The sequence below is a fragment of the Phocoena sinus genome, chromosome 7, assembly GCF_008692025.1.
Source record: "Phocoena sinus isolate mPhoSin1 chromosome 7, mPhoSin1.pri, whole genome shotgun sequence".
In the NCBI taxonomy this organism is placed as follows: Eukaryota; Metazoa; Chordata; class Mammalia; order Artiodactyla; family Phocoenidae; genus Phocoena; species Phocoena sinus.
Genome location: NC_045769.1, coordinates 11,189,417 through 11,333,595, shown reverse-complemented (window position 1 = coordinate 11,333,595; position 144,179 = coordinate 11,189,417). Strand labels below are relative to the sequence as shown.

General features: G+C 39.1%; 1 protein-coding gene and 1 non-coding gene across 8 annotated transcripts; one reads left to right on the top strand and one right to left on the bottom strand.

Moving 5' to 3' along the window:
• Window positions 1-42,584: 42,584 nt before the first annotated feature.
• Window positions 42,585-115,383, top strand: AGFG1 (ArfGAP with FG repeats 1). 7 transcript variants are annotated; one of them, XM_032637707.1, is made up of 14 exons: window positions 42,592-43,218; window positions 61,638-61,731; window positions 85,942-86,057; window positions 91,695-91,857; window positions 92,896-93,049; window positions 98,755-98,874; window positions 100,913-101,122; window positions 102,216-102,396; window positions 104,852-104,931; window positions 105,145-105,237; window positions 109,820-109,867; window positions 111,783-111,941; window positions 112,824-112,915; window positions 113,643-115,383. In XM_032637707.1, the coding sequence occupies exons 1-14, from the start codon at window positions 43,052-43,054 to the stop codon at window positions 113,700-113,702; spliced, it is 1,737 nt and encodes a 578-aa protein (XP_032493598.1). In that variant the 5' UTR covers window positions 42,592-43,051; the 3' UTR covers window positions 113,703-115,383. The 7 variants fall into 7 exon arrangements, with proteins under 7 accessions (XP_032493603.1, XP_032493598.1, XP_032493600.1 ...); XM_032637711.1 differs by having other exon boundaries at window positions 43,052-43,218; window positions 102,279-102,396; XM_032637708.1 differs by having other exon boundaries at window positions 43,052-43,218; window positions 112,830-112,915.
• A 21,481-nt stretch (window positions 115,384-136,864) lies between these two features.
• LOC116757266 lies at window positions 136,865-136,968 on the bottom strand. Its single transcript, XR_004350913.1, has one exon. It is a non-coding gene; the product is annotated as a U6 spliceosomal RNA (small nuclear RNA).
• Window positions 136,969-144,179: the final 7,211 nt, after the last annotated feature.

The following is a 144,179-nucleotide window of genomic DNA, read 5'->3' as shown; positions in this document are numbered from 1 at the left end:
TTTACCAGGAAAAAAAGGGATCTTCAGTCCAAAGTCTACTGGATTTATATTTTAGGAGATCTCAATTAAGAAAAATCTCCTCCAAAAACATTTGCCAAACAGCTTTTATATTAAATGTGTGGGTTCACATTCTCAACTGTTTACAAATGCATCAACTTGGATTTTATTTTATTGTCAAAATAAATGTCTACAGATTCATGGTTTGAATGGGCTTCCAGAAGTGGGATAGATAGTCTAGGTTTGACTTCAGCCTGTTCCATTTGTGACTATTATCCAGAAAGAAAGTAGGTCCTAAATCTGGAGTCACCTGTCCTTGAGCCTATACCTGACCCAGTCAGAAAATGGAGGTGTGTCAACGGCCTGGGGAGGAAAGGACCTTATATAAAATTAAAAGAATAGTGTAGGGCTTCCCTGGTGGCGCAGTGGTTGAGAGTCTGCCTGCTGATGCAGGGGACACGGGTTCGTGCCCCAGTCCGGGAAGATCCCACATGCCGCGGAGCGACTGGGCCCGTGAGCCATGGCCGCTGAGCCTGCGCTCTGCAATGGGAGGAATGAGATGAGACTGGCCAGGATCATCACAACTCTGGTCCTTGACCTGGAGACAAGGGCAGGGTTGAAATCTTCCGACAGTAGCTGAGACACGTCTAGAGACCCCCAAGATACCAGAAGGGAGAGGAACCAAGAAATAAGGTTGATGCCCTGCACTGCCATGGGTAGGAAGGGGAAACTGAGGTAGTGAAATGCTGTATTAACAATTACTGTGAGAATTCCCTAGTGGTCAAATGGTTAAGACAATGCACTTTCACTGTGGAGGGCTCAGATTCGATCCCTGGCCAGGGAACTTCCTGCAAGCTACACGGCATGCCCCACCCCCCACCCCCCCAAAAATTACTGCAAACTAATTTGTACCGAGGTGATCACTAAAGCTATCTTCTCTCGGCTCCAAAGCCAACATTCTCCATTCTGCTTTGTTATTCTGGGGCTGGGTATCTGCAAACCACATTTTTGCTTTGGAGGTGGCTCCCTGTAAAGCTGTGCCTATGGGGGGATTCTAGGGGGATACTGCAAGGAGGATGGAGAAGGTCATGCTCCCTCCTGACCGCTTCCTGCTCCTGGGGGCAGCACCTCGGCGACGCTTCTTCACCCTGGCAGCAGCAATTCCTGCCCATGGCAACTGCCAGATCCAGTTTGCGCTATTTTCAACACTTACAGAGCTGGTCTCATCACATGCCCTCAGAGACATCAGCACCAGCCAGCTGGCGTCCTTCTTTGAGGGTTGGTTTGCAGCTCTGTGGGGCTTTTCCTCCAAGCATCTAAGTTTCGATCATTTCAGCCTCTTCTCTTTGTTCTCCAAGCCCTAGGGGTCATAGCTGTTTCCTACAGTTGCTACTTCCCTGATAATTTGGTGCTATCTTTTTGCCATTTCTGGTTTCTAGTCCACAAATTTGTACTTTGTTAACAATTAAGCCCTCTCAATTCAAATATTTCTTAACTGGAACCTGACTGACTTACTCTTAAAGTTTGCTCTGTTCGTGTATTCATTCAACAAGCATGTAATCAGTTCCCACTGGACGCCAGGCACTGTGCTAAGTCCTGGGGATGCTGAGATGAATAACCCAGACAAGCTCCTTGGCTTCGTGGGGAGAGAGATATACGCAATTAACAAGCATGGGGAATCTCTTAACGCACTTCCGCTTACCGCAGGGAGAGATTTAAACTCTTAATTTCTAATGTAAATGGTTAATGCTCCTTTAGCTTCTCAATGAATTTATAAAATTGAAGTAGCCATTGCTTTCCACATCATCATAAACCTCACTGATGGATACCCTTGTCAGGCTGACAGCCATGATGCCAAACGCTGTGCTCCCACTTGTGGAAACCCACACTGATCCAGAGTCAGTTGTGTTTGCTCCCAATCCTGTGCCTGCCATTTTTATTTATGTCTCTGATTACATTATTCAATGAAACCATATGTAAAGCAATAAAACGTAAGTGCTCAAAGGATGAGCATTGTTTTTTTTTTTTTTTTTTTTTTTTTTTTTTGTGGTACGTGGGCCTCTCACTGCCGTGGCCTCTCCCGTTGCGGAGCACAGGCTCCGGACGCGCAGGCTCAGCGGCCATGGCGCACGGGCGCAGCCGCTCCGCGGCATGTGGGATCTTCCCGGAACGGGGCACGAACCCGTGTCCCCTGCATCGGCAGGCGGACTCTCAACCACTGCGCCACCAGGGAAGCCCGAGCATTGTTTTATAAAAACTAAATTATGTGGAGGTTACAAGCAATAGTGACGCAAGAAGGTATGATGTGTCCGAGAAGAGCATTTCATCTCTGTGTGTTCTTTCTAAAAATCCATAACTCCAGGGTAATCATGAGAAAAACATCAGATATTGGGAGACATTCTACAGTCTATTTTATAGTCTATTTTGTCTGATAATGAGTATTGCTACTCCAGGTTCCTTTTGATTTTCATTTGCATGGAATACCTTTTTCCATCCCCTCACTTTCAGTCTGTATGTGTCTCCAGATCTAAAGTGGGTCTCTTTTTTCTTTTCTTTTTTTTTTTTTTTTTTTTTGGTACACGGGCCTCTCACTGTTGTGGCCTCTTCCGTTGTGGAGCACAGGCTCTGGACAAGCAGGCTCAGCGGCCATGGCTCACGGGCCCAGCCGCTAGGCGACATGTGTGGATCTTCCCGGACCAGGGCACGAACCCGTGTCCCCTGTATCGGCAGGCGGACTCTCAACCACTGTGCCAGCAGGGAAGCCCTAAAGTGCGTCTCTTGTAGACAGCACATATACGGGTCTCGTTTTTTTATCCATTCAATCAGTCTATGTCTTTTGCTTGGAGCATTTAATCCATTTACACTTAAGGTAATTATCAATATGCATGTTCTTATTGCCGTTTTGTTAATTGTTTTGGTTTTGTAGGTATTTTTTTCTTCCTTTCCTCTTTTGTTCTCTTTTCTTGTGATCTGATGACTCCTTAGTGTTGTGTTTGGATTCCTTTTTCTTTGTTGTGTGTATATCTGTTATAGACTTTTTGGTTTGTGGTTACCATGAGGTTTTGATATAGCTGTCTATAAATAAACATGATTGTTTTAAGTTGCTGATCTCTTAATTTGAAATGAATTTCAAATATCCTGCATTTGTACTCTCTTCCTCTCACAATTACTAGTTTAGATATCATATTTTTGTGGGAGACACTCTACAAATACCTGGCCAGTACTTCTAAAGACTGTCAGGGCCATGAAAAATAAGGAAAGACTGGGATTTCCCTGGTGGCGCAGTGGTTAAGAATCCGCCTACCAATGCAGGGGACACGGGTTTGAGCCCTGGTCTGGGAAGATCCCACATGCCACGGAGCAACTAAGCCCGTGCGCCACAACTACTGAAGCCTGCGTGCCTAGAGCCCGTGCTCCGCAACAAGAGAAGCCACCTCAATGAGAAGCCCGCGCACCGCAACGAAGAGTAGCCACCGCTTACCACAACTAGAGAAAGCCCGCACGCAGCAAAGAAGACCCAAAGCAGCCTAAATTAATTAATTAATTAATTAATTTAAAATAAAATAAAATAAGGAAAGACTTAGAAACTGTCATAGACCAGAGGAGACTGGGGAGACATGACAACTGAATGCAATGTGGCACTCTGGATTGGACCCTGGAACAGAAAGAGACAATAGAAAAAGTGGTAAAATCCAAAGAAAGCCTGGAGTTTAGTTAATAATAAATGTAGCAATGTTGGTTCCTTAGTTTTGACAAATGGAGACGGTAAAGACCGGGAGAACTGGGTGAGGGGTATTCAGGAACTCTCTGTACTATCTTAGCAATTTATCTGTAAATCTAAAATTACCCCCAAATAAAATGTTTGTTTAAAAAAAAAGTACTAAATTACACGCTTTGGAAGATTAGATAATGATGGGTTGCTTTTAAACAATGCTGTTAAATTAGGCGTGGGCAAGACTTAATTGGTAAAATTAGGAAATTAATGGAAATGTTTTTTTCAATCTTGCTTTACAAGTTTCCTTATGTTCACGCTCCACTTTAAAGAAACTGAAACTGGAAATTGTAGATAATGCTTTATGGATATAGTTTATGTAAGAAAGATGATGCTGAACTTGAATCAACAAACTTCCATCCAGGATGATGGTCTTGTCTCTAGGTTAAAACCACGGTAAATGAACGTGCCTTTATTTATATTTTCACAAAAATATTTAACATACACATATGTCACTTTTTATGATTCCCCAATTTTAGTGTCTAACTTTTAATCAACTTACCAACTACTGGTGTCAATTGTGTCAAATAAGGCTGCTTCTACTAAAAACTAATAATCACAGGCTCTGAATGGCTCTCTAAAAGATACAGGCAGGGTGTAAAGAGTGACGAGGTAGGGGGTGGAGGGCTTCTTGGGGATGTCAGAGAAACTCTGAGGAAATGACATTTGAGCTGAGGTCAGAATATGGCTTAGGGAATTTTGGTTGACAGAGTTTAATGAGGGAGAGAGTCATGCAAACAAATAAATGCAACAATGTCAGGAAGATGGATGCACTGACTGGAACAGGGATGGGGGAGGGGGACAGAGGGGAGGGTGCTCATCAGAAGAGGCTGCCAAACAGCTGTGCTTTGGGAGAGAAGGCGTTTCCCAGATAGATGCAGGAGGGAGCAGAGTGATTTCAGGCAGTGGGAGCAATATTAATAAAGCACAGAGGTGTGAAACAGCCTGTTCTGTTTGGAGAACTATACATAGCTTTATACAGGGGAGTAATACGGTCAGATTCACATTTTTGCAGGAGTGTTTAGCAGCCTTGTTCCTTAAAGTGTGATCTGAGAACCAGGAACTTCAGCATTGCCAAGGTGCTTGTTAGAAATGCAGCATCTCAGGCCCCTCCCATACCTGCTGAGTCAGAATCGGCATTTTAATAAGGATCCCGACGACTCAGGCGCACATCGCACATCGAAGTTTAAGAAGCATTGTCTAGAAGATGGGTTGGAGGCGTGCGTCCTGGACTCAAGAGAGGATTTCAGAAAGTATCATAATAGTCTGGGCAAGAGACGAAGATGCCCAGAGGTAAAAAGCATTAGCACCGAGGAAGGAGAACAGATGTTACAGAGGTTTAGGGGATGGAATTACAGGACTTGGGGACCAATTTGATGGGCTGGCATGAGGGAGGTGGGGTGCTCACGTGTCCTTTCAGCAGTGGCCTGCCGGAAGCAGCAGGTGATCCAATTGTAAGTTTACATTGCCGTCACTAAACATTAAATACATTTACAATAAAATTAATTTTTTTTTTTTTTTTTTTTTGGTGGTACGCGGGCCTCTCACTGTTGTGGCCTCTCCCATCGAGGAGCACAGGCTCCGGACGCGCAGGCTCAGCGGCCATGGCTCACGGGCCCAGCCACTCCGCGGCATGTGAGATTTTCCCAGACCAGGGCACGAATCCGTGTCCCCTGCATCGGCAGGCAGACCCTCAACCACTGCGCCACCAGGGAAGCCCAATAAAATTAATTTTATTAAAAGCAATGGTAACACATTCTCAGAAGTCATCACCTCAATTATTTTACTAGATTTTACTGTTCTCCAAGATCTGGAGGTCATGTGCATCTACCATATCTGTCTGATGGACTTACCATTTCATGGTGCGCTTCTGCGTCTCTCTTCCTGACTCCATCACTGATGTCACCCTAGTAGCTAGAAATCCACCATGGTGGGAATATATAAACACAAAAGTTGGTCAAAGCTACAAATTAGGGCTCAATTTGTTGTTTTGTTGATTTTCTAGCTCAGGGGTCACCAAACTTTTACTATGAAGGGACAGATAGAAAATATTTCAGGCTTTCTGGGCTCCACAGTCCCTGTCATAACCATTCAGCTGTGCTGTTGTTGTGTGGAAGTGGCCATAGACAATCATAAAAGATAACTTTGATTGTGTTCCAATCAATTTTTATTGATAAAAACAGGCAGCAGCCAGTTTTTTTGCTTTGGTGTTTGTGTGTGTGTGTGTGTGTGTGTGTGTGTGTGTGTGTGTGTGTGTGTTACGCGGGCCTCTCACTGCTGTCGCCTCTCCCGTTGCGGAGCACAGGCTCCGGACGCGCAGGCTCAGCGGCCATGGGTCACGGGCCCAGCCACTCCGCGGCATGTGGGATCCTCCCGGACCGGGGCACGAACCCGTGTCCCCTGCATCGGCAGGCGGACTCTCAACCACTGCGCCACCAGGGAAGCCCTTTGCTTTGGTTTTTTGACCACAAACCATAGTTTGCCAGTTCCTGCTCTAGACTAGAAAGTGATACAGAAAGTGTTAATAATGTAAGTTAAACTTTAAAGGGTTTTATGTCTGTAGCCATGACATAATAGTATAAAAACTTGAAATATTCTTCCAATGTTTAGATCTATTATCTGATTCAGCTAAGAGATGAGTTGCATCACTGATGAACAAGTGAAGTTCAATATGTGCCTTCTGCTTCATATTCACTGTTATAAACAAAAATATTAGCCAACATTTGTTTGGAGCTGTTACCAAATTAGACTGAAGGCCCTCAGCTCCATCACGAAGTTCTTTCCCTCTCAGGTTTGCAGTGCCAAGGATGAAACTGAGTTTGGTGCTAGCAAGACAGGCTTTTATTCCATGGCCAGAGGATAGAGAGGGGGAGCCCATGCTCCAGAAGCTCCTTCTCCCAAAAGGGATGGGAGTAAGGGAATTTTTAGGGTGAGGAGGCAGACAGGTCATCAGGGCTCTAGGAAAGGGGCAAGCACAGCCTTCCACACTTCTTTGCACATGGCACAAATTGTGCCTAGCAGAGTGCAAATGCCCGCTTTGGGTGGAGATCTTAACATGGTAATGAAGCAAAGGTAACTCTCACACACCTCCAGCTTTCATCTGCACAGGTGCGTTCCTGTGGTCAAGTCAGATGTGGTTTGAGGCAGCTGACCATCCTATATCTCTCCATGCATGTGTCTCTTAAAGTACAGCTGCAAAGCATCTCTGCCAGACACCAGGTACTTTTGAAAACAAACAGAGAAATAAATCAGGGTAAGTGTCCCTTAGCTCTCAGGGGTTGGTATGGAAACACAGAGATAAATCAAGACAAGGAAAGCAGGGACCGTTAGCCTGCTTTGCCCACCATCTTGGATCTAGCTGGTCCAGCCTGGTTTTGTCGTGGGCCTTTGTGGCATCCTGTTGATAAAACACAACTAGCCTGTATGGTTAAAAAAAAAAAACACACCGTTTCTGCGCCTGGGGCCTGGGTTGCATAGCATGGGCGACAGGGCCACACTCCTTCAGCAGTTGTACCATAGGAGGGCTGTGGTTACAGGAAGCCAGTAAAAGTCAATGAAAGCATTTGCTAAGAATAGATAGACCACGTGGAATCTACAGTAAAGACTATTGTGTGTTTTATTATATTTGTAAATTGTGTGCCACGCGTTCTTCCTATCGGTAAAACTTCTAACAGGTTGGGACTTCCGTGGGGGTCCAGTGACTAAGACTCTGCGCTCCCAACGCAGGGGGCCTGGGTTCGACCCCTGGTCAGGGAACTAGATCCCACATGCTGCAACTAAGAGTTTGCATGCCGTAACTAAGACCCGGCACAGCCAAATAAATACATAAATAAAAATATTTTTTTAAAAAACTTCTAACAGGTGTATATGTGTATAAGGACGTAGGTGAGCAAGGGGGCCAGGTGGGCTTGAGCGGGGGAGGAACAGAAGAAGCAATATTGCAAAGAAAATTGAGTTCAGTTTTCGACACATTCCCTGATTGTAATATATGACTTTCAAAAGGCTGAAAAAGCAGAACCCGCTCAGGGCCCAACCCCAAATTCCACGAGCAGCCCTATTTTATTACCAAATCTCGAGTGGACTCTTATCAGTAAAATGAACCCTGATGCTGGGTTTCCCAAAGTGTGCTCTGCAAAACAGGAAAGGGTTCTGAGGTCACTTAGGTTTGAAATGCTCCAAGTTAATGATAAAGTTAATTGTATTTTAATGAATACAGAACATCTCAGAGCCTTGCATGGGCAGTGTGGATTGTGACTCTCCCATACTGGGTAGAGCATGCAGTATTTCTCTGTCTCCTTGATCTCAGAATCTTTTTCTCTGCACATCTATCTTCCATGGCTGTTGTTCTCAGGAAGACACTTTGACAAACAGTGTCCCAGTGCAATCACAAAAGGAACGAAAAGTGGCCTCTTCCATCAGTCTGGGCACGTTTCTCTTCTTTAAGGTTAAAAATGTTTATTCTAATATTTTAGTCTAATACTCTAGCACTGTAGGGGAGGAAAAAAAATCTTTTCCTCCACCCATTTTAGGTTCTCCCACAGGGGGCTGGAAATTAGACTGGCTGAAGACAGATTAACACGAGACAACAAACAGAAATTTATTAACGTGTGCATCACGCATATGCAGGGGAGCAGCCAGTGATGAGTAACCCAAAGGGGTGATTAGAACTTGGGCTTATAAAGCATGGTAGGCCAAACCAAGAAAAAGGGGTCTTGGGCTTCTGGGTGGGGGAGACAAGTTATGGAGAGGCAAAAACAAGGGCTGTAACATTTATTATGGTGCCTTCTCCACTGATACAAGTTGAGTCCTCTTCTTCCTGGTGCAGGAGAGGGAAACATCTCTACAAATGGAAGTTTCCTTTGTAAATGTAAATTTCCTTGACAAAAGAAAGCTGTGTGCCCTGTTTTTCCTGCATCTGTGGTTCTTAAAATAATCCACACGCCAAAGAGTCATATTTTGGGGTGGCAGATTTCGGTACCCTTCCACACTTTTCAGCTTCAAAAGCTGGTGCATATTTAAAGTAGCCATTTTCACCATAAGGTAGAGCTGTGTGAAGTCTAAGCTGGGGCTTGAACTGGCCTCTTACATTGCCTGGAATAGTTTTTTCGATGCGTTTCTTGATTGTATTCTAAGAATATTCCCACATTCAGCACCTCAATTTCAAATCCAGAATCTGTTCATTTGTAAATGATGATAGGAGAACCTATAGGCTCCTTCACATAGATAATATTACTACCAGCCGGTTAAGGTTATGCAACTACTGAGAAATTCCGGGAGATGCAAGTTAAGCAAACATAAATTATTTCTATTTCTTAGCTGTGTTTGTACCCTTTTCTCAGCATGTCTGTACATGCTGTGGAGGGTTTTATGGATATTCCCAGGAATTAGTGGGAAAAAACAAAGAGAGAAATATTTTCTATCTCTCAGTAAGCAAAAACCACAATGGAAACAATTTAAATGTCTCCTCTTATCCCAAGAATGTCCCAAGCAGCTCTATAGACAATGAGCATGAACAGTGTTGTCAGATTTGGTAAGCAAGGGGAGAGAAGAGGCAGAAGTTAGGAAGCAGGAAAAAGCCTCTGTGTTCCACATCGAAGATGCTGGGATTCGGAATCAAAGGATGCTCACTGTGAAGAACATTTGCTGCAGCCTTTCATCTTGTAGATGAGGAAGCTGAGGCACAGAGAGGGAACGTGGTACAAGGATGCTCAGTTAATCTGGTAGAGCCAGGACAAAGGAAAGCCTTCACCTTTTCAGCTCACTTCTCATTAAGCTCTGGCCCTTGGAGGCAGGCTGCAGCCTCCCCCTGCCTTGCTAATGTGGGTCAGGTCCAAATCCACGTGTCGGTCAGAATCGCTTCAACTTGTGCTCACGGTATTTCCCTCCTGAGGTTTGAGAGCCAGTTTCTATGGTGTTTGCTGACCCTGGCTGTTCACCTTTCTTCAAGCCTTTGGTGCTGCCATGTAAAGGCATCAGAATCTCTTCACAACAAGTAGTAGTCTGTTCTGCAATCCTCTTCCTATGTTGAGTTAATAGCTAAGTTCCTGTGCCTATTATTTAATGATCAGAAATGGCCCCAATCCTAGTTTTCATTTCCTTTGAAGCAGCCAACATGCTTTTCTTCTTTTTTCATTTTTATATAAAACAAAATAAAGGAATTGTTTTAGGTTGGAGATATCTTTTATTGACAAAGAAGACATGTTTTTAGATAGAAAATATGTGCAGCTCTTTAAAAAGGGAGCAAGGGCTTCCCTAGTGACGCAGTGGTTAAGAATCCACCTGCCAATGCAGGGGACACGGGTTTGAGCCCTGGTCCGGGAAGATCCCACATGCCACGGAGCAACTAAGCCTGCGAGCCACAGCTACTGAGGCCCCCGTGCCACAACTACTGAGCCCAGGCCCATGCGCCTAGAGCTCGTGCTCCGCAACGGGAAGCCACTGCAATGAGAAGCCTGCGCACGGCAGCGAAGAGTAGCTCCCGCTCGCAGCAACTAGAGAAAGCCCGTGTGCAGCAACGAAGACCCAACACAGCCAAAAATAAATTAAACAAATAAAAAATAAAAAGCAAGCAAGATTTGAATGAGAACTTGCATGTGTAGTTGCAAACTTCTTAAAATAGATCAGACAAAATGACATAATGGAGCGGGTGGGCTTGTAAAAGTTCAGTGACAATCTTAGTGAATTTCACACATCAGATTAGGCAACCAATCAATCAATCGTTATGAAACCATACACATAAAAAACCAGAAACTTAGTTCATGACTTATTACCTATATTACTACTTCACGAACAATATTATACAATATCAAAATGAACAGCAGGGCTTCCCTGGTGGCACAGTGGTTGAGAGTCTGCCTGCCGATGCTGGGGGCGCGGGTTCGTGCCCCGGTCTGGGAAGATCCCACATACCGCGGAGCGGCTGGGCCTGCGCGTCCGGAGCCTGTGCTCCGCAACAGTGAGAGGCCCGCGTACCGCGAAAAAAAAAAAAAATGAACAGCAGTTTAACAAGTCAGCTTAATTGAGATACGGTTACAAACAATAAAATTCATGCACTTAAGTTTGATGACCTTTGACAAATAAATGTTTACTCATCACTGGGAAAGCTTTTAGAGCTTTACATTTACTGAAGCACTAGGTCCTCCAGTTTCAGATGCTTTCATTTTATGTTTAGTTAAATAAGAAATGAAGATTTGAGAGGATATACGTCTGGGCATTAAGTAAGTTTGAAAGTCTGTAGCTTCTTATTCCTTTACATCCTTGGACAGACCAATGGAAGCAGAGGAAAGTCCTCTTCCCTTCTCAAATGAAATCAGATGTGGAGAGCGGAGAAGCAGCAGTGAATTTGAGGGTGTCTGGATACTTATTTGGCATTCTCATCCTTCATATCCTCTCCCCACTCTCAAAATGGCCATGAACTGCTCTCTTGGTGGTTCTCCCCCAAGACCTTGACCAACCAACCCATTGTACTATGTCTGTGCTGTTGTTCACACCCAACTGGGGACTCTTCCTTATTCTTATTTGCATCTAGGGCACCTAGATAAGTTCCTGAGACACATCAGGCAGTTGACTGGACAACTGAACACTTCAGATGTTTGATTAATATCCTATAGTATTTTATAGGTGGAAGAGACTTAAAATAATCTAGCACAATGTGACTTTTTAAGGAAGAGGAAAGCGATTCTGAGTAGTTAAATGACTTGCCAACATCACCAACTATTTAGCTGGTAAAATAGGACTAGAACTTATAGGGTACTTTTTCCAATGCAGTATGGATGAATAACTTTGAGTTTTACAGGATTGGAAAAAAACAAGTAAGAGAAAATGTAGAGACTAGTTCCCTCATGTTTTTTACTTAATGTTGAAATAGCTGAGATCCCTGGAAGAATTCACCTTTTGAGAATAACAGCCTTTAAGTTTAGAGTCAATGGCTTATGATGGATAACCTCTGTCAACCTTCTTGTCAAAGTGATGTTCCCCAGGGGATCATCTGGACCTGCTCCATTTAATGATGTTTTTCATTTTAGAATCAAGTGCATAGATGGCTCCAAGGTCACATCAATTCTGAATCTTTGTTCCTAATAGTCCTACCACTTGGAATGCATTCTTCTACATACTGGAATTTTTCCAAGACATAGGTAGATCTGGATATAAAACAATGTTGAGTGAATACGAATGTTGCAGAAGGATGACAACACTCATGTAAACTTTTTTCTTTACTTTATAGTAACATATAGTAAAATTCACTCTTTTTTGGTATACAGTTCAGAGTGGTTTTTTTGGGGTTTGTTTTTTGGCTGTGCCATGCGGCATGCAGGATTTGGGATGTGGGATCCTAGTTCCCCAGCCAGGGATCAAACCCATGCCCCCTTCCTTGGAAGTGCAAAGTCTTATCCACTGGACTGCCAGGAAAGTCCCTACAGTTCTGAGTTTTGACAAATGCATACAGTTATATCATTACAACCACAATCAAGATACAAAAGAGTTTCATCTCACACACACACACACACACACACACATGCACACACAAACACACACACACACACATTGCCTTGTGCTACCTCCTTTCTTTCTTTATTTTTGGCTGTGTTGGGTCTTCGTTTATGCACTCAGGTTTTCTCTAGTTCAGTAGTTGTAACGCGTGGACTCAGTAGTTGCGATGCGGGCTCTAGGGTGTGCGGGCTTCAGTAGTTGTGGTGCACAGGCTCAGTAGTTGTGGCTCGTGGGGCTCTAGAGAGCAGGCTCAGTAGTTGTGGTGCACGGGCTTGGTTGCTCCGTAGCATGTGGGATCTTCCTGGACCAGGGATTGAACCTGTGTCCCTTGCATTGGCAGGCAGATTCTTAACCACTGTGCCACCCAGGAAGTCCCAAATAAAAGTTTTAGAAGGGAAAATTACAATAACTGAAAATGTAAAAACCCAAATGCATGGATTCAACCAAAGAATGGGGGGATCAGAGGAAAAAATCAGTGAACTGGAAGCTTGAACACCGAAATGACCAAATCTGAATAACAGAGACAAAATCGATTGAAAAAAAGAAATAACAGAGCCTAAGGACCCTTTAGAACTATAACAAAAGTTTCTACATTCATGTCATGGCAGTCCTGGAAGGAGAGGAGAAAGAAGACAGGGCTGAAAAATACTTGAAGAAATAGTGGCTGAAAACTCCCTAAATTTGGCAAGAAGCATAAGCCTACTGATTCAAGAAGGTGACTGAATCCCAAATAGGATAGACCCAAAGAAATCCATTACACATTATAATTAAGATTTTGAAAATTAAAGATGAAGAAAAAAATCTTGAAAGCAGCCAGAGAAAAATGGCACATTACCTGTAGGGGGATAGATAATTTGAGAGGCAGAATATTTGTCACCAGAAACCATGGAGGACAGAAGAAAAGGCACAATGTTTTCCAAGCGCTGAAAGAAAAGAACTGTCAACCCCAAGTCCTATATCCACCAGAAATATCCTTCAGGAATGAAGGAGAAATCAATACATTCTCAGATGAGAGAAAACTAAGAGACATGATTGTCAGCAGACCTACTCTAAAGGAATGACTAAAGGAAGGAAATGATAAAAGTAGGGACCTTGGAACTTAAGGAAGAAAGAACGTGGTAAATAAACTATGGGTGAATATAAGAGGCTTTCCTTCTCCTCTTGAGTTTTCTAAATTATGTTTTTCAGGTGAAACAAAAATTATAACACTGTCTAATATTTGCAATGTATGTAGAGAAAATATTTAAGATAATAACGTAAACAGCGAGTGAAATGGATGTAAAGGGAGGTTAGGGTTCTCCACCTTACTCAAACTAGTAAGATGACAACACCAGTAGACCGTGATAAGTTACTATATATAATGCAACACCTAGAGAAACTTTTAAAAAGGCTAAACAGAGAGATATACTCAAAAACATATGGAATTCTAAAAAATGTTCAGGTAACCCACAGGAAGATAGAAAAAAGAAAACAAAAACAGATAGAACAAAGAGAAAATGACAACAAAATGCCAGATTTAAGCTCTAACATGTCAATAAATGATATAAATACACGAATTTAAAGACAGAGATTGGTAGACTGAATTAAGAAACATGACCCAACTGTATGCTCTTAGAAATATAATGATATAAGCATTGAAAGTAAACGGATGGAAAAAATATGTCATGCAAACATTAGTCAAAGAAAAGCAGGAGTGGCTATAGCAATATCAGATGAAATAGACTGCAGAGGAAAATCACCTGAGATAAAGGGGGCATTATGTAATTAAAAGAAAGGGGGAGGCCAATTCACCAAGAAGACATGACAATCCTAAATGTATACACACCAAGCAAAGGAGCTGCAAAATACGTGAAGCAGAAAACATTAGAACTGGAAGAAGGAATGGACAAATCCACAGTTATAGTTGGAGACGTCAACACTCTTCTCTCAACAATTGATAGAACAACTGAATAAAAAATCAGCAGTGATGTAGAACTCAACACCAATACCCCATAGGACCTAACGGACATTTATAGAACACTCCACCTAAAAACATCAGAATACACATTCTTTCCAAGTACCAGTGGAACACATACCAAGATAGATTATGTCCTGGCCACAAAACAGACCTCAAAAATTTAACAGAATCAAAATTATACAAAGTGTGTTTTCCAACCACAATGGAATCAAACTAGCAATCAAAAATAGAAAGATAATATGAAAATCTTGAAACTTTTGGAAACTAAACACTGCTAGATAATCCATGGGTTAAAGAAGTCTCTAAGGAAATTTAAAAAAAACACTTTGATGTGAATGAAAATGGAAAAACAACATATCAAAATTTGTCCTCATGAAGATCCTACGATTGTCTATGTAGGAAATTGCAGGGAAAAAACAAACAAAAAAATATCTCCTAGAAGTGATTAGTGGATTTAGAAAGGTCATAGGATACAAGATAAACTTAACAACAATCAATTGTATTTCCATATACTAGCAATGAACACATGGACACTGAGATTAAAAATACAATACCATTCACAGTAGATTAAAAAATGTAAATTTAACAAAACATGTACAGTACTTGCATGCTGAAAAAACTGCTAATGAAAGAAAATTTTAAAAATCTAAAAAAATGAGAGGCACGCTGTATACATGAATTGGAATACTTAAGATAATGATGGGGAAGTCCCTCATGGTCCAGTGGTTAGGACTCTGCACTTCCACTGCTGAGGGTCTGAGTTTCGATCCCTGGTCTGGGAACTAAGATCCCATAAGCTGCGTGGCACGGCCAAAAAAAAAAAAAAAAAGATGATGATATCAATTCTCCCCAAATTTATATACTGTTTTAACACAATTCCTATCAAAATCCCAGTAAGATTTTTTTATAGATAGAGGCAAGATTATTTTAAAATTTATATGGAAAGGAAAAGGAACCAGGTTAGTTAAAACAGTTTTGAAAAAGAAGAATAAAGTAGGAGAAAGAAGCCTAACTGATATTAAAGCTGATCGTATAGCTATAGTAATCAAGACAGTGTGGTATTGGTGGAAGTATATACACAGAGATCAAGGTAACGGAAATAGACCCATGCAAATATGCCCAGCTGATGTCTGACAAAGGTACAACGGGAGAAATATAGCCCTTTCGACCAATGATGCTGGAGCTCCAGATGTGCTGGAGCACATCTATAGCCCAAACTATGAAACCTAATGTAAGCCTCAAACTTTATAAAAAATTAACCCAAAATGGATCATGGACATAATGTTAAACATAAAGCTACAAAAATTTTTAAAGAAAACATATAGGAAAGTCTTCAGTTTCTAGGGCTAGGCAAAGCATTCTTAAATTTGACAACTAAAGCACAATCCTTGAAAAGAAAAATGGATAAATTGGACTTCATAAAATTAAAAACTTTTTCTATGCAAAAGACCCTGTTAAGAGGATGAAAAGACAAACTATAGAATGAGGGAAAATATTCATAAACCATATATCTGACAAAGGACTGGTATATAGAATACGTAAAGAGCTCTCCAAACTCAAACAAACACACAAGCAAAAAACAATTCAATTAAAGAATAGGCAAAAGACAGGAAGAGACATTTCACAGAAGAGGATATACAGATGGCAAATAAGCATATGAAAAGATGTTCAACATCATTATTCATTAGTGAAATGCAAATCAAAACCACAATGAAAATTAGGAGTTTGGGATTAACATATACCTGCTACTATATATAAAACAGGTAAACAACAAGAACCTACTGTTATGGCAAAGGGAACTGTACTCAGTATCTTGTAATAACTTATAATGGATAAGAGTCTGAAAAAGAATATATATACACGTATAACTGAATCACTTTGTTGTACATTTGAAACTAACACGTTGTAAATTAACTATGCTTCAATGAAAAAAGACACAATGAGATATCACTAAACACCTATTAGAATGGCTAAACTACAGAATAGTGACAACTCAAGGTGCTGGTATGAATGCAGAGAAACTTGATTACTCATCCACCACAGGTGGATATCTAGCATGGTACAGCCTCTCTAGAAAACAATTGGGCAGTTCCTTAAAAAATTAAACATGCAAGTACTATGACCTAGCAATTGCAGTCCTGGGCATTTTTCCCCAAAGAAATAAAGACATGTTCAAGCAGCCGCATAGCACAGGGAGATCAGCTCGGTGCTCTGTGACCGCCTGGAGGGGTGGGATAAGGAGGGTGGGAGGGAGGGAGATGCAAGAGGGAAGAGATATGGGAACATATGTATAGGTATAACTGATTCACTTTGTTACAAAGCAGAAACTAACACACCATTGTAAAGCAATTATACTCCAATAAAGATGTAAAAAAAAAAACCTGTACGTGAATATTTGTAGCAATAATAATAAAGTTTATTAGTAATAACCAAAAACTGAATGGTTAAGCAAACCGTGGCACATCTGTACCATGGAATATGACTCAGCAATGAAAAGAAATGAACTACTAACACCCACAATAGCTTGGATGAATCTCCAGGGAATTATGCTGAGTGAAAATGCAAATCCCAAAGTTTGCATGCTGTATGATTCCATCCATATAACATTTCCAAGATGATAAAAGCGTAGAAATGGAGAACAGAATAGTGGTTTCCAGGATTTAAGGAGAGGGTCCTAATAGGAGAGATATTAGTGTGGCTATAATAGGACACCAGGAGGGATCCTTGGGGGGATGGAAATGTTCCATATCTTGACTGTATCAATGTCAATGTCTTGGTTGTGGTAATGTGTTACCTACATCTACAAGATGTTACCTAGACATTTCTCCAAAGAAGGCATACAGATGGCCAAGAGGCACATGAAAAGATGCTCAATCTCACTGATTATTAGAGAAATACAGATCAAAACTACCATGAGGTATCACCTCACACTGGTCAGAATGGCCATCATCAAAAAATCTGCAAACAATAAATGCTGGAGAGGGTGTGGAGATAAAGGAACCCTCTTGCGGTGGGAATGTAAATTTATACAGCCACTACAGAGAACAGTATGGAGGCTCCTTAAAAAACTAAAAATAGAACTACTATATGACACAGCAATCCCACTACTGACGCAGACGTAGAGAATGGACATGTGGACATAGCGGGGTGGGGGGGGGTGTGGGCGGGATGAACTGGGTGACTGGGACTGACATACACACACTACCATGTGTAAAATAGATAGCTAGTGGGAACTTGCTGTAAAGCACAGGGAACTCAGCTCCGTGACCACCTAGATGGGTGGGATGGGGTGTGGGTGGGAGGGAGACCTAAGAGGGAGGGGATATATGTATACTTATAGCTGATTCACTTCATTGTGAAGCAGAAACTAACACAACATTGTAAAGCAACTATACCTCCCCCCCAAAAAAAATAAAAGATGTTACCATTGGGGGAGCTGGGGAAAGACTACAGGGGATCTCTTGGTATTATTATTATTTTTTAATTTGAATTTGTTTTATTTCTTATTAAAGGTATCACATAGCTTTTAAAACAAGGCATCTTATAATTTCCAACAGTTTCCCTTTACATAGAGACACCCAACTGGGGAATTGGTATTCTTCGCCAATCTCCCTGATGGTTAGTAAAGCTTAACGTGTAACTTACCCCATCAATCTCTGTATTATTTCTTACAACTGCATATGAATCTACAATTACCTCAAAATTTAAAAATTAATTCAAAAAAGGAATCTAAAGCCAGAACAGCAATGTTGGTATTTATTAAAATAAAAAAAGTTTATTGAGGACACAAGTGCTTAGTACGTAATTCTCTGTATTTTTTATGTTTGAATTTCCTTTATGCAAAAAAAAGCTTTAAGGCTCAGCTCAAATGTCACCTCTGCTCAAGGCTATTGTCAGTTAGAATTACATTAACTGCTCTTTCTCCATGATTCTTTGGGGATAGGACTAGAATGAGAACACCTTAAGTCTAGCACAATGTTATTTATCTTTCTTTAAACCTCTTTCCATAACCCCTATATTTAGTCCAGTGCTTTAAATGCAATTATTATTCTTACTGATATTAATATATATATACATTTAGCTGTGTCCTATGGTTCTAAATTAGAAAGAAAGAAAGAAAGAAAAAAAAATCCACACAATTTGGGACTTCATTTCATAAAGAAAACAAAACAAAACACAGCAGGCCAAATCAAGTACACGTTATAGAAATTCAAAGAAACCATAAGGGTATTAAAAAGTACCCACAGTGTGCTTTTTTCCAAAGCCATTACTTTGCCCAAGAGGACAAAATATGGCTTGTGGGGTAGAAATTCTGTTTTTGTTCCTTTGATGCTGGCTTCCCTATTTTTGTATCATTTAGAACACTTTCGGTGTCCGGTAACACATACTGAACTTAACTGGCTTATACAATGAGAAACTGTCTTGGCTCCCACAACTGGAGCGTTGATAGGACACGGTCAGGGTTGACTGAATCCACAGGCTCTAGTTCCATTCCCTCGGGCTCTGCATTCCCCTGTGGGCTGAACTCATCTGTAGGCGAATATTGAGACATTCCAGAGGAAGAGAAAGACCAGAACAGCAATGTTGGTATTTAGTTAGTATTTAGTTTAGTTAGTATTTAGTTCCTCTCCCTTTCTCCTTAGAGTGAGGAGACTTTGCAGGATGCTGCAGGAAACCTCTCCTCTCACAAGCCCATCACTGAACCAACTGCTGGAGGAGGGGATGGGATTCCTGACAGACCAGCCAGGCCCTTCTCCCATCCTGGAGGCTCAGCTGATCCCAAGGAGCTGAGGGGTTGTCCTGAGCAAAACGGGTTGTTCAGGAGGGGTGATGGGGGCTAATAATAAAATCCATCCTGATCTTCCTGTCAGCCCTCCCTCATGCTGTGGCTTTTACTTATGCCTCTCTCTTTCTGCAAATTTATTGTTTGTTTGTTTGTTTTTTCTATTAATGGGGTGGTACCCGGGGTTTAAAATTCTGTACTGGGACTTCCCTGGTGGCGAAGTGGTTGAGAATCTGCCTGCCAATGCAGGGGACACGTGATCGATCCCTGGTCTGGGAAGATCCCACATGCTGTGGAGCAACTAAGCCTGTGCGCCACAACTACTGAGCCTGCCTGCACTCTAGAGCCTGCGAGCTGCAGCTACTGAGCCTGCCGCGTGCTGCAACTACCGAAGCCTGCACGCCTAGAGCCCGTGCTCCTCAATGAAGAGTAGCCCCTGCTCATCGCAACTAGAGAAAGCCTGTTCACAGCAGCAAAGACCCAATGCAGCCAAAAATAAATAAATAAAATAAATAAATTTATAAAAAAAAAATTCTGGGCTGACTTGGATTTAAGAAAAGAAAAGAGAAAAACTTTATTGCACGTGCCTCTGTCCACAACTAAAAGGCCAGATGAGCCAGATGGGATATGTTACTGACTGAAATGTCACCAGGAGGGATGCACAGGCCCGTGGGGAGATGACCCAGGGGCAGCTCCAATTCCAAGTGGACGGAAAGCCAGAGAGTGCCTCGCAGGTAATAGAAAGACAGGGGCCTATCACCTAGTGGCAGCCCCTTAGTGGCTTGGAGGAAGTTGGTGAGTTTCCCTAAAAGTAGTCTGGAGGCCAGAATGACTCAACAAAAAGGTTGGGGTCAAACCTAGATACAGTAGTGGTATGTGTTTTAAAAACATAAAAGGTTCAAGATATGTCCAGGGAGAACAGGAAATCGGCCAGGAAGACAGACCAGGGGCATGATGCATTCCTGTTTCAGGATTTAGTAAAAATAGTGAGAGTACAGCATCTTGAAGCAACAAGATATTCAGGAATATCAGAGCACCACATTCAGGTCTGTGGGCCTGCTAATGAATACCCTATTTCCACACTGTCTTCATGGGTTTGCAGGATCAATGTTAGTTTGTCTCCACTTAATTTCACTAAATGAAGCCCTTTGTGTAATGAAAGAAAACAGCTACGAAATTCAAAATGAACTTGGGGACTTGAATTCAAAAGCAGAAAGGGCTTCCCTGGTGGCACAGTGGTTGAGAGTCCGCCTGCCGATGCAGGGGACATGGGTTCGTGCCCTGGTCCGGGAGGATCCCACATGCCGCGGAGCGGCTGGGCGCGTGAGCCATGGCCGCTGAGCCTGCGCTCTGCAACGGGAGAAGCCACAACAGTGAGAGGCCCGCGTACTGCAAAAAAAAAATCAAAACAAAACAGATAAACAGAGAGAGAAACCATTGAAGGCTGGGGAAAATGTTATTTAATGTCTGCCACTAATATTAAGAAATTATTTTCTTTAATTAGCTCTCTAATTTATTTAGAATTGCCTGAGATATTTATGGGACTGACCTGGTAAAGATTTAGTGGTGATATAAAGTACTGTGAGCTCTGAAAAAAAAATTTTTTTTAATTAAAAAAAAGGAATTGGGGCACAGAAAAAAAATTTTTTTTCTCTATTCTTGTCTCTGAAAACTTCTAGGAGAACACATGAGGAAGCACTATTAATAGTGCCTATTTCTGAGCAATGGGGCTGGAGGTTGGGCAGATAGAGAAAGGAAATTTTGTTTTCACTACCATTCTGTGTGGTAGACACTTTTTCATTTATCATGAGCTTGTATGACTATTGTAATTTGTACAAGTTCAGTAAAATAAAAGGAAAGGAAAAGAGTTTATTAAATGTATTCCTGGTTTATAGAGAAAGTCAGGACTGGATTTATCAGTTCCCAGTTCTGCTACGATCAGTCCTATCCCTGTGAAGAATTCGTGTTCGAGTTATCCTGGGCATGACTCATTCAGTAGGAGAGGAGTGTGGGTGACTGATTCTAATAACAAGAAGGAATGACGACTCTAGGCTGTATGCTTTGTAAAGATGCTTCACATACTAAATAGCACCATGAAGTCTCTCCTAAGCCTTAGTTGCACTATTCTCATAAACCCCCTAGGAAATGCAGGAAGATCAGACACAGTTCATTAGGAAATACAACAGAATTGTAACTGAACACAAGTGACAGATTTTAACTCAAGTTATCCTAATAGTGCAGAAAGGTTCAACCTTGATTCTGTTTGGGGCAGGGGAGGAGGGTGAATGTCACAGTCAAGGCACAGTTTCAAAAAAGGAATGACTCCATAATAGGCAAAGAGTAAATGGCTTTCATGTTTCAAATGCACAGGTGTCATTTTGCTATTGAAATCAGTGAGCTAAACAAAGCCCCATGTATTTAAAAAGGATTTTCAGTGGATCTGGCTTGCTTCTCACACTTTCAAAGCCTCTGAGCTAATCTGGAATTTGTAACAACTCCTTCGGTCTTTGAAAATATTAACTCAAATTAGATTCTCAATACTAGAAACACAAAGCAAGCGAAAATATTATGACATGGGATAAACTTAAGCTGATATATTTGTAATACTGCTTACTTTTTCGATGCTAGTATTTCGTTAACAATTCATAACTGTTTTAAATGTTTTACCCATTTCTTCCCTTTACAAACTTCCCTGATGTGCAATATTGAAATCTACGTTACAGGTAAGACCAAGGCCAGTGCTACATCGCACAGAAAGTTGGGTGTTGAACAACCCACCAGGAAGTTTCTGTCAGCCAAGGTCCATTTGAACCTGCAGAAACAAAACTTTGGTTTACCTCTCTCCTTTCCTCTCCTTACCTTGCCCTTATTCTATCCCTCCATTCTATCTTATATTCTCTTTCCCTTTCTTTACTTCCTAAACAAGAATGAATGATGGATATGATTTGGGGTAAGGGCAGGAGGATATCTGTTGAGTACTCTGAGCTGTTTGTTTGTTACCAAGAGTTTTTCACCTAAGGTTTTGAGTTTAAAGATCTACTCTGCCTATAAACATTTGAAGAATATGTAGAAACCAAAATATAAGCTTCTGATGAACAATAAGGCTCTAATGATTTAGGAAAGTATGATGGTTTCTTTTTCCTAAAGCGTGTAATGCTTCCTTTGCCTCAAGTTTCTAGAATGTTATTTACCAGATCTGGAGCCTTCTGAAATTCAACACACTCTAACTCTTGAAATAACTAGAAAAGGTGCTTTTGTTTTCTCCGTATGATTCTTGATACTTGCTTGCATGCTGAAGAAGAAGGAATTAGTAGGGATTTTATTTGAAATAGTTTATTTCAGAATAGTGTGTGCTCTTCGGTGCCACGTAGTCAAGCAATCTGACTTGCTTGGAGCTGAGTGAACAGTTAAACTTCAGGGAAAAAATAGTTAGAAAAGGACCTAAACCAGGGTTTCTCAACCTGGGTACTATTGACAGTTGAGGCCGGATAAATTCTTCATCGTAGGGGGGCTGTCTTGAGCAATGTAGGAAGTTTAGCAGCAATCCTGGCCTCAACCCGCTAGGTGCCGGTAGCAACCCCCTACCCCAGCTGTGACAACGAAAAAGGTCTCCAAATATTGCCAAATATCTCCTGGGGACCACAACTGCCCCCACTTGAGAACCATTGACCTAAATTCAGCTTGAGCTGTTGTTTCAGGCTCTGGGAGTTATTTCAGAAACTTTCAAAAATTAAAAACTGTAGCAGGTAAAATTTTACATGCCTCTACATTCTCCTTGGTCATCTGCTTAAGATGCTATGTCACAGGCTCTCCCAGGAGGCCTAGGCCCACTCCAGGAATGGACTTTGATGATCTAATAGATCTCTTTCCTGTCTCAGTATTCTGGCTAATGACAGCACCATCAATGTGCTGATGCTGAAAACATGCTGAGAAAACAGTGGGAACAGGGTCAGATTCTCCTGAAGAAAGATTTTGTGTTTTTTTTAGTAGACTGAGCCAAACACAACATTGCAGTGTACATGTTTCATAAGGTAGAAGAAGTTAGAGATTCAGGATGAAATAAAAAGTCATCCTTTTTATGGTAGTGAAGTCCAGTACACATTTGTGTATAGATGGAGCTAAGATACAGTCACAAAAGGAGAACTCTTGAAATATGTTACCACGTGGCTTAAAAATCACATCCAAATCTATATATTCAATTTGGCAGGAAAATACCTTCTTTCTTTTTTGGGAAAGTCATTACACTATGCTTCCTAGATTCAGCTGAATTATGAAATGCAGAAATTGAGACTTGCAGATACGAAGGAAGCCGGTTTTCTTTTCTCCTCTCTCCCTCTTTATTTCCTTCTTTCCTTCCTTCCCTTTTTTTTTCTTATTAGAGTGTCCATGCATAACAGAAAAGTTGATTCAACACATCTGGATTATGAAATCAAGCATGAGGCATGGATGTGTCAGTACAAGTACTGCACAGTTAATATTCAATCGAACACTTAAAACCGAACAGCTGCCTTAGCAAAGTCTACAAAGAAGTGTGGATTTTACACGCTACCTTGCAGAACTTTTCATATTGTACGAACCAAGGACAGGTACTTGGTTGTAAAATCGAAATATTATTCCATGAAATGCTTCCTAATGGGTGCCTGGCCCACTGGCTACTCCATCCATGTAGCTTTAAATGTGTGAAAAGATCTTCTTCCACTAGGATTGCTAAGAGAGGGTCAGACAAGTTGGCTGGGTAATTGAGAAGACGTTCACTTTATTGAAAGACAGCCTCATAATGCCTTCTAAGCCTTATGAACAGAAATTACTGTTAAAAGAGTTTGACCTTCAAGCATCCTACATCATGGACGAAGTAAATTCTCTGTTCTGGCTCTGCCTCTTGTATTTCCTACTTTCAGCCTTAGCCCCGGTTGTTTCCTCTGCCCGGGATGTTCTTTCTTCCCAGGGCCACGTGCCCTCCAAATCCTGCCCACCTCAACTGCCAACCCCTCTGTGAAGTCTCCTTTCCCTTCTTCTCCCAGACTGAGGGAATCACACCTTCCTCTGAACTGCGTTAGCATAGTATCTCACCGCTCTTGTGACACTTCCCTTTCTGTCTTGTTTTGAAGTCATTTATGCTCCCTTCCTATTAACCAGAAAACCCTTTGAGGGGAGGATCTGCCTCTACTTCCTTGTTGTATTTCCTATACCATGTGACTTAGGACTTTGTACACTGCATTCAGATCACACATTAAGCAAATGACATTTTAGATACAGAGTCCACGTCTGATATTTGTTCTACCCCGAGGAAGTCTTTCTGGACAGCAAGGTAATGCAATCAAGCTCCTCTCCAGCCCCATCAGGTTGAAGAAAGACAAAGTCCAGTTATAGTTCAATTCCCTGGACTAATGTTGCAATCGTTCCCTTTGCAAATGTGTGTCAGCAGTTTTGCTTCCATTCTTTCTTTCTATGGTGAACAAACTCCCTACTAAACCCTGGCTGCTGCTTCTTTCTTTTTTTTTTTTTTTATAAATTTATTTATTTATTTTTTGCTGCATTGGATCTTCGTTGCTGCACGCGGGCTTTCTCTAGTTGTGGCGAGTTGGGGCTACTCTTCGTTGCGGTGCGCGGGCTTCTCATTGCGGTGGCTTCTCTTGTTGCAGAGCACGGGCTCGTGGCGCGTGGGCTTCAGTAGTTGTGGCACGCGGGCTCAGTAGTTGTGGCGCACGGGCTTAGTTGCTCCGCGGCATGTGGGATCTTCCCGGACCAGGGCTCGAACACCGTGCCCCCCTGCATGGACAGGTGGATTCTTAACCACTTCGCGACCAGGGAAGGCTGCTTCTTGAAATGGGACACGTTACTAAAGACACAGCCGTTCTTTTTCTTTCACTGTTGTATAACACACCAACCTGTGCTTTCATATTTAGAAATATAAAAACGGTTACATCACCTAGCCCAACCCCTTTGTAAGGCTACCACTGCCAGGGACATGTTGAAATGACACGCCTGACCTTCCTGAAAGAAAAGGAAGAATGCTCCAGAACTGAATTCTTAAAAATGAGAATGTTCAACATTCAGAGTTCCTAAAAACCCGCTGTCTCGTTACTTTATATAAATCCATAGCTAGATTAAAGGAGTTATTTGAGCTGACTATTTCTTCCCACAGAATGAGAATTAGATTTCTTGCATTTGGCCTGGCTCTGGGTTTATCTACCTTCTTCCTTCTAAAGAACTGAACTTGGGCAAAACAGTTTCAGGTTTTCTGCTAATTTGTGGTCATTGCCTCTTTTGCAGTATTTGAGATTCATATAAAGGTTCTTTTGCCTCCAAGATATTGTGCCATTTGTTGGATTTTAGATGGGACTAGCGGGGAGGTAATGTTGCTCTAGTGGATGGCAAATGGACAGACACCTGAATTGGAGTCCTTGCTCTGCCACAACTGGCACTTTGGTTTGAGGAAAGCCAATTAGCTTCCCAGTCTTCCACTTGAGAAGTGGAGACAATACATATCTTACAGAATTGTTGAGAGGTCTTAATGAGATAACGTATGTGAAAATGCACTGGAAAGCGTACAATGCTATGTTTGCTGTGGCTTTTTACTACATCACTAGACTCTGGTGTCCAAACCACACATTCACTTCAAATCAACAATGCTTGGTGTTTATGAACCCCTTCTCCAAGTGAGGCACAGGGTGTGGAAAGTTGAGTAAGAGATGCTGACTTTGCCTTCAGAGAGCATTTAATCTAGAAGTGAAGTTAAGGAGACACATACGTTTAGTCACATTTGCTTTGTGCATCTGAAAAAGTAGCTTATCTTTTGTGAGGGTGGGTTTCCTCATCTGTAAAATGCAAGTAGTAATACATACTCTTCAAAAGCAAGTAAGACAATACACATGAAGTGCTGAGCTCAGGACCTGACATATCTAGTTACCTAGTAAGTGGTACCTTTCCAAGGGGATAAGAAAAGCGCCAACCTAGTATTACAAGGGTTCAAATAACTAAACAGGAACCATTATATCTGGTTGAAAAAAATCTGGCAAGGCTTTACAGAAGATTAAAATCGGGTCTGAGGCTTGAAGGATAAATCGATTTCTGCCTTTGAAGAAAATGGTAGCAAGTGGCTAGTATTGAAACCGGGCAGGATGCTGTGGGGCTCCTGGGCATGGAAGCCTTTCAACAGTTGCTAATCAGGAAGGGATACAGAGAAAAGGGAGGAGTAGTCAAGAAACAATAGTGCAGCCTTGGGGCCAGAGTCCTGTTCGGCCTCAAGGGACACACATAACAATATCTTTCAGCTCTTCGCTGAACTAAAACCCCCGCCAAATGGAAGATGTTCCAGAGAGAAGGAAGAGTTTGATAACCTTGAGAAGCTCATTCCGAGACCACCTGAGGCCAGATTAAAGGAGTGCAGGCCCGCACTCCCTCAGCAGCCCCGAGCTGATCATAGCTAGAAAACTCCTCCCCAAATCCTCCCAGGTTGGGACATACAGGTTTTCAGGGAATGAGCCTGCTGTGTCCCCCTTTGCTTGGCAAAACAAAAAAGCTCTTCTTTTCTACTTCACCTGTCTCTGAGAATCTGTCTGCAAGAATTGATTCGGCACTGGTCCACAGAGGCTGAGCTTTCGGCATTAGGTTTCTTAGGAAGCTCTCTTGTCTAAGAAACCAAAGGGTAATCCCTTCTCTGCCCACGGAATGCTGGTGACCTTTGACTTCAACCAGAGATTCATCTGAAAATCCTTTCATTGGTGTCGCCTCTCATTAGGTTGTTAGCAGCTAGGTGCACTTTTTTAAAAAGGTTAGCCTTGCAATTTTTCTAAGCTCACACAGTACAGTGTCATTGTGTGCATGTTTAATTAATCATGTCGGCATCTAGATTGTGAAAAGCACTTCTGCAAAGTACATGGAAGGAAACGATAAACACCATTAGTCTTTAAAACCCAGATTGCCATGAAAAATGCACATTTTCCTTCTGAAGCATACAGACTCAGGGTACGTTTACTTTGTCATCTTATTTTGCATATTTCCTCTCCTTTCTCAAATTCAGGGTCTTATGGACACGGTTCACTGGGCCTCAAGTGTCAACTTTCTTTTCAATAGAATCACGCTGTCTTTATACAGCCCAGTATTGTTAGCATTTAGATTCAAGGTTGCTTCCTCTGTAAAAGTTAATTGGATGGGATGATGGTTATTTGATAATGATGCATTGCACTGCCTTGGTGGTACCCTTCGGCCTGTCATTTCATTAACAGTCCAGAGAGCATGTCTTACTAAGGCTTTTTGGCTCCTGGTGACATGAGCTCACCTCCACATGCAAAAATAGTTGCTGAAAGGTAGTTAGCATAAATTATCCCATCATTCAACCACAAAAGCATCTTTCTTTTGGCAAAATATTCATGCCTTTTAAGTAACTTCCTTGCACATGCATTTCTGCTTTCTGTCCAATGAAGGAAAACCTGAAGTGCTATTAGAGTAGTCCAGGCTACCATTTTTTTTTTTTGCCAGAAAGACCCAGAGAACTGCTGCAGCCGTCTTTTATAAAATAAAATCAAATATTAAAATCACCACTCTATAAAAAAATTACTGTTAAAGGTACCTGCTGGAAGTTGTGTCAGTTTTACTTCTATAAAAATAGGTCACCACCACCAGTGAGCATGTATTACGCAGAGAAATAAATGCTATCGATCATCTCATCGTGTTCAGACTTTTCTACAATGTTGATTTCACCCCCACCCCTTCCTTACTCTAGAAACGCTGTTAGAGGTGATGTTTCTAGATGCTGCTAATCGGCAGTCATCCCAGAACAAAGGCTTTATTGATTCATTTCTTTATTCATTCAACCATTTATTTATCAACTATTAATTGAGCACCTAAACTACCTAGCACAATTCAAGGCACCTAGAATACATTAGTGAAAAAGACAATTAGCGTAAAATATTCTGCCATCCCACCCCCACCTCCAGCTTACATTCTCACGGGAGATAGTTGATAATAAACAATAAATATGGTAAGTAAGAACAATATAGTATTTAGGAAGTTCGTAAGTGCTCTGGAAAAAAATAAAATAAAATAAAATAAAATAAAAATAAAGACCAGCAAGTTTAAGGAGATGGAGAACTGGGGTGTGTATGTGTGAGGCTGGTTGCCATATTAAATAGGGTCATCGAGACACGCCCTGCTGAGAAAGTGAGATAGAGAGAGGAGATGAGTGAGTTAGCCAAACAAACATCTGGCTTAAAGCAGAGGCGACAGCTAGAGGAAACGCCCCAGGCAGGAGCCTGCTGCCTTCCCCATGTGGCGAGGTCAGAATGGCTGGGCAGAGAGAGGAAGAGGAGCCTTGTAGAAGGGGAAGCCAGGCGTGGAGGCGGGCATTACGGAATTTTGAGTAGGAACGTGACATGGTACGACTTACGGTTTTAAAAGCACACACCCAGCCCCCCCCCCCCCCCCCGCCACGTACTGGGTGGAGGATGGACAGTAGAGGAACATGAGTGTGGAAGCAGGGGGACGAAAGGATTTCTCAAAGTCACATCATAAAATATTAAAACCTTCTTGGTTTACGTTAGACTTACAACTAGAAAACCAAACACAACACAACACGACCTCCTGTTCAGTCTCTCTCTTGCACAGAGAACTTGACCACCCTCCCATCACAGGTTGCGACATTCCTGGCACGTGGCTTCTTCCAGTTTGGAGATATAAGTTAACTTGGTTGTTCCTTTTTTTTTTTTTTCTATAGTACGCGGGCCTCTCACTGTTGCGGCCTCTCCCGTTGCAGACCACAGGCTCTGGACGTGCAGGCTCAGTGGCCATGGCTCACGGGCCCAGCCGCTCTGAATCCGTGTCCCCTGCATCGGCAGGTGGACTCCCAACCACTGCGCCACCAGGGAAGCCCGGTTGTTCCCTTTGAGGACAGTACTGCTGTGTTGCAGAAGACAAATCATCACGTCAAGGGGCACTGAGGAAAACACAAGGTTGGAAAGTTCCAGAAGTAGTTCTGGAATGCTTGGTGATGCAAGCAAAGAAAAGAGGCAAGAAAGGGACCCAGCATTGGGCTCTACACTCTATGTATCTAATCAATGTCATGTATGCAGAGAGCTCCCTTTTAATGTTTAGGGTGACAAGATGTAAAATCCTACACTGTACCTCACCCTGTCGTTGTCTTTGAACTTCATGTTGCAGCTTAGATTTGTGTCAGTCTACTTGTTTCTTTTTCAAAATCTAACATAAGGGATGTAGTTGAGAGAGAGAGAGAGAGAGAGGTAGACAGGGAGCACTGATACAAAAGAGGGTTTTGAAATCAAGACCCAAGCTCTACGGGCAATAATAATATTGAACTTGAAACTTTTAAAGAGCTGCCTTTGTAGACTAGGTAAACATAAGTTATAAGCAAGAATTCTTAGGGCTCTCTTAATTATTTCACATGACTGATAATGTAGGAATACAGCTATTAGAAGAAATCCTAGGGGAGATTCCTGCCCTAGAAAGGGAGGTCCCTAGGCCACTGCTGAACTGAGTAAAGCCATCAGAAAGTTTAAATGGAAATCCCTACAGGGAAATCCCTAATCACAAGAGACTAGAAAGAACATTGGAAGGTCATTTAGCCATAGGATGGCATATAGGTTGTAGACCTTATTGCCAACTAGGAGGAACTGAGTTGTGAAGGATTTCGAGGCCACACCTGGTGTTGGTTTAGAAATAGTACAACTAGGGTGAGTGATGTCCGCTTGGGGCTAAGGAGGTAGGAATGGTGTGCCCAGACAATGTATTTAACATTCCTGACCAGCTTCTTGTCTCCATATCTATCTACATTCAAATCATCTTAGATAGATGAGGAGATGCTATTCTATTTTTGAGGCCTGCAGAGGACATCACATAAATTTCTTTTAGAAATGCAAAGATAGTTACTTAAAATAAAATTTCCTTGTGTTAGCTAAGGCCTTGCTGCTTTAATGTAAAGTTCTTTTCTTTTGTCTTGGCCTTGGTGGACACTGGAAGAATGCCATGTCTGAGGAACCCACCGTGGTGTCCTGGCCACCATCTGTGTGGAGACCTTGAACTCTCTCTCCTGCTTCTGACCATTGGCTCCTTCAATCAGGGTCTTCCTTCCCACAATACCCTCTTCCCCACCTTTGTCCCGTCTGCTGGCAAATGGGTCTTCTGACTGAAACATAGAGTCACAGGGAGATGGTAGGTCACGCAGAATCTGGGTTCTTATCCTGGTTCTACCACCAGATTCCTCGGAGACCTTTTTTGCTTTATTTTTTCGGAGTCTGATTTTTCTCAACTGTAAAATGAGGGGGACTTTAACCTGGGCACAAGGACTGGCCTGAGATTCTAGTTTATATGTTTGGTGCATAGTTCAGGGGAGAGGGTTGGCATCTTTATCAGATTTTTTTTTTTCTTTTTAAAAGATTTATTTATTTATTTATTTATTTTGTTTCTGCTTGTGTCGGGTCTTAGTTGCAGCACGCGGGATCTTCGTTGAGGCATGCAGGCTTCTCTCCAGTTGTGGCGCACAGGCTCCAAGGCACGTGGACTCTGTAGTTTGCGGCCCTCGGGCTCTAGTTGAGACGCACGAGCTCAGTAGCTGTGGCACGCAGGCTTAGTTGCCCAGCGGCACGTGGGATATTTGTTCTCTGACCAGGGATCCAACCCACGTCCCCTGCACTGGAAGGCAGATTCTTTACCACCGGACCACAGGGAAATCCCTATAGGATTCTTAAGAGTTAGGAGACTTCGAATATTCTTTTAACTTGAGACTTTGTATGTGAAGATCCCTTTTCATGTAATTGATAACTCTGTATCATGCTCACAGCTGAAGATATGGCAAAGCACTCTTCAAACGGCAACTTCCAGTTCTTACAGAGCACGGATCCATATTAATATTAATGGACCCATATTAATCAGATCTGTAGAAGATGACTAAGGTAGACAAAAATGTAACCTGCATGAGAGGGAGTAGGTTGTTAAAATTTCCCTGAGAGCTCATGAGTTATGAAAAAGGAGACATTGTTCTAGAGGATTCCCTTGTCTTTTAATGATTGTCGGTCAGAGGCAATGCTCAGGGGAGACACAGGACATGGTCCCCGTGGTCCCCTGGGAGAGGCAGCACAGCAGCAGTCCTCATCCTGGATGTGGTCCAGCCACTCGGCTGCAATCAGTGCTGCAGAATGTAACGAAAACGGTTATAGCCACAGTTGCCAAATGTTGTTGTCAACTAGACAAAATATGTTGGCTATGTGTGTAAGGGCATGGGAAAAGGTCGGGAAAGGTAACAAAATGACACTGTGCTGGGAGAAGGGATGTGGGTGGGGGCCATGTGCCGTGGACAGGAGAACGCTTGCTGTGCCGGCTGTATTCATTCCCTAGGGCTGCTGTAACAGATGTTCACAAGCTAGGTGGCTGAAAACACCAGGAATTTATTCTCTCACAGCTCTGGAGGCTAAAAGTCTGAAATGATGGTGTCAGCAGGGCTAAGCTGCCTCCGAAGTCTCTAAGGAAGGATCCTTCCTTGTTTCCAGGTGGTCCCAGGTATTCCTTGGCTTGTGGCAGCATCACTCCGATCTCTGCCTCTGTTGTCACATGGCTTTCTTCCCTGTGTGTCTGTGTGTGTCCCCTTGTCTTACAAGGACACCAGTCATTGGATTTAGGGCCCACTCTATTAAACTAGGATGATCTCACCTCGAGATCCTAAACTAATTACATCTTCAAAGACTTATTTCTAAATAAGGTCACATCCTGAGGTTCTGGGTGAGTGGGGGACATTATTCAACCACTGTACCGGTAATGTTTGAAGTTCCTTTTTTTTTTAAAAAAGAGGTTGTATCCATGTATTACTTAGGATATTAAAAAACAAAAGGAGGGTCTTCCCTGGTGGTCCAGTGGGTAAGACTCCATGCTCCCAATGCTGGGGGCACGGGTTCGATTCCTGGTCGGGGAACTGGATCCCGCATGTGTGCTGCAACTGAGTTCACATTCCGCAAATAAGGAGTTGGCATGCCACAACTAAAAATCCTGCGTGCCACGATGAAGATCCCGCGTGCTACAACGAAGACCCAGTGCAGCCAAAATAAACAAACAAACAAATAAATAAATTTAAAAAACAAAAGTAAACAACAACAGCAAAGTGTATTATAAGAAGACACACACACACACACACACACACACACACACACATTCGCTTGCTTACTCTGGCTGGATTGTAGCGGAGGTGTTTGATGGGAAGAGAGAGGAATATTATGATAACAGCTAACACTTATAGAGTGCTTACTATCTGACAGACACAGACACTATTTTAGGTGCTTTTTATATACTAAATCACCTCATCTCATAGCAACCTCATGAAGTAGGTGATACAATCATTTCCATTTTACAGATGAGGAAACTGAGGCACAGAAGACTTAAGTTACTTGCCTAAACTCCCAGGGGAGATCCAGGATTGGAATCCAAACAGTCTGACTCAGAAGCTGTGCTTATAACAGCCCTTGCTGTACTGTCTCTTCACATGCAGACAGACATAGGAGATAGGGGTCTGATTCAAGAAACCCGTCACCTAAACACACACAGACCCACATCCTCCCCATCTCCCTCCAAATACAATAATAATAAAGGAACACGTTGCTTCTATGGTTAGATGTGTTTGGAGCATTGCATCTGCAGAATCCATTGAACTAGACATTGTCAGATATTCACTTAGAACGAACAGAGACTAGTATGAACTGAATGAAATATAGATGTTCATGAGCATCACCGACTGCCTTGCAGACCAATCAGACCACAAGTGCTTTCAACCAGTCAGAATGCAATGTCGCTCTGGTCAGAGTAGCCAAGTACCCAAGGGGGGGTTCACTTACGGTTTTACAGTAGCTTCTAGCGAACTGCAGCTAAACTGCATTACTTGTACATCACAAGCAATACTCACTGAGTGAAGAAAAGGGAATTAATAGGCATCTTTAAAATAATAAGAATGACTGAAGTACTTACATTAAAATGTCAGGTGCTGGGCTAACTATTTTTTCTCATTCAATCCTTACCAAAACCTTCTGAATCATCGCTGGCCCCAGGTCTGGGAGGGTGACTAGTAATAAAGCAGTAGGTTTTCTTTATGGTAAAAATGACTATAGGCTTGTTCCTGTAAACCTGCTCCAGGGGCTCTCCCACCTCTGAAGTGAACTTTGCTCTGTAGCTGTCTGCACATTCTGTGAGGACAAATCTGTACTACAACAACTACCTAAATGAATATTTGGGACATTTTCACTGGGGGAAGCTTAGTGTGTATAACTTTCCGGTAATTTCCCTCATCTGAATAACTTCTTGAATGAAAATAGGTCCTTCAAGTGCACAGCTTGAAGCTCTGGAGGTGGGGTGGCATCCTCCCAAAGCAGAAACCTTGGGCTAAACCAGCCCAGTTGTATTCCAAGGAGTTTGTACCCCCAGAGGCCAGATCAAGACCAGGAAGGCACACACTCCTGTCTTTTCCTGCTCTCATGTAGGGCCAGGTTTGATTGACAAGAGCATCTAACAGATAGCGAAGTGCTGACTGTAGACATTAAATCCTGGGCTCTGAAGTCACCCCACTGACCTTCAAATCCCAGCTCCATCACTTCCCAGTTGTAGGACCTTGGCAAGGTCCTCCACTCGGCAGCCTTAGTTTCTTCATCTGTAAAATGGGCATAACTAATACAGCCTACCGCTGAAGGCTGGTGTGAGGATAAATGGAGTTACTCTACAGAGCGTGCTTTGCATAGTGCCTGGTGCTTAGTCCCAGGAAATGTTCGTCATCGTTACTGGGCATCAACAGGGAATTCTGTGCGATCGCTTCCCTTCTCAGGGGCTGGGGTGTGATGGAAACGCCAGTCAGCTGGGCTCAAGAGATATGCTCTGTGCTCAGATCACCCCGTGTCATAGGAGCCATCACCTGTCTGCTGGAATTTGGTGAGAAAAGGAAAAGAAAGAAGATGAGTGTTTTTAGAGACCCACTTTTACAACATCTCCGTCTGACCCCTTCAAAATGGACGGCTGCTGCTAGGGTCCATTCTCCTCTTGGGCAGCCCTGCAAGCCCCGCTGGTGTTTCTTTTCTGAAGCCAGAGCAGGTTTCTCTCCCCACAGGAGCCCCATTCTTTACCCTGGACCAGAAGGGAAGGTCCCTTTTCTCTTTTCAGTAATGGGCAAGAACAACGTTCCATTGACGCCGTGAATGGAGCGTTTCTTACCCCAGACTCTCTTGCTGCTGCAGACGCAGGGACCTTTTTTCTCTCCCTTGGTTTCCAAAGACTCATGTTCTCTATAGGTGACCCCCGGGAGGCCAGGATTCCTGATTCTGGCACAAACTGACAAAGGGAAGGGGGCTGCTCGGTTGCAGGGTTCCCACACCAGGCCCTTTGACTTGTGGTTTCCTTTTATTTTTAAAATTTTTATTGGAATACAGTTGATTTACAATGTTGTGTTAGTTTCTGGTGTACAGCAAAGTGAATCAGGTATACATATACATATAGCCATTCTTTTATAGATTCTTTTCCCATATAGGTCATTACAGAGTATTGAGGAGAGTTCCCTGTGCTACAGTAGGTTTTTATTAGTTATCTATTTTATATATAGCAGTGTGTATATGTCAATCCCAATCTCCCAGTTTATCCCTCCCCCGCCCTCAATCCCCCTTGGTAATCATAAGTTTGTTTTCTACATCTGTGACTCTATTTCTGTTTTGTAAATAAGCTCATTTGTACCATTTTTTTTTAGATTCCACATATAAGCGATATCATATGATATTTGTCCTGTGATTTCTGACAGGTGCACATCCTAGAATTTTCCCTGATTCACCAACCTTTGGGCCTGCCCCACCACCCGGCAGCATCCTCTTCTTTCACACCCTATTCCTTTCCCTTGCTTCACTTTGGGTTAGAGCACTTAGTATCACCTGGCCCATTTCTATTAACATAGATACTGTCTGGTCTCCATCTCACGGGCAACACAAGCTTCAGAAGAGTAGCGACTCTGTCTTATTCATTGCTGAGTCCCCAGTGCCCGGCACACAGTAGGTGCTCAAGAAATATTAATTGAATGAATGAATGAATAAGTGAATGATGTCTGAAAACTGCCTCTGGTTTCTCTCTAACATCCAGAAAGTGCCTTTCTGATAAATGGATAACTGAAGTCTAGTTGCTGGGTTTCCAGAACGGCCTGAGATTAGAGCGGTCAACCAACTGGCACAGCCCTTCTGTGGCCCGGCAAACTAGGAACACAGAGCTTAGGCCCTGCTGTATGGGCAGATGCCATTCAGCTGGTGAGACAAAGCTCACAAAGGACAGAGTAAAATGAACCCAGGCAGAGGAGCAGGGCTTCGATGGTGGTGGGGACAGCTGGGGGGTGGATCTGCCGGGAGAAGGAGGCCAGGTGACCGATTGCCTGTCAGCTCCACAGCATTGCCCTTCAGGTGCATGGTTTCCCAGGGCTCTGTGCAGAGTGTACCCAGAAACCACACCGATGTTTCCAGGAAGTATGCACCAACTGCTTGTTCTCTGTAGGTTCTTTCCCTCTTCCCTTTCTGTGTTGCTGTTTCTTGCAAGTTAAAAAGCAAGTCAGGAAGCAATGTAAAAATAATCAAACCACAGCTAAGAGAAGGCGGTATCAAAAGAAGAAAAGGGGGAAAAAATCGAGTTGAGTATTATTCCACAGTGCTTTGTACCCAGGCCCTGTGATTATTCACTCTGTGAAACCTGCCGCGGTCTGGGGGAGTTAATGGGCCGATGTGACTTTCCTTTGCCATTACTTAAATGGGCTATAAAAATTAGCATTGGCTCCTCGGTCACAAGCTGGAAAAAGTCACGCTCTGGAGACGGAAGAATGTTAATAAAAGGGGAAGACCCACAGCTCCAGCTTCCTACCTTGGGAATGATCACAGCTATCGGGTAACGCCTCTCCATAAAGAAAATCACCTTCAGGCATCCAGGGATCCTGAGGGGAAGGAAGATCAGAAGACCCCAAGCATCGAGAAATGGGCCACCTTGAGGGAGGATTGGGAAGCTTCTGAGGTTTGGGGCTGGGCAGAGCCGATTGAGGGTTTGGGGGCTTTGGAGAGAGAGGGGCTCGCTTCAGGGAGGGTTCACGTCCGCTTCAAGTTTTTCAAAATTCCCAGTATATCAAAACATGGAAAGCTGTCAAGACAGGACCATAGGGCTTCCCTGGTGGTGCAGTGGTTCAGAGTCCGCCTGCCGATGCAGGGGACACGGGTTTGTGCCCCGGTCCGGGAAGATCCCAGATGCCGCGGAGCGGCTGGGCCCGTGAGTCACGGCTGCTGAGCCTGAGCGTCCGGAGCCTGTGCTCCGCAACGGGAGAGGCCACAACAGTGAGAGGCCCACGTACCACAAAACAAAAACAAACAGGACCACAAAAACTGCGGCGTATTTTAAAATAATTACACGCAACAGATTAGCACTTTTAATATACAAGCAAACAAAGCAATTGTGTTATTCACAAGGTAAATCCAGGACTTATTAAAAGTATGAATTCAGAGTGCGCTGCAGGCTGTGAAGAGGCACACAGGCCATGCGTGTGTCTCTGGCAACATTTTCTTTCTATTCCGTCAGTAGGTCTCCTTGACACTGTGTGTAACTCAGGTATATTGTCAGTAGTCTAAACTTGAGTCCTTCACATAAAAATGGGGGGACTCTTCTCTCCTCACTCAGATACCCTGAGCGACCAAGCCACCGCTGTTCTGATACTTGTTATTGCTTGTCCTGCTTTGCTCCCAAGAAGACTCAGAGGGGCCTCCTCTCCGGGCCTCGCCTACAGGCCCTGAGGGTGGGGCGGCCTAGGATGAGTTGGCAGCTCTATCGCTGGCTCCATGGGGCCTCTCCAAACACCAGGGTTTGTTCAGGACATTTTCTCTGAGTCACCCCTGGTGATAAGACAGGCGGGAGCCTCTAAGCAAGTCAGGTTTTAGATTCTTACCCTCAGAGGTTTGATTTCAGAATGTGCAAGCTCCTTAACAAAACTATTGTAGCTTTGGCAGAACTGTAGTCTTCTGGGAGCCAAAGCAGCAGAGACAGCAATAAACAGAACGTGGAACCCACTGCATGAGACTGAGGGAAGCTTTATTCTCTGACTCCCATTGCTGCATTTATTTGTTCATTCAACCAATACTGACTTGAGCCCCTTATAAGTGCCAGGCCCCATGCTAAGAGCTGGAGAAGTAGTGCTAAGCAAACACAGACCGGATCCCCATCCTGATGAAGCCCACAGTGTATTGGGGAGAGTGGGGGGCTAGGAACCCTACCTGAAAAAAAAAAAAAATCCCAAAGCAGTCACAGCTGTAAACATTTTAAAGGAGAGGTACATGGTACTGAAACCGCACAACGCAGATGGGACTCGAACCCAGCTGAAACACAGACTGGGACTTGAACCCACTGTCTTTTTTTAAAAAATAAATTTATTTATTTATTTTTACTTATTAATATTTGGCTGCACTGGGTCTTCGTTGCTGTGTGGGCTTTCTCTAGTTGCGGTGAGTGGGGGCTACTCTTTGTTGCGGTGCGCAGGCTTCTCATTGCGGCGGCTTCTCTTGTTGCAGAGCAAGGGCTCTAGGCATGTGGGCTTCAGTAGTTGTGGCATGCAGGCTCAGTAGTTGTGGAGCACGGGCTTAGTTGCTCCGTGGCATGTGGGATCTTCCTGGACCAGGGCTCAAACCCGTGTCCCCTGCATGCGGTTAACACTTTGCCACCAGGGAAGCCCAAATCCACTGTCTTTTTTTTTTTTTTTTTTTTGCGGTACGCGGGCCTCTCACTGCTGTGGCCCCTCCCGCTGCAGCGAACGGTCTCCGGTCTCCGGATGCACAGGCTCAGCGGCCATGGCTCACGGGCCCAGCGGCTCCGGGGCATGTGAGATCCTCCCGGACCGGGGCACAAACTCGTGTCCTCTGCATCGGCAGGCGGACTCTCAACCACTGTGCCACCAGGGAAGCCAACCACTGTCTTTTAATTAAAATCGCACACCTAGTCTCAGGACTAAATGAAGCTCAGGTTCTTTATGTCTCAGCGCAGAAGGAGTTCAGCGAGAGGCATAATGATAGGTAAGAAGTGGATTTATTTAAAGAGATACACATTCTATAGAGAGAATGTAGTCTGTCTAAAAACGCAAGAGAGGTCCTGGGAGAAACACACTCCACAGAGTATGGGCCACTCAGAAGGCAAAAGGCCCTGAAATATGGGGTGGTTAGTTTTTATGGGCTGGGTAATTTCACAGGCTAACGACAGGGAGGAGTATTCCAACTGTTTTGGGGAAGGGCGAGAGATTTCCAGGAATTGGGCTACTGCCCACTTTTTGACCTTTTATGGTTAGCCTAGGAACTGTCATGGCACCTGTAGGCATGTAATTTAGATGCTAATATATAGCAGTGAGCGCATAATGCGGCTCAAGGTCCACTAGAAGTGGAATCTTCCACCATCTTGGACCTAGTAGGTTCTAACCAGTTTATGTCGTATCCTCAAGAGCTATGTCACTCTTTTAGATGCTGTGCCCTGCTCTCCTGTTTCAGTACCGTGAGCACATATTATAGGGTCTGACTTGATTAGGCAGGACAGGGAAGGATCTCTGAAAAACAGATATTGAGCTGGATCTGAGAAATGAGAAGGGAAAGAGGAGAGGGATTGAGACGCATCAATGGCATTTGCAAAGGCCCTGCAGTGGGAGAGAAGAGAATATAAAAAACTTAGAAGGCAGAGGGGTTGGAGCAGACTGGTGGAGACTTAGGGTGGAGCTGGGGCAGGGTCGGGGAGACCAGCATGGGTAGCAGGAAGGAGGCTGCCTGTGCAGGGCTGAAACCCAGCAAGACCTTGTGGGGCCCTACGGGGCACAAAAGCCTTGGCTTGTCCCCTATTCCTTGTTTGTAGGGAAAAGGTTTCAGCCTCCTAGACCTTTCCTGAGTTCCAAAGGGCAAATTCATGCTGTTATTAATTAGAGGCCTGAGGGAATGCAGAAACAAGGCAAAGGCAGTCAGAAGCAATACTGCAATGATGGGGCAGGGTCCTAGTTCCCCCTTAAGGGATATACACAACAATCTGATAGGAATCTCTGAGTTCTTCTACAGGAACTAAGGCCACCACCCACGTGGAGGATGGTAACTTCAGGCTGAATACAGCACATGGACCCCAGGCTGGTAGGAACCAGAAAGCTGATGATAGAGAGTTCTGGAACACCACTGTGTTACCTCTCCACCAACCAATCAGAGGAAGATCATGCAGACTTCCCACCAAATTGTGCCTATGAAAACTTTTCCCTGTAAACCATTAAGAGTTCAGGTCTTCTGGGCATGACCCACCCATTCCCCTTGCGTGGCCCTTGCAATAAACTTCTCTCTGCTCCAGACTTCAACGTTTCAGTTTGTTTGGCTTCACTGTGCATCGGGCACAGGAACTGGGGTTGGACCACAGGGCCTCTGGGTCTCCTAGGGTCTCTATCTTCCTATCAGCAATGGGAAGTCTCTGAAAGGCAGGGGGAGGAGACTGAGGATGCCTGAATCATATTTGCATTTGGAAAGATCACTCTGGCTGCAGAGCTAACTCCTCTGAAAGTAACTTCTGCTTTGCAAATCCAATATGCAGGATCGGTATTCAGTTATTGGAAGAAGAAGTTGGCGCCTTGCAGCCGGATCTGGGTTTGCATTCCAGCTTCATGCTTCACTTATGGCGAGGCCTTCGGCAAGCCAGCATTTCAGAGCCTCAGCTTCCTCGTACATAAAATGGGGATAATAATACCTCCTTCTGCATTGTTGTGAGGGTTAAGAAAATTAAAGAAATAAATAGTTTGCTTGACACGCTGCAAACTCTCCTTGGGATCTGAGAAAGTAGAAGGCCTACTTTGATATTATATGGGGTATAAGAAAGCTAAAATTCAGCAGGTCATAACCACTTTCGGCTTTATTTGGAGAAAACGTTTTGGACTTCACCTTCCTATAGAACGACAGTCTGAAGTACCTTCTCCTGACTCAAACAACAACACAATAATACAACAACCATGTATTAAACTGTTTGTACTGGGGCTACGGTCGCGCCTTCTGATTTTGGCATTTATCAGACGATAGACCATGTACAGATGAACAAACAGAAAACATACAAATGACAAGTGAGCGTTATAAACATAGAAACAAGTAAGCCATTGGCTGTGGGTTGAGTGCATTTGTTGGTGATGAATAACAGGCTGCTGGGTGTCACGTTTAGTCAGAGGGGGGCTGAGTAAGCCTTGTTTTGATCAGTCCAGGATTGAACATTTCAGTACTCTCCTCTCCTAAACAGCCAGGGATCCTGCGGCAATGACACTCCAGTTGCCCTTAACTCAAGGGTTTTGTCAAAAAGACTTGGGAGTTGGGGCTTCCCTGGTGGTGCAGTGGTTAAGAATCTGCCTGCCAATGCAGGGGACACAGGTTCGAGCCCTGGTCTGGGAAGATCCCACATGCCGTGGAGCAACTAAGCCCATGTGCCACAACTACTGAGCCTGCATTCTAGAGCCCGTGAGCCACAACTACTGAAGCCCACGCACCTAAAGCCCATGCTCTGCAACAAGAGAAGCCACAGCAATGAGAAGCCCGCACACCACAACCAAGAGTAGCCCCTGCTAGCCGCAACTAGAGAAAGCCTGTGCACAGCAATGAAGACCCAGTGCAGCCAAAAAAATAAATACATAAAATAAATAAGTTCAAAAAATAAATAAATTAAAAAAAATCCATTGGCCAATCCAAAATCTGTTGATGCCTTTCTTTTAATATTAAAAAGATTATTATTGGGCTTCCCTGGTGGCGCAGTGGTTGAGAGTCCGCCTGCCGATGCAGGGGACGCGGGTTCGTGCCCTGGTCCGGGAAGATCCCACATGCCGCGGAGCGGCTGGGCCCGTGAGCCATGGCCGCTGAGCCTGCGCGTCTGGAGCCTGTGCTGCGCAACGAGAGAGGCCACAACAGTGAGAGGCCCGCGTACCGCAAAAAAAAAAAAAAAAAAAAAAAAGATTATTTTTAATAGTATTGTTGACTGAAAAAAAAAATTCACAACCTAAAACTGAGTTATGTTTTATTCAGCGGGAATTTTTAGGACTTCAAGCCCGGGAGGCAGCATCTCAAACAACCCTGAGAGAACTGCTCCAAGGAGGTGAGGGGGGGGCGGGACAGGTTATATAGAGTTTTGCAACAAAGGGCAGGTAGTCAGAACATCAAAAGATTATTGTTAAAGAAAGCCAGACATCTCAAGTTAAGGAATTTAGTGCTTTTCTATGTATGAGAAGATGCAAGAGTCTGGGCTCACTGAAATCATTCCTTTGATAGGCACCTCAGCTATCTGGGGCCGACATCCCACCTTGTCACAGCCTGAGTTTCCTCAGGGCTCACCGCAGGGAGTGGCTGCAGTCTGATGGCTGTTGATGGCAGGTATTCTTTCCTTCCTGAGTTTCCTCAGGGGTCACCAGCCCACCATCAGCTGTGGCTGCAATCACTGATGACAGTGACATTCTTTGTTTACTGATATGGCAGGCAATATTCCATTTCTCAGTATAATAATCAATATGAAGTCTCACTTGGTTGATTTATCCAGTCACTTTCATGGGAGATCTGGAGGCTGGCCTTGGCAATTAGGAAACCTGGATTCTAATCTTACTTTCAGTCATTCAATGGCTGAATGACTTTGGACTCACTGGGTCTCCCTGTATTCTTTTGGAAAATGAGGGGCAGGGATGATTTTTAACGTCCTGCTGGTTGTGGATTTTTGGAGTGATTAAGAGATTTGAGTCCGACAGTCTGACTATCTGGGCCAACCCACACGTATCCTAGGGTAAATTTACTTAATCCTCCAGAGCTTTGGCTTCCAGATTTGTAAAATGGAAAGAACAATAATGCTTACCTTAACAAGAGATCTTGTTAAGATTAAATTAGGTACTTAATGCATTCATTCCATAAATACTGAGCACCTAGCCTCCAGCTCTGGGAGGGGCAGAGGGTGGAGTAGTGAAGAAAACACTGGGGTGTAGGCTGTTTTTGGAGCCTAAAGGGAGATCCCAGATAAAACATAGTAAACACTAAAGAAGGAGTAGGATTTTAAACAGCTAGAACCTTGAAGACGATACAACACAGCCATTTCATGGAAAGTGACTTTCCAGGAACGTGGAAATATTCACATGGAAATACTGCACTTTCCAGGCTGCATGGATGCATGTATGCCGTGGTCTTCCACGTGTAGCAATGGTCCGCAGTCCCGTTGATTTCACTTCCCTCTATCATCGCTCCACATACAGCAATGTCCGGGGAATTTTGGTTGCCACAGCTGTGGGAAGGGTGGGGAGGTCGTTCTGGCATCTAGTGGATAAAGGCCAGGGATGATGCTCAATATCCTAACACAGCACAGGATAGCCTCCACACCAAAAAATTAACTAGTCCAAAACGTCAACAGTGGCATGGTTGAGAAACCCCGCTATAGAGAGAACAGCAAGCGCAAGGGTCCTGAGTCAGGAGGGAGCTTGCTGTGTTCGGATACAAATGGAAATCCACTGTGGCTGAATAACCCAGGATGAAGTGAGAGAGGCAGCCTGGGCTAGATGATGGAGCGCTGTTTAGGGCACACGGTGAGGAACTTGGAAATTATCCCCAAAGCAGTGGGCAAGCCCTTGGAGAGCTTTAGGCATCGGGGGTAAGGTAACCCAAGTAATGCGCTAAGCCCTGTAAGCGTGGCCGCAGTAACTCCTCCTGTCCAGCAGAAGGCGCCGGCCGACACTTGGCCTCCGGCCGCCCGGGACGGGCTTCCTCTTGCCGTCCTCCTTCCTCGTCTTTTCCCCTCAGGAGAAGTCGGGAAGGTGGCGGCGGCGGCGGTGGCGGTGGCGGTTGTCCCAGGTGGGCCGGTTGGTGTGGCCCGTCAGCCCGCGCTCCGCAGCGTCCGCGCCGCGCCCAGTCCAGTCGAGTCCGCCGCGGCGGCCGGGTCCGGCGCGGGCGGCGCGCGCTGACGGAGGGCGGCGGCCGCGGCCAGGGCGGCCGGTGGGACCGCGGGTCCCCGGCGCAGCGCCGCCCGGCTCCCGGCCCTGCCGGCCTCCTCTCTCGGCGCCGCAGCCATGGCGGCCAGCGCGAAGCGGAAGCAGGAGGAGAAGCACCTGAAGATGCTGCGGGACATGACCGGCCTCCCGCACAACCGAAAGTGCTTCGACTGCGACCAGCGCGGCCCCACCTACGTGAACATGACGGTCGGCTCCTTCGTCTGTACCTCCTGTTCCGGCAGCCTGTGAGTGCGGGGCCGCCGGGCGGGCGGGGGGCCCTTCCCCTGGCGTGGGGAGCGGGCGGCTGGGTGGGGGTCCTTTGGGGGTCCGGCTGGCGGCGGCGGTTGGGGCGCGGGCTCGCGGGGCGGGGCGGTCGAGGCCAGGGGCCAGGATGCGCTGGGCCCGGGCCGCCGGGCTGGGGATGCGCTTTCGATTTCGCCGGGCGAGGGTCCAGGCCCGGGGCAGCCTTTGTGGGTGGGACGTGGGCGGGGTTGGGGTCTGGAGGGGGCGCCCGGCGTGAGCATCTCTGGTCCCCGCGGAGCCGGCGCCGCCTCCCTCGGGCCTCGGCTCTCCCGGGCGCTGACCCGACGGGACTGCAGGGGAAAGACGGGAGGAGGCTGGGGACGGCCGTGCGGGTCCTTTGTGTGCCCCGCCTCTCCGCCGGGGCGCGGCGGTCCCGAGCAATACACCTGCCGGGCGCCGTTGGGGGGTGGGGGAGAAGCTGGGGTGGGAGAGAGCAGGGACGCTTAGCTTGGGCTTTTTTTCCTCGGGTCGAGAGTACCTAGGTCAGTGGGAGGAAGCTGGCACTTAGGAATAGTAGCGGGATTAAAATGTCGTGATGGCAGAGATGTGATTCCCAAGGGAAAAGTTAGAGAAGATTAATTGCGGGAGAGGGAGGCAGAGAAAGCAGAAGCGAGGCTGCGGGGCTTTAGCTTTATGGTCCAGAGAGTCTTGAGGAGTTTGGGGGAAGTTTTAGTGGAAATAAGGAATTGACTCGGAGCTGTGTCATTGTAAATAGGGTGGTGGTATCTGTAAGATTTCTCTGTCAATAGCTAAGTGTCCTGGCTGTGTACAGAAATGAGGAGAGATGGAAAGACAGCGTTGTTTCAGAAAAAGGGAGACCACCGTCTTGAATTACTGGGATGGTTTGTACTTCTTCCTCTTTGCTCCATTAAGCTGCGTTTTCATAAGACTTTTGTTGCTGTGATTGAAGGTTTCTTTTGGAGAGTTTGTGGATGATTTTGGAACTGAATAAGTTGCTTTTATATGCTAAATTATTTTGTGTTCACTAAGTTATTGACGAAGTGGTAGTTACTAAATGTTCGTAAAACTTTTGGTCCACCAAATATCTACTTAAGTTCTTTTACTTGTACCATTCTTTGAAATAAAGTAATTTGGTACCCACTTCTCCCCCAAAAAACTTTGTAAGAGTAATACTGAGGCAATGGATATATGAGAAAACTCATTCTTGGAAAATGCAAGGTATGCCTAGTAGAGTACGATTTGTTTTGTTTTCTTCTTAAGTTGGGCAAAGAAGCATTATTACTCTTCCATGACTGTTATTTCTTCAATAAACACTTATTGGGTGCCTACTAGGTTCTTTGTAAAGCCTTGGACTGTGCTGATGATTAGAGCAAAATCCTTGTTCTCTTGGTGCTTACATTCTAGTGGAGGAGATGGGAACACATAATAAGTAATCAAATGAGAAAAATGTCAGGGGCAAGTATGCACTAAAATAGTATGATAGGAGAGACCTTTTCTGAGAGGTCACTTTTATTTTATATATATATTTTAAAAATTTATTTCAATTTATTTTTGGCTGCGTTGGGTCTTTGTTGCTGCGCGCGGTCTTTCTTTAGTTGCGGCGAGCAGGGTCTACTCTTAGTTGCAACTCATGGGCTTCTTACTGCGGTGGCTTCTCTTGTTGCAGAGCACGGGCTCTAGGCGTGCGGGCTTCAGTAGTTGTGGCCAGAGGGCTCAGTATCTTCCCAGACCAGGGCTTGAACCTGTGTCTCCTGCATTAGCAGGCGGATTCTTAACCACTGTGCCACCAGGGAAGCCGGAGAGGTTACTTTTAGATTGTAGAGTCAAGAAAGCACTCTGAGAAGTTGATAGTGTTGTTATTGAAGTACAACACAATCCTAGAGCTAGGTAGTATTTAGGGATAGTCTGATTCATTCTTTTCATTTACAAATAAAGACTTAGTTTGTGGGCAACTTTTGGTTTTAAAATGAAGCCAGTAGTCCAATTTGTTTTGAGTATACTTGCATTATGTGCATAATAAGTATGCCAGTGTTTTTACTAAACACAAGGTCCTTTGATACATTTAAAGTATTTAGTTTGGAAAGTATGTATATATTTACTCTTCTGGATTTCTGACATTTCTGTGTAGCCATTTGCAAGTATAAATTTACTTTGTTGCAGCAAATGTGTAATATGAAAACTATTTACAAATTCCTTCCTAGAGGTCACATTTCCGAAACATTATATATGAAAGGATATCTCATTATACATGACAATTGTTTATTTTATTGGAATTTAATCTGTAACAGATAGGACTCCATATCTCTGTTTAGTGGTGATTCTGCAAATATTTATTGCTCACTTGGCTTGTGTCTTGTACTGTGGGAGGCACTGGTCCTACTTGGATCCCACTATCCTTAAGGAGCTTGCATTCTAAGTATGTAAACATAGTTATGATACACTGTTTCATAGCTTTGAGCTATCCCTGACATACCTAAATGAATAGGGAAAGCTCCACAGAAGATTTGATGCCTGAGCAAAGACCTTTAAAGACAAGATCCACATGGCAGGTGGCTTCATGTAGTTGAAAGAACAAGTACTTATGAGCTAGATAAACCTGGTTTTGAATCCTGGCTCCACTTACTAACTGTGTGGTACTGAGAATGTCAGTCTCTTTGAGTTTGAAGTTTCTCATCTATGAAAAGGTGAGGATAAGGTTTACCTTATACATTTGGGTTGCAGATTAGTTTTTAATATTAGAGATAGTGTATGTTTGACATCTCACATGATGCCTGGGATATATAATATCAGTAGCTCCCCAATATATGAGGGGCATTATTAACAAGGGGGACAGGATATTCCATGAGTAGGGAACAGTATGTGAAGGATGCTGAAATGAGAAGCAGCTTTATAAAAAAATCTATCAGTTTGGATTCTTTAGATGTAACTCAAAACCTGACTCAAGTTGGTTTAAAAATATGAGCGGAGGGACTTCCCTGGCGGTCCAGTGGTTAAGACTTCGCCTTTCTGTGTAGGGGGTGCAGGTTCGATCGCTGCTCAGGGAGCTAAGATCCCACATGCCTCCACGCCAAAAAACCAAAACATAAAGCGGAAGCAATATTGTAACAAATTCAATAAAGACTTTAAAAAGTGGTCCACATCAAAAAATCTTTGAAAATATGAGGGGAATTTATTGTGTGTTTTTAAATAAGACTTTATCCAGTGGTTAATGATGTTGCCTCGATTTCCCTCATCCAGAGATGGCTGCTCCCAGCTCCTGGGGCTACATACTGCTTTAATTTATATCATTGTTACAACTTTTCCAGAAGTTGTGATTCAGTCTGGATTAGCTTAGGTCATATGGCTAAGTAGAACCAGTGCCCTCATTGGATGCGTTCTATCATGACGTTATTGGAACAACAAGGATCTCCAAGATAGAGTTCCCAACTCAGAAATCTGGGATCCTTGTGAAGGAAAGAGTGGATCCTGAATCAAATGTCTGCTGCAGAAATATTGAAAGGACAGTAATTCCTGAGGATTTTTTTCTTTGGAAAGCAATAATATAGGAAAATACTTTAAGATTAATATAACTATTGAGTTTAATAATAATGTCTTTGCTATTTAGATGCCATGGTATAATTGAAAGAATATGAATTTTGAAGTCAGATTTTGACACTGCCACTAGCTTTGTGACTTAGGGCAAAGTATTAAGGCCACTATGTGTAGGTCGGCCTGGACCCATCCCCTCAGCCTCAGTTTCTTTATTTGTGATAAAAGATGGTAATATATAGCTTAAGGTTGTTCTGAGGATTAAATGGTACAATTCATTGAATATTTATTGAACATATATTATTTTTGAGTATGGTGCTAAGCAGTGGATGTACATATATGAACTGAGTCATAGTAGCTGCTGGTCAGAAACCTTGATGTGCCTAAAAAATGCTGATACACAGTAAAGGGTATCTACTATCATGAATTTAAAATTTTGGGATAGTCACATGCCATTTATCATATATTTAGCAGTGTCTTTGTTTAAATAAATCGAACAAGTATCTTATTGTTAATATTACTAGACTCAGAGCTGATCTCTTTTTTTTTTTTTTTTTTTTTTTTGGGGTAAGTGGGCCTCTCACTGCTGTGGCCTCTCCCGCCGCAGATGCGCAGGCCCATCCGCAGGCCCAGCGGCCATGGCTCACGGACCCAGCCGCTCCGCGGCATGTGGGATCTTCCCGGACCGGAGCACGAACCCGTGTCCCCTGCATCGGCAGGCGGACCCTCAACCCCTGCGCCACCAGGGAAGCCCAGAGCTGATCTTTTATTTCCTGTTTTTTCTTTCAGATGACTGCACTTTGTGCTTGTATGATGCTTATTTAGAATATGTAACTGAATTCCGATTGTGAAACTTTAAAATAGACTTGAGATAGATGTATTAAACTGTCATTGAGGTAGAATGGGGTTGTTCTAACAGATTGATTTGTCACTCTTTCTGCTTCTGTCTACAGAAATAGTTAGAATTATGAATGGCATTCTATTACAGCCAACATAAAATATTACCTTCATGTTAAAGAACTTACAGTTGAAGACTAGCTTTAGACCAAATTATTTATTTTGTGGAGAGTTTTAGCATTTGTGTAATCAGTAAATAATATGAGAGTTGTTTTATCCTTTAAAAATGATTCATAAACTTTTCAGAGAGAGTTTAGATAAAAATAAAAAATAACATTTGAGAAACACCGTGTCCCACTTAATACCAGCCCTTTTATGTGAACAGTGCATTTAAACTTGGAATTTCACAGGAGGATAAATGTAGACAGATAGTAACTTATACTCTATTAATTTTGTGTGCATTTTGAGTCTTTTGGTGAATCTTATAAGAATTTTGACTTTAAAGTTGGACAGATGAAAAGAGGCATTTGTTTTTATACGCTCATTAACATTTGAGTGGATTGCAGTCAAATACCCTTTTGGAACTCTGTTTATAATATTCAGTACCACATGAGCTCACAGTTGGCGGTGATTTATATCCTTAATTCCCTTTTCACTTTTTTTCATACTCTAACATGGCTACATTCAGTGAGATATTTTGACAGTGTAGTACAACTTCAATTTAGTGTGAGTGGGAAAACTGATAACTTTTTCAATTGTGAAGGGCAGAGGTTTTTTTTTCCTTTTTTTCCCCCTTTTTAAACAAATATTCATTAAGTCCAGGCACTAGTACATGTGTTGGGGATACAAAAATTAAAGAAATGAAAAATAAGATAATAATAACTACTATTTAGAATTACTGACTGCTCACTCTGTGTCAGGCATTATTCTAGTAACAATCATATAAGGTAAGTACTGTTACCCTCCACAACTTTAAATTGTAGCTTACACTCTTAATGCTTGCTGTAAATTGTTGTGAATTCTATATTTGAGGGATTTAAATGGTGGATTTTACTTCATTGGATTTTAAGAGGCAGGACAGGTAGTTTATGGATGTATCACACATTTTTGTTTTATAGTTATGTCATGCTTTTCTTTAAATAGTTTGTTAGGTTCAAATGTCTTTTCATTGACTTATTTAGAAACTGTTGTTGTGTATTGTGAGAGTAATGGGATATGGTGCTGACTGGTTCTGATACTGATTTTTTTGAGTTTGGCACATAGGTACCAAGGCATTTATAACTTGCTACCAAGGCATTTTTATATCAAGTTCGTATCTGTTCTTCTCTCATTTGTCTGTGAATTTGGATCAGTGTGATTGTAAACACTTTGACCTTTAGTCAGTTTCAAAGTAGTGGTTGTACAGTTTATCTAGATTAAATCTATATTAAAATTTTGTGAGTTGGATTACAAATAAAAAGAATTAAAACATTCTTTTAGGGAACTTGCTGATCTCTGGACCTCAATTTAAAATTTATTGCCTCTTTAGAAAGCTCTGTATCTAACTTCAGTACACTCTTTGGAAAATAAGCAAATCCTCAGACTGACAATTTTCAGTCTTCTCTATGCAACATGCATAATGCTTACATTCTTGAGAAGCTTCTGTGGAGATATTCAGGACTAGGTGCCATTACCCTTCCTGTTTTTTCCTCCGCTCAGTAATGCATTTCCCAATCCACATGGTCAAATCGATGATTATCTAGGAATATAAACCTTTGGTTCTTCTAATGTATATTAAAAAAGTAAATCATTCATAACTTTGGGTACTTCGTTAATAGGTTCCTTGTGACATCCTTTACAGCCTCACACATTAGAGCTGTTGCTCTGAAGACACCTGATTGGACATGATGAGAATGAAATTTATTAACTTATAGGAGGGATAGGAACCTTATTTGAATTGTTCTATGTATGGGGAGTGAGTTTTTGTTTGTTTTTAAGTTAGAACATATTTTTCCAAAGACTCCTGAGTAAGACATCGTCTCTTTTTTTTTTTTTTTTTTTTTTTTTGCGGTACGCGGGCCTCTCACCGTTGTGGCCTCTCCCGTTGCGGAGCACAGGCTCCGGATGTGCAGGCTCAGCGGCCATGGCTCACGGGCCCAGCCGCTCCGCAGCATGTGGGATCTTCCCGGATCGGGGCACGAACCCGTGTCCCCTGCATCGGCAGGCAGACTCTCAACCACTGCGCCACCAGGGAAGCCCCATCGTCTCTTTTTGATTGGTACCATAACTGCTTTTTAGAGGGAGGGAAGTCATAGTTAACACTTTGCTTTTATTCTAGTTGCTTATTTTAAGAGATGAATTAACAAACTGGAGCATGGTGTAAGGCAGTTGATTAGGATAAGGAGATTTGAAATTCTGTATGAGAGGAATATTTGCAGGGACCAGAAGTGTTATTAGCTTAAAGAAGAAAAAACGAGAGAGTGAGGGTGGGGAGCTGTTCACGTAGTCACTGTTTTTGGGTAAATTAAGGCATTTATGTGGAAGAGGTAATAGGTTTATTCTGTAGGGGGAGATACAAGACCAGGTATGGAAGTTACAGAGAAACATACATGTTTAGAAAAGGAAGAGGAATTTTCCTTGTAGTGTCATTCTAAAAATTCTTTTCTTCCCCCACTTTTTGGTTAAATTTTGCAAGATCTTTGATGGGAGAAGTATGAAAATCAGCAGAACTAATAATGTGGGAAGATGTGAAAACTTCCTCATTTCTCTCTTCTAATCTTTATCTCTTACTCTGTGAATCTTGGTGGCTCTAACTTGGAACAGTTGTGCTCAGTAGGTACTTCTATAAAAAGATTGCTAGTGTCTAGTAAAGAGACTTGGCATTTTTGAAATAGGAGGGATTTAAAATTTTAAGAATTCCTCATGTTTTCTAGGAATGTTTTTTCATCAAAGAAACCAGCCTACACATATGTCAGTTAAATTTGATTTTGAAGGGAAAGAACCATTTATTTTCCATTCTTTTTTATGTTTCGTTTTTAATTGAATTTTAATTTTTATCGAAAGAATGTATGCACATAGTTTAAAAAGGCCAAGACTTATAACGAGCAGCAGCAGTCGTCTCTTCCCTTTCTCTGTTTCTGATTACCATGGACAGTCGGTTCTTTTCCTCTTAACTTACCTTAGTATTTCTGGCTAGCATGCTTACAGCTATTTTTTTGATTTTTCAATTTTTGCTTTTATCTATTGACTTCTCTACTGTACAAGAGGGAAGATAAGGCTTTGGCCCTCTTAACACTCCTCTCACTCTCCACCTATACTCTGCATCTGCTCCTTCAATATAACATCACAATTTTTGGTTAAATCACTATTTAGTATTTACCTTATTGCGTTATATACATACTGTTCTCAGCTGAGTCATACAGTAGTATATTACTACTACATTTTCTTCCTTGTACAGCCTTTTCCCCCTGAAGTTTGTAATTGTCTAGGTTACTTCACTTGCATTGTTTTCCATGTGTGTATCATTATTATATCCCCAGATAAATTATCTCTGGCTGAGGTATATAACTGTTTTCAATATGACCAGATATGTCAGGTACTTCTCTTTTTCCTGGGTACTTCTGTCAGCCTCTGGTCTGGAAATGCTGCTCTCTAGGCCTGCTCCGCAGCTGTCATCCTGGGACTTTCTCCTGCCTTCATTGTGGAAATTCCCTTCATGCCTAACCTGTGTTGCAACCTCTTTTTCCAGGACCCCCGCATTTCCATTAGCCTCCTGATTCAAGGTTAATGGGAGAGCATTTTTGAGAGCTACATGGCTGAAAGTGTTTTATTCTGCCCTCACATTCACAAAGGTGAAAATACTTTACCCTTGGAATTTTTAAGGCATTGCTTAATTGTCTTTAATTAATTAATTAATTTTTGGCTGCGTTGGGTCTTTGTTGCGGTGCGCAGGCTTCTCATTGTTGTGGTTTCTCTTGTTGTGGAGCATGGGCTCTAGCACGCAGGCTCAGTAGTTGAGGCTCACGGGCTTAGTTGCCCCGCGGCATGTGGGATCTTCCCGGACCAGGGCTCGAACCTGTGTCCCCTGCATCAGCAGGTGGATTCTTAACCACTGCTCTTACCAGGGAAGTCCCGCTTAATTGTCTTTAATCCTTCAGTACTGCTATTGAGAAGTTTGATTCTATTCTTATTACTCATTCTTTGTGCCCTATTTTCCACTCTCTCTTTGAGAGTATATATGATCTTTTTATCCCTACTATTCTGAACCTATATTGAAGTTTTTTTTTTTTTTTTTTTTTTTTTTTTTTTTTGCGGTACGCGGGCCTCTTACCGTTGTGGCCTGTCCTGTTGTGGAGCACAGGCTCTGGACGCGCAGGCTCAGCAGCCATGGCTCACGGGCCCAGCCGCTCCACGGCATGTGGGATCTTCCCGGACCGGGGCATGAACCCATGTCCCCTGTATCAGCAGGCGGACTCTCGACCCCTGAGCCACCAGGGAAGCCCCTGAAGTATTTTGGTATAGGTCTTTTTGTTCAATGTTTTAGGCTTTATTTTGGACTTGTTGGATTGGAAACTTACGCTTGGCTAGTTTATAGATATTTTTTCTCCAGTCTTCTTACTGGGGAATAAAAAAAAAAACCTGGCTGTCATTCTTCTAGGCACAAGTTGAGGGAGGGAACTGGGGGCATAGAACCTATTATCATTCAGTGTGTAGAGTCTCAGATAAGCTTCCATTTCTTAGCATAGTACCCAGTAGCGATCCTCAGCTGTGCCTGATTCCAGAGCCTATTTGGAATAGCCTCTCCAGATCAGATTTTCCTTCAGACTTCTGCCTAGGGCTTCTTAGGGGTAGTCTTATGGAAGTAGGGAAACTGGGAATCTATTTTTGACCCTATGTAAATCCCCCAACTTGTGGCTTGATTCCTTTCATGAATCTTGCAGGGGTTCTGTGGTGGGAATCATCTTTAGTTGGCTTCTCCCACCTCTACAGGAGCATCTGTTTTGGCTTTCTTTAGTCTGCACAGTCAGTTACTGCTGGTAATTTTCTAGATTTTGGTATGCCTTTGGGTTCCTTCTTTGTTCTCTGTTCTTCTCTTTGTGGGTTAATGCTTTTTTATTCCTTTGCTATCATTTCAGTAGAGTTTAGCGAGGTAGTAAAGACATTCTTGGGTTTTGTCCACTTTTAGCAAGAATACCTTAATTAGGTTTAAATTGTTACTTGGGTGTTATTTTTTAGGTGCTTGCCCTAAATGTTACAAGGACCTTACAGTGAGTGTAGTGTTTCTGGCTTTCAAAAACAAAAACCCAAAATAACAATCATAGTTTGCACCGTGTGTGTGTGTGTGTGTATTTTCAGTGTTTTAAAGTTGTGTTCTGGATAAACTAACATTCTGGACTATCTAATACATGCATATCTTGGTATCAAAAGTCTGTAGATTTTTGATAACCTGTTAAAGGCATCTTCCATTTGTTGTAGATTTTAAATGTATAATTTATTTTTTAATTTTTAATTTTTTGCGGTACGCGGACCTCTCACTGCTGTGGCCTCTCCCGTTGCGGAGCACAGGCTCCAGACGCGCAGGCTCAGCAGCCATGGCTCACGGGCCCAGCCGCTCCGCTGCACGTGGGGTCCTCCCGGACCAGGGCACGAACCCGTGTCCCCTGCATCGGCAGGCGGACTCTCAACCACTGTGCCACCAGGGAAGCCCTTAAATGTATAATTTTTATAATATGAAACATTGTATATAATATTTTTACTAAATAACTAAGATTGGAATAGATTTAAATGCCAGATTAGCTTTATTACTTTATGCCAACATTAACAACCACCTAAATTTCCACAGCCTAGTAAAATATTTTAACCAGCTTTTCCCCCAGCAGGAGAAAAACAATTAATAAAACTAGCTAAATAAGCTTTCTTACTTATTCATCTAGCACACATTGTAATTTGAGTTGACAAATGGCTATTTGGAAGATTGTTTGCTGCGTAGTTAAGAGTAGCATACTGATGGACATATGGAATGAGTCACACCATCTGGTTGCAGTCATACCTGAGTGGTGGTCGTTAAAACTAAAACTCCTGGGAATCTGCATATGACTTAATTATACTGCAGAAGCATGTTGGGCTCCACCAGTAGATGACTTTGGAACTTCTTGAAACCAATTAAGTGACAAACATGCTTTCAAAATATTAATACTGCTGTTATTAAATGAGTCATTCAAAAAATTTCTTTTGTACTAAACTGGAGACTTAAAACGTGTATTTTAGGATCCAGAATGGGTGGTACTTCAATATTGGCAGTGTAAAAATGATGTGGTTTACTTGCCTAACACTTTCATCCAATAGTTATGACTAATGTCATTACAGTAAAGTGTTTTATAAACAGTGGATTCACCTGATAGCTAAACTTGGCTTAGCAGAAAAGGGGAAGTGGCAGCAGCTTCCAGGAATATATCTTGAAAATAACTAAATAAATGAGTAATTCAGATTTGATTGAGGATTTCATTCAAGTGATCAAATTTGGTAGATGGAGAAGGTCGTCTGCCGATGAAAAAAATTTAGTTTGTAAAAATTGTGGTTTCTATAGATAGTAACATGGACTCTTAAGTTGACATACATTAAAACCAACTTTTTTGTTGTGTAATTTTAGGAGTCTTAACATCTGTATAGATTCATGTAACTACCACCACAATCAGAACATGGAATGGACCTGTTCAGTTACCCCTCAAGACTCTCTAACCCTTGTCTTTCCTTAACCCCTGGCCTCTACTGATCCATTCTCCAACAACTATAGTTTTTCTTTCTGAGAATGTCATTTATACAGTATATAACCTTTTTAGATTACCTTCTTCACTCAGCATAATACTTTTAAGATTAATTCAGGTTAGTTGTTATTGGATGGGCCAAAAGGTTTGTTCCGTTTTTTCTGTAAGATGGCTCTAGTAGCACTTAGTTGTCTTTAACTTCATTTGAAACAATTTTGTTAGATTGTATGTGGCAGCTGTCATATCAGCATGCATTTAAAAAGACTTATCAAAATTGGCCATTTTAATATTGAAAATGGAAGAAAAACAACATTTTCGGTATATTATGTTTTATTATTTCAAGAATGGTAAAAATGCAGCTGAAACACACAGAAAGATTTGTGCAGTGTATGGAGTAGGTGCTGTGACTGATTGAACGTGTCAAAAGTGGTTTGCAGAGTTTCGTGCTGGAGATTTCTCTATTGGACAATGCTCCATGGCCAGGTAGACCAGTTGAAGTTGATAGTGATCAAATCAGAACAATAATTGAGAATAGTTGACGTTATACCACGCAGGAGATGGCTGACATACTCAAAATATCCACATCAAGTGTTGAAAATCATATGCACCAGGTTGGTTACGTGAATCACTTTGATGTTTTGGTTGCACACAAGTTAAGTGAAAAAAACCTTCTTGACCATATTTCCGCATGCGATTTTCTACTGAAACGTAATGAAAACATTCCGTTTTTAAAACACACTGTGACTGGTGATGAAAATTGGATACTGTACAACAATGTGGAATGGAAGAGATCATGGGGCAAGCGAAATGAACCACCACCAACCACACCAAAGGCTGGTCTTCATTCCAGAGAAGGTGACTTTGTGTATATGGTGGGATTGGAAGGGAGTCCACTATTATGAGCTCCTTCTGGAAAGCCAAACGGTTAATTCCAACAAGTACTGCTCCCAGTTAGACCAACTGAAGCGGCACTCGACAAAAAGGGTCCAGAATTAGTCAACAGAAAACGCGTAATCTTTCATCAGGATAACACAAGACTGCATGTTTCTTTGATGACCACGCAAAAACTGTTACAGCTTGGCTGGGAAGTTCTTTTTTTAATTTTTATTTATTTATTTATTTATGCGGTACGCGGGCCTCTCACTGTTGTGGCCTCTCCCGTTGTGGAGCACAGGCTCTGGACGTGCAGACTCAGCGGCCATTGGCTCACGGGCCCAGCCGCTCCGTGGCATGTGGGATCTTCCCGGAGTGGAGCATGAACCCGTGTCCCCTGCATCAGCAGGCGGACTCTCAACCACTACGCCACCAGGGAAGTCCTGGCTGTGAAGTTCTGATTCATCCATCGTACTCAGCAGACATTGCACCTTCGGATTTCCATTTATTTCGGTCTTTACAAAATTCTCTAATGGAAAAAATTTCAATTCCCTGGAAGACTGTAAAAGGCACCTGGAACAGTTAGTTCTTTGCTCAAAAAGATAAAGAGTTTTGGGAAGATGGAATGATGAAGTTGCCTGAAAAATGGCAGAAGGTAGTGGAACAAAAGGGTGAATACGTTGTTCAACAAAGTTCTTGGTGAAAATGTGTCTTTTATTTTTACTTAAAAAACCGAAGGCACTTTTTGGCCCACCCAATACATATTCTAGTAGTCCATTTCTCCTTATTGCTGAGTAATATTTCATTGCTTGGGAGTTTACCCATTCCTCATTTGAGGGACACTTGGGTTTTTCCAGTTTTTGTTACCTGTGAAACAACCCAGTTGTTTCATACAGTTATTTATATACAGATTTTTTGGTGAACACAAGTTTTCATTTCACCTGGGTAAATACCTAGGAGTGGAATTGTTAGGTCTTATGGTAAGTGTATGTTTAATTTTTTTTTAAAAAAAGACAGTGTTTTTGGTTGTTTTGATTTGATTTCCCCTTTATACTGGTTAGGAAGCTGTAAATTCTATGTTATTTTATGGTCACTGTTGAAACTTTATTATCCATCCTAACATTCTAGAGTTAATCAGTATTTTAACCTTCCCCTAATAATACAAAGTCTTTAAAAATACAGAGTACTCTCACTTAAGTGCTATTTTTGGTTAAATGTTAAATTTGCCCCTTCCCCTCCACCATACATAGGGTATTTTGAAATCAGATGCTATTTGTTTAGATTTGCCAATGTGTTTCCCAGTTTTTTTGCTCACCCCTTTGCATCGCACGACCTTCTTGGGGTTATTTTTTTTCTTAAAGTGTATACAGTCATCCGCTAGTATCCTTGGGGGATTGGTTCCAGGATGTCCCACGGATCCCAAAATCTGATGACGCTCAAGTCCCTTATGTAAGATGCATATGACCTATACACATCCTCCTGTTTACTTTAAATCATCTCTAATTACTTATAATACCTAATAAAATGTAAATGCTATGTAAATGGTCATAAGTACAATGTAAATGCTATGTAAATAGGTGTAAATACAATGTGAATACTGTGTAAATAGTTGCTGGGCACATGGCAAATTCCAACTTTGCTTTTTGGAACTTTCTGGAATTTTTTTTCCCCAGTGTTTCTGATCTGCAGTTGGTTGAATTCCTGGATGTAGAACCCAGGGACGCAGAGAGCCAGCTGTATGTTTCTTTAGTGAAGATCTCCTGGGGGTAGACTCTGGTTTTTGTTTATCTGGAAATGTCATTTTGATCTTAGACTTCAAAGATATTTTTGCTGAGTTAACAACTTTTTTTTTAACTACTTAAAGATAATATTCCACTATTTTCTGGTTTCCATTGAAAAGTCTTTCAGTCAGATTTTGTTTCCTTTGTCTTTTCTTTCTGAGTGCTTTTTGTTTTGGGGGGGGAGTGGGGTATGCGGGCTTCTCACTGTTGTGGCCTCTCCCGTTGCGGAGCACAGGCTCCGGACGCTCAGGCTCAGCGGCCATGGCTCACGGGCCCAGCCGCTCTGCGGCATATGGGATCCTCCTGGACCGGGACACGAACCCCTGTCCCCTGCATCGGCAGGCAGACTCTCAACTACTGTGCCACCAGGGAAGCCCCTGAGTGCTTTTAAGATATTCTGTTTATCTTTGAAGTTTCATCCAAATGTTTCTAAGTATGAATTTTATTTGTCCTGATTTTGATAAGCTGTGCTTCCTATATCTGTAGACGCATGACTTTCATTGGATTTTAAAAAATCTCAGCCGTTAGCTCTTCAAATATTGCCTCTCCTTCATTCTTTCAATTCTGTCTCTCAAAAGCAAGAATAGCCCCCCACCCCTGTTTTTTTTCCTTTTCTAAAAACACTCGCTTTTTTCCGTCTCCTTAAGTATCTGTGCTGCCTTCTGGGTTATTTCTTATTTCTGTTTTCTAATTCACCAAATCTCTCTTTTGGTATGTCTTATCTGCTCTTTAACTAATTTGTTGAATTTTTAATTTCCACATTTATAATTTTTCATTTCCGAAAGTTCTGACTTTTAAATTTAACTGTTATTCTGATAATTACACAATTTCCTGTTCATTTTTATTCCATCTTTTGTTTGTTTTAACATTTCCTATATGCTATATTTACTTTGTATTTTGTATTTGATAAATCCAATGGCTAAAGTCTTGGGAAGAGGTGGCATAAAGCTTTTGTTTCTACTGACTCAGGCTCAGTGATTTGTTTTTTTGTTGTGTGATGATTTTTATTATAATCTCATCTTTTATTGAAATTAATATTTTCAAATCCTGATAGCATAATTTATAAATTAGAAATGCATTTCTCTTTTTTTTTTTTTTTTTTGGCGGTACGCGGGCCTCTCACTGTTGTGGCCTCTCCCGATGCGGAGCACAGGCTCCAGACGCGCAGGCTCTGTGGCCATGACTCACGGGCCTAGCTGCTCAGTGGCATGTGGGATCTTCCCGGACCAGGGCACGATCCCGTGTCCCCTGTATCAGCAGGCGGACTCTCAACCACTGCGCCACCAGGGAAGCCCAGAAATGCATTTCTCTTGAGAGGATTTGTATATTCTTCTCCTGTGATCTAGGGATATTACCACCCTGAAGCTACTTAATTCTCCATCCAGGGTCTTGGGTTTAACAGGGATATCTCAGGTTTACCTCTCATCTTGTCTTAGTTATTGTTGGTATTTGCCTTCTGAGCAACACTGAATTTTTTGTATGACATGGGCCACTCTTCTGGTTTCAGCTCACTCTTTTTTTTTCTTTTGGGAAGGGGGGATTCTTTGAGAGCCCCCTTACTTTCTAGAAATGTTAACAATTAGGTTTTTTAAATTTTTTAAAATAATTTATGGGGTGTCATATTTTAGCAGAGGAACCTTTCAGGATATCTAGTCTGCTATACTATTGTAAGTAGAAATTAATGAGATTAGATATGCAAAGTGGCAATCTAGGTTACTTTAAAAATATTAATTTCCTTCTGTCTTATTAAATTATATTTTGCCTACCAATTTGTATAAGTGTGCTTGACATCATATGGTTACTTTTTGTGGACACTTTCCTTAATCTCTTCTAAGGGTTTCTATTTTCTGCTATTCGGGAAATAGTAAATTTATGGGAAAATTTAAGTGTTTTGTTGTATATGAGGTAAATGTGTAGAATGTTCTGTAGAAGATTGAACCTAGGTAGAATTTATATCTCAGTAGTGATCCAAAGGAATTCTGCTTCTTTCTTCACTTGGTAGTTAACATATTTGGTATATTTAGAGCAGTGGTTCTCAAGTAGAAGGACTCTGCTGTCCCACCCCACACCCCTGAGGGACATTTATCAGTATCTTGAAACATTTTTCATTATTCCTACTGGGTTGGGCATGCTTCTGGCATTTAGTGGGTAGAGGCCAGGGATGCTGCCCTACCTCCTACAGTGCACAGGACAGCCTCCTCATGGTAAAGAATTCTCTTGCCTAATATGTCGGTAGTGCCTGATTTAGAGAAATGAGGTAAAGATAAATTGTTGATGCTGGTGGCTATATTTGGGAGGAAAGTTTTCCAGGTTTTTTAGAAAAACTGAAAGAAAGCCTTAACTGTTTTCTCATTTACTTTCTGTAATTCTTCAGCACAGACATTCACATCCATAAAGCCAGGACTAAAAGTCCAAATTTTTTGACTACTACTAGTTAATTGAATTGTTTATTATTTCTTGCAGTTTCTTTTTTTTCTGTTACAGAATAAGAAACAAGTTTTCATTCTGGAAAACTTGGAGAGAATAGAAAATTATAAATAGAAAAAAAATCATTCAGTTCCATAATCTATAAGCAAAGACTGTTAACATTTTGGGGTATTTAGTTTGTTTTCTTTGCAGGTATTTTTAATATAGCTTTGAGAATACTATATAATTTTCATCTTAAAACCAAGCATAAGTATGCATAGTTGTACAGTTTTGTTGCTTAATCACTTGCCCTTTGATAAAGAAGGTTTGTTTGTTTTTTTTTTTTTTTTTTTAGTATGAGTGATGTTTGATGAACATCTTGTACATAGTTAAGTTTCAGATTCCTTCTTTAGAATAGATTCCTAAAAGGTTATTACTGGGTCAAAACGCATGAATAAGGTTATTCACAGGTTGGTGAATTTATCCTACTGTCATCAGTGTATGAGACTACATTTTTTACTACAGCCTCATCAGTCTGCATTCTTCTTAAGAAATTGATAGAGTCAGCCTTCTATTTTTTTACCAAACTATTTTATAGTCATGTTATATCCACGTACAAAGCTTTTGGAAGCTAAAAAAGGAAAAATTTTTGCACTGAAGATACAGTTAATCTACCAGAATTAATGGAATATAAAAGAGTAATTAGAGAAACCAATATGAACAAATGTAAAATTTCCTTGGAGTTACTCAATTTATGTAAGTAATCTGCTGACCTTGCAAAATTGTGTCTACCAGTTTTGTAAATTGAATCTTATTTTAAGTGCACTGAGAGAGTGCATTTAAAGAAGCTCTGTAATAGGTCTTCTTGTTAAGTGGGAAAATGTCCTGTCATATTTTGGTTATGAGTATGTTATGGTTTTGTTTGTTTCATAAGTGAGAAAATTTGTTCACTTATTTAAGTAATATGAATACCTTCTTTATGCAAAAATGGACATTGTGGTATGGTAGGGCGTTGAGATGTATGAGAGAGTAAGCTATACAGTGCAGTGCTTTCATGAGATTACATCTGTATGTAACTTTAGGAGTCAGGGGTTCCCTCATTTGATGATTTGAGAAGTACAGGGATATAATTCATTGCTCCAAACTTCCTTATTCAAACATACACCCTTGTAGCAGTGTTTGACATTTCCTTGTTAGAAAGTTATTCCTTTGCTTTTTTTATTGAAAGGATACTATAAGGGAGATGGAAGGGTAGAGGGTTGGCTGGAACAAGGGTAGAGGCAGTATTAGGGAATAAGGAGAGACAAAGTTGCTAACTGTGAGGGAGGGAGCAGAGGAATCTGAGAGAACAATAATAAGTTAATTCCTTTTCAAATTGTTTTGGAACAAGATAGGACTTGTTAGGATAAATATAAATGAATAAGCTGTGAATATGATGAATTTAGTCTTATTCTCATAATACAGATGAATTGGAAAACAAAATGTCCTGCTTTAAAGGAATAATAATGATTTGCTAAATTTTCACTTTTGGAAATTTAGATGATATCGTTAAAGCCTTAATTTGTGATTGCTAGTTGTAAAGGTACTTGAAAGTAATCATATGGTAGTTGTTTCTTCGTAGTTAAGTTTGGAAGTTTTACTAGGATGAAATTGCTGTGTTCAGTTTCTCCTCCTGTGCAATCTTCATAACTGTATTTTATAACTTACCAAGAGCTGGAAGGAAAGGAATTTATTAGTGTAGAACTTAAAGCAAAACAACAAAACCTAACTTAACGTTTCTCCACTTCGAAATGTGAAACAGATAACGTCCAAACCTGACATATCATTGTCACTTTCTTAGGAAATATGAAAATATTTAAATAATAACTTTGAATTCTTTACCATTGAGCCCCTCATATATGTATTATTCTCCTTCCATCAGACATACACTAAAGCAATATTTGTGTTTCCAAGAAGCTCATGTGTTACAGGTACTGTTTGCTTCTAACTAGGTGGTTACTTGAATTTATCTTTAAATATATTATTTAGTGTGGGTCTGACTAAATTTACATTGACATAACTATTGTGGGGATTAATAGTTTAAGATAACTTTTAAATATTTGTAGTTTATGGAATGAAAACACTGTTCCAAGTTTAAATGTGCTAATTAAAAATGTTTTGAATTATCTGATACATAATTTTAAAAATACTGTAGTTTGTAATAGTAAATCTGTAAAATATTTTATCTTTCAGGCGAGGGTTAAATCCACCACACAGGGTGAAATCCATCTCCATGACAACATTCACGCAACAGGAAATTGAATTCCTTCAAAAACATGGAAATGAAGTAAGTATTTTTTACAATTTTCAACTTTCTTGTTGGTAGTCATTTTAATAAGATTTAATAAGTTGCTTAGAATGGTGAATTTTCACTGTCTAAAAAGTTATTTTTGTATTCTATATTCAGATGTTGTAGAAAGTACTTATTTAATAATGTGTTTAGAATTAATGTCTACTACATAAATATTTTACCTTAAACCTGAGATGAAACCTGTGTGTAAACTTTGTCAGTATTGAATATAAAAGGCATTTTTGGAGGACATCTAGTATTGGAGTAACTGTTAGTTTTTGCTTTAAAAGACAAAATAAGAGAGGGAGAAAGGGAATTAACATTATGGTATTGTAGTAAACTTTTGTTAGGCTGTTGTGTGATCAGCTTTCACTTGAGGACCCCTCTTTGCTTTTTACGTTTTTAACTTTAGATGTATGTGATGTTTAATATTGAGAAGTGCTCAGTAGGGAGGAGGTTAGTAGTTCTGAGGGGGCAGCCTAGCGTCATGAGGAACTCAGTAAAGATTAGCAGGGGAGCCTTTTCTTTCTACTCTGCTTTAATGGGCTTTCAGGAATTCCATTCTGTTTGCTTTCTTAGTAAAAGTGGTGGTCTACTATTTAAAAAAAAAAACTAAAATTAACAGCAAAAGCAAGCATGTTTTATAATCTTGGGGCAAGGATGAGCCAGTCAACCCAATTGATCAGTAATAGCCATTATTATTTAATAGACACTTTAATCACTTCCTAGAAAGGAAATATTACTTTAGTTGTACTACAGTGGTTGCATGTTTTTTGGGGCTTTTATTTTTGCATGTTTTTGATATGACACAGAAAAGAATTTAAGTCTTAAGATTTTATTAATTTCAATCTTCTTTTTCACCCTCAGAAGATATATGCAAGCGTTTTGTACTCTGCCTCTTTTTTCCCTAACACTTTGATAGTAGCCTCTTAAACTTGCTTGTCTACTTGTGATTCATGTGTGTATATGGTTCTAAAGTAGTAAAGAAGTATAAATTTAAGATTATGAAATATTTTTAAATACATGATTTAGAGAATTGAGCACACACTTTGAAGTTTCCAGACTTTGCCGATAAAAAATTATCTTGAGTAATCAAGTTCCAGACTGATGTAGGTACATTACAGGAAAATCTAAAGCAAGATAAAGGGCAGAAGGTGTGTAATGACAGTTAGTGTAGAAATGTATTTTTGGATTAAAAGACAATTTGAACTATTTGTGTAAAGTTTGGGATTAGCCTAGCAGTGCATATTTTAAATTACTTCCTTAGAATTTTGGCCTTCTATACAAAATTTTGGACATCAGAATGGAGTCAGAAATGAAAAAATATTATCTGTTCTTAGATTAAAAATCAACTGACAGTAGATAAAGTCAGAGTAGTAGAACTGGAAAGATAACAAACAATGCATTGGAGAAGTAAGTAAAAAACATTCAAACCTGTCAGTAGATAAGATTAGGTGGAGACTGGTTCCAGAATACTACGATTGAAGGACCTTTTTTTCCTGAAATTGTGGTAAGTACACTTGATATGAGATGTACTCTCTTAAAAAAATTTTAAGTGTAAAATGTAGTATTGTTAACTATAGGCAAAGTGTTGTAAATGGATCTTTAGAACTTACTCATCTTGCATAACTGAACTTTATACCCATTGAATAGCAACCACCATTCTGTTTTCTGCTTCTGTGAGTTGGACTGTTTTAGATGCCTCATTTAAGTGGAGTCATGTAGTACTGCTCTTCTGTGACTGGCTTATTTCACTTGGCATAATGTTCTCAAGGTTCAGCCATGCTGTTGCATATGACAGGATTTCTGAAGGAAGTTATTAAGGCTGTAATATCAGAATAAATTTAGAATATATGAAAAGAAATTTTAGGTAACTCATTATATCAAATAGTAGAAACAAAATACAAACAATAGAGATGACTGGAATGGATTTATGAATGTTAAATCCTACAAAGAGTCATGCAAATTAATAAGACATTTAAAGCCCTCACCATGGCAGTCACTGTACTAGGTACTTGGATACAGTTATAGAAATGTCACGTAGGCTTAGCTGACATAGAGCTCATGGTCTAGTTTGGGAGACAGGTATGTAACAAATAATTACAACAGTGTGTTAGATAATTAATGGTAAAGAATAAGAAGTTTCAGAAGTAATGTGGAAGGAGGGACTCAATCTGTTGGTGAAAAGGAGAGGATTGGGAAGATCTCACGGAGGGGGCTGAACATTTGCTGGCTTTTGAGGGTGACTAGGACTTAGGCTGGCAGGAAAAGATATTGCAGGCAGAGCAAACACAGTGCACAAAGAAAAAGAGAAATTTGCAATGGTTCTTACTGCTAGAAAGTGTACCAACCATTTAATTACTTGTTAAGGGAGGAAAGCATACTTTCTTGTGTCCCTAAGGACATCTTAGAACCAAAGTATTGGACTAGGTATATTTGATTCTTTACAATATTAGCAATATCTGTGTTCTTAAAATTTCAAGAGATGTATAGAAGGTGAAGATTGATATCATGAAATGCAGGATGATTGGTACAACTTAATAAAAAACTATAGACTTGAAGTACAAGTGCTTTATTATCAGTTTATCTTATTTAAACATTTAAATCTTAAGTATAACATGCATAGAGAAAAAATACAGATCTTTATTTTTCGTTTCAAATTATGTTGCCATATTTGCAGTGTGTGTTGTCTCTCAGTAGTCTGAAAAGGACCATACTCAATCATATAAATTTTGGATTAAAAAGAAGGTACTGTCATACATCTTGTGCATGAATGGGTTCATGCCTGAAGTTAAAAGATCAAAAAGTATATTAACTGCCAGAAGTCTTGGATCTTCTACCCCTATGAGGAAGTTTTAACGTTCTGAGGGGCATGTTTGGTTGTTAACGATTAGGGAACGTTGCTGGCTTAAGCAGACAAGCACCATGGTTGCTGGATGATTCACAAGGTGTTGAATAGAGTTAACCTATATTCCACATGCTTTGGATGTTCCTCCAGACCTTTATAAGTGGGAAAAACCTTTTTACAGTCGGTCTGCATGTATAACTTAAATCTGTTTTATATGCTTTCATTAATAGTCGTGAACAACTTATTGCCAGAAGTCATGCTGCCAAGTCCAGAATCAAGTGTGGGAGGGGACTACCAAGTTACAGGGCAGAGGGCTTGGATACAGGAAGCCATTAATTGAGACCGTCGACGCAGTGACTTGACACATTTGTATATCTGGGAAAGATTTCACTTTTCATTGAGAACTTTACTAAGAATTGTTGACTGTTTTTGGCAAGTCACAAAACTGATGGCAGCACCACTCACGGCATTTGAGTCATTAATAAAGTACATCTGAATTGGTCTGAGTTGGTAGCTGTGGTAAGCAGATGATGTTATTAGTATTTATAAATATGTATCACGGACACCCTTGATGTTTATAACATATCATTAATATCTACAGATGTAGTTTACAAGTTACTTGAATATTACTTTAGAATTCTTAGACTCCTACAGTGTGTTCATTGGAGGAGATACGTACATTATCAGGATATAGAGCATACTTGCCAGATGTTAGTAAAATATTTTATAACAAAGTACTTTGTGTTTATTGGTGTTGACATTTTTTCCAAAAGTCAGATATTTCACAAAAAATTTCCACATATTTATCTTGTAATGCTTTCTTTTGTATCATGATGTTACTTAAAGAAAATCTTTAGTGGTTTGCTCCATATGTCCTCTTTTATGATGTTGTGGGTCAACCATGGTCCTCTAGTTGAAGGAATTTCACTATTGGGTTAACTTCTGATTATCAAACTTAATGGAAGGAAGGCTGGCTAACAGTGCTATAGATAATTCAGTAAAAGGAAAATGTAGAAGTAATTTTATTTTGAACCATACAGTTTTTCTTTTCTAGTAATAAATTAATCTTCCTAATTATGTTTCAGGACTGAGAGTAAAAGGGTTACTGCTGATGCTCCACAGGCATAAAATCTACATGTAGAAATAAAATCATGCATTCATTGACAGTATTTGATCATCTTTATGCTAGATTAAAAAAAATAACCCCCAACCCAGAAGCTAAAGCTTTAAAAAAATCCTTCTTAAACAGTAGACCCATAAGGTAAGGTGTGCTTTTTCCCTGGTTAACATTCATAATTGATTCATTCTTCATTCTTTTTTTATTTATTTTTTATTTTTAATTTTTGTCTGTGTTGGGTCTTCGTTTCTGTGCGAGGGCTTTCTCTAGTGCAGCGAGCAGGGGCCGCTCTTCATCACAGTGCGCGGGCCTCTCACTGTCGTGGCCTCTCGTTGCGGAGCACAGGCTCCAGATGCGCAGGCTCAGTAGTAGTGGCTCACAGGCCTAGTTGCTCCGCGGCATGTGGGATCTTCCCGGACCAGGGCTCGAATCCGTGTCCCCTGCATTGGCAGGCAGATTCTCAACCACTGCGCCACCAGGGAAGCCCCATACTTCATTCTTGAAGCAGAGATTTATTAATCATCTACCATGTGCCAGGGATTGTCTTTGGGTGCTAGGGATACTGTCTATGATTCGTGCCCTCAGGTAAAGTTTACAGTCTACTAGGGGAGAGAGACAGTAAAAATAATTTTTTTGAGTTCCATTTTGGTATAAGAGTGAGAAAGGGCTTCAGTTTAGAGTTGTAAATGCTTGGGATTATGCAGACAGTTTTTTTCAAGAAGTTATACTTATGGCTTAAATAGGCTTTATTTTATGAGACAGCTCTTTAGGCCTTTTGTGTAGTTAAATTGCATCTTTGGGAAGATTGGAGTTATTTTATAATCAGAAACAAGCATTGCCACAAAGAAAAATATTTTGATACCTAAAAAATTTAAAGTTCCAAATTCACATGCTGTGACAGTTTTGCTAGAATATTCAGGTATCATTTTATGATATGTTACACTCAATCTATTATGCTGTTAAACAGGACACTAGTGGTTATTTCCTAAATCATCCTGTCTTATAAACTTGTAATAAGTGATGGTCATTCTCAATACAGAACAGTGGACTCTGTAAAGTAGAAGACCAATATCAGAAAGAGCCCGTAGGCCATTATCATAGTAAAGACAATGAGCTTTTGAATTAATCCTGAATCAGGGCATGGAACTGTCAGGTAGTTTCAAAGTGTTGTATTCATTTCTTTTAAGTTTGATTAAAAACTAAACAATCTTAACCCAAACTGCAGCTCTCTAGGGAAATTGATAAAATTTGGGCTGGGCCTATTAAAAGAGTACTTGAAGTGCAGTGGTCTTGTGCAGAAAGGATTGGATTTGGACTTGGAAGGTTGGGAACGATGGACAAGATGCCTCTGAGCCTCAATTTCTACAAGTGTAAAATAATAACAGTGTCTTAATATAGAAAGGCTAGAATAATTTGAACTCAAGCAACCTGTGAAAGTTCCCAGCATATTTCTTATTTTTTTATTTTTATTTTTTTTGCGGCATGCGGGCCTCTCACTGTTGTGGCCTCTCCCATTGTGGAGCACAGGCTCTGTATGCACAGGCTCAGCGGCCATGGCTCACGGGCCCAGCCGCTCTGCGGCATGTGGGTTCTTCCCCGACCGGGGCATGAACCTGTGTCCTCTGCATCGGCAGGCGGACTCTCAACCACTGTGCCACCAGGGAAGCCCTCCCAGCATATTTCTTATAGAATAATATAGATATTCAGATGTTTGTTGAATCAGAATCTAAGATGGTAGAAGGTATAGAAGGATTATCAATATTTTTTTTTGACTTTTTGTTCAGAGTGGTTTCATTAGGGGAATTTTTCAGTTTTCTTAGAATACAGTAGCATCATTTACATTAATTTTAGGTTATGTATTTAAACTCTTTGGAGCATTTTAATTATATGCTGAGCTTAAATAATATTAGTAAAATTTGGCAGTTATTTTAGTAACAGCATATTAAATATTATTGAGTGGCAGAGTTAAGTTACATACTCGTTAATCCAGGGTCTACAGTTACTTTGCTGTCTGTACAGAGGTTGGCAAAAGTGTTTCTGTAAATGGCCAGATGGTAAATATTGAAGGCCACCTACATACAGTCTCTGTTGTATATTCTTGTTAGAAAAAATCTTAAAAAAGTAACCCTTTAAATATGCATAAACCAAATGATCAGGGGCAGTACAAAAATAGGCCAGTGACCCAAATTTGATCTGCAGGTGGTTGATTATAGACTCCTGGTCTATGGAATTCCGAAGTTTTCAGCTCTCAATATAAATTCTTTTATAACTTTGCTTCTTTTCCTAGTTAATCTTTTTCTTGCTTCATTACCAATAGAAATGTTTGAACGCCAGTGGTTTCTGTATCCCACTTTTCTTGCCATTTTGCTCAAGCTGAATCATTTATCCTGAATCTGTTTTTCAAGACCTATCAAAGTTTTTACCCTTCCATCAAGTCTTTCAGGAGTATTTTAGTCCACAGGGACTGACACCCCCCTGCCCCCCATACTTTAAGCTTTTTTTTTTTAAATATAGCATTGACTCTAAGATTTTACACAATTTTTTTTTTTTATTGCTCTCATAGTTTCTTCTGTATTGGTCTTATTACCCTCAAAACATTATAGACATTTCCATGGCATAATCTTATATATTTCTTCATTATACCCAGAGCAGTGAGAATGTATCAATGTGTGTGTGTGTACATATATGTAAATGTGTTTATTTTAAATTTTATTTGTTTTATTTTATTATTATTATATTTGTAAAAATTTCTGGGCTTTACTCCTCAGAGATTCTGACCCTGGGTGTGGGGTGGGGCAGAGGAGTGTCTGTCTGCATTTTCAACCAGAAGCCCCATGTGATTCTATTGCTGATGGCTACAGACCACCTTTTGAGAGAACCAGTACAGTAACTAAAGGCTCCATCCAGTCTAGACTCAAAATAATCTGTGGTCTAGTTTCGGCACCACTAATTGATAAGCCTTGTTACCTTGGGGAAACTACTTTTCCTTGAGCTTCATTTTCCTTTGTACACTATGGGAAGTACCTATCCTGCCTATTTGATGAGGTTGATTTGAAGGTAGTACATGTGAAAACATTTTGAAAACTGATGTATTATGTAGATGTAAGATGTCAGTTTTAAGTGCAAATGTACTTTTTCATTGACTTCTAAGCTCAGGGGGAAAAAAGTATATAGGAAAATGGTGTGCTTTGAACTGAATTTAGTTTAGGGAGACTTTTGCAGAATTACAGTCAATATGATGGTATTAATCAGTATGAAAAGTTAATTCAATAATAATAGTACCATTTCAAAAAATTTTAACTAAAAATATGTAATTATTTGAGAGACTAGCTTCCTAGTGAGATATTTGAGGTTTAAAACCATCTAGCTAAAATATCGAAGCATGTTCTGTATTAAAGAGGCTATTTGTTTAACTTCTGCATATTTATGAAGAAACGCATATTTATGAAGAAACGCATATTTTAAAGTCTGGCCTCTATTTTGAAAGAAAGGCAAGGTGTTAAGTTTCTAAAAATTCTGCTGAATCAAATCAGTAATGACATAGTAATCTTTAAAATATTCAGAGTGCATTCTTTGATATTAGTTGTTGGCTTTCAGAGAAATATCTAATGATACTAATTAACAAAAAGAATGTTGGAAATGTTATCTTTGTTTTGTACATATTGTAGCTTGTTGATCTTTCTGAGTGATGACTGAAAACTCAGGAGTATTGTAGAAGGAGCTGGACGGTAGTTTGTAACTACTCTGAGCATTTATTTAACTTTTTATTGCATTTGTATCCCAGGTCATATTATTTATTTCCTTCTAACTCTTTGCTTCAGCCATTCTAGCTTCCTCTCATCTCTCAGCTTTTGGTTCGTTCTTTCTTGCCATTTAAGTATGTTATCTTTTTTTTTTTTTTTTAAATTAAATATAAAATTATTCTTTCTTTTTGTTCTTTTTTAAACTTTTTGTTGTGGAGCTGCTCATATATCTACACAGTAGACAGAATAATGTACCAAACTCCTGTCCCTTTTTTATTATGTGAAGCAGATCTGAGACATAACAATTTTCCTCTGTAAATTCAGGAACTAGATGTTATCTCTAAAAAAGGACTTTAAAAGAATATATAACTCCATATCGTTTTCATATCCATAGAAACTGATAGTAATCTAATTACATAGCCAGTGTTCAAGTTTCCTTTTATTTCATAAATTTCCTTTTTTCTCTTCCCTTAAGCATATGTTTGAATAGAGATGCAAGTAAGGCTCACATGTTATGAGTGGTTAATATGGGTTTTGAAACTCTGACAAAGGATTGGAGGCTAGATGGGTCAGACTTTGGCCTGCCTAGGCCTGGCTGGGACCAGGCAACTTCCTGGGGCCTGTACCACTTGGTCTGTGGGATAGAGTCAGGTTTGTGCCAGGACAGTGGGGGTCTCAGACCAGGTGGTTACTCTGGGGCTGGATACACTGTAACTGGGGGCCCTTCCAGCTCAAGTCCCTGGGAAATCATAGCAGTTGAGGTGAATTCCAAGCTTTGCACTCAAACTCACAGTACAAGTTCTCCTGGTACATATCTGAGTTGTAGTCTTTCACATGTGTCTTCCATTGCTCCAGTGTCACCTGCTACCAGGCTGCTGAAAATCAATGTTGGGTTCTTACTATAGAGCAGGAATGCTAGTTGGTTGCTAGGACCAACCAACAACCAACAACTGGCATTCATCTTGGCAACAGAAGATTCCATCTGGATGCAGGGTGCTTTATGAGCTGGTAAGAAGGAACTTAAGAAAAGCTCTGGGGCCATAGATTTTTGACGAATTGGTGACAACATCGAAGGTTTTTTGGTTCTTTTTCATGAAATTCAAGCCATCCTGCACAGGCAAGATCATCTTTGGGTAGTAGTAGCCATAGGCCATGCCCGGCAGGAACTTCTTAGAGATTTAGATGGTATCTTTTGTCAGTTTTCTCCTAGACCATGGGCTCCACCAGTTCCCCAGGGATGATCTCTTACTGGCCTGTGATGCTAGGATTTTTCCAAGGATGGGGTGGCTGTGAGCAGTCATCTTCTGGCACCAGAACCTGTCCTGCCTTGTGCCACCTAACTGCAGTATGGTGCCATAAGTCTTACTGAAGGTGAGCAAGGTCTCCTGGTAGTGTGAGCACTGTAGCTGCTCTGCTTGAGGGGGGCCTGGTTGGGTTATCTGCTAAGTTGTCTCTCATACCCCCCTCTCACGGATGGCCATAGCAAGATCTTGTCCCTGGCAGAGTCTGCTCAAAGCCACAACACGATGGCCATATTTGGCTGTCTTCTGCCCCCTCACCTCTCAACATTTTATTATGAGAAATACATAAAACTTTAAAAATTATGCAGGCACATTAAACACGGTGCTGTATTTGCACTAGCAAATATCTGTCTCCATTTGGTCATCCACCTTATATTTTTCTTGCATTTCAAAGTAATTTGCAAACATTAGTTCATATCACCCGTAAAATCTTATATATATCATTAATTAGAATTCGATATTTGTTAAGATTTTTTTTGAGGTATAATTTATGCACAGTGAATGTAAAAGTCATAATTGTACCTTTGGAAGAGTTTTGATAAATGTATCCAGTTTGGTAACCCAAAGTCCTATAAAGATATAGAACATGACCATCATTCCCCCAGAGTTCCCCTAACATCTCTTCCTGTTCAGTCCCTCCCCTTTCCAGAGGCAACCACTGTTTTGATTTTTATTCATACTCGTATAAAGAAAATAATTAAGAATGCTTTTTTTGTTCTACAAATAAAAAATACTGGAAATGGTATGGAGAAAAGGGACCCCTCCTACACTCTTGGTGGAAAGGTAAATTGGTGCAGCTGCTATGGAAAACAGTATGGAGGTTCCTCAAAAAGCTAAAAATAGAGTTGTCCTATGATCCAGCAATTCCTCTCCTCGACATATATCCAGACAAAACTATAATTCAGAAAGATAGATGCATCCCTATGTTCATAGAAGCACTATTCACAATAGCCAAGACATGAAAACAACATGTGTTCATCAGCAGATGAAAGAATAAAGATGTGATACATATACACAATGGAATACTACTCAGCCATAAAAAGGAATGAAGTAATGCCATTTACAGCAAACATGGGGGACCTAGAGATTATTGTACTACGTGAAGTAAGTCAGAAGACTTATCATATGATATCAAGTATATGTAGAATCTAAAAAAATGTTACAAATGAATTTACTTACAAAGCAGAAACAGACTTAGAAAACAGGCTTATGGTTACCAAAGGGGAAAGGTGAGGGGGAAGGATAAATTAGGAGCTTGGGGTTAACATATACACACTGCAATATATAAAATAGATAATCAACAAGGACCTACTGATTGCCTTGTCTTTTGATTATGGATCACACTCTCTTGTGTATCTAGTGATTTTAGATTATATCTAGAGCATCAGCAAATGGTAGGTTGTAGAGCCTCTGGGTTCTGTCTTGTTTGTCCAGGAATTATTGGTTTTGTTTGTTTTGCTCACTTTTTACTTTAGCAAACTCTGCCTCTCCTGGTGGGAGCCAGCTGAAATCTCTGTTCAGTTCTTTTAGTCCTTAATTGAACTGCTTTGAATTGTCCCTGTACATTCCTCGATCAAGGGTGAGCCAGAGATTTGTGCAAAGTTGTTATGCAAGTTTTGCAGCTCTCCCTTCTTGGACATACCCTTCACTTTACAGGTGCTGTGGTTGTGCACTCTGTCTTTAACCTTTTAGATTTGTGGATTTCTCCTTGAGTTTTGGCAGCTCTGCTTGGCAGAGGTCTGCTTTCAAATGATGATCTTTAAAAAAAGAGTAGATACTTAGTGCTGTTTCTTTCTTACAGGTGTTGACTCTTCTCCAGAATCTGTTTACCTTGTGGTTGCTTTCTAGTGTCTTCTGATAATTCTTATAATGTGTGCTGAGTTTATAGTTGTTAATTTCTGGGAGCTGGGTTTTAATTTGAGCTACACTGACGTTACTGGAAGTAGAACCTGCTCTGCTTGTCTTTTAACTTTTTTTTTTATTCTATAAGTTTCCCCTTCAGTTATTTACTCCTATTCTCTCTCCCCCTCCCTTTTTCCTTCTCTCAGCTCAGTCATTTTTCAGTAGTGTCCCACTATCACGATTTTGCTGATTTCATCCATGCAGTGTCAGTGTTCCTCTGTCATCTCAGTTCCCTATAAATTGATAGTCGGATCTAGTAGCTTCCTAAGATTCACATTTAATTGGGGGAAGAGGGAAGACTCAGTGTTTCATAGGTTAGATGGTGTGTTCTTTTGTGGAGAAACACATTTTCGTGTTTTTGTCTGTGTTGAGAGGGGGTGGCTGATACTCTATGCCTACGTCCATTAGTAGGGATTGTAAAATGGTGATAAGTTAGTCTGGGAACCTGTAAGGGGATCCTTGGGACCTTTACAGGGGTTCTCTGAGGTCAAAATTTTTTTAATAATAATTCTAAGACTTGATTTGCTGTATTTACTCCCAGTCTCATGATTATACAGTGGAGTTTTCCAGAAGCTACATAACATAACAATGCAGAAGCTGATCAGAAATCAGCTGTCTTCTATTTAAACAGGTATTAATGAAATTTGCAAAAATATAAAGCAGTGCCACTCTTCTCACTAATTTTTACTCTAGAAAATATAGCTATTTTTACAATTAAAAGTTAGTTACATTAACATACAATAGTTTTATTGCTGTTAAAAGTACATTAATATTGCCTAGGATGTGGGAGTAGGGGTAATGTAGAGCGACTGCTAATGGATATGGGATTTCTTTAGACGATAATAAAAATGTTCTAAAATTGAGCTGTGCTGGTGGCACAACTCTTGAATGTACTAAACACATTAAATTGTACACTTTAAATAGGTGAATTATATGTTATACAAATTATATCTCAATAAAGCTTCCAAGAAGTAAAAAAAAAGTACATTAAAACTGTTTCTCATAAATATCAGTAGAGTGCACATAAACAAAGCCATTTATGGTCCTCAACATTTAACTGTTTTCAAAATGAGTTAGTTCTGTAGCATCTCCCACAGTGACCAATCAGGGTGTGTGTGTGTGTGTGTGTGTGTGTGTGTGTGTGTGTGTGTGTGTGTGTGTATACAATAAATTGGTCATATATAGATATCACTGTGAAATTGTTTATTTGACTTATTTCAGTCAGTAGCAGTTATTCTTGTTGATGTTCAGTTGTCCCCTTTGGACAATGAGATAATCTGTTTTGGAAACCTACTATAACTTCTGCAAATCTCATTTTTACTTAGAAGAGCTTTCCCTAAATTTTCCTTTTCCTCTTCTTATATTAACCTGTGAGCCATCTGTCTATTTGCAGATATTCAAAGAAAACTAAATGTTTCTTCTTCTCATGATTGATATATGTAGAATATGGTACAGATCACGTTTACTTCAGAGACTTGTTTTGCATTTGGGCCAGTTAATCTCTGTTCATTTGCCAAGGGCTACATTCCCAACCTTAGTCAAGTGCCTGGCAAATGCATGCCTTCAGTCACCAGGACAACCAGACAATAGAATGTCAGTCCAAATCAATCACTATTATTGAGCCTTAGATGAAGCTAAACAGTGGATGAGTAGTGTTCGTGCTAGAGGTGGTGCTCTGGTATTGATGCTATCCCTAAACCATTGATAATCCACGAACAGTTCTTACTTCATATCAAGACAAGTAAATAAAACTTCTTAATATTCAGTTCTAAATGAAGTATCAGACCAACTTGCCCATTCTCCCTTGCTCACCTCTGTGTTTATTCTTGTTATATTCTGAAAAATGTAAAAAATGTAAAACTTGCCCTGTAGGGAGAGAAACATGAACCTTTGGTAATTTTTCCTTCTTGGCAAGCTTGCTTATCAGAGTCATACTGTCTTAGGGAATGAGAATGCTTTGCTTTAAGAGACTTCACAAATTAAGTTTAGAACAAATGGAACCAAAACGTTGGTGGGAATTTTTTTTTTAATACCATTTTAGGAAATGGTTCTAAAGTTTATCCAAAAGCTCAAAAAAAGTAAAACTAGCTGGAAAGAATTTATAAAGCAAGGAGTAAATAGGATTGGCTCTAGTAGATACTAAATGTGTTTCTATGTTTATAGGCAGTAATTTGTAATGTAAACTTGAAGTAATTAATTACAGTAATCTGAAGCTAGTGCAGGGCCTAGTAGACTAGATCTGTAGACTAGATCCTGAGATATACTATAATCCTTATGTATATTAAATATGTATATGAAGTTATTATAAAATAAATTAAGTTCATCAGTGTGCTGTGGAAGGAATTCATTATTCAATAAATGGAGAATCAATTAGAATGTTAACTGACATGGTACGCCAAGATGAGTTTTAGAAAAATTTTAGAGTTAGGAAGCCATAAAAATATAGAAAGTAGTCTCAAAGTATTTCCCTACAAGATACTTACTAATCTTAAGGGGAAAAATAGTGACTTTACTGTGGAGAAATCTGGCCTATATTGTTTTAACCAAGTGATTAAAGTTAACATCACCAGGAATGGGACAAACTGACATCATGTGCTTCCTGATATGATGCACTGGGAAGGATACAACATCACTTATGTGGTATTCCTTCCCAAAATGCGTAACATAAATGTAATTATGAGGAAACCTAAATTAAGGAACGTACTATAAAATAACTGACTTGTACTCTTCAGAGATGTCAAGGTCATTAAAGACAAAAACAGACTAAGGAATGGTTCCCGATTAAAGGAGACAAGACAGTTATGGATACTGTACCAGGAGAACTTTTTCCATTTGCTGTTAAGGATACTGTTAAGATAATGGTTAGTCTGTGGATTAGATAGTAATAGTATAAAGTGTTAATTTCCTGATTTTGATAATTGTGTTACGGTTATAGGAAAGAATGTCCTCATTTTTAGGAGATACACATTTAGGGGTAAAAGGTTCATGTCTGTAATTTAAATGGTTCCAAAACTTTTTTTGGAGAGAGAATGATAAAGCAAATGTTAATCTTAGAGACTCTAGGTAAACAGTACATGGGACTTCTTTCCACTACAATTGCAACTTTTCTGTATAACAGATTATTTCATAACTAAAAGGCAGGCAAAACTAAATGGTAGTGTTTAAGGTTAGCTGACTACATATTTAACATTTAAATGTGTGGAGACTTTATAGACTAAAAGCAATGGAAGAAATCACAAAAGTAAAAATTGGCAAATTTAGCTAAAACATGGAAACTTACTAAAGCCATGGCATACAAGATTGAAAGACAGAGCAATACCGGGTACAGGGTAATTTACATATGTCATCTTAGTTTGATAAAATAGGGCAGTTGATAATCTTTCCCCAAATTACTTGTCCCTTTGCTAATATACTAAATCTTACGTTTATAAAGCTGTTTATAATTTATAAAGCACATTCATGAATAGATGTGTGTTTAGGAGTGGGGGGCAGCTTAGCAAGCTCATGCTCCTTACTGAAGAAAGGGGGGAAGGCTCCCTCTCCTGGGAAAACCACAAAACACACACACAACACACAAAACACACAGCTGTTTGGACTAAGAATGGATGCCTAACCCTAGGGGCCAGGGACTAATCAGATCCTCTCTCTTTTACGAAATTGAATTAAGGTTCACAGAGGCTGGACTGAAAAGGTGAATCAGTTAACCGAAAAGGCAGTATGTAGTTGGGCCATGTGCAGTCTTAACAAGTAAACAGGAAAAAAAAATTGTACTAAGATAAGCAAGAGCAGGGATTAGACATAGTATGAGAAACAAAAGTGATAAACTATGTGTTTGCAGGGGGCAGGGAGTGGAGAAGGGCTTTGGAAACAGGTAATCAGACTGCCTAGGTCCCAGATGGCTTCCTGTTTGCAGCGCAGGTTCCCATGTTTTAAGTGTTACTGTTCACTTTGCATAAACTTGTTTTATCTGATCAAATGTGGCTGAGTTTTGGTTCTTTGCAACCTACCTGGAATGCAATTCTGACATTAGAGACATTAAATGAAACAAGGCATGGGAGTGTGCTGTGAGTTGTATATACTGACTTTTACCGTAGGTGTTTGAATTAGATCTGCCGGTCTCCTTCACAACTCACAAACACTTGCACTTAAGGTTTATTGCTATGTCTACTTCATTTAATTTCTCTCTAGTATCCTAAATATTTTCTTCTTTTATCTTTTCTATTTCTTTGTAATTATCAGGTTGGTTTTTTTTGGCGGTACACGGGCCTCTCACTGCTGTGGCCTGTCCCGTTGCGGAGCACAGGCTCTGGACGCGCAGGCTCAGTGGCCATGGCTCACGGGCCCAGCCGCTCCGCGGCACGTGGGATCTTCCCGGACTGGGGCACGAACCCGTGTCCCCTGCATCGGCAGGCGGACTGTCAACCACTGCGCCACCAGGGAAGCCCCAATTATCAGTTATTTTGAAAAGTGTTACTCTCTCCCTGAAACTCAAACTCTGGTACTTTTCTCCTTTATTCTCAAGTGAATGGGTTTGTATAATAAATTGGCCCTTAGATAGTCCTCACTCTTGGAAAGTTCTTCCTGCAGGGAAGGACTTCTTTCATTTTATGTTCATCTCTCTGTTGTTATTCCCCATGCACATTATAACACAGACCTCAAAAACAGGCTTTTATTTATTATACTATTTAAATCATTATTTTTCTTGGATGCTGGGATGGTATCATAGTAAGTCCACGTTGCATGTAATTCAGGCATCGGCAAGCTTTTTCTATAAAGAGCCAGATAGTAAATATTAGGCTTTTGTATCATACAGTCTCTGTTGCAACTACCTAGCAAAGCAGCCCTAGACAATAGATAAACAAGTGGACATGGCTGTGTTCCAATGAAACTTCAGCTTTAAACACAGGCTGTAGGCCAGATTTAGCCTGGGAGGTGTAATTTGCTAACCTTTGGCCTAAATTTGATTTGAGAATTTGGATCAGTGAATTTATTACTTCTGTGTAAGTTGGTAAGCTGAATGTTCTAGGTCAGCATGTATATTTTAGACGGAATGAAGGGGAAAAAAAGATAATTTCCACTGTACATATATTTCAGGGCTGTTAGGAAGTTGCTTCCACCCATGCACCAGATATTTATTTAGTGTCTGCTCTATGTTTGGCAGGCACTGAGAATACAGATAGTGGCAAATCGGAGAGAAGGTTCTTGCCACGTGAAATTTACATTTAGAAGTTGTGAGATAAAGGTCTGTGAAAATAAATAATACATTGTGATAACGTGTATATTAGTTTTGGTGTGGGGAATGTTACCCCTTTGGAATGGTGGTCAGGGAAGACTTTATGGCTGGAAAGAGCGATGATGTAAGATGAGTTTGGAGAATTAATCAGGCCTGAGATCCTATGGGGCCTAAACAGGTGGTGATGAAGAATTTGATTCTTAGGCTGAGGAAGCCATTATAAAGTAGTTTGTGCTTAAATTAAAAAACAACAACAACAAACTAGGATTAAATAAATTGGATTTGATGTCTCATAAATCTGACACTCCCTCACATACCCAAATTATCTGTCTGGTTCACAAAGGCTCTGGTGTCTCGGTGGTCTGCACATGCAGCTTGTGCATGCCTGTTTTCAATGACTCAGTTGCATATGTTCTAATTCTTGCTAAAACATTTTGTAAAACCAAATTTTAAGATGGAATATACCATACAGTCATCAAAAGATGTAAATAATTGCAGGACTATCTGTTTCTTTGCTTAAGGCATATGGATAGTGTTATTTCTTTAAACACTATTAATGAGTATAAATCCTTTATAGATAGGTCATCACTGAGAAATACCTGTCAGCTGTTGACCTAGAAATACTAGCATAGTCATGCTCATGTAGACTTGGGTGAATGTAGAAAATTTTAATAATGTACTTGTTTTTTCAGTATTTAACTTAAATCATGACATATATATGAGATATTGTTTCTGATTGTTAGTTTTTAGGACAAAATAAGGCAAAAAAAACCCAAACAAACCCTTGTTTTCCCTTTTAGGGAAAAATGTTATGTTGCTGATAGAATTTGTGTAGGTCTATCGTAACTCTCCAGAGAACTTCTAATGTTAATATTTATTTCTGCTTCCAAAAAGTGGATGTTAGTTACTTGCTCATGAATTTTTTCAGTTCTTTAAGTCTCCTATTTGTTCCTATATTTTATGGGCAGTACTGTTAACTGCTGTAATTATGTCTTACAGAAGAAGGCACTCCATCTCTCTACTGAGGAGAGAAAGGACAGAAAGGAGTCTGAACTCTAGTTGGTGTGTATAGGTTGGCTTAATGAAAAAAGTCTCTACTTCCAGAGAATCTTTCTGTCCTTTCCTTATTTTTATATCTTTGGACCTAGAGGTTGCAAGCAGGGTCATGTCACATTGTTTATTCTTTGTATCTCTTATGAAAATAAGGGGTTGTCTGATCTTAAAGGTAAGTATCCATTCCAGCAAGTTTCCACTCTATTTTGTTGTCCCTGAGAGGATTATAAAACTGTAACATGTTATCTCTATTCATATCTATTTGTCTGATGGATGCAACACTGTTTTCTTACTCTTCCTTTTATATGTGAGTAATTGAGAATTAGTATGGATGTTCCCTATTTTTGGTGTTCATAATTGAGTTGGTTAAACTGCTTGCACTGCATGTATTTACTATCATGATTTAGGTTCAGTGCTGCATAGCTTTCAGCTGCCCTTCTAGCTCTGTCTCCAAGCACCTGGTTTGTCTGGATACGCAAATGGGCTTTCTTGCTTCCTGGCTTCTGGCAGGGTGGGGGTGGGGGGTTCATTCAAGCTGATGGAGAACGTTGTCAGCAGACCAAAGAAAGGAAGGAGGGAAAGGTTAAGATATTTACTTTCTTAACTTCTTTCATGTGGGATTTCTGTAGCCTGGCTGCCTCCTTTCATTGAAGGTCAGAACTCCCATCAAGTAGCCCTCTTAGTTTTAAGGTTACCAACCACTTCCTCTCCTTCTACCTTCACTGCCAACGGGTGGTGGTAGGTCCTCCTGCTGCTAACCCTGGGACACTATACTCTCACTTGTGATTTCCTTACAGCCTACCTATGCTTTAAACAGTCTCTATTAAACTTCTCAAATTACCCAAATTCAGTGTGCCATCTGTTTCCTAACACAGCCCTGACTGATAAATATACTTTAAAGTATTTTAGATTCTGTCAGTGGTTATTGTGATTGCAATTCTAAAGTGGATTAGCACTAGAATAAGGGAAAAATTATTCTGACAGTTTCATGAACTTATTCTGTTGGTTGATGTGTGATTTTATTTTTAATTCCTCCATAAGGTCTGGTTTTGGGTAGCATTGGCCTGGTTACTGAACACTTAATATGGCACAACCCATTGTTTTAAGCATTGTGGGGAATTCAGAAGTAGGTGAGACACATGCTCAGTAATTCTAATAAAAAGCAGTTTGTGGTAAGTTTCATGTGAGAATTACAAGTGCTATAGTAGTTCAGAGAGGGTGATTGTTCCATTAAGACCACTTTGATTCCATCTGCAGCAGGACTGAAGAGAGACCTGCAGTTTCCTGTGTTTCTGGTAAGGCCTGTATTTCCCAGTCCTTGCTTATTACTTCATCACCCCATAACACACCAATGCAAACCACATAAGATACCAGGCCCCAAAGTAAGAATAACTAATACTATTTAAAATTCACTTATATATACCTGTTCTGAGTAGACAACATATTAACTCATTTAACCCTTCCAACATCTCAGTGAAGCAGGTTCTCTTACCTGAGTTGGAATTCACATTAAGGCAGTCTGATTTCCTGGTCTAGGCTCATAACTACCATACCTACAATATTATTCTCTAATTAAAACTAATTATCCACCTCTCCAGAGAGATCATCAAAATGAATCCATCATATATGCAGCCCTTTCAAATGATGGCTTTTAGGTATCCTCGTTGCTCCTCAGTGATGTTTCAAGGCCTGCAGCCCTGTGTTCCTCTTGCCAGTAGAATTTATCACTTGCTCTGTCATCCTGTTGCAGTCATACCAGTTAGCGCCCCTCATTCAATATAGATTTCAGCACTTCACGTAGTGAGTGTCTTTCTTCCACTAGTGTTAACCATTTCTGCCAATCCCAGTGTCTACACAGATAACTCAGCCTCTGGAATTCTTTGACTTCTTATGTCCAGTAATCCTTACTTCTGTTTTAGACTTTATTTATCAGTAACTGTATTACTTCTCAGATTTCAAGTGTAAGCATCCTGTTCTCTGACCATCATTGCTTCTCTCTTCCCAGCTCATTCCCTCTAATTTCATACTCCAACAGTTCTGGGACAACCATAAGAGAGACCTCCAGTCCACCGATGCTAAATTTCTTTGTTGTGTATCATCCTTACTGTGTTTTCATTTTTCTTAACCTAGCTTTGATTCTGTGTTCTGTTGTTATAACCACTCACTTTAACTCCTGTTGTATTTTACCTGATTAAAGCCAATACTCTGCCTACTTTGTACGTAAACAACCAGATGAGACTGGTGGAAAACACACCACTGTCTTGACTAGTTTCACTTTAAATACTTGTGACCTCAAAACCTTAGTGCTGCCTGCAGTTTTAGTTGGTTCACTCTCCCATTTTTATTCAGTTCTGAAAAACCCTTCCTTTTCAGTTGATGGTGTTTATTATTTTACTTTAAAAGAAAAAAAAAAACAAAACAAACATGGAGAAAGGAGAACTTTATACTTTCCTATCAGCAGATCTACAAACCTGAAAGAGCAGTTGTAGGAGAATGGTAGGAGCAGAAGCCAACTTTTCAGGGACTAAAATGTGAATGGATCAGAAGAGATAGGGACTGTGACATTTTCCCAGATGTATCTCTGGAACACTTTTTATTTAATGAATCTTGTTCAAGAAGAGGTTTAGTGGCTAAGTAAATTTGAGAAGTGCTGAAAACTATATATAGTATTTATATGGAAAGGAAGTTTCCATTTGCTGGCCTAGATTTTACTAAAGCATTAGTTTTCAAACTTTGGCCTATTTCACAGTCACCTGAAGGGCTTGATTGCTGGGTAGCACCTCCAGAGGTTCTGATTTCATAGGTCTTGGGTGGCTCCTAAAAATTTGCATTTACAAGTTTCTAGGTGACACTGATGCTGCCAGTCCAGGAAATTGGGGAATCCCATTTTGAGAGTCACTTCACTTGAGTAAGAATTCAGCTGCCAAGAGTGGCAGGTATAGTTAGGATTTTGAGCAATATAGTAAATAGCTATTGTGGGATAGCATAGTCAGAAGAAATAAGAGCTGCCTAACAACATCATGGAACTTTGATAGTAAGATAGCAGGAATTTGTAGTGGACCCAAACAATGAGTTTTAATGATTTTCTCTAGCAGTTTGACCTGTCAGAGAAGGATCAGAACCACCAGCAGTTAGTACAGAATTTTGAGTGACTCCTACAGGCTGCTAATGTCATATATGTATAAAATTTATCATCAAGCACTCAATCTTTGCTTTGTATTCCCATGATGAGTGCCAAGACAGTAACTTTATGATGTCTTTAACCCATCTCCTTTTTATTTGTTTGTATCAATATGTTTATTATTTACTATTCATTAATTGTTTTTAGTTAAAATTGTATATGTTAGTTAATAGGGGTTTTGGAATACAAAGACTAAATGTCATGAAGTGTCCTAAACTAATTCTGTCAATTACAGTTAATAAGTCTTTGAGCAAATTTCTCTTGTTTTCTCACTTGGGAATTTTTAAAATAAAACAATTAGAAACTACCAGTTCTCGCTTTATGAATGTAATTGTAAAGCCACAGAATCTTTTCCTAAGGAGAGTCTCATGTGGGTTTTTTTTTTTTTTTTTTTTTTTTTTGCGGTACGCGGACCTCACACTGTTGTGGCCTCTCCTGTTGCAGAGCACAGGCTCCGGACGCGCAGGCTCAGTGGCCATGGCTCACGGGCCCAGCCGCTCCACAGCATGTGGGATCTTCCCGCACCGGGTCACGAACCCGTGTCCCCTGCATCGGCAGGCGGACTCTCAACCACTGCGCCACCAGGGAAGCCCTGTTTTTTTTTTTTAATATTTTAATTTTATTGGAGTATAGTTGATTTACAACATTGTGTTAGTTTCAGATGTACAGCAAAGTGATTCAGTTATACATATGCATATATTCATTCTTTTTTAGATTCTTTTCTCATATAGGTTATCATAGAACATTGAGTAGAGTTCCCTGTGCCGTACAGTAGGTCCTTATTGGTTATCTATCTTATATATAGTAGTGTGTGTCTGTTTATCCCAAGCTCCTGATTTATCCCCCCCTCCCCTTTAACCATTAGTTTGTTTTCAATATTTGTAAGTCTGTTTCTGTTTTGTAAAGAACTTCATTTGCATATTTAAAAAATTAGATTCCACATATGAGTGACATATGATATTTGTCTTTCTCTGTCTGACCTCACTTAGTATGATAATCTCTAGGTCCATCCATGTTGCTGCAAATGGCATTATTTCATTCTTTATTTATGGCTGGGTAGTATTCCATTGTATATATATACCACATGTTCTTGATCCATTCCTCTGTTGATGGACATTTAGGTTGCTTCCATATCTTGGCTATTGTAAATAGTGCTGCAGTGAACATTGGGGTGCATGTGTACTTTTGGATCATGTGGTTTTTTAAAAGTAGCTAAATATTTATTGGAGAAGCTGGCCCTCTACAGGGTTTATATAGAATTTCTAGCATAAGTTGCATTACCGTTCCTGGGTATCTGAACTTCTTGGGCTTTGCCACTGAAATGTTTTTATAATGAGATTGTGCCGTCACCTAGGCCTCACTTATGTCAGTTGTACTGCCTTAATGACTTTGTAGTATCTGTACTGAGCCTGGAGTAGGAAGGAACCACAAGAAATGCTGTTTTGAAACATGCTTGGGGTACATAATAAGAGAGGAAAAGGGTGAATCCTTTTTTCCTATCTTTATTTCTCTCTTATCCACTTCAGTGAGGACGTAAGCTTGAGAAGGGTGCTACCTTTCTGTCTCTGATTTCTCAAATCTTTGTCAGGCTTTTGAAGTTAGATACTGCCTTCTTTTCACAGCGTTACAACTGGTTATTTTTTAAAGTAATATAATTTTAGAAACTTGTGGATGTGTTTTTATAGCATTACTGAGGAATAATTAATTATAATAAATTATAATAAATAAATATTTAAAGTGTACAATTTGAGTTTTGACATATGTTAAACTGTCATTACAGTAACAAGATAACATACATTTTCATCATCCCCAAGAGTTTTTTGTGCCCCTTTGTAATGCTTCTCCTGATCTGCTTTCCATCACCATAGATAAGTTTACATTTTCTAAGATTTTAAATGAATAGAATTACATAGTATGTACTTTGTAGGGGGTGGTTCTGAGGTCTGTCATTCAGCATAATTGTCTTGAGGTTTATGCACGTAGTTTCTTGTGTCAATAATTTGTTCATTTTTATTGCTGGATAGTATCTTACTTGGATATTCCACAATTAATCCGTTCACCTGTTGATAGACATTTGGGTTGTTTTCCGTTTGGAGTTACTAGCAGTAAAGCTGCTGTGAACATTTGTGTACAAATCTGAGTATGGACATGTGCCTTTATATTTCTTGAGTAAATACTTAGAAGTAGGATGGCTGGGCCATATCGTAGGTATATGTTTAACTTTTAAGAAACTACCAACTGTCTTCCAAACTGGTTGTACCATTTTTACATTCTTGAGAGTTGTAGTTGTTCCACATTCTCATCAACATATGATATGGCCAGTCTTTTTTTCTTTTCCTGGCTAGAACCGTTATTATTTCAGAAATAACCATCCAATGTAACTTGAGGTGGTTAGAATAGTTATTTCTGGATGACTGTAATAAATATTTGTCAAAACACCAAGTACCTCAATAATCATACACATTTCATTCATAAGAACTTCCAAAAGTTCTTATGTATCAAAAAAACTTACAAATGGCACAAGAGAGTTAATGGTCTATAGAGGAGAGAAAGAAAATTATTCTAGGGGAAATTCTAATGAAGCATTTTCTCCATTGCATTCCCCCCACCCCCGGCACGCGGGCCTCTCACTGTTGTGGCCTCTCCCGTTGCGGAGTGCAGGCTCAGCGGCCATGGCTCACGGGCCTAGCTGCTCCGCAGCACGTGGGATCTTCCCGGACCGGGGCACGAACCCGTGTCCCTTGCCTTGGCAGGCGGACTCTTAACCACTGCGCCACAAGGGAAGCCCTCCATTGCATTTTTGATTAACATAGTTCATGAAGAAAGCCTTGCTTTGCCTTTCTTTAGGCTTTTTGTTTTTGGCCATTCTAGTGGTATGTATGGGTGTCTGTGTAGTGGGGTCTGTGTTTTTTAAATTTGCATTTTCTACATGACTAATGATGTTGGGATGCTTATTTGCCATTTGTATACTTTCTTTGGTGAAGTGGCCAACTTTTCTGCCCACTCTTTTTAAAAAAATACTGATTTGGGGTCTGTTTTATCACTGAGTTTTAAGAATTCAAGGTTTTATACATTTTGTAACTACCTTTTTTCAGTTGGTGGCTTGCCTTTTCATTTAATTGTTTTGAAGAGCAAGAGTTGTAAATTTTGATGAAGCCCACCTTATAAATTTTTTCTTTATACTTCTCTTTATGTTTTGTGTCTTATTTGAGTTCTGCATCATGTCATTTCTTTGATTTTATTGAAAACTTAAATCTCAGATTCTCATTTTTTAGCCATTGGGGAAAAAAAAGCATAGGAGGTAATTATAAAGCTAGAGTTGTATCTGCCTTGTATTTGTGTTTTGTTATACTTTAATAGCAAATTACTTATGATTCTAGTACTTTTTATTTATTCTTTTTGGTTGATTTTTAAACTTGTCAAGGATTCAGGAAATTGCCACTCACTGGTCTAATTCGTTTGTTTTACAGGGTGAAGGAACTGAGGTTCATAAAGGTTACATGACTTTGCTGATTGTTTACAGTGTATGATTATTTTAAGACCAAACAATCTGAGGTCTTCTTAAATGCCATTTCACTGTTTGTTTCCCTGTGAGGAGCTGTTCTTTGTGATACTGTTGATAAGATTTTACTGCATGCTGTAACATTAAAATAAATTTAGTTCCTTCATTTGTTGCTTCTTCATTGATCATTGTGATAAATATCCTCATTGAAAGCAATATTATTAAAATTAAGTAGGTTATCTTTCTGAGACAATCGTAATTATCTTAAAATTTCATTAAGTTAAGATGTCGAATTTAACACTTCTGTTTTTTTAATTCTTTCCAAAGGTCTGTAAACAGATTTGGCTAGGATTATTTGATGATAGATCTTCAGCAATTCCAGACTTCAGGGATCCACAAAAAGTGAAAGAGTTCCTACAAGAAAAATATGAAAAGAAAAGATGGTGAGTGAATAGTTTGTATTTAGAGCAAAGCCTCCCCAAATCACATTAATTATGGGTAAGATTAGTATAACAGGAAGGAAGGAAGGAGGAAGGAAATAAGTAGGTAGGCAGGTAGATAGGGAATAAGGAAATAGGTAGATACTCATTATACTTTGGCTTTTTATTGAATTTGGTTTCCACAGACCTTTACTTCTGCTTTATCTTAACTCATCTGTGCCTAGCAGTAGCCTGTTTCTTATCACCAGACCTCCTACCCTTTGGGGGGAATTTAGGGATTCTTCCTTAGAAACCGTCTCTATCCCTGTTAGCTTCTCTAGACATTTTAGTCTTATAAAGCCTCCTTTCTTAAAATCTTCCTTCACCTACCTAAGGAGACAAAAGACCTGTATGCAGAAAATTATAAGACACTGATGAAAGAAATTAAAGATGATACAAATAGATGGAGAGATATACCATGTTCTTGGATTGGAAGAATCAACACTGTGAAAATGACTGTACTACCCAAAGCAATCTACAGATTCAATGCAATCCCTATCAAACTACCACTGGCATTTTTCACAGAACTAGAACAAAAAATTTCACAATTTGTATGGAAACACAAAAGACCCTGAATAGCCAAAGCAATCTTGAGAACGCAAAATGGAGCTGGAGGAATCAGGCTTCCCCAACTTCAGACTATACTACAAAGCTACAGTAATCAAGACAGTATGATACTGGCACAAAAACAGAAAGATAGATCAATGGAACAGGATAGAAAGCCCAGAGATAAACCCACACACATATGGTCACCTTATCTTTGATAAAGGAGGCAGAATGTACAGGCAGAAAGTACAGCCTCTTCAATAAGTGGTGCTGGGAAAACTGGACAGGTACATGTAAAGGTATGAGATTAGAACACTCCCTAACACCATACACAAAAATAAGCTCAAAATGGATTAAAGACCTAAATGTAAGGCCAGAAACTATCAAACTCTTAGAGGAAGACATAGGCAGAACACTCTGTGACATAAATCACAGCAAGATCCTTTTTGACCCATCTCCTAGAGAAATGGAAATGAAAACAAAAATAAACAAATGGGACCTAATGAAACTGCAAAGCTTTTGCACAGCAAAGGAAACCATAAACAAGACCAAAAGACGACCCTCAGAATCGGAGAAAATATTTGCAAATGAAGCAACTGACAAAGGATTCATCTCCAAAATTTACAAGCAGCTCATGCCGCTCAATAACAAAACAACAAACATCCCAATCCAAAAATGGGCAGAAGACCTAAATAGACATTTCTCCAAAGAAGATATACAGACTGCCAACAAACACATGAAAGAATGCTCAACATCATTAATCATTAGAGAAATGCAAATCAAAACTACAACGAGATATCATCTCACACCTGTCAGAATGGCCATCATCAAAAAATCTAGAAACCATAAATGCTGGAGAGGGTGTGGAGAAAAGGGAACCCTTTAGCACTGCTGGTGGGAATGTGAATGGTACAGCCACTGTGGAGAATAGTATGGAGGTTCCTTAAAAAACTAAAAATAGAACTACCATATGACCCAGCAATCCCACTACTGGGCATATACCCTGAGAAAACGATAATTCAAAAAGAGACATGTACCAAAATGTTCATTGCAGCTCTATTTACAATAGCCAGGAGATGGAAACAACCTAAGTGTCCGTCATCGGATGAATGGATAAAGATGTGGCACATATATACAGTGGAATATTACTCAGCCATAAAAAGAAGCGAAATTGAGTTATTTGTAGTGAGGTGGATGGACCCAGAGTCTGTCATACAGAGTGAAGTAAGTCAGAAAGAGAAAGACAAATACCGTATGCTAACACATATATATGGAATCTAAGAAAAAAAATGTCATGAAGAACCTAGGGGTAAGACAGGAGTAAAGACACAGACCTACTAGAGAATGGACTTGAGGATATGGGGAGGGGGAAGGGTAAGCTGTGACAAAGTGAGAGAGTGGCATGGACATATATACTAAATGTAAAATAGATAGCTAGTGGGAAGCAGCCACATAGCACAGGGAGATCAACTCGGTGCTTTGTGACCACCTAGAGGGGTGGGATAGGGAGGGTGGGAGGGAGGGAGACGCAACAGGAAAGAGATATGGGAACATATGTATATGTATAACTGATTTCACTTTTGTTATAAAGCAGAAACTAACACACCATTGTAAAGCAATTATACTCCAATAAAGATGTAAAAAAAAAAAGTGGGAATAAATCTAATGTTTTTCAGTTGGCGAATGGGGAAAGATTGGTTGAAAAGGGACACAGGCACAATTCTGGGAATGACGGAAGTGCAATATATAGGCCTATCTCATTTTACTGTGCTTCACTTTATTGTACTTCACAGATTTTTTTTACAAATTGCAGGTTATGGCAGCCCTGCACTGAGCAAGTCTCTTAGTGCTGTTTCTCCAGTAGCATTTGCTCACTTCATTTCTCTCTGTCACACTTTGGAAATTCTTCAGATATTTCAAACTTTTCCATTATTTATATATCTGTCATGGTGTTTTGTAATCAGTAATCAGTGATCTTTGATTTAATATTGTAATTATTTTGGGCACCACGAACTGCATCCATGTAAGAGAGCAAAATTAATCAATAAATGTGTATGTTCTGCCTGCTCCACTGAGGGGGCGGAAATCTTCCTTCATTTAGCAAGTGTTTATTTACTGTCTTTTATGTACTAGGCACTATGGTAAAGCACTCATGAAGCAATCTGTTCATTCACTTAATTGTGTGTTGTAGTAATTCTTTGCTCAAAATATCACTCACTGCCCAACCAAGAAGTCATTTTACTCTACCTGTTTAAGAAGGAAGATTTTATACCTTTTTAACTAAATCTGTCAGATGTTAATTTTTAGAAAGGAATTAAGACAGGTATGTATTGGCTAGTAAGCCTTTTAAAGCAGAGCAGGGGGTATATTCATAGAACTAGTAGTGTTCAGTTACTTTGAGCTCTTCATTTTTACCTGTATGAGTACAATTTAAGTCAGTTTACTGAAACTCAGTGATGAATTCTTGGTTGTTTCTTTATCAGTATTCAGTAGTGTATATTTTCCTTCTTGGGACGTTAAGAAGATGAGAGAGAGTCACAAATAGAAGGAATAGGTAATGAGGAAGTACATGGCCTCTTGTTTCCCTGAGGAGCTGTATTTGAACCCAGAGAATATCTTCAAGAGCTTGTTTTGGTTCAGGAATACTTGCCATGGTTATGAGTGAGATATCTCTACCTACATTAAGTGAGCATGGTAGAAAGAAGTGGCTCTGATTTGTATGTTCTGTGAACTTTGTATTCCCTAGAGGAGACTAATTTTTGCCAGGGCTATATATTCAGCATTACTAGAAACATTAAGTATGAATATAGAAGAAAACATATCAGTAAGATTTTAGTTCAGGAAAGAAAAAACTTAGAAGATGCAGTGATAGTAAAAACATGGTGCCATAAGTGATTCTCTTAAAATGAAGTGTATAATTATCTTTTTATCATTTTAGTACTTAATTTCTTAGACCTTTTCCTAGACCCTTTCCTGTAGTTAGGACATTTCTGCTTGATAGCCTTGGCCTAATTTTTGATTTTCCCAACAGTTCTACTTTTACCAGCTCAGAGTTAGTTTGAATAGGACTTAGCTGGGATTTCAGATAGTTTAGCTTCAACTACTAAGAGAAAAGTGTGTATGAATAAGGTTTATAGAATTAAAACCAGAAACCCCCCCCCACATTAATAATAATAACAAAATAAAAATAATTCATTTAAACAGTAAGCAAATAATTGTAAACCTCAAATAATTATAATTTGTGTTATCTTTTCTGTCCTAAGAAACAGGATAGTTAATAAGAGAAATACAAATACAAACTTCAGTTGTTGGGTAGGGGAGAGGGAGTGACCAACATTCAGCTAGGCTGGGACCTGTGCATTTTAAACTCACAGTCCTGCATACCCGCATACTTGAGACGTGTAACTGGAGTGGGGCAGTGGGTTTTTAACAGGGCATAAGCACTATCCAAATGCACTCTCCCTAAAAAGCCTTACTGGGCAACTGCACTTAGAACATTGAGACTGTTGCTGTCATCTAAAGGGATTTTGAAATTGTTCTTTTAACCAGTTTTCAGACTCAATTCCTATGCTATACATGCTTAGCTGTTTTACTTTTAGTTAAGGAAGCCTTTGAGCCAAAGACTATTATCTGATTTTATCCGTTAATAAGACTTGGCTATACTCAGAAATTGGCATTATACTGATAGGCCAAATTATGGGAAAGTGTGACTTCCTGTTTTCTCCCATATACTGGAAAAAACAAAGCAGTTTTATTGTTCGTGATTATTATATAATTTGATAATTGCCAACACTTGTATAGCTAACACCTGTACCAGAAAACCGTTCTGAGTACTTCATAAATGTTAACTTGTTTATACCTCATAACAACCATATGTCAGTGTTTTAGAAGAAAATTTGGATGCACAGAGAGTTGAAGTAGTTTGCCCTACGTTTCATAGCTATCGAGTGATGGAGTTGGGATTTGAACTCAGATTCTGGAACAGAGTAGAAAAGCTCTGTTTTTCTACTTCTCCCACCTGGGTAATATGGGGAAGGAGGGTAGGTAGAACAAACCCCAGAAATACAGAGAGCGAAAGCTCTCACATAATCCCAGCTCTGGAGATTAGCGTTGCCAATATTTAGGCGTTATATTCTTACTACCTCTCTTTCCTTTCTTTACTCCCTTGATCCTGTGAATTCTTACATGACTGAGATCAAACGAGAAAGACCTGTAAAGTCTTATGGACATCTTTGCATGTCAAGACAGAGTAGCTATGTCTTATTCTATTATATAGATGTTAGTATAATCCTTTTAAGCATTTTTCTCCTGGTGGATTTTGGTTTATTGTCCAATTTAAAAAATTTTAAGGAGTGCTGTGATAACCTACGTATACATTTATGTGTGTACAGTTAGTCAATTATTTCCTATGGATAAGTTACTAGAAATGGTACTTCTGGGGCACAGAGTATACCTATTTATGTATTTTAATAGAGAGTAACACAGTTTGTAAAGTTTATACTCAGATCAAATGCGAATGTCATTTTAATTTACATTTTTATTCAGTTACAAGTATTTTCATTTCTTTGTCTCCCTTGGTGAATTGCTTCTGTCCATTTAAAAATTGTGTTGTTAATCTTATAGATTTGTAATAGACCTTTATATTTTGGGCTACTAAGTGTAATATAATAAATGTTTCTCCTTCCTTCTCTGTTTTCAAACGTTATTTATGAGCATATGATACTTTGGTTTTTAAAAATTAGAGTTATTAATTAAATATCATCATGATTAACCACGAGTCCTCTTTTTTAAAAAAAGCAGTTATTTAATATATTGTATTTATTAGAAAAACTGTAAGTAAATAATCAAAACAAGTTTTGTGGTTAGTCTTTATTACCCTTTCTCTGAATACTTTAATTAAGTGTAGTCTTAAGCTGTCAGTTCTAAGACGGTTTTGAAATAAGATTAATATCAAACCAGTCTTGTACAAAATTAGAATTAAGCTTATCATTTTGAGCTTAGTGTTCCGTACATCTTCCTTAGTTAACTGCCTGTTTAACTTTTCATATGTTTTAGGTATGTCCCACCAGAACAAGCCAAAGTGGTGGCATCAGTTCATGCATCTATTTCAGGGTCCTCTGCCAGTAGCACAAGCAGCACACCTGAGGTCAAACCACTGAAATCTCTTTTAGGAGATTCAGCACCAGCACTGCATTTAAATAAGGGCACACCTAGTCAGGTGAGTAGTTTTTAAGTCTTTGTAGAGGCTTCTACTTAAGGAGGATTGAGTACCATGAATTTGGGAATTCATTAAGACAGTTGCGTAACCTTATATACCAGTAGCATTGTGTCCTAATGGTTTATAATACATTAAAAGATACTTGGTTAAGTGGCTGGAATGTGTCTGTGTTTGTTCTTTTTGCTATTGTGAATGCTATTGTGAATACGAGTTTGTAAAGCTGTACAGGAACATTGTTACAGCTATCTATCAACACATTTATCATACGTATCATATAACATACAGTGGTAAAACATGAATCTGTGGCGACCATCAGAGTTAGAACAGTATGGCCTCTGTGATATTCTTTTACAGGAAAGGGTTTCTCAAGCATAGAATTTTTTCTCCATCCTGATTGTGAAGCATGTTTATCGTTGAAATGCAGGTGGCTTTGCATTACATAGCATATTCTAAAAAACTGAAGTCTTTTCAGCAGTTGGTGTCTAGAGTTTATGCTTCTGTACTTCATGATAGTCAGTGAGCTGTGACAGATCTGTTACTGTGTGGCATTATAATGTCTGTCCTACACAAGAATGATTCTGAGGCATGGTACTCTTTGAATTAAATTCCACCTTTTAAAATAATGCACATACTAGGGCATCTAGATAAGTTGCTCCACTTTCATCAAAGGTCTGAGTAGAAAATGAAGAGAAGGGTAAAGTCAGTATATTGTAACTCTTCCCATGGATAAAAGATTTGTTCTACGAAAGCCTTATCATCATACTGTCTTAGCAGTAAGTCTGTCTTGTGTCATGAGGTGTAACAACTGTTGTAATTGTATTTCATTGCTTTTGACTCTGTACTTAACATTGAAAGATAATATGGGAATAGATGTTGAAAATTTGTGCTTTTCAAAAAACATCAAAGAACTCAAAACTCTACAAATGGAAGATTATGTAATCTTTAAACTGTGTTTTAAGCTTGGTGAATTGGAAGTAGTGGTATAAAAATTCAGCAGATCTGACTGGAAGCTCTTTATAGTTAATATGTGGTTTATAGTCTCCTGTTGTAGGTCGCTCTCAAGGGCAGCAGCAGGAGAAGAAGCAGTTTGACCTTTTAAGTGATCTTGGCTCAGACATCTTTGCTGCTCCAGCACCTCAGTCAACAGCTACAGCCAATTTTGCAAACTTTGCACATTTCAACAGTCATGCAGGTAAGTTTTTTCCCAGCAGCTTTTGCCAGAGTGATTGAATAATCATCAAATTAAATATTGTACACTAATTTAAGAATTGATTTGGTCATTTTGAAGCAGTTTCATTTGATAATTTGAAACTTTGCTTTCTGTTTTTTGCATGTATGTATTTCACTGTTTTTTAAGCATAACTGAAGCCAGTGCTTACTGAATTGATTTCCTATTAGTACTTTGGGATTTATTTTACCTTCTTTTATTCACCTATGAAATTGTGATACTATCCCACTTATTTTTTTTCCTTTCAATTTCACGTCCTGGCTTATAGTTGGATAATAATGGTACAAAGTATGTCATGTATATATGCATCCAGAAATGTGCCTTTTGAGATAGTTTGGAAAATTATAGAAAACCTGCTCTTCAGCCACATTTATTTCTATCAAGCATTGAAGGAATTTTTTGTTTTAAATACCAGTGGAAACATTTTCTAAGAATATGCTACAGAAGGAAGTTGTGGTGTGATTTATGTATGTTTGTGTCTGTGTGTGTGTTTGCTTTTCAAAAGGGATTCTAGGATGAGAATTTCTTTCAGGAGAGATTGTACTGAGAAGGGTAAGAAATAGGGAGGCTTGCGCTGTTAGGGCTGTGGTAGGTTTCCATCTGCTTTACATTGGCTGAGCCCAGAAGTCCAGAAGGAGGCTGAGGAGACTCTTCCCTTCATCCTCTAGGTGGGAAGCCAGTTCCCTCTCTGAGCAGACAGGAGCCCTAGCTTCTGTCCCTCCTCTTGGTTTTCGAATGGTGGCCAAAAGAGTTGGTGGAAGACTCAGTGAATAGAGAGTGAACCTTCTGTAATTTATGAGTATTCTGCATTTATATCAGTTTTAGATTTATGGAAATGTAATTTGAAATGATGGAAAAGTAACTGCCAAACTCTTTGGAAATTTTCAGCTTATTTCATGACTTATTTCATGTTTCCCTTCTGTGTGTGTATGTGTGTTTTTGTTTTTGTCTCTAAACGCAATTTGTGAATATTTGCAAGTCAGGGAATTGATGTTACACTTTTCTGTGTAATCATATTAGCCAAAAATAGACAAGACAGTGCAGCTCCACAGACTAATTTGTGCCGTGATTACCCTCATACTTTTAATAACTCCCTTAAAATGCTTTTTGAAAATAATTGTCATTATTTAATTGTAGAAAATGTTAAAAGAGAGAGAAATGTATGATTTTATCAGATTGATAGAAGATAGTAAATCTTAACTATTTTGTCTCTTTTCCACATATGGCAGAAATAGGTCAGGTTGCCTGAGAGTAATAGTTTTTTAGCCTGAAGTTCTTTTGTATTTACAGATGACTACTCAGATCACTCTTTTCTTACTTCATTTGATTGATCCCAGGAGCATAAAATATATATGGATATTGCAAGAACAAGCTAATAAAATTACTCATTTATTTTCCCTTCTAGTATAGTTGATGCCATCTTTCACATTTTACCTTAAGTAAGTTTTAAATTGGTGTCACGGTTCAATCTGAAATGTCTTTTTCCAGAGCCTTTGCAAGCACTCTGAATTTTTACTTTTCCATACATGGTTCATAGATACAAAGTCATTGATAGCTGAGTTTTTGCCCTGAACTTATCATTTAAAAAAAAAAAAAAAATTAGGTGAAAATTTTCTCCTGAACACATTGATATGACAAATGGAACTTTTAATAGCAAACTAATTATTCAGATACGCCAATCTGGCCGGCATTGTTTTAAAGGGAAAACTGTTCTTTTGCAGATAGTTCAGTGGGTTAAAAGCCAGAAGTCTTTACCCTTCTTTATTTGAACATTCTGGCTGAGTTGGTGTGTGTGTGGATATGTGTCAGTGGTGGGGTCAGTATTATGTTCAGGAAAAGTCATCTTCTACAGAAATAGGCATGCAGTTAGAAACATAATTTACTACAGCATGTAATAGTTATTTTGCTTGGTAATAAACGTATCACAAAACCTGTGAACTGTAAACTGTAATTGATTTTGGCCACACCTTATATGAGGGATGTCAAACTCAATTGCCTTGCCACCCAGTTAACACAAATGAATAATATAATGCAGTGCCCCTTTCAAAGGGGGATGGTCTATAATCTCCTGTTGCCACATGAAAATACAGGCTCAGGATTACTAAATACACCGATTTTCTTTTAAGAGAAGTATGAAAACTTGTTATGTAATGTGAAATGCTCTCTTTTTAAATGTTAGGAATTAATGAAAATAAACTATCATATAGGTGAAACAAAGTCTGTTTGTCAGCTGAATTTGATGAGGGTTGCCTGTTTCCATCCTCTGGTCTCTACATTTTTTTTTTCCTTTCTCATGAGTATCTGTTGCTCACGGAAGAGTAAAGACAACTCTTGGCAAGATTCAGGCTCATTAACTTGGTGCCTTAAATTCTAAATTCTGAGTTGACTCCTTTGTAGTTTTTGAATAAGACTGTAAAAAGCATCTTTATTATTTTGTCACATTCTTTTTAGTTTGGATTTCTTTGTGTAGAGATTGTTTGAGGTTCCAGATAGTAATTTTTGTTTACTGAATTTATTAGTGTTTAATTTCCAAAGTTGTGTTTATCAGTTTCATTCCGTAACACTTTACAAATTTAAAAAGTTACTATAATCAGTTGTTGAAGACAGTAGATTCAGTGTCTACAAATAAAAATGGATAGAAGTATTACAAAACCCTGTCTTGCTATAGTGAATAGGTATTTGATGAGTGTGTTTGGTGCTCTGGTGGGAAATCATTGGGAAAATATAAATGTGATAAAATAGGCTTGCCCAACAAAATGGATTGCATTGAACTGATTTTTTTTTTTAAGAAGATGTTGGGGGTAGGAGTTTATTAATAAATTTATTTTTGCTGTGTTGGGTCTTCGTTTCTGCGCGAGGGCTTTCTCTAGTTGTGGCAAGCGGGGGCCACTCTTCATCGTGGTGCGTGGGCCTCTCACTATCGCAGCCTCTCTTGTTGCGGAGCACAGGCTCCAAACGCGCAGGCTCAGTAGTTGTGGCTCACGGGCCCAGTTGCTCCGCGGCATGTGGGATCCTCCCAGACCAGGGCTCGAACCCGTGTCCCCTGCATTAGCAGGCAGACTCTCAACCACTGTGCCACCAGGGAAGCCTGCATTGAACTGATTTTTTTCCCCGATGTTGTTTGAAACATGTTAAATGTAAAATTTTCCCATATGATGTTCTAAATACAAGTTAAATGTAGAATATGTATTATTATAGGCTACATATATGTTCGAGGTTATAAGCCACAAACTAGCTTAGGGACCCAATTCTTGTTTCTACAAGGGACAGATGTTTCATTTGTCGTTCTCAACTGTATAGCTAAGTGTTCAAAAAACTTGGAAACTTGCATTTTGGAATATAATCCACTCTAAATTTGAGAATTTCCTATATCGTGTTCTCTATTCATTTGGTTTATAGTTATATTACCTATTTTGGCCTTAATAAACTTATTTTGTCTTTTAGTAGAATTTTCTTCTCTTTGGCTTAGTATTTCAAAGCTCTTAAGAAATTTATTTCTGTTGTTTCATAAGTTGTAGAATTATAGTGTTTGTTGGTTTTGCTAGTAGAGACCATCTAGCAAATCTTCTCATTTTGTTAGTGAGAATACTGGTAGAGCCAGAACAATTGAGGGACTTGTCCAGTGGTTTACAGTTACTTATGTTAGGATGGAGTTCCCTGATTCTTATCTTAGATTCCCTTTTCACTAAACTGTACTTTTTTACTGGTGTTCTCAGCAATGCTAAATGGTAACTATTTAAACTTATATTTAAACTGGTATAGATATTCCTTTCAAAATATTTTTTAGGAAATTTTTTAAATTTATTATTTATCTATTAGTATTTCTTCCATTATATTTCTTTTGGGGAAAGTCAAATTTCAGCCTGTAAAAAAGTTGAATTTTATCATATTAAGTAAAAACAGACAAAATATTTTAGGGAGTCCAGAATACAGAATTTATATTGTTAAGCAATAAGCAGCCTTTTAATTTAGGTTCTAGTGTGTAGTGCTTAAGGGCCAGGTCAGATGTGTTTCAAAAAGGTTTTTAAGAACGCAGTGTGAGCAGTGACATGTGGGGATAGCACTCCACTCATCAGAAGTGGTAGGTGTGAAGACACTAGAAGGGAAGTGGCACAGCTGTGTAGGAAAAGGGGGTTACTCTAGGTACATTCCTCTCCTGCCCCCGTCATATCCATTTAGATAGATAAAACAGCAATTACATGAAATACTGTTAAGTTTTCCTGATTTTCTTCCTAGAATAATGTTTTACTTTGTTAATGGAAAATTTTTTTGCTTAGTGACTTCTTTTGGTTTGTTTACAAGTAGAGTACATATTCATTGAAAAAGCTTAGCGAACTCAGGCAAACAAAGAAGGAAATGATACCTACCTGAAATCTCACTACTTTGATTTAACTAAAATGCAGATTTTCTATGCACATGATGCCATGTTTAATGAAATTAGCAGATGAAAATGTATCTGGAATTTATTAACCTATTTATCTTACTTACTTAGCTGTAAGTATTTTTGTATAGGGCTAAATATTCTTTTACATGAATTTTTTAAATGGCTGCATTATATTCCATTGTGTGATGTTCCATAATATATTTAAGTGATCTCTCGGCGGCCATTTGAGTTTCTAAGTTTTTCATTATTATAAAAAACACATTGTTTAGCTGTTAGATTCAGCCATGCTCATTTGCAATATTATCTCTTTACAAAAACTACCTAGAAGTAGAATTGCCTGCAGAGGGTTTAAGTGGCTCACTCACTTTGTTGGTGACATATTATAATCTTTCTCCATCTTTTGGACATGCTTTTCGTTCTTACCACTTAGCATTCCCTTTCCTGCATACCAGCCACTTCTTATTCTTATCTTATCCTCTATAAAAATCTTATCCAGCATCTGTTTTGGCCTTAAAAAAAGTTTTTTGAGTTATTTCGTTTTACTTACATATTTTAACTTTAGGGAAGCCTGGAGTTTTGCTCTTAGGTTGGTGACCAGTTGGGAAATACCAGTTGGTCTTTTTCACTGGGTATGAGGTGCATTTATGCTATGATTTTTACGTTTTTATCGTTTCTTAAGTTTTAATATGTGTTTTAAAATGGCAGCCTCCTAATAAAATATGAGTATCTTCAATGTATTTGGTGATCATGTCCTTCTTTTTATACACTCGAGTTTTCTTTTTTTAAATATGCTATGGTGTGACATCGTTGTAAACTCAAAAAGCAATCAAAAGATTTAATGTAATTAAGCCATCTTTGTATCATTATTTTAGAGTCACATAACTGATGAATCACTTATCACTATTTTAAATCTGAATTTTCCAAATGTATCCTGCATCTCTGTCTGCTTTACTGTAACTAAATATTTAGTGCTCTTAATTCAGAGTTTCCTTTAATAGAGGCACTTTACAGTACTATTCCTGAGGTCACTCAAAGGCTATTGTGTACAAATTTATCATTGTGTATCATTTATCATTTTTGGAAATTCCTGGATACCCTTTAATAAATTGCTTGAAGTTGGGTGAAATAAACACTGGTAGAATTTAAAATCTGATTTCTAAATGAGTTTTCTTTAAAGTAAGTTGTGAGACATAGAAACTTCCATAAAATTCTTAAATTCATTTGTCATATTTTTCATTTATAATTTTCATATTCATTAACATATATTGTTCCTTACCATTTACAGCTCAGAATTCTGCAAATGCAGATTTTGCAAACTTTGATGCATTTGGACAGTCTAGTGGTTCGAGTAATTTTGGAGGTTTCCCCACAGCAAGCCACTCTTCTTTTCAGCCCCAATCTACAGGTAGAGCTCTCCAGCATTATGCTTAAATGTTTACTTCAAAAAATAAAAAACTCTCTAGAGGTAGTTTTGGAACATTACTCTAAACTTAAATTCTGTGATTATCTGGTTCTAAATTAGTTCTGTCTTACAAAGCTCTGGGGAAACCTGAAATCTTTATATTTTTCTTTGTTCGTTTTTCTGAACGCTAGTATTTTGTCTAATTCACATCTATTCTCCTTTTCCTGCACATGAATCTTCCTTAAATTTCTTAGGCACAGAGATATTAAAGTACTAAAAGTTTTTTAGGTTCACAAAACACATTACGATTTAAGCTCTGAATAAAGGAAGCTAGTTGATTGCTTGCTTCCATAGAACTAAAAACGTTAAGTAATTTTCAGGGCAACAAGCTTCAGAAAATAAATATTATTAGTTGAGTAGATTATTTAACAGTCACTTTAATAAACTTTAAATAGTTTTCTGTGCAGGAATTGGTCTTTAAAAATTGAATGCTCTCCCATAAACTGTATTGTTTTCAGAAACTCATTGAACCTCTGTTTAGATCTTTGGCTGATTATTTTTCCTTCAGCTTTTAACTCTGTATTGTCTTAAAGCCTTTTCTTTCAATTTTCTTTCTTTCTTTTTTTTTTTTTCTTTAAATTTCATCATTTACATAATATCTGGCTGTCCAGCATTTAGAATGCTTTCATCTAGCTGCAGTTTTGGTGAATTTACTTCAGCTTTTCCTCTCCAGGCTTCCAACAGTAAGTTCTGTTGTCACGTAGGCATCTTTTACTAATTTTGTATGTTTTGTGCTATATTTTTTAGGTTTTTCAATTATAAAATGTTAATCATCTTTTAATTATAATCCTTCAGAAATTCTCACTTTTACTCTCTCCACTATTGCTAACCTCAGAGAACATAGTAGTATACGATAACAGAGTTAGTTGATTTAATAATTCAGTTTTTATTAATTTGAAATAAATTTCTTCATACAGATTTTGAAAGCTCAGTATGTACTTTGTTCATCAGCTCCTTGTAACAGATCACAGTCTTTTAAATACAAACATTACTTAGTTTTAATCGAAAACAACTAGAGTTTAATTCCTGAAAGAAATATATTTGTTTTAGAATGCATAAAAAACTGATTGATGGAAAGTGTTTGTGGTTTTTTAAAAAATAGGGTGTAACCGTTGTTTCTGAAATACCTATAAGTGTGCTTTTCTCTCACTTTAATATATAAATATCTATATCTATCTACCATCTTGATTGCTGAGACTAATGGTTTAGGCATAAAGAATCAACATCAAAAGTGTAGCACCAACAGTGTAGAATGAATATATACTGGTTTTAGTATTTTAGTAGTACCTTAGGGAGTTCTCTAGAATACAGAACAGTCTTTAAAATCTTAGCAGGATAAAGTTGATGTAATAATTTTTTCCTTGAGCTATATATTAGGGCATAATTTTACTGAAGACATTGTGGTGTTGTGTGTACATTAAATTATTATGTGGAATTAAGTAATAGTTCTTCAAGTAAAATAAGTCTAAAGCTCAAAAACCACCTTTTAAGAAATTTGGATCAAAGTAGTACATTGTAAACATTTTAAATCTCTACCCTGGGATTTGTTTCAACCAGGTCTCTGTTGGAACTACAAAACTTCTGTAGTGTAAGATATTTTGCATCTTGCCTACAGAGTTTGTTTAGGGAGAATTGGTAAAATGTCATAGTATACATAGCTGAATGTTCTATGAAGTAACTGAGTTCCAAATTAGGTAGCATGGAGACACTCTCCTGTGAATTATTTTCTTCATTCCAGGATAGAAAATTACACACAGAAACTTGTTGCCCTGTATGTTGCCAGGGCCTTTGAAAATCTAGTTCTGTAAATTATGGAAAGTCACGTGTAGATAAAGTTGAATGCCATTTGCCAGTTTTTAATTTTAAGAATTTAGGATTGTTTATAGAACACTTAATTTAGGAAGAAATGATCATATAATCTTTATCAAAGGATATTGGGAAAAATCTAGCAATTTCAAGTTTTCTGTCTGTTCTGTTACAGGTGGAAGTGCTGGATCAGTAAATGCTAATTTTGCTCATTTTGATAACTTCCCCAAATCCTCCAGTGCTGATTTTGGAACCTTCAATACTTCCCAGAGTCATCAAACAGTATCAGCTGTTAGTAAAGTTTCAGCGAACAAAGCTGGTCTACAGACTACAGACAAATATGCGGCACTTGCTAATTTAGACAATATCTTCAGTGCCGGGCAAGGTATCAACCTTTAAACAGACGAATACAAATTTGTATATTAAATAGTCCTCTAAATTTGGTTGTAGTTATTAAAATCTGAGGATGTGCTTTTCTTAGTTGTATAGATGTTTAGTTCATACTAAATGTTCATGACTATTTGGCACATTTTGGATCTGAAATAACTACACAATGGGAGGCCTAGAAACTATTTGTAAACGTCTAGATTTAAAAGAAAATAATTGACAAAAATTTAATTTATTCTTAGAAAGCATGCTTTATTGTTCTAAGGCCATAAAGGGCCAAGAAATCCTATTAATAGAGATGACTAGAGGATTATTTGGTAGGTTCTGTGATACATTTGTTTTGAACTATGTTCTATTAATATTTTTGTATTTATTTAAAGAAACAAGATATTTACAGTGTATTTTTATACCTAGTTTTGGCCTTAAGGCTAGTATTTTTGCCTCTCAAAGTGCGTAGTGTAGTGGGGGAACAGCAGGGGTCTACTTTCAGACTGGATTCTGCATCCTAATCTCTGAGCCTGATTTCTCATCTACCCTACGAAACGAGGGCAATAGTAATAGCATTGACCTTAAAAAGTTGTATTATATGTGTTATTGCATGGGAGGCATTTAGAACAGTGCCTGGCACATCGTAAGTGCTCTGTGAATGTTTTCTCTTACTACTATCTCTAATTTTTTCATGAACAACCCTGGGAAAATGATATTATTAATAGACTCTTCACATAGTTCAAGCATTTTATGAGTGTATGTGTTCACTTGAATGAGATGTCCCTGTCTTGCAGATTCAATGTAGCACTTTGAGAATTTCTTCTTTATGTGTAATCTAGACATGTTATTGGTACTGTGTCTTAGTTTTTGTTACAGAAACAGTATGCTGTCTTTATCAGAGTGGTATGTATAGCACTAATCTTGTCCAATATTTTCTGGATTATTTATTGGATAAGACTCTAGAATCATGTCCATTTATTTGCTAAGCTCCAGATCGGTTTTAAATTTACATGTGTTTCATGGCAAATGTGGTTGTAAGTTGAAAGCATTAAGTTAAGCATCAGTTAAAATTTTTGATGTAGTATGTTTTTGTTTGTTCACAGGTGGTGATCAGGGTAGTGGGTTTGGGACCACAGGTAAAGCTCCTGTTGGTTCTGTGGTTTCAGTTCCCAGTCAGTCAAGTGCATCTTCAGACAAGTATGCAGCCCTGGCAGAACTGGACAGCGTTTTCAGCTCCGCGGCCACCTCCAGTAATGCATATTCTTCGACAAGTAATGCTAGCAGGTAGCTTTTCTTAGTCTGTGTTCCTGCTTTGTGTTTTATCTTTTAAACTTTTTTGCAACTCTGAATAATAATGCTGTTAAGTAATGACCATTTGGGGCTTAAAGATTCCTGAATATTTTTGTAAGTTTGAGGAAACTGTGTTTAAATTTTCTAATTAAAATATAATCCTTGAGTTAAGTGCCATAGTTTTATTTTTTTTATTTAATCGAAGGCTTTGTTACTTTTTCCCCTTGAACACTAAAATGTAATTTAGAGTATATACACATCTTGAAATGGATAGTCATATACAAATTTAATTGTACTCAGCAGAGAATCCATTTACAGAATTATTTGCTTTTAATGTACAGTTCTCAGTCATGAAGATTAAACACTTAAAGTAGCATGTTATAGCCTTAGTTGTAAATAAGCAGTTTTAGAAATGTTTGCACCAGAACCCAAGACCAATTCTGTATCTCTTTTGTCATACTGGTATTTATAAACAGACATACCTGTTACTGTGTTCAGATATATCGGGTGTAAGAAATTCTTGGCAGCAGAAAGTCTACTGCATTTTAACAGTATTTGGTCTTTAAAAACTCTTCTAGTTTTGACTTTTTCATCTTTGGGTCAAGGAAGCAGACCTAGAAGTACAGGTGACTTACCTGTACAGTGTCTTACCCATCTCTTAGTTTTCCATTCCTACAGATTGTCTCTTCTTTTTTGTTATCCGAGTAGCTTTTTATTTCCCTTTAGCACCTTTTCCATAGAGAAATGGTAAGATTGTAACATTAACTAGTTTGGCTCACTCTTCAGTAACAAATTTTCTGTATGGCAGATGGGAAAAATTGAATCCAAAGAATAAAATTTAGAGTATTTATATATTTTTTGCTTTACTAATGTTGTCTACATTACACATATATAATAGTGGACTATAGCAATGTGGTCGTAAAGTCTGGAAACATAGACAGGTATATGTAATGAAATGGTTTATTGGTATTACATTATAATCATAAGTGATCCCCCAGAGTGTAACCCATGGAATGTTTGAAGTACCTGAGACCCATTCAAAAGGTCTGTGAGGTTAAAACCTAAATTCATAATAATTCTGAGGGGTTATTTATGTTTTCAGTAATTGACATTTGTTTTGATGGTGCAAAAACTATGACAGGTAAAACTTGCTGGTGCCTTAGCATTGATTTACAGCTTTGGCACCAAGCCGTACAAATAGTCATCTAATAGTCATCATATTCCTTACCACCACACATTCAGTTTTACTTAGAATATTTTTGATGCAGTTTTTATTATGAATATGCCATATGAAGCAGTAAAGGAATTTAAGTCTTGACCTTTAAATATGTCTTCTTAATTTTCTGTGTGTTGAAGTAAGGTATGCATCAGGTAGTTGTGCTATATACTGAAGTATAAAGCTGTCTTGAGTAAAATCAGCTTGTGTGGTTGTTTGAGTTGTGGAATAAACCAGCCACTTGTTTTATGGAACACCATTTTTTCTTGAAAGTATGATTGATAGACAAACTATGGTTATTCAGATTTCGATATTTGGTAGACATTTTCTTAAAAATGAAATTTTAAGTCTGTCACTTTAAGGAAAATAACTACTTAAAATACATACTCTCAAGCAAATAGTAGAATTTTGGAAAATTTAGGGGCCACCGTGGGCTTAAAATTAAGCTTCCCATTACTTTTCTGATGAGATGGATGGTGATATTAATGATTGTAATTTTTTTATTTTGCATAGGGAAATATGTTGACGTTTTGAAGATTTGCATCAACTATTTTCCAAATGATATAAAGTTAGTAAAAGATTCATTTAAAGTGTAAGATAGACTAGTGGATGTTACTTTACATAAAAGTCCATTGATATGGTTTCAAATTCCATATTGCAACTAACCTTTAGGAAACTATCCCTGGTGTTTTTTGTATGATGTCAAGGAAAATATCCACAGTTATCTGGAAAAGGTGTTAAAATTCGCCTGTTTTTTTGTTCAACTATGTTACCATGTGAGGCCAGTTTTTCTTCATATGCATCAACCTAAACAACATATCATAAGAGATTGATCATATATTAAGCCAGCCATTAAAGAGATTTGTAAAAATATCAAACAGTGTTACTCTTCTCATTAGGTTCCTTTTGTTTTAGAAAATATGGTTACTTATGAAAATGCTACTTAGGTTAGCATGTAATGGCTTTATTGTTATTTTTAAATGAATAAAATTATTTAAATTTGTTTTAATTGATGTACAATATATATTGGTAAATATAGCAACTTAAAGTTCTTTGGGGTTCTCAATAATTTTTTAGAATGTGAATGAGTTCTGAGACTTAAAGTTTGAGAACTGATGTGATACATGATATGTTCAATATTATTTGTTTCCATATTTTATGGCAACCTTGTAGATAGATTACCGTTGCTGTTTTTCCCCTCAAAACATGAACTCTTTCAATACTTGTTTTCAGTAATGTTTTTGGAACAGTGCCAGTGGGTGCTTCTGCACAGACACAGCCTGCTTCTTCAAGTGTGCCTGCTCCATTTGGAGGTACGTGTTTCTGGTATATATATACTGGTTTTAATAAAGAACCCTAATATATATTGTATCGCATTTTCGTAGGGATACCAGAAGATAATCAAAGCACCAGTTTATTATCAGAAAACTCTAGTTTTCTATCTTCATAAATATATGAACAAATACTTTAAATAATTGAATACAAATGCGTTAGGATTTTATAGTGTATTTTATAATTTTTTAAAGCTACACCTTCCACAAATCCATTTGTTGCTGCTGCTGGTCCTTCTGTGGCATCTTCTACAAATCCATTTCAGACCAATGCCAGAGGAGCAACAGGTAAGAAATAAATATAAATTATAGAACAGTAAGCTTTGGAAAAGGTATATATTGCAAAGACACCATGTGAAGAGCATCAGAAAATAAGGTTCCTTTCTTACTGAAGTGACTGTAAAGTGGATTAGTTTTGTCCGTAAAGACATATAGTAGCTGAAAGTTTATAAAATCCTTCAATTTAATGTTTGAAAATGGACCAGAGAAGTTACCTAGCACCCACCACTCAAAGCTTTCGTTTTTCAGGTGCGGAAGCTCAAGCATGGAGGTGAGACTTAAAGCCTTAAAGCCCACAGCCAATATATGACAGAGATGGTACTTGAACATTGTAATTCTGACTTATTTGTTGGTCTGGTTTCACAATTATTGGTTATAACTCAATCTTAGTAGAAAAAAATGTGTAAGTTTTTTTGCTTTTTTCCTTTTCATGGGATTGCAAGGAATAGATGGGTATTATTACATGAGATCTTAATAATGAGGTCTTTTTGTAGTACATATTTCTTTTAGGTGTTCACATTTTTTTAGGTTGTGGGAAACTGGTTTAATTTGTGGTATAACATTTGAATATTTTCTCTTCTGATAATTTTTTTAAAATCCTCTTTATCGCTCCCCCTTTTTTTGGTTCACAGTGTAAGCCAGCTACATATTTCTTGTATTGTACCTCTTTGATTTTTGTCTTATTACCCTGAACACTATAGAGTTATTTGCCAGTACCTTGGAATATTAGCAAGTGCATGTGGTATGGCCCAATACCCATTAAACTGAATTTATCAGTTCTGTTTTTAGATTTAGATAATTTTACAACTAAAGCTTTGAACTTCAGTTATAGCCTTTGTTGATGTGATATTTTGAGAGATTAAGGTGTTTGTAACATCACAATAAATTTGCACCATTTAGACTTGGTAATTACTAGCATATCTTTTTGTCATTGGCAAGGTTTGAGAATATGTGATATTGGGAGTTTGAACCATAACTTTCCTTTTCATATAAATGTCTTCAGTCATAATCTGTTGATATCTCACACAGTAGATGTTTAATAACTATTTGAATTTTGCACATAATTTGATTTTTAAAAATTGTTTATTTTAATCTGAATATACATAATCAGTGATTGTTTCAAATTTCTGTTGTGTTTTGGACAAAATATTTATACATCACTTGTGATATATGTAATATTTCTGTTTCTAAGCATATTATTTTGACTTCGTGGAATGAATTTATAAAATGTCTCATGACACAGGGTTTTCTCATTTAGTCCTCTTAACTCTCATCAAATAAATGTTTTAATCACTCTTTGACAGCTGAGGTAACTGAGGCTCAGAAAAGTTAAGTGCGTATGTTTTGGGTACAGCCAGATTTGTGTTCAAATCCTGATTTAGATTTACTTGCTAGGTAATCCTAAAAATGCTTTCTGTATATTATTTTTTTAATGAATGGAGGAAAAGTGATAGGAAGATATATTATTTGCAAGATACCGTTGAGATGTTTATAGCTATTATAACCCCATTTGACAACTGAAGGATGGAAATTCAAGTTATACCTTGACCAAGGTTATGTTGATGTAACTCCTCAGAACCTTATTGTTGTCCTTTTCTGTAAAATGTGAACACTATTCTCTGGCAGGGATGTTGTGAGAATTAGATGATGTAAATCACCATGCATGGTCTTTGCATTATTGTGTATACTTGGTAAATCATTCCTATTATTTTCCTTTCATGACTGTACCTCCAGACTGGTTCTGTTATTAGAGCTAAGGCCCCCCCCACCCCAATTATTTGGAGTATGAAAGTCCTTTAAAGTTAAGGTTCTACATGGGATGTGAAATAATATAAAGTATACAAAGTATGTTCAGATATAATTTTAATATTAGCCTAAGCAAAATTTTTTGAAAGGTAAACCTACTGTGTCCACAAATTTTTATTTCAAGGTAAAAAATTTTTTCCCCTTATAAACCATTTTGATTTAGCACATTGATCATCTTTACTAGGTTATTATTGAATTGACTAAGTCAAAGTAAATGTTAACTATATAACATGCTTCTGCTGAAGCTGAAATATAAATAACACTTTGACAAATACACTGTGCTTAGGTATTTCCAGTGTTTTCATACCATCAAAATTAATATTAGTGTTTTAGAAATATTTTGTGTTCTTAATATATTAGTATTGTTAAATTCCATTTGAGGTAGCTTTTGAAAGAGGGTACTGATAATAGTTCAATGTGAACTATTTAAGAAGTTTTACTGATGTATTTCATTCTTAAAATGCACATTTTAGTAATAACTTCTTTCCTGCATTTACAAAGCTTTTGGGCTTTCTTTTACCATGTTATATAGAAACCTTCAGTAGACTAGCTAATGTGGCCTAAGACCTTTTTTATTTTAGGATTCTATAATTAGCATTCTTTTTCCAGAGCACTTGAGCCCTTAAATCTAATTAATAAAGTTAATATAATTTTCGGTTATTAGGAAATTCTCTTATAACTCTTAAATCTCTCCTTTGTCCCTGAATGAGTACCTTTATTTTCTAACATTCATTTAATGAAAAAATGATTTTAAAAGATTCCCCCCCCCCCCCCCGCCCCGCCTTAAGGGTCCAAAATTAATCAATGACTAATCTAGTGTTAGTACCCGGAGTGCTTCTAAACCAGCACTGTTTCCACTGGTTCCGCTCATTCCACTCATAGGAAAGTAAATGCAACATATACCCACACAAAAACTTGTATACAAATGTTCACAGCAGCATTATTCCTAATAGCCAAAAAGTGGAAACAACCCAGGTGTCCATCCACTGATGGATGAATAAACCAAATGTGGTATAGCCATACAGTGGAATTTGTTTGATAATAAAAAGTAATGACATGTACTGATACATGGTACAACATGGATGAACCTAGAAAACATTAGGCTAAATAAAGGAAGTTAGTCACAGAGTGACATATAATGTATGATTGATTCCATTTATAATCTGTCCAGAATGGGCAAATCTATAGAAAGTAGGTGGGGCAAAATGGAGAGCTGATAGGTAAGGAATTTCTTTTAGTGAGGGGGGTATGAAATGTTCTAAAATTAGATTGTGATGATGGTTGTACACCTGGTGAATAACGTTAAAAAAGAACACTGAATTCTACCTTTTAAGTGGACAAATTGTATGATATGTGAATTATATATCAAAAAGTTGTTAAAACAAGTCTAAAATATTTTTATAGCAGCCCAGAACTAGGCATCATTGTTGCAGATTGAGGTACAGAAATTAATACTGGTTAACAATCACTGTGGACTAAAGTCAGTTTTTGCCAAAGCCTATTTTGTAGAACATGTGTCCTGAGATGGTGTTATCAGTCCTTCATGGAAAGGGATTCTACGCCCAAATATATATGGGAAATGCTGAGTTAAACAAAATTTAACCAGTATTATTAATGCAGGATTTCTCAGAGCTTATAAAGTGCTCTAAGAAAGGAGATAAAGTGACCAAGCTTGTTTCAGAACCCTTCCCCCTCAATCAGCCTTTTGTTGAATTTAGAACACGCTGTAAACACCTTTTTAAGTTAGCAAGAAAAAATAACACTCCTTGGATATTTACCCTGTAGCACTTTTAATCACAGCAGCTTTGTAAAGTAGATATGTATTATACTATCCCTGTCCCTCCACCCCGTTTGCAAATGACGAGACTGAGGCTTAAAGAAGTTGTGGTATCCTGTAATTAGAAAACTACAGAACCAAGACAGAACCACTCTAATCTCTCAATCGCCTTGTTTCCCCAAATTTAGTTGGTGTTAAGTATGTTAATTTAAAATGCATGGCCATATATTTTAGAAACAACCCCACTCCAGATGGTTAAAACAGCGGTTCTGGTACTTAACAACCTAAATTTGTTTTCTGTTAATTACATTTATTTATATGTAACCTGTCTGACCTCAGTCATGCCAGGTAAGATCTGCACAAGATGTATTTTTCTTTTCTCTCTCTTTTTAGCCATCATATTTTAAACTGAAAGTGCTGCTCGCCTTTCTAATGAACTACATCGAATAATTTTTCCTGCGTAATATTTAATTCACTTGAGTTATCATTAGGCTTTTCTAGTTAATGTATGGAGTCATAAATAAAACAATCAAACATTATTCAAGTGCTTTCTCCAAGATTTGAGTTTTATTTTATTTTTAGTTTTTTAGATTTGAATTTTTAGATGCTAAAGGTAGATGCTAGATCATTTTAGATGATCCTATGAATAGCACTTTTGGGTGTAAGTGGTGAGGCCTAGAAAGTATTTTTATGGATATTATTGTATCTTCACATGAAAAAAATGTTATTTGTTTAAAAGATGGATTTCCTAAATGTTTCTTCATTTGATATTTTGTTTTTCTGGTATTCTAATCTCCCCTTTATTTCAAACAGTGTAAATACTACTGTCATGAATATAGTTGAAATAAAAAGACTGTTGGATGTGTCTTTATTATGTATTCTTATGCTACCTACTTTGTAACAGTATATTCTAATTTTAGAACATTTTAATGAAACACATTTACTTTTATTTTGTCAGTAGTTATTCATAAGTTAATTGACATTGGTCTCTTTATGGCTTTCCATAAGGCCTTTCTGGAGCAATGCATTCTCAAGTGTTTCCTCACGCTCATTTTGGTAGGTGGCCACAACTAATATCTAGATTTGTGTGGCAATTTGTCTACCTGCTTGTGGAAGCTTCTGCTGGTGTTCTGGATCCCTGCATGTGGAATTAAGTTTTTTCCATGTTTTAAAATGGAGTGGTCATGGATGTGTGGCATTGGGAATACATTATATTTAAAGTTACATGAAAATCTTCTGTGGCGTTTTAATACTGAAAAGCATGTTGCTTACCTCCATGGTAACATTAGAATGTTAATAGCTTTCTCAATTATTTTTCTTAAGTTTGAATTCATAGTACTTTGAGTGACACACCTTTTCGATGCACCAAACCATTTTACCACATTATTCCATGGAGTTTGGTTTTGCTTAACTGTATCCAACTTTTGCTTTATACTGCTTTCTTAAAAAGTGATTTGTCAAAGTTATGTCAGTGCATTGTTGTCTGTTCTGAAACCCTCCTGTTTCCCTTGCAGTGTGCTTATTATTCTTTAATTCACTTGCTTCCCAGTGGCTTAGTTCCCCTTTTTTCTTATCAATAATAAAAAGTAATATTTAAAATTGGAAAATCTAATTAGGTTCATTGCGGAGAATTGCACTGTTGTAAAAACTAGGATTATGAGAATTACGTTGGGCAACATCCGTCACATGATTTTTAGTTTTTTTTTAAATAAAAGATAATTCTGTGTAGCACTTTTAGTATTAATTTCTTGTGCCTTAAATCAGCAATCAAGTTGGTAATTTTTTCTTAAAATCAGGAAATTCAGTGAATTATGTTTTTTGATAGCATCATGCTAAAAATATTTCAGTATATAATTTCTACTGTTCCGTATTAAAAGCACCATTATTGGCTCTTATTTCACTTAGGCTTTTCCTACAACATATAGTTGGAAGGTTCCATTTTGAATCTTCACTAGCAAAAAGTAATATACTGTTCTGCTACTATATGTGTTTATATAAATAATATAATAATATGATAATGTAATAATGTGAATTAGTTCATAAGTAATTCGTAAACAGGGGGAGTGATGACAGCATACCATGTATATATAGCTGTACTTCACACGCGCATTTCCCCAACTTGTGAATGAATGCTTTATTCCATCAAGTTATAGTGGCTGGACATGGCAAGCCATGGAGAAGTTATTGGACACAGTGTCATTCATCTTACATTCTTTGTCTCTTGTAAGAATGCTTATTTCACTATTTGTTTAATTTTTATGTACTCTGCCCCAGTTTCTATAACTCATCAGTCCTGACCTAACCTTCCTTATACCCCTTGTCCAAAGCACTGTTCATTTACTTTCCAAAAAAGGAATGGGAGTCCATATGTTTTCAGTTTAATTGTGTTAGTGTTTTTATTAGGACCGCCCCCCGCCCCACCCCTTTTTTTGCCTTGGGTTAGAAAGCTGCATAGGTTTTGAGTGGCCTGCCTCTGACCCCATTTCTCCTGTAAGTTTTATTTATAGTGAATTATTTTGCAGAGATTTTCAATGTTTTTCCAGGAACACATATATTACATTATAGCAGACAATTCACTGGATACAATTAAATGTTTGACTATTTTACTGCATATAGCAAAACAAAACTTAAAAATGTATATACGAGTATACATGTGAATTGCATGATGATGGACTTTAAAAAGTAGACTGCTGTTTAGACTCAAACTGTATATAATTACTCTGAGAAGTTTTCTTGTGATTTCAAATGATAGCTTTATGAGTTTCATTCTGGTCATTGGTTTCAGGAGAACAAATATAGATTATGTTAAACTGGAGCTAAAACTTACTATTAAGTTTGTTGGGAGTTTTGGAGTTTAAAATACATCATACTGTTTTTTAAGGTAAATGATGTCTGTTTCATACGTTGAGAATGCGTATATATACGAAAACCTACCCTTCATAAGTGACCAGCCTTTCTTTTCTCCTGCCAGCGGCGACCTTTGGCACGGCATCCATGAGCATGCCTGCGGGGTTTGGGACTCCCACGCCCTACAGTCTTCCCACCAGCTTTAGTGGCAGCTTCCAGCAGCCTGCCTTCCCAGCCCAAGCAACTTTCCCTCAGCAGACAGCCTTTTCTCAACAGCCCAATGGTAAGATCTAACATTTGGCTAGCTGTAGGTCCACTGCAGGTATCCTTTATGTATCATAATATGAATGGACAAAAAGACTTATCTAGAGAATGCTGTAGCATTATCTGCTGAATGTTTACTGCACAAATATAGAAAAGCCTTTGGTGATTTGGGCCACAGAAAACTGAGTGATTTCGTAGTTTTTGTGACCAGATTATAGGTTTAGGAGAAATCAGGGACTAAAGAGTACCTCTTCTTTCTCAGAATCTCCAGTGTCTTTCTTATATCTTCTGTGTTATTAATACGCCTCTTGATTTTAAAAGGAAACTTTATAGACCTAGAGTGTTTTTGTTTATTTTGCATTGGAGAACTGTTTTTGTTCCATTTTGTGTACGTTTTTTGTTGTTGTTTTGGGGTTTTTTTGGTGACATAAACTCATTTTCTAAATAGGTGACTGTGTTGTGGTTGGAGTTTGTTACTTGTTTTCAGGAAAATTCACTAGAGACCAGTTTTTGTTTTTGGGGTTTTTTTTGGGTTTTTTTTTTTTTTTTTTTTTGGTTGGTGGGGAGCCCATTTCACTCATTTGCTAAAGTTTGAAATACCTGGATCACAGCCCCTCTCAAATAGTCACAAGCTTATCTCTTCATTAAATCCTTTGTCAGCAATTTACGTAGCTGAGACAAACTGGAATTAACCATTTCTGGAGAGTCAATGTAAGTTCTTTAAGACATGCCAGTGGAAGTTTAACTGCTGTTTGAAAGAGCATGAGACTCAACAGTTTAACATTGATTTTTTTTATTATTGTTGCTCTGGTAGGAATTTTTCTGAAACTCATTATGAAGCTTTATAAGCATCAGATTGTCTCAAAGGTATGGTTATAATTGGTGGGTTTTTTTAAACAAGGTGCAGGTTTTGCAGCATTTGGACAAACAAAGCCAGTGGTAACCCCTTTTGGTCAAGTTGCAGCTGCTGGAGTATCTAGTAATCCTTTTATGGTAAGTGAGATGCAATTTTAAGCACTTTCTAAGTTGTTGCATTGTTTTCAAATTGGGAAAAGCAGGATGTGATTCCTCCTGGATGCTCTTTGGTATTCTGCAAGATTATACAAATCCGAGGCGGCCATTGTGCACGATCCCTTTTTAAGAAAACACATTAAAGGGGGGAAGTGGCGGGCTGGGGGTGTGGTGTGATGAATTGGTTGGGAGATTGAGATTGACCTGTACACACTAATATGTATAAAATGGATAACTAATAAGAACCTGCTGTATAAAAAAATAAAATTCAAAAAAATACCCCAGAAAACACATTAATCAGTTGCAAATCAAAGCACTGACAGTTAATAAGCTATTTTAGACATGAAACTTGTCTGCTTTCTTGTCGAAATAATGCTTTATGAGAGGCTGTAGATTTAGTGAACAATGTGAAAAAGGAATCCTGGAGTCAGGTTTGGTTTGAATCATAAATGCATTTTTTTAGGGCCAGGTCCCTTCTTAGAATCTATTATGAGAATTATATGAAATAATGGATATCAATAGGCACAACACAGTGCCTGATAACCTGTCGCCTTGTTCCAGTATATTGCTAATAACAATAATGAATAAATATGATTGCCAATAATTCCTAATCTAAATACTATTTAATTAAATCTAGTTTAATTAAATAACATTAAATATTTTCTCCACACACTCTTATTTATATACTTTGTCTTATGTTTTCCTTTAGACTGGTGCACCGACAGGACAATTTCCAACAGGAAGCTCATCAACCAATCCTTTCTTATAGCCTTATATAGACACTTTACTGGAACGAACTTTTACATGGTCACATTACATCTCTCCGCCTCTTGCACTGTTGTCTTGTTTCACTGATTTTAGCTTTAAACACAAGAGAAGTCTTTAAAAAGCCTGCATTGTGTATTAAACACCAGGAAATATGTGCAAAACAGAGGGCTCCAGTAACAACTTTTAACCTGTGAATTGGCAAAAAAAGTAGCGGTATCATGTATATTAAAAATTGGCTAATATTAAGTTATTGCAGATACCACATTCATTATGCTGCAGTACTGTACATATTTTTCTTAGAAATTAGTTATCTGTGCATATCAGTATTTGTAACTTTAACACATTGTTATGTGAGAAATGTTACTGGGGAAATAGATCAGCCACTTTTAAGGTGCTGTCATATATCTTGGAATGAATGACCTAAAATCACTTTAACCATTGCTTCTGGAAAGTTACAGAGTCAGAATTGGAAGGTTTTATTCATTCTTGAATTTTTCCTTTCTAAAGAGCTCTTCTATTTATACATGCCTAAATTCTTTAAAAATGTAGAGGGATACCTGTCTGCAGAATAAAGCTGATCATGTTTTGCTACAGTTTGCAGGTGAAAAAAAATAAATACTAGAAAATATGCTATTGTTTTTGTGTTCTTGCTGCAATGCCTTTACCAAAGTGGCCTTAAATATCAGTAGTGAATTGAGAACATCTTGAATTCTTAAATTAGAATTTCAGAAGACTTCTAGTGACTAACTTTTATGTCTAAAAGAGAAAATTTTATAAAAAGGCCATGTAGAAAATTTATTAAAACTGCTATGTTCAGGAATATGTCAGTGGTAAAGCATTTAAATGTAGCTTGTTAGATTCACCGTAATCCTTCTGATTTCTTTGCAACTTCTTAATTTTGTGAAAATTTGTATATATGAAGAATTTGCATGTATGTGTATTTACAAATTTTTAAAAGTATCTTGAATTCTCAGACTGCAAAAGGCTTATTTTAACTATTGATTTTTTTTTTTTTTAAATATTGTCTTTGAATGTATTGGAAGCAGACATGCATTAACTGTGACATGATTGCACCTCAGTTTTCTTTGTTTGGACAAACTGATATTAATAGGACATTTGTTTATGTTCATTTCTAGAGGGAAAGAAACTGGAACCCAGTGTTACCTTAAAGTTATAGAATACTTTGTTTAAAAAGGCAACAATACTAATGTTTAGTTATAGCTTTATGTTAATATTCAAATGAACTTGTTTAAATATTTATATAATGCCTCATTCATCCAGTGGTAATCTGGCAATCTCATCAAAACAGAACACAACTGAGAAACTTGTAATATTTTTTTTTAAAAAAATGCCTTTGAGCAGCCCGTATAAGTCACAGTGTCTATACGTTAGAGCTCATGCATTTGTCTTTATGTGAAGTTTTGATTAATAGATTTCCCAGACCAAAAGAGCATATATTGTCAAAGACCAGTTAGTGTAGGGACAGCCAGCCCAGCTTAGAGGGCATCAGTATATTACATCTTCTTCTGATAATTGTCTATTACTGTGACTGTGTCATCAAGAAAAGGTGAGGTTACGTATATAAATATGTGATACATGTTTGAAAATTTTTCTTATAATGATTTAAATTGTTTCTAAAGCTTGGTATTAAAAGAGGTGAACATCAGTTTCCTCAAACATTATTTATTCATGTTGAATACCTTTTCGAATGGTGACTACAGGAGTTGTTTTCATACTATATTAAAATCTGTGTAGAGTTCCAGACTTCTTGAAACATTGCTGTCCAGTGCATATCTAGCTGAACGTATGGTTATCTGAACTATTTTGATAGGCAAGAAAATTGGGAAATCTCTGCCCCTTTTCTGAGCAGTATGGCTCTTAGAATTAAATGAATGCTGCAAAGGTCTGGGTGTGTCTTGGTGTATACTTGAAATGTCTGCATTTTTGGGGTGTCCTTCCAGACCCCTTCTCATGGAGGGAATTCTTAAGAAATGTCTTTGAATTCCTATGTTTTAGATTGTATTGGGTCCCAATCAACTCATGTACAAAGTTATGCTATAAAATTGTAGGCCATTATTCAATTAACCTACCAGGCTTTCCATCTAAGAAACAAGTAAATTAAACAGTTGTTGATAAAATAATTTTAAAGACTATTTTTTTCTGGGTAAATCTTGAGGTTTGTAATTAAGTGGGAACTCTTGTTGACTTTAAATGAAAACTTGTGAAATTGAAATGCTTATTGTAAGAAGTGATCCAGATTTGATGTGGATTAAAATCTTCAGTTAGACTTTCATATTCAGATTTGCTTCTGGTTTTGCACAGACCATCAGAATTGTGTTGAGCACTGAAGAGGAGAAAATACTCAGAGGTGGTAAGGATGAATACTGATTTACTAGTCGAATCAGGTCTTCTCTCCTGTGTTTGCTGAGGAAAGAAAATTTTCTTTTCTTTTAGGGTGACAAACTTCATTGATAAGTTTAAAGGCATATTTTTCTCTCTTTTTTGTGAAAATAGAGATTAGGTAATCACTTTCTTCTGTCGAATAATTCTTTCTGTAAATGTGAAGAAGCACATCGGTGCTTTCTTTACTTGTGATTTGCCCTGCTCCCAGTACACGTCCTCGTTGGTACAGTTCCTGTCAATTGGTAAAATGGAAGCAGTAACTAAGTGGCTGCTTTCCTGTCACAGTACCAAGACTTCTGAAACAGTTTGGTCTCAGGACTATTATTAACTCTTAATAGAGCGCTCAAAGAGCTTTTGTTTATGTAACTTATATCGCTCAGAATTTGTTGTATTAGAAATTAATACTGAGATCTTTTAAAAACATGTTTATTCATTTAAATATAATGATAATAAACCCATTACATGTTAACATAAATACCCTTTTTGATGACAAATTACTGTTTTCCACAAATGTTATTTAGAAGACCATTGTTTTACATTTAATAATATCTTTAATATCTGGCCTAATAGAAGCAGTGGGATTCTCATACTGCTTCTGCATGACAGTTCTTTCTATGTGACATGGCATGTGGGCACTGGAAAACTCCACTGTGCACTTGTGGAACCATGAGTGAAACAGACATATAACATTTTAGTATTATGAAAATAGTTTTGACCTTGCGTTTTGGGGGGACCCTCAAGGGTCCTGAGACCACACTACACTTTACGTTTATATTTTCTGGAACAACAGTGTTTAGTTTCAGGGTAAATATACTACTCCCTGAACTTCTAAGTGTTTTTGTTGGCTTGGTGGGGAGAATTGAAATTTCATTTGAAATTGTAAACTTTTTAAATACTGTTTTCTGGGTTTTCTTTTTTATTTGACCGTATTTCAATAATGATGAAATTAGTGAATAGCTCCTTTTTAAAAGGGATATTACAAGTTCTGACTCCTGGTTATGAGTGTTTATTTAGGAATTATTTACTATTCTGACCACTTTGAAATTGTTTAATTGTTTTGGGGGAGTATCAAATAGCTATTTAAAAACTGAAATGCCTTGCTAAAGAAAGTTCAAAGCGAAGAATAATTTCTTCTCTCTCCTATGCTTATAGTTAACAAAGAATTTTAGCTTTGTTTGTATCTGTGTGTGTATATATATATATATGTATATATAAAATATAAAATGAAAGTTGGATTTCTCTAGCAGAAATCACTACCCTCCAGGAAGTCGGCTACAATTAAAGGAATGTGTTTACTTCTTAAGAAGGAGGTTTGCTATGGTTTTATCCCCCAGTGTTTTTTTTTATACCTTGTCCATTTTTAGAGAGAGCACTTGTTGCTTCTCATTGAAACAGAATGTTTTAAAATTCTTTTGAAGACAGAGTGACTTTGTAAAAGGTAACTTACGGTACAGTCACCACAGAAAGCTCTGGCTGTTGCTGCTGCTGCTGGCACACACCGCAGAACACGCTGCCCTCCTCAGGCCGGCCTGTGCCTTCTCTCTGGGGCCTCCTTGTCCATACATTTGTGCTCCTCTGCTGAACTCATGTTCAGAATGACTCACCTCATGTTTGGCCTCCACTTGTAGTCTCAGGCTTACATCAGAAAATTAATCTCTAGGGGAGTTTATAAAGATATATTTCTTCAAAAATAATGACTTGCAAAGAACCTGGTGGTGGTATTACAGAGTGTGGCTTATTAAGCTCTTTCAGTGTATCAGAAACTTGCTAAATGCGTTTCGTGTATTATCTCATACAGTCCTTAAAGTGGACTCATACTTTAAGGATGAAAGAAGCAAGGCACAGGCTAATGGCAGAGCTTTTGCTCTGGGGAGCAAATATTATATTGTTGGATTAAAATGCTGTCTACATTTATGTGTAAGTCAATTTTTTACAAAATCTTAGGAAATTCTGAGAGAATTACTTTCTATATCCTATATACCTAATTAAACTTAATCATTTTTAATTTGGGTTCTCTTCATAATTTGCTGAAATCAGTACGGTTTATTCTCTAGGGTTTTACTTAAACTTTACAAGTAAATTAATGGGATAATTAGTGGATCAGGTTTTAAACTAAAGAGACATCTGAAGTATCACAGGGACTCCTATTTTGTGAAACATTTCAACTTTATTGATAAAGTCTGTGCCCCAGACAGTAAAATTTACTTTTGAAAGGATGCTGTTACTAACATTTGTGTTACATTAGCCTGTTGTATTGAATTTATCTTCATTAGTTAAAATGTTTTCTTTGTATATTTTAAAACGTCATTCATTAAAATTTTTATGTAGTATATTTGAACAAATGAAAATATGACCAAGATGTACTGTTCATATATTGTGCTGGTGAATGCTTTTCTCTTATGAAAAAGTGCCCTGTTTTGTAGTGTTTACTGACATTGTGGTTATAAATACTCTCACCATGGCTGATTTCACCTTCCAATCTGATATCATTAAATTTGGCGTTAGAAAGAGACACACACCAGTCTTTCTTAGCAGGCCAGCTCCAGCACACAGCACTGATGTGTAATCCCACAACCCAGTTCATTAAATATACAGGTTATTTGGTGATTGTATCCAATATTTGAAGAACCTTTTGTTTTATGTTGTTAATCCAGAAAATATTTGAACACTAGTTTACTTCTAGAAGCGTACTGGGCTCTGAAGTATTTAATCTGGAAAGACCCAAGTATTGTGAATTCTGGTTTTAAAAAGTCCAGTTATTGTGCTAATGTAGAGGTTGCACATTCATGGCATATACTCTGAATTCTGTCTGCAGTTGTGTTTTGTTTGACCATCACAGTGTTTTAAAAACTCCGATTTTATATAGTTTGAAGGGTATTCACACTCTCAAGGTGGCCACTAGCCTACCACTCACAGTGTTCTGAGCCTCAAACGTTCAAACGTGTTTTAAGGCCTTTGAATTGGCAAATCCTGAGTAGACATAAAAGGGCTCTTCTTATGCCACCTCTTAGCTGTTCTAATTTTGGAGTCAGTCCTGTAGGATTTGAATTTATGATATTTTCTGGTGAAGACTCTTGCCAAAAATGTATTTTTCTTTCAAACTTGATAACCTCTATGTATTTTGCTTATTTTATGCCAATGGATAAAAACTCAATATATATTTACCTATATTTTAGAAATCTGTGCTTTTGTGCAACTCACAGGGCTGTAGAGTTTAATGAAAACAGTGCAGTGATTCAGGCTTTTGTAACAAGGAAAAGTGATCCTAGATAAAATTGGTGATTCAGATGTCCGTTGATTAATTTTTTAATTACAGTTTAGGCAGTGAGAGTTAAAACTTAAACTAGGGCTTCCCTGGTGGCGCAGTGGTTGAGAGTCCGCCTGCCGATGCAGGGGACACAGGTTCGTGCCCCGGTCCGGGAAGATCCCACATGCCGCGGAGCGGCTGGACCCGTGAGCCATGGCCGCTGAGCCTGTGCGTCCGGAGCCTGTGCTCCGCAGCGGGAGAGGCCACAACAGTGAGAGGCCCGCGTACCGAAAAAAAAAAAAAAAAAAACTTAAACTAAATTCTCAACATTTCCCTCAATCTTGAGTGGAGGGACAGAGAAAGCAAACACCCCAAGGAGCCTCTGATTTTGACTAAATGACCATTAAGTAAAAGGCAGCAGAGGATTGCGAATTGATGCTATACGGTGTTTCATAGAATGCTGTGGGTACAGTCAGGGTTTTTAAAGACTTTAAAGGTTTTTTTATATGTTACCATAGAATAATACATGTTTATGATGTTTAAAAAGTATGCAGTATACAAAGTGAAAAAGTATGCCTCCTTCCTGGGACTTGATTCCCACATCCCAGAGAAATACAGTTTCTTGTGTTTTTATATAGTCTTTCAGAAATGTTAACATTTATTTTATATACCTCTTTCTCTAAATGCCTCTCACTGTCCTCCCTATTTTAAATGTATGGTTTTATAACTTGGTTCTCTTTGTTTAACTTGGTTATTTTTCCATATATTTCGATGTTCTCGAAATCCATGTTGGTCTAGCTTGGTTTTAAGACAGTATTTTTTGTAATTGGATTTTAGTTACTCTACTACCTATTGAAATTTAAAAGGCAAATAGTGAACTAGTTTTAGATTTTCACACCCCTAATCTTATTTCCTGGTAGTAGTCACCATTATTTTTTGTATATCCGTCTCAGTTACTCTATCATTTTTGTTGTTTAAATTATTTTCATTAATCATCATCAGAACCCAGAAGAAAATTTACTTTCCTTAGAATCAGTAATTCCACCACCACTCCCACCACTCTTCCCTCCCCTCCCACCAGGGGGAAACTAATATTTATTTTAGTCTCACTTATTTAATGAGGAAAGATTCAAATTCTTACTTTTTTCTTAAGTAGTATGCTAATGGTTGTTTTTTTGTTTTTTTTTTTAACTGAACTTTAGGATTGGGACTCTGGAAAGTACTAAACCAGAGTCAAGTTTCCTGTGTTTCAGTCTTAAATTCTGCCGTTAACTGGCATTCAAGCAGGTAAGTTAGATGCCAGTTCCCCAGCTTTAAAGTGAGATCTCTTCCAAATGGTGAAACATGGTAGAACGTCAGTCGTTTGGTATACATGTTTAGAGAACAGTTAAGCTTTGGAAATTGGAATGAGACATTTAAGAATAACAGCTGTTCGGTTGAACATAAGAAACTTGTGTTTTTGTAGGTTGAAAGTACCAGGTATCAACAACATCATATAGTTTAATGTTATGGCCACTATTTGTTAATTACCAACTTAGTGAGGTGCACCTCATATAATTGATATCATTTAATGGCCACAACAGCTTCCAGGCAGTATTTGTCACAAAATTGGCATTTAGGTGTCTACTTCGCCGAGATTATACAGCTGTTTAGTAAGTGGCAGGACTAGAAGTCTATCTGACTTTAAGATTCATCCTCTCATATTGTATTCCCCCCTTGAAGCTCTTAGTTCCAGCAGTTTTAATAAGAAGAGTGTGAGTTTAAAAAAAAAAAAAAAAACTTTCACAAACATTTAATGGAACTCAAACTCAGCGTTCTTATCCCCAACGATCTAATTTTGTTTTTTTTCTCTCCGTATTTGCTTTTTGCCCATATGAAATTTTGCATTGTGATCATAGCTGGTTAATTTTTAATATTGTACTTTTCCCAGATAATTTTCTTCCAAATTGGAAATACATTTATTATTTTTCCTGATTGTAAAAATAATATATGCTCACTGTAAACAATCTGAAAATACAGAAAATTATTTTTTAAAAAACTATAATCCTGTGCAGGTATATTGTAAGTACTTCTGGATTTTGTTCCATGTATAAGAATATAAAGACTTCTTCCAGAATCATGCTATGCTTACTACTTTGTAACATTTTCCTCAATATATCATGGGTTTCTTTCAATTTCAAATGTAGATCTGTATTCTCTTACAGTGATGTTTCATCCCTATGATAAACATTTAGATTGTTTCCAATTTTTCAACGTCAGAAATTTTACCTATACTTCTGCACACTTGGGGTTTGGCCTCGTGCTTCTTAGAAATGGAATTGCTGAGTGAAGAGTGTACATCTTAAGAACTTGGGTACGTCTCAGATATTTTCTGTATTGCTATGTAGTCTTCATGGTCATTTAGCATTTTTCATAGTTTAATGTTAAGTGAGTACCTTGCTGTATATAACCTTTCATTTGTGTTATTTCTTGGAATAAATTCTGGAAAAAAAAATCACACTGATGGCTTATAAGGATTAACATTTTATCCTCTCAACTAAATTACTGTTTAAAGGGATTATTTTAATATTTATAAATACGAAAAAGACATGTGGGCCATTCTTTCTTCAATCTCCAGTTGTCAGAGGGAATTCCTTTTAATGATTGCTAATTTAAGGCATATGAAATAATGCCTTATCTTTATTGGTGGGGTTTATTTTACCATAGTTTACTAGTTGAATTTTCTCATTTATGAATTGTTCTAAAAGTTAACTTGGAACTATTAATTGGATCACCAAATCTGTATTTTTATTTATTACATTGTATATTGTTATGAAATTACAGAGGCACAATCAAGGATTTTTCTATTGTTACTAATGTCATTTAACTTTTAGGCTGAATAACATCATCTGTAATGGAATTTCAAATCTAGAAATTTCTTCTTAGTTCCATAATTTTTTTCCCCTTTAAACTAGTTAGAGAAGGATGAATGTATTCAGATACTCTAGTTGAACTGATCATTATTCAGGCTCAGAAGCTCATCTTTTCTCCCTACCCTGTTGTTGCGACACATAGCAACCTAGAAATGGCTATTGGTGGGGGCCTGGGGGGGCAGGGTATTAGTTTCACTACGATGTGTCTGGATGTGGGTGTTTATTTTTATTTTGTGCTTGGAATTTGATGTGCTTCTTGAGTCTGGATCGCTCTTTTTACCAGTTCTGCAAGTTTCTTGACTGTTCTATCTTCAAATGTTATCTCTGCAGTATGCTCTTCTTAAAAACCTTTAAGGTTTTTAAGAGAGAATTTTTGATGAGGGAACTAAATAAAATTTTGTGGAATCATAGAATTTCAAACATTTTAATGCTTATGGTTATAAATAACAATTCAGACTAAATTTCTATAAGGCTATCACCGAAGAATACTGTAAACTTATGGAATACAGTAGTTAACGATTTTAGAACCATACAGTTCCTTTCAAGCCTTATTGTTCTTTTCATTTACTAAATATATTTGGGTAGCTCCCTCAGAGAAGAGAGGAATTACCAGGCTTTCCAGATAAGATGTCCAGCATCCTAAACTGGGAATTTTATTTTATTTTATTTTTATTTATTTATTTTGTGGTATGTGGGCCTCTCACTGTTGTGGCTTCTCCCGTTGCGGAGCACAGGCTCCGGACTCGCAGGCTCAGCGGCCATGGCTCACGGGCCTAGCCGTTCCGCGGCATGTGGGATCTTCCTGGACCGGGGCACGAACCCGTGTCCCCTGCATCGGCAGGCGGACTCTCAACCACTGTGCCACCAGGGAAGCCCCTAAACTGGAAATTTTAGATTAGAGGACCTTGCAAATCCTAGTGCACCATGCGGAGACTTCCAATATTTTCAGTTTCCCCTATTCAGAAATAATACCTTTTAAAATGCAGAACAATTTTGACTTTTTAAGTAACGTTTGAGAATTTCTCATGTTAAAGATTATACTGAATGCTGTACGTTATTGTCATAGTAGCTTCCATTTAGTCGGTGTTAATTTGGTGCCACTTTGCTAAATGTTTTGTAAACATTATTTCCTATAATTCACAACCTTATGTGACTTCTGTTTTACCAGACGAAACTAAGGCTAATATGGCGGTTTACTTGCTCAAGGAAAGTAAGTGGCAGAACTCTCCAAACGGATGTTCAGAACCTCTCCACCACAGTGCCCTGGAAGAACTGATCGTCTAGATGGGGGAAGGCTGATGTATGCAAACACGCAAGCCAAGGGCAGGGAAAAGGGCTCTGGAGAGTAGGAGGGATCTCAGTCCAGCCTAAGGCAGACATACAAAGGAGTAGCCACCTTGAAAGGATAGTAGAATGTAAGACTGAGGGCTAAGGCTGAGCAGAAGCTGAAGGAAGCAGGAAAGAGAGGCGTTTATGTTGTGGGAACTCCGTATCGATGGAGAAGCTGCTATTTGCTGCACTTTGGACAGCTTTGTCCTCCCAGCATTTGAATAAAGGATGGGGTGTGTGTGTGTAGGAGTACTTGTTGCAAACACTTCCAGATTCCTAGGGCATGAGGAACATGGAAAGCAGTGTAAGAGTCAATAATAATAATTGTATTTAAAGTTAGTGTAAAATAGTATTAGTTTGGAATTCTCTAAATCAGGCGTCCCCAACCCCCAGGCTGTGGACCAGAACCGGGCCACACAGCAGGAGGTGAGTGGCAGTTAAGCAAGCGAGGCTTCACCTGCCGCTCCCCACCGCTCCCCATCGCGCACGTTACCGCCTGAACCATCCCCAGCCACGTCCGTGGAAAAATTGTCTTCCACGAAACCCGTGTCTGGTGCCAAAAAGGTTGGGGACCGCTGCTCTAAAGCATATATATTGCACCTATTGCATTAAAGATGATTATGGCCACTTGGTACTCAATGTGTGATCTGAGGACCTACAGCCTGGTCGTTGCCTGGGAGCTTGTTAGCCATGTAAATTCCCATCCCAGGATAGTAATCAGAATCTGCATTTTATGCAAGCTAGTCTGTATAGAATGGATAGCTGTGGCTCGCGGGCTCCAGAGCACAGGCTCAGTAGTTGTGGCGCACGGACTTGGTTGCTCTGCGGCATGAGCTTCGCAGACCAGGGCTCGAACCCGTGTCCACTGTATTGGCAGGTGGATTCTTACCACTGCGCCGCCAAGAAAGTCCTGAATTGTACACTTTAAAAAGGAAAAGTGTATGTGAATGATATCACAATTAAGAATGCAAAAATAAAATAACTATGCCCGGGTAAGTCACTCAAATGGTTAATCTCCCCTAACTGGACTATGGAGACTTCTTCTGTATCCCTAGCACCAAACCAGTGCTAGCAAGTAGTTCAACAAGTTCAACAAGTTCATATTTAGTTCAACATATGACTAAATACATATGTCATCCTAAATTGAATTCCTTTGACTCATTTCCCAGGGGTGATGAAATGGGTCCCTGTGACTCATTTCCCAATGATGATGTGGCTGGCGGTTCCACTGCTTCCCTTCCTGGAATGGCTTTTGCCATCAACCACTTAGCAAATATTATCTACTTGCTCAAGTGATGTTATGAGCAGTCTGGTCATAATTGATTGTTTCAGCACTTTATTGACGAGTATTCTCAGACTTCATATAACATGCTCTGATAACATGGTTGAAGACACCAGGTAGGTTGTGTCTGTGAGGAAAGAATCTCATGACTTTTACCGGGTCACGTTTGGGTTGAGGTGGCATGGGACGCGAAAGAGAAGTTACAAGCGGCAATGAGAAAAGCAAGGGATGGACTAGCTAAGGTACAAAGGGAAAATTGTCCTGTCCTCGGCTTGGAAAGAACCTGATATCTGTGTTTCTTTGCTGCTTTTAATTTGATAGAGCACTGACACAGCTCAAATCAAGAAAGAATTTAGCTGGCCTCAAATATTTCCTGATAGATTGATTGTCCTTATCCAGAGAGAATGAACAGTGCTGGTAGTTACTGCTAAAATATATGGAGGCATCTGGTCACCCCTACCTCACCATTTGCCCAAGTTTATCCAGCAACCCACTGTTTCTGTGACCCTGCTGGTGTTTGCAGTGCAGTAACTGAGAACATGGGCTATAAAAATCTCAAATCTGGATCGAAATTCCAGCTCCACACCTCAGAAAGCCTTGCACCTTTAGCAGCTTATTTAATTTCCCTGAACGTTAGTTTTTCCCTTTGTAAAATGTAGATCATGATATTGATCTGTCAGAATTATCATCGGAATTAAGTTAGATTGATGTATGTATGCCCTCTGTAAGTGGTGACTATTATTATACCTTCATTATTATCGTGGGTTTTGTTTTCAAGTTTTTACTTGTTCAGAGTCTAAATTTCTTTTAGGTCTGGTCTAACTTTTAAGAATAAAATTTGGGTCTATATGCTTATATTAAATTACAATTCTAGCATCATCTGCTTAACCTCATCATATAAGTAAATTTGAAATCATTTCACAATTACATAGTTGTATACATTAAGTTAAAAAAAAATGAAACCATCAATCCAGATCAAATAAAAGTAACTTCTGCCCTCTTTAGATAAATCAGTAATTCCCTTTATGAACATATATCTAGAGAATAATTTTTAGTTAAAATGGATCATTCTGTATTATCATTAAACTCTCAGAAGAATTAAGAGCTGGACGGATCCTTGGGAGAGCCTGAGCCCAATGTTTACAAGGGAAGAAATGGCTGTTTAGAGAAGTTTAGTGACTTATTGACAGGCAGACAGCTGCACTGTGATACGGACAAAACCAGATGGCTCTGCCTGCTGTGCCCACTCAACGCTTGTTCCAAGGCACCAATTCTTGTATTACGAAAAAGACAAATAATGATACTGGTCACTTGCCCTTAAGGCCTTACTTTATGTTATCCCTTCAATTACCTGTTTGAACTCCCCAATCAATGTACATCTTCCATCTATCACAGCCTCCTGACCCATCCTAGCCCATCAGTCTTACAACACTCAGGTTCTTTTCTGACCTCAAGTTTAAAAGGCATCGGAGAGCCACCAGTGGTAATTATAGCCTCCCACCCTCTATTCCCAGAGTCTTATGAACAATTACAGAGCTGGTGATTTCTGGGTAAAAATACTCAGCCCCATATCCTATGGTTTCGTTGAGAAGTGTTTGATGAAGATTTGGTCCTACCTGCTGGCTCCTGGTGGGTTAGTGATGTGTCCCAGACACCCCTTTTTTGTTCCTTTCAGTGGCTCTTAGTTTCTAATTTCTTTATTCTGTCCTGTGTCAGAATAGCTCAAAGGGAAAAGAATATCCACGAATACTCTCCTTGAAAAATAGTCAAAAGTCATTTTGAAGATCTTGGGTCCCAGGGAATTAGGCATATCTCTTTGGTCTTGCTTTGGTTCTGCTGGTAAGTCTTTTTACCCCAGGATGAAGAGGCTGGTGATGGAACTGAGCGGCGGCTCTGCCCCTGGGGCTAGGTGGCGCTGGGTGAAGCTCGGTCTGCAAGTGTGGAGCTGGTGGGAAGCACCGGGGTAAGTCTTCTCTTTGGAAGCCGAGTTTCTGGCCTGTTGAGACACTTAGACGGAGGGTGTTAAGAAGTATCCACATAGATTAGACATTTTAGGTACCTCATTCCGAAGGTTTTCTTTTTATTGTCCAACTATGGGGCCTATATATATATATATTTTTTTTTTTTTTTTTTTTTGGTAGCTCAGTTTTGCTTGTATCTAATTACTGCACTTTTTTGTAACAAGCCACAAAAACCACGATAAAAAACTCTATAGATGAATTGGGAGATCATCTTAATGTCTTTTTAAAAGGGCATTAGCATGATCTTATGTTAGCGTGGGTTTAAAAAACCCACTTGGCTTTTAAGATGACTTTATTCTCTGAGTTTCCATCATCCGCTCTGGTGACCTCCCAGAAGCAAGGTCACTTGGGCATCCCTTACGAAAATCACTGATTTAATTTTGAATGAAATTTGTTGTATGACTATTATGGGGCTTTCATTTCCCTACTGTTTTAGATGAGGTACCTTTTTAAAAAGCATTCCAGTTTAAAATCTTTCTAGAAGATGCAATTGTGCTTTTGGTTTTCAGCTTTGCTCCTTTATTTTGTGAGTTTTTTGTGAAGAATGTCTTTGGCCAGAAGCTTAAGGACACGACTGAATTGCGTACTTTAATGAGAAGGGAAGTGTCAGGTCGTCGGTGTCTGACCCTTATACCTCACGTGAGACACTGTTCAATACCCATCCTCGCTGGCCTTGTAAATGGCTTTAAATGGATTCCTGGGGACGTGACCACCTGGTGTCATCCCCTGGAAAGAGGATGGTCCTTCATTCATCAAATATTAATTGATGCCTCATACTGTGAAAAGACCTGGGAATTCAAAATCAAAACGTGTGGCTCCTGCTCTCTAGAACTGCAAGGTCTTGTAAACAAGCACATGCATGATTGTGTTGATGTACCAGTGAGATCATGTAAAAGGCAGCTGCTTGCACAGGTAAGGGAGTAATTGACTCTGAATGATGGGGAGGAAGCCAGCTGGTCAGAGTCAGCCTCCAGAGCTCCCTTTCTTTCTCTGAGTGGGTGTTTACTGAGGGTGTGCCTGGCACTGTGGTGGGCACCAGGCACACAGCACTGATAGGCAGGTAGGACTCAACTCCCAAGGAGGGAGAGAGAGAAACAATAAGGGCCAACGGAGAAGCAAAATTCTGGTGTTTACAAACACCATACCCTAAGGGCTACTTCAGAGTGAGTGATCAGAAAAGATCACTCTACAGAGGTGAGGTTTAATTTTCTACCTGAAAGTTAAGCAGGAATCAATTGTGCAAAGATTTGGAAAACTTTATTCCAGGCATAGAAAGCAGCGAGGGCAAAAGTGTGCAAGTGGGAACATGCTTTATGTATTTGAGAATGGAAAGAAGGCAAATGTGGCTGGTGGGTGGGGCTGATGAAGGGAAGGGGAGGGGTCAATCATGTAGAGCCTTGTGGGCTGGGGTAAGGGATTAAGACAAACCCAGAGCATGAAGGGAAGCCATTGGTGGGTTGTCAGCTCGGGCATGATGTGGTCCAGACTCTAGCTGCTGTGTGGAAAAGGGAATTTATCGGGGATAAGGGTGAATCGTGGAGAGTAATTTGGAGATTACACCTGTAGTTCAGAAAAGAGACAGTGGCTAGTGGCGGGGTTGATGGTACTGGAGAAAGAATTGGATGTTGTTGAAAGAGGAATTCACCCAGTGTACATGGTGAAGGTAGGACAATCCAGACACAGGAGGAAGTGGGGGAGGAGCATAGTCTTCACAGTCTAGACTGAGAATGAGCAAACGGAGTCGCCAGAGAAGAGCTGGAAAGGGGGGCTTTAGGGGTCTCAGTCAGCCTAGGTGCCATCTTGATCTAGACGTGTTCTTTGCAGCTTAATTTTTTTTAAGCTTTTTATTTGGTGGTAGTTGTAGATTCACATGCACTTGAAAGAATGCAGAGAGGTCCTGCACACCCTTCACTCAGTTTCCCCCAGTAGTAACATCCTGCATAACTGCAGTAGAGAATCACAGCTGAGAAACTGACATTACATTGTGTTCGGATTTCACCAGTTTTACAGGCACTCATTTGCATGTACTTAACCTCTATGCAATTTTATTGCACGTGTAGACGTGTGTGACCACCGCAGTGAAGACAACTGTTCTGTCACCAGGACCCCTCCCGTTACCCTTTTCCAGTCACATTCACTCCCTTCCCTCTCTTCCTCTCTAACCCCTAGTAACCACTAGCCTGTTCTCCATCTCAGGACTTTTGTTATGGCAGGAATGTTACACACATGGAATTATACACTATGTGTCCTGCTGAGCTGGGCTTTTCCCTCAGCATCATTCCATCGAGGTCATCCACGTATTGCATGGAGCAGTAGTTCGTTCCTTTTTTATGACTGAGCGGTATTCCGGGGATGGATATACCATAGCTTGTTTAACTCTTCACCTATTGAAAGACTTCTGAGCTGTTTCCAGTTTGGGGCTATTATGGATAAAGCTGCCATAAGCATTTATGTATAGGTTTTTTGTGAACATTAAGTTTTCATATCTCTGGGATAAATGTCTGAGAGTACAATTGCTAAATTGTATCATAAACACATATTTGGTTTTGTAAGAAATTGCCATATACTTTTCCAGAATGCCTATACCATATTTTATTCTTGCTAACAGTGTATGAGTGACTCAGTTTCTCTGCATCCTTGCTAGCTTTTGGGTTGTCACATTTTTTATTTTGGTCATTCTGGTAGGTATATAGTGATATCTCATTGTGGTTTTAATTTGCATTCTTTAATGGCTAATGATGTAGAACACCTTTCCATGTGCTCATTTGCCATTGGTATATCCTCTTCAGGGAATTGTCTGTTCACATCTTATGCCCATTTTCTAATTGGTTGCTTGCTTTCTAACTGTGGAGTTTTGAGAGTTATTCATGTATTCTCGATATAAGTCCTTTGCGGGATATGTGGTTTATAAATATTTTCTCCAAGTCTATAGCTTGTCTTCTCATCCTCTCAACAAGGTCTTTAACAGAGCAAACATTTTTAATTTTGATGCAGTCCAATTTGTCAATTTTTTATTTTACTGTTTGTATTTTTGGTGTCAAATCTAAGAACTCTTCATCTAGCCTTAGTTTCCAAAGATGATCTTCTCTATTAAAAAAAAAACTTCCAAAAAAAAAAAAAAAAACTTCCCTGGAAAAATGAAATAGAAATAGTTAACTAGATGCCTATTATAATGAGATGGTTCTCTAAATCTAAATGGCAAAAAGCTTCTTCTCCTATACTGATACAGTCCAAAGGTCTCAAATTCAAGCATGCATCAGAAACACCTGGAGGACTTGTTAGACCACAGATTACTGGCTTCACCTCCAGACTCTCTGAGAATTTGCATTTCTAACAAGTTCCCAGGTTATGCCAATGCTGCTGGCTCCAGGGGCTACACTTTGAGATAGACTAATATATTCTAACTCTACTGAAGGTTAAAAATTTGAGGTGGTTGCTTATTGGGGAAAAAAAAAAGACTGAAGACTGCCCTCAGGTCTATAAAGAGTTTTGATGAGCAGACTCTCATCTAAGTCTACAGTGGACCAGGGGAAACATGAAACCAGGGAAGGTTTCAGTTGTACATCTGGAAGATATGAAGTACTGGGGTGAGGGTGCATTGGGATAGGCCAACAGTGGAGGACACGGATTTTTTATACCTGGAGTCTTTCTAAAGAAAATAGGCCAGAGGCCATCCTTTGCTCTGAATTGTTGAGAAAGTCTCTTGTTTAAAGGTAAATGATTAAGTTTCTAAAAATGTAGGAGATGGCACAAGTCAGTGTAGATGAATTCTTCCCAGTTTCTAAAACTACTAAGTATAGTAATTGGATCCTTCAATTTTGTAGACGTTTTCTCTCTCTGTTAGACTTGCATTCACTTAGTTACACACAAGGAGAATTTTCCTGGGTCCTGACAGTCAGGTACTCATGGTATATTCCTGGCATTGCTTGGCTAAGAGTCATTGTAATTCTTATCCCCGTATCACACAGAAATTTCAAAAATTTTCATCCTCTTGCACATTAATGTGCGTAAAACGAGTGGGGGGGGCCTTGATCAACATCTTAGATCTGTCTTGCTCATTTATTTGTTCCTCTCATAAGAATGGGGTGGAGAATCACTCCCAGAAACTGGCAAATGCAGAATTAAAATATTTTCACCATTTCTAAGAGTAGTACCAGAGTAAAAAAGAAATTAGGACCTAAATCATCAGGTGCAGGCCTAACCTTGGGTCAGTGAACTTTGGTAGCACCTGCATACACCTGTTCCCAATCCATCGCAACACATCCTGGCACCGAGCCATTGCTATGTAGGAGCCAGAGGCAATCCATGGTCATGGCCTCTTACAAAAATCACTCTCTGTGATAAGCGTTTTGTGTCAGAGGCCATATACTTCCAACTGAGGTTTGAAAAGAAAAGATTTAAGGCAGATTTGGAAATGTATTACATTTGTCTTAAGAATATCCTTTTCAGGGATGGGGTAGGCTGATTTGGGGTGAAACGCCAGCTGTTATTCTGGAGTGGTAACAACTCAATCTGGGTTCATGTTCTTTCAAACCAAGGTGAGATGTAGGAATTTTTGGAAAGAATAATAACATTCCCATTGACTTCAAAGAAATGAGTGTCACAATGAGATAAGGAGACAGAATGTGGGTAAATCAGGCAGCTCTGAGACCTGCTTGTGATTGTTCCATAACGCATCAGTGCAACTGATGATCGTAAAAGAAAAGAATCTTACAACTGGGGAAATCCTTCCCAGCAAGGATTTCTTTATTTAGCTTTCCTGAATTTAGAGACCACAGAAGGTCTTTTCATAGCAAGACAATTAATAAAAGTAGAAAAAAAAAAAAGGTCTTTAGCCATCAATGTATGGTGCATTATTCTATTTAAGATTTCATTTTTAGCAGTACAGCACTGCTGGGCAGAATACAGAAGAAATGGCATGTAATGTACGGGCACAGTGAAAACAAGTGCGGGCATTGAAGTTGTGTAAAAGAATTTCAGAAAAGCAAAAAAGTAACTATGATTCGATTTTCAAGTTTGTTCAATATGTGAATTGTCTACAGCGGCTGGGCTGTCTTGTTTGCACAGTTCTTATTGTTCACCTCAATAGCAGGGTCTTTTGAAATTATCAATTTGTGATGTGGCAGAGATTACAACCCTTGAGTGCACAGGAGTGACTTCCAGGTCACGGAAGGAGAGACGGGGAGGGCTGGAGGAAAGACTTGCCAACAGACAAACCCAATCCCTGCAAACTCTGCCAGCAGCTGAGCTGGCCCACCCGGCAGCACCGTTGCTTCTGGCAGCAGCTCTGGTGCTGGCAGCAGCCCTTCCACAGCCGCAGCCACACGGGCTGCAGCTCCAGGTGCTGCGATGGCGGCAGACCGCGGGGACGCTGCAGCAGCCCCCAGGGCCGCCGTAGCAGCAGGGGCAGCAGCTGGGGCAGCAGCCGACCTGGGAGCATCTGCACGGGGCGCAGCTGCCGCCACCCCAGCCGAGGCAGCCACCACAGCCACAGCTGCCCACGGTGTCAAGTAGGGAGGACGCGAGAGAGATGAGGAAGGAGATGCAGGAGGGGAGGGAGGTCTGATGCCGCCTTCTGCTGGGGGAGGCCCTTATATACCGACTCTGGGGACGGGAGAGGGAAGACACATGATCATTTCCCCGTTGCTATTTGGCTTGATTTACATGGAAGAATCCATCATCTCTTATTACTTCCCTTTTAGATATCATCTCTTATTACTTTTAGATATCTTTGTCTTCATCACATTTTCAGTTTTGATAATTTTTTCATAAAACTATATTCCAACGCAATTTGAAAAGGCCTAAAAGTTCTAGGGAAGCATGCTGGGAACCCGGCTGTCAACAGGGATGGGCAGACATCTCTATCATCCCTCACTGCCCAGGGAACATTACTGTGTGTGTGGGTTGTCAGGGGGTCTGCAGACCATACCCATCATTGGACAGCCCCTAGGCCAGGTGGTCTGTGACCTTCCAAGGGGGTCAGTACAGTGAAGTTTAAGGTATAATCTTTGACCTCAAAGAGTTTGCAATAAAGTGATGTTGGGAGATGGGGATGTGAAAATGGCAACAGAGTCAAAGTCCACCGCCAAGGCCAGAGGCCATGATTATGCTTTGTGACCAGTAGGAACTGCTGAGGCTAGAAGCTTTTATTCTTTACCTCTTCATCTGAAGCATACCATTGTGATTTGTCTTCTCACACCCAGGCTGTAATGATTATTTTAAAAACAGAAATATATCCTCTGACGAGTCTGAATTTTGATGATGTAGTTCTTGGTATGTTTAGCTTTGGATGAGGAACTAATTTTGTCTTTGATGATACGACATCAGTTGATGTCTGAGAGAAACACTATGCTAAGTAGCCTGACTTAGGTGATTCTGAGAGCAGGGCAGGTACCCTGAGGAGTGCAGGGGCAGAGGCCAGAGATGCAGGGGAAGTTGGGAAAAAAAGGACTCTGTGGCTATGAGGTAAAGCATGTAGTTGTGGATCCTGGTGAGATTTGAGGGTTGGTGACCAATATGGAAGCTGTAAAAATATAAGGTAGGAAAAATGGAAATGCAAGTGGGCTATTCATCACACAAGCTGGTGTAGGAGCATCTCTAGCCATCACTGAGACTTCAGAGACCTTGATGGGGATGTTTGGTGGCTGACTTTCCCCCAAGCTTCATTTGCAACAGGCTTGCTGTTCAGAACCCATTTTGCCAATCTGGTAAGATTGTTCTTCAGGAGTTTGAGTGAGAGGAAATGCTGTGTCGTCCCCAGGGCTGATTGTGGTGTTGTCAGTGATCCCAAACCATTTCTGTGGTATGTGGACCAAAGAGCATTTCAGCTGCTCAGGGGGTGCTTGTACAGGGGAGAGCAGCACAGTGGAGCAGAGATATGTGAATAGGTGTGAGAGCTTTTAAAGAGGCAGAATCAACAGAATTTGGTGAAAGACTAGATACGGGTTGAGAGAAAGGAAGGATTCAAAAATGACTTTTTTAATAGATTGCCAATTTGGTGGGTAAGGAACAGTGGAGAAATGTACTTTTTGTGGGGGTGGGGTGGGCAGAGAAGATTAGGACTTGAGTCTGGGGCAATTGACACTGGAAGTGCCTCTGAGATACCCGCAGGGAGAAGCTGGACTGCAAGTTGGCTAAGTTCGGAGTCTTCCAAGCTGTACGTGCACACTGAAGGAACGAGTCCAGGCATATACATGTGGAGGTGGAAACCATGGGTGTGGATGTGAGCACCAAGGGAAAGATTGCAGAGTGAGAGAGGAGAGCTTTGGATCCAGGCTTTTAATAGACAACTTTTGAGGTTAAAAAAGAAAAGAGGGTCATTTCATTTACAAATTTTATTTTCGTTTCATTCCAAAAATTTTGGAAATATAGCTGTGAACATGTAACTTCACAAGAATGAAAATGGCCAATTTAATGAGGTGGAAGGCACACAATAGTAACAAATGGGAAACTTTTGAAAGAGAATAGCTTCTTCAATTTGTATATTCATATTTACTCATCTGCATCTCGAAGTTTCTGTTAAAGCAGGGTGATTTCAACTGAATATTTGGAGAGAAAACCATTGAGGAGAAACGGAACAGGAGCTGGTAGTAATCAAGTGCCTTCTTGATTCAAAATCTCAAAGATTCAGCTGTGTTTCTGTGAAAATGAAGATCCCTTCCAACATGTTAGCATCTCTTGGTTTGTTTCTAAAATGACTTTAAAGAGAAAAGCTAAAATTAGCAAATGTATTGGGTCAAATATAGTCCATAAGAATGTAAACAAGGAATAACCCCAGACAACCCCATTTGGAATCTGCAATGGCAACAACGAGGGAGTGACCACTGGTCAGGAGTCCTGGGTGGCTCCCTCCCCCTTCTCCCAAGATGGTACATAAGGGCTTCGTAGAAGGCGGCATCAGACCTCCCTCCCCTCCTGGGTCTCCCTCCTCACCTCTCCCGAGTCCTCTCTCCCAACACCGTGGGCAGCTGTGGCGGTGGAAGGGCTGCTGCCAGCAGAAGAGCTGCCGCCGGAAGCAATGCTGCTGCCAGATGGGCTGGTGCTGCTGGTACCCATTCTGTTGGTAAGACTTCCCTCCTTCCCATTCTGCTTGTTTTTCCTCCATTCTATGGTCCTGGACTCTCTTCCTGGCTTTCTTTTGTACCTCAAGTCTTCCCATCTGCAAAGTTTCCAAACTAATAGGAAACATCTAATGGAAAAAATAGGTATGCAGCCCAGCACCTGAGTGTGCAAATCAGTAAACTCAGCTGAACAAAAATCATGATTCCTAATGTTTGGTTTTATGGATATGAATACATCCAACTGACTGCCATTCAGCTCCATCTTTGCTCCATTTTTGCCTGTCCTCACGCATGGTTTTCTTTTCTTTTTTTCCTTTTGTGTTCTTAGTTATCACAGAATATTGTCCAAATTTCCTAATAAAATGAAAACTAGATGCCCATAAGAAAACATTCTTTTTGTCTTCGTTGTGTTTGAGCACACTGAATCCTGGTTTGTCTGTTCTGAAACTTGAGAGAATTTATCTTTGAACAAAGCCTTTAAAACCCTCACAGCGGCAGCATCACAAGCAAAGGTCGGATAGGAAGCTCTGCCGGGTCAGGGGGGACTAACCTCTCCTCCCAGTGAAGCAGCACTTTGCCTCAGTGACTCCTCCCTCACTTATACCCACGCGTGCAGCCTCTTCCCTGTTTCACTGATGCAACATGACATGGCCCATCAGCAGCTGGTCCGCAAACCGAACAAGGCCATTCCCTTCAGGACCCAAATACAGAATTCAGTGGTGGGACTAAGACCACTTGGGCTTTTGACGGGTTTCTTTTACCGACGTATTCAATCTGTTTCTTCTCCTCTTCCTATTCTTTGTGTATGAAGTTTTCAGTTTTTTCAGTACACTGCAATATTCAATAAAAGATATTGAAACATTTTAAAATAAAACACATTAGATTGCCACAAACTCTCCCAATGCCTCTGTCTTCTCAGCTATCTTTAGCAAAAGTAATAAGTGAAATGAAGGCCTGATGAAAGGAAGCCAAGGGGAAAGGGGGTTTTCAATGCATTTTTTCCAGGAGAAAGACTTTCCCCCCACTCTTTCAATTTAATTAAAAGCAACCGCTTCTTTTCTTTTTCCTTACCTTTCTATTCCCTTCTTTCCCTCTCCTCTTCTTTCCCCTCCTTTTCCTTTCCTTTTTTCTTTTTCTGGTTCTTCTCTACAACTTTCTCCAATTGTGGAGATTTTGCTGTTTTATAAGGAGTAGAGATCGTAGGCTGAGGAGATTTTGGATAGCAGTGGTTCAGTATTTTCACATTGATGCAACCTCTATGTTCAAAAAAGCAAAAAAAAGATCTAGTGTGGATAACAAATAAAATAAGTTAATAGTATAGCTGGACTCAAAATCAAGATAAATATCCCCATGGAGAAGACAGAATGAGAATGCACAACACAAGGCTGTAGTCGTGGCCTTGTCGGGTTCTGGGCCCGAAAATGGGCTATTAAGAGACTGGGGATATGATAGCAGAGACTAGATATCCCACATGAGATGGGAGACCAGAGCCACGCTCACTTTCAAGGTTAGGTGCCAGGGTGGGTCCTCTTGGGTCTTGAAAAATATCCACTGCTCTTTGCTGCCTGGGGCTGTGGCTTCTAAACCATTGTCCACCAGAGAGACTGGAGGATGGACACAGTCCTGAGATGGCAAATCTTTTCCTCCTGCTTCTCTTCTTCCTCTCCCCTCCCCTTCCCCCTCTTATTCTTTTTCTTTTTTTTTTTGCGGTACGCGGGCCTCTCACTGTTGTGGCCTCTCCCGTTGCGGAGCACAGGCTCCGGACGTGCAGGCTCAGCGGCCATGGCTCATGGGCCCAGCCACTCCGCGGCATGTGGGATCCTCCCGGACCGGGGCACGAACCCGTGTCCCCTGCATTGGCAGGCGGACTCCCAACCACTGCACCACCAGGGAAGCCCCTCTTATTCTTTTAAATATGAAATGTTCCGTGACTTTGCATGTCATCCTTGCACAGGGGCCATGCTAATCATCTCTGTATCATTCCAGTTTTAGTGTATATGCCGCATTTGAGACCACAGATTGACTTAAATCATCTGTGGTTTGAGGATAATCTATGATATCCCATGACTGCTATGGGATGGGGCCTGGGGGTGGGGCAGGAAAGATAACTACAAAACTTCTAGACAGGAGGAAGCAGGGCGTGGGGAGTTGGGGTGAGAAGAGAAAGAAATGAAAACAAAACCACAACACCTCTCACTTTAAGTAAGTCTGCAAACAAGTTTCAAACGCTTTGTAGTAGGAGCCTCTAAGATGGCGCCTAATGATCCTTGCCTCCAGGTGTTGACACACTTGTGAAATCACCACCTCTTGAGTATTGGTTGGATCTAATGGCTAATGACCACAATGCCACACAAATCGTAGGATGTCACTTCCTTGATTAGGTCATACAGTCTGTAACTTCCACCTTCAAGCTGACTCTTGATTTCTTGGCTTGTACACTTTGATGAAGCAAGCTGCCATGTTGCAGAGACCCACATGACACGGAATTGAGGATGGTCTTCAGTCAACAGCCAGCAAAGGATTGAAGACCTCGGCTCAATGGCCCACAAAGAACTGAATTATGCCAACAGTCAAATGAACTTGAGATGGATCCTGCCCCAGACAAGCCACGAGGGGACCACAGCCCCGTCAATACCTTGACTGCAGCCTGTAAGAGACTCTGAAGCAGAGGACCCAGTTAAGCTGTACCCAGATTCCTGACTCAGAAACTGTGAGATAATCAACGTGTGCTTTTTAAGTCATAAAGTGTTGTAGTAATTTGTTATGCAGTAATAAATAATGCACATTTGGAAACATCTAATGTTGAGAAAGAACAATGAAATAAAACTCAGGACATGAATTCATTTCAGATGAAATTGACTTTATAGAACTGGCAATGTCTTTTTTTTAACATCTTTATTGGAGTATAATTGCTTTACAATAGTGTGTTAGTTTCTGCTTTATAACAAAGCGAATCAGTTATACGTATACATATGTTCGCATATCTCTTCCCTCTTGCATCTCCCTCCCACCCTCCCTTATCCCACCCCTCTAGGTGGACACAAAGCACCGAGCTGATCTCCCTGTGCTATGCGGCTGCTTCCCACTAGCTATCTATTTTACATTTGGTAGTGTATATATGTCCATGCTACTCTCTCACTTCGTCCCAGCTTACCCTTCCCCCTCCCCGTGTCCTCAAGCCCATTCTCTCGTAGATCTTCATGACCATTTTTTTTTAATTCCTTATATATGTGTTAACATACAGTATTTGATTTCCTCTTTCTGACTTACTTCACTCTGTATGACAGACTCTAGGTCCATCCACCTCACTACAAATAACTCAATTTTATTTCTTTTTATGGCTGAGTAATATCCCATTGTATATATGTGCCACATCTTCTTTATCCATTCATCTGTCCATGGACACTTAGGTTTCTTCCATGTCCTGGCTATTGTAAATAGAGCTGCAATGAACATTGGGGTACATGACTCTATTTAAATTATGGTTTTCTCAGGGTATATGCCCAGTAGTGGGATTGCTGGGTTGTATGGTAGTTCTATTTGTAGTTTTTTAAGGAACCTCCATACTGTTCTCCATAGTGGCTGTATCAATTTACATTCCCACCAACAGTGCAAGAGGGTTCCCTTTTGTCCACACCCTCTCCAGCATTTATTGTTTGTAGATTTTTTTGCTGATGGCCATTCTGACTGGTGTGAGGTGATACCTCATTGTAGTTTTGCTTTGTATTTCTCTAATTAGTGATGTTGAGCATCCTTTCATGTGTTTGTTGGCAATCTGTACATCTTTGGAGGAATGTCTATGTAGGTCTCCTGCCCATTTTTGGATTGGGTTGTTTGTTTTCTTGATGTTGAGTTGCATGAGCTGCTTGTAAATTTTGGAGATTAATCCTTTGTCAGTTGCTTCATTGGCAAATATTTTCTCCCATTCTGAGGGTTGTCTTTTGGTCTTGTTTATGGTTTCCTTTGCTGTGCAAAAGCTTTGCAGTTTCATTAGGTCCCATTTGTTTATTTTTGTTTTTGTTTCCATTTCTCTACAAGGTGGGTCAAAAAGGATCTTGCTGTGATTTACATCATAGAGTGTTTTGCCTGTGTTTTCCTCTAAGAGTTTTATAGTGTCTGGCCTTACATTTAGGTATTTAATCCATTTTGAGTTTATTTTTGTGTATGGTGTTAGGGAGTGTTCTAATTTCATTCTTTTACATGTAGCTGTCCAGTTTCCCCAGCACCACTTATTGAAGAGGCTGTCTTTTCTCCACTGTATATTCTTGCCTCCTTTATCAAAGATAAGGTGACCATATGTGTGTGGGTTTATCTCTGGGCTTTCTATCCTGTTCCATTGATCTATATTTCTCTTTTTGTGCCAGTACCATACTGTCCTGATTACTGGCACTTTGTAGTATAGTCTGAAGTCGGGGAGGCTGATTCCTCCAGCTCCGTTTTTCTTTCTCAAGATTGCTTTGGCTATTCAGGGTCTTTTGTGTTTCCGTACAAATAGGGAAATTTCTTGTTCTAGTTCTGTGAAAAATGCCATTGATAGTTTGATAGGGATTGCATTGAATCTGTAGATTGCTTTGGGTAGTATAGTCTTTTTCACAGTGTTGATTCTTCCAATCCAAGAACATGATATATCTCTCCATCTATTTGTATTATCTTTAATTTCTTTAATCAGTGTCTTATAATTTTCTGCATACAAGTCTTTTGTCTCCTTAGGTAGGTTTATTCCTAGTGTTTTATTCTTTTTGTTGCATTGGTAAATGGGAGTGTTTTCTTAGTTTCACTTTCAGATTTTTCATCATTAGTGTATAGCACTGCAAGAGATTTCTGTGCATTAATTTTGTATCCTGCTAATTTATCAAATTCATTGATTAGCTCTAGTAGTTTTCTGGTAGCATCTTTAGGATTCTCTATTTATAGTATCATGTCATCTGCAAACAGTGTTAGCTTTACTTCTTCTTGACAATGTGTTTTAAATAATAATTATTTTGGATTTTCAAGGCGATAAATAAAGGGATGACTTCCATAAAAAAAGAATAAGAATTTAGAAGGCAAATACAGGTAGAAATGAAATTAAGAATAGGTTGATATCAAAACAACCAATCTGAAATCTTGGGAATAAAAATATGCAAGTTGAAATAAAAACTCAAGCAACAAAATAAATGTGGGCACCATCAAAGAGAGGATTTGTGAATTGTAAAATTGATATGAGGTGTTTACTCAGCACACAGCAGGGAGAGATCAAGGCCCATAGTAGAGAATAAAGTCATTTGTCTCAACATTCTATCTAATCTGGGAAGAAACATTTTGAAAACTTTCCCAGTGGAGCTGCCTCCTATGCCCGAGCATTCCTTCCCACTACCCCTACACTCGTTCGCCTGGGACTTAAATTAAAGACACCTGGGTGGATTAAATTTCAGGCATCTTTTATCCTTGGGTGGATTAGTTTCCAGGCAGCTTTTACTCTACTAAAAACATCAGACTCCAAATTATCACAAAGCAAATGTCAGTGTTTTCCATTACAACTTTGAGTGAATATTGAGTTGCTTAAAATTAATTTGAACACCTCTGCTTAGACAGATCAAGTAAGAATTTAGTAGATTGTGCATCTGTTTCTTTTCTGGGGATGCTAACTAGCCAACACCACAGGTCTCTGTGAGTTAGGCTATTCTGATCACTGCTTTGGCTCCATTGTAGTAACCATACCATCTTGTCTTTGGCAGTTAAGTGACAGCACTTGGCCTCTGCTACCCCAGGACCCCATTATCTCCATTGCATTTAAGTATCTCATTTCAATGGTATCAGCTCCTACTGTAATTTCTGACCTGCAGAGAAAATCAACCACAGAGTTCTTCAAGAATGCTGAGCTCCCCTCACAAATGTATTTCTCACAATCATGGTAGCAGTTTTTAGCAATAGTGTATTTTTTAGCTGAGATTTGTACATTATTTTTAAAGACAATGCTATTGCACATTTAATAGACTACAGTATAACTTTTTTTAAACATCTTTATTGGAGTATAATTGCTTTACAATGGTGTGTTAGTTTCTGCTGTATAACAAAGTGAATCAGCTATACGTATACATATAGCCCCATATCCCCTCCCTTTTGTGTCTCCCTCCCTCCCACCCTCCCTGTCCCACCCCTCTAGGTGGTCACAAAGCACAGAGCTGATCTCCCTGTGCTATGTGGCTGCTTCCCACTAGCTATCTATTTTATATTTGGTAGTGTATATATGTCCATGCCACTCTCTCACTTTTTCCCAGCTTACCCTTCCCCCTCCTGGTGTCCTCAAGTCCATTCTCTATGTCTGCATCTTTATTCCTGTCCTGCCCCTAGCTTCATCAGAACCTTTTTTTTTTTAGATTCCATATATATGTGTTAGCATACAGTATTTGTTTTTCACTTTCTGACTCACTTCACTCTGTATGACAGACTCTGGGTCCATCTGCTTCACTACAAATAACTCAATTTCGTTTCTTTTTATGGCTGAGTAATATTCCATTGTATATATGTGCCACATCTTCTTTATCCATTCATCTGTCAGTGGACACTTAGGTTGTTTCCATGTCCTGGCTATTGTAAATAGCGCTGCAATGAACATTGTGGTACATGACTCTTTTTGAATTATGGTTTTCTCAGGGTATATGCCCAGTAGTGGGATTGCTGGGTCATGTGGTAATTCTATTTTTAGTTTTTTAAGGAACTTCCATACTCTTCCTCATAGTGGCTGTATCAATTTACATTGCCATCAACAGTGCAATACAGTATAACTTTTATATGCACTGGTAAACAAAAAATTCATGTGACTCACTTAATTTTGATATTCACCTTACTGAAGTGGTTTAGAACCAAACCTGCAATATCTCTGAACTATGCCTGTATACAATACTAGTATAATAATAATAATCACACATTGATCACTTAATATGTATTGGACCTGTGCTCTGTATTTCTTTATCTATTATCCAAATCAAAACAAATCACACTTTTATGAGGTAAGACACAGACAGCTAATATATATCATTCACTCTAGGATATTTCATCTTCCTGCTCTTGGATGATCCAAGTTGTCTGATTTCCATGTTATTTTGGGGACGGACTTGAAAGTATTGAAATGGTATTTTGGGTCCCAGTTGCTCACTGAGACCATACAGAGGGTTTGTTTCAGTTTCATCACCTCCATCTTTTGGTTGTATCCTGTTTACTGGCCAATAGCTGAGGCTTTAATGTGATGTTGATGAGGTTCGTGATGGTCCTGTCTTTCATGGTATCTTAGTCTAGGATAAAACACTAAAGAACCATGTATTTTAGCACCACACATATTCAGGAAGCCTGTCCTCTGAGTCCATGGTGGGAGAGACCAGACTAAAACTGTGTTGCTGGGCTCCTGTCAGGAGTTGAGTCCTCTGATTCATTTAGTTTCTGACTCATAGTAGAACTACATTTTCCCTTTCTGTATTTGGCTGAATAGATTATGTAAATGCTTATTATTAGGAAAAGTCCAACAATGACAGAAAATTAACTCCCCTAAACTAAAAACGAATAAAAATAAAAAAGAATGAAAGGAAAAGAAAAGGACATTAATGAGTCACATAAGTCTGACACTGAATATATATAATGATATTTTACTACAAGCTGAGAGAGCTTCCCCAGGTGTGATTCTCTGTCTCGGTTTTCTCATTTGTAAAATTAGAATAATAACAATACCTACTCACACACTTGTGAGGATTAAATAAGTTGTTACATGTAAGGCATATAGAAGTGTACCTATATAGTATGAATTCAGTAAATTTTAACTTTGTATGCTTCTGAAACTCTCCAAATATATACACATTCTAAAACTATATAGTTATATATACAGATATAGTACATATTTACTATATCTGTATATATAGTTTATTATTTCCTAGAATGTAATATACTTGAAAAAATGGCAGTGTTTCCATCTAGAACCATTGAAATTATATTAATAGACCTATAAAAGTTTAGAATTAATGTATGTTTCTAATGAAATAATTGAACCCTTGTTTTAATGACTCTTTATATGTCTAGATCAAGAGGCCTTAATTATATTTTATATTTTAAAAATTTAACTATAGTAACTTAAAAATTGTTTCATTTGTATGGTGTGAATTTTTTCTTTCCCCCATCTCCCCCTTGAACCTTAGATGTCCTTGTATTTTAGATGTGTTTTCTATAAATAGAATATATTTGGAATCATTTATAATGATTCCATTTATAATTGGAATCCTGTCTGGCAATACCTTTTAGTATTTTACTTTTTTTTACTGGGTAATTTAACTTAAAATTGTTTGAATTTAATTTTTAGAAAATTATAAACGTTCACAAAAGTGGACAGAATAGTTTACAAATGCCTATTGACCCATCACCAGGCTTCATCAATTACCAGCTCAGAGCCACTCTTGTCTCATCAATGCCCCAAGCACTTACCCTTTCCCCTCATAGATTAATTTGAATCCTGTATCATATAGCTTAATAAATATTTGTGCGTATCTTTAAAAATAAGGACTCACAAAAGCATAACCACAAACTACTATCACACCTAAAAACATTAATAATTCTTTAATATCTCTAGTCAGTGTTCAGATTTCCCTGATTAGTTTCTTGGTATGAATCAGGATTCAAATAAAATTCACACATGACAATTGATTGATAGATCCCCTAAGATACTATCAACTTCTTTTTCTTATCCCCTTGAATTTTATTTGTTGAAAAGAACCATAGCTTCCCAGATTCTGGTGTTTTTGAGTGATATCCCTGGATGTTATTTAATGAGTCCTTGTACCTCCTCTATTTTCTGTAAATTGGTAGTTCAGTCTAGGAGCTTGTTTATTATTTCTTACTACTATATTTTTCATATTTTTTCGTGCTCCTGAATTGCCCCCTCCTTTCTTGAATTCTTTAGGGTTATCATTTTTCCATAATATGTTGTATTCCTCTCTTCTGTATATAAATTATGTAATCTACTTCTAATTTTTTAGTAGTTACACTTGACATATTCACCCTTAAACAAAGCGGGGGTGTATAAGAATGCTGGTGGTGGGAGTTGTCTGTCCTGGGTACAGTCAGTAAGGGGGAGAATTGTCCGTAGAGAATTTAAAAGAAATAATAAAACTGATTAAAACTGTTTGCAGTTTATTATCGCCATGATCCAGCAATTCCACACAATGATGCTGATAATTCTTTTAAAACCTTTTTTGGTCTGA

Excerpts from the sequence above, each read along its gene's own strand:
- AGFG1 (XM_032637707.1), top strand. The coding sequence starts at position 43,052 with ATGGCGGCCAGCGCGAAGCGGAAGCAGGAGGAGAAGCACCTGAAGATG. Across the intron at positions 93,050-98,754 it reads ACATTTCAACAGTCATGCAG|CTCAGAATTCTGCAAATGCA; the intron begins GTAAGTTTTTTC and ends TACCATTTACAG. Across the intron at positions 109,868-111,782 it reads GTTTCCTCACGCTCATTTTG|CGGCGACCTTTGGCACGGCA; the intron begins GTAGGTGGCCAC and ends TTCTCCTGCCAG.